At 44.9% G+C, this 144,179-nt stretch overlaps 3 protein-coding genes and 1 long non-coding RNA gene across 10 annotated transcripts in view; 1 reads left to right on the top strand and 3 right to left on the bottom strand.

Moving 5' to 3' along the window:
* Positions 1 to 3,032: 3,032 nt before the first annotated feature.
* LOC133409947 (steroid 17-alpha-hydroxylase/17,20 lyase) lies at positions 3,033 to 27,123 on the top strand. Its single transcript, XM_061690573.1, has 8 exons — positions 3,033 to 3,475; positions 3,584 to 3,722; positions 4,318 to 4,553; positions 8,745 to 8,831; positions 9,031 to 9,249; positions 12,345 to 12,514; positions 14,682 to 14,785; positions 25,963 to 27,123. Exons 1-8 carry the CDS (start codon positions 3,167 to 3,169, stop codon positions 26,229 to 26,231), a joined length of 1,533 nt encoding a protein of 510 aa, XP_061546557.1. The 5' UTR covers positions 3,033 to 3,166; the 3' UTR covers positions 26,232 to 27,123.
* LOC133409950 (uncharacterized) lies at positions 4,063 to 22,689 on the bottom strand. The gene is made up of 7 exons (XR_009769480.1): positions 22,615 to 22,689; positions 22,236 to 22,422; positions 10,338 to 12,500; positions 10,179 to 10,213; positions 6,731 to 6,893; positions 5,326 to 6,126; positions 4,063 to 4,526 (listed from the first exon to the last, which is right to left on the bottom strand). It is a non-coding gene; the product is annotated as an uncharacterized LOC133409950 (long non-coding RNA).
* A 43,286-nt stretch (positions 27,124 to 70,409) lies between the features above and the next one.
* Positions 70,410 to 133,634, bottom strand: ctu2 (cytosolic thiouridylase subunit 2 homolog (S. pombe)). Of its 6 annotated transcripts, XM_061690918.1 has the most exons (16): positions 133,466 to 133,634; positions 130,323 to 130,397; positions 128,296 to 128,374; positions 124,794 to 124,853; positions 116,101 to 116,161; positions 115,918 to 116,027; positions 108,178 to 108,419; positions 102,959 to 103,094; positions 102,740 to 102,871; positions 88,970 to 89,061; positions 88,738 to 88,832; positions 79,850 to 79,948; positions 78,842 to 78,935; positions 78,656 to 78,722; positions 71,070 to 71,128; positions 70,410 to 70,912 (listed from the first exon to the last, which is right to left on the bottom strand). In XM_061690918.1, exons 1-16 carry the CDS (start codon positions 133,525 to 133,527, stop codon positions 70,867 to 70,869), a joined length of 1,509 nt encoding a protein of 502 aa, XP_061546902.1. In that variant the 5' UTR covers positions 133,528 to 133,634; the 3' UTR covers positions 70,410 to 70,866. The 6 variants fall into 6 exon arrangements, with proteins under 6 accessions (XP_061546902.1, XP_061546904.1, XP_061546905.1 ...); XM_061690920.1 differs by lacking the exon at positions 128,296 to 128,374 and having other exon boundaries at positions 116,101 to 116,188; XM_061690921.1 differs by lacking the exon at positions 128,296 to 128,374.
* Positions 133,635 to 140,204: 6,570 nt separating this feature from the next.
* Positions 140,205 to 144,179, bottom strand: part of cdk1 (cyclin dependent kinase 1) — a 35,431-nt gene continuing 31,456 nt past the window's right edge. For both annotated transcript variants that reach the window (XM_061689684.1, XM_061689686.1), the window contains exon 8: positions 140,205 to 140,454. In XM_061689684.1, coding sequence (XP_061545668.1) covers positions 140,338 to 140,454 — 117 coding nt within the window. In that variant the 3' untranslated portion in view covers positions 140,205 to 140,337. The remainder of the gene's footprint in view (positions 140,455 to 144,179) is intronic.

Below are 144,179 nucleotides of genomic sequence, written 5' to 3'. Positions count from 1 at the left end.
TGCAATCGCCAGCAACTTGGTGGCTGGAAGCATCAACGGCGTCTGTTGTCACTGAAACATTAAAACACATTTAATTAATAACTGATCAATATAGAGGCTAATTACAGGGCTTTGGTTCACAACACAATAACTGTTTGCTGCCAAAAACCTTTGAAGCCGGGGAAATTATATTTTGGGCACATATGTGACTAAATTAGTTGAAGAAAAATATTACTTAATTATCCTGTGATTGGCTGGCGACCGTTTCCCGCCCGAAGATCGCTGGGATGGGCTCCAGCAGCCCGCGACCCGAGTGAGGATAAGTGGTAAAGAAAATGGATGAATGGATGGATTACTTAATTATTTAAAGGTCCCATATTTTGGCTATTTAGACCTCCATAGAGTGACTCTCTAATAGGGACTTAGTATAAAAGGTTAGGTTTAACTTAATAAAAAAAAACACCTTGGTTTTGTCATGCCAGTGTCCAGAAAAGGCCCCATTGACAGCTACTTCTGTTCGAACCAGTTTTGACCACCCCCTTTCCTCTGATTGGTTGTCTCCGTGTAGAAGACCCAAACCCTCACTACTTGTGAGAGCACACGTGTTTGCTATGTTGACAGCGCTGGCTCGGGAGCGGAGAGGTAGGTGGCGATCTTCGCTTGTGACGTATGTAAGCTTGAGAAATTCGAATGACCTGATTTCAGGCCTCTTGGCAGAAAATGTTCTGTAACTTAGGAATGCGTGGACAATTTTAATTCATATTTCATGTTTACTGACTTCCACTACCCGTCCTGCTCTCTTCCCCTTCTGTCCATGTCTTTCTTGTCCTGTGTTATCGTACATTGTCCTGTTCTTCCCTCACAGGGTGTAACACTATTGCCTTGTACAATACTCAAACCCAATGTGACGCTGGATAATGCGTATAATGATTGGTTTTGGTTCTTACAACTAGTGTCGTCTTTTTTTGTTAATTTTTTTCTGTCATCTCCTTTGGCAGCACGGTGGAGGACTGGTTAGCACATCCACCTCACAGTTCTCAGGACTCCAGCACGCCCACGACCCGCATGAGAAGAAGCGGTACGGAAAATGGATAGATGGATCTCCTTTTTCCTTCGGTCACTCCCCTTTAAAACCTCGTTCTATTCAACTGATATTTCCAATAAATATCCAGAACCATAGTGACAGTAAAAAAAAATAAAAATACACTGTGCACAGTAAAGGTGCAAAAAGGGATACAGATTCTCCATTTTGCTTGACCTAAAAGCTGAACATGACAGGTTTGAAAAAATAATAATAATAATAATAATAAGAAAATGATATTAAAGTAGTCTTGAAAATATCTGGGACAGGTTGATTTGGCTTATATTTATCTCTTGGCTCTCTCCACTTTCTAATCATTATTCTCGTCAATGAAATTTCAAGTTGAATAGGTCTTATACAATGCACCTTGACTGAAATGTTTCATATTTCATATCCATCTTGAGGTCCATATGATTCCTAGACTCCGCCACAAATGGCTTTATTCTGTGATATCCTTGAGATTCACGTCCAGTAGATGTCGCTCCATTGTTAGTCTCCTCTGTCTACTGTCTACTCTGTGTCCTGCTTACATGTTGTACATGCTGTAGTTAGGAATATCAATAGCTGTCTATGTCTTTTACTCACAACTTTTGGTTTTAGTTTTTTTTTGTGTTAATATATCGTCTGTGCAGGTTGTGCTCTGTGTAGTGCCTCCTTGCTCGTTTTCATTGTGCGGCAACTGCGTAGTTAGTGCACATGAGCTCCTGATGCTGACCAAGGGACTTTACCACAGTACTGCGTAGTAACTGTATGGAGGGGATGCCACAGGGGAGTCCAGGCATAGTGTTAAGGGGGCACTGGCCCCCCTGCAACCTCCACCCAGAACCGCCACGGCACACTGATTGAGAATCACTGATATGCCATGCTATGCTAAAGTTACGTTACGTTATACCCATCCCTCCATTTTGTATAGCCTACCGCTTATCCTCAGGATTAGTTGGAACCTATCCGAGCTGACTTGGGGCGAGGTACAGAGCACGAATAGACAACCATTCACACTAGAATTCACGCCTATGGATAATTTACACTTTAGAGTCTTCAATTAACCTAAAAAGCATGTTTTTAGAATGTGAGCGGAAGCTGGCGTACCCACTGAAACCCCACACAAGCAAACTCACAGAGGAAGGCCAGAACCCAAATTCTAAACCGCCGGTTGTGCACACAGTAGTGTGCACAACCGGCTCACAGTGCTGTGTACTGTGGAGCCTTACATCATATTACACATTATGCACACACTCACACAGTCACCTATGATCACTTTCGAGTTCAGTTATATGAACTTGCATGTTTTTGGAATGTGGGAGGAAGACAAATAGCTGAAGATAACCCACACAAACCTGGGGAGGAACATAAGAACCTCTCAACAGTGAAGCAGACGTGCTAACCCCTTTTCCACCTTGCTACCTGTATCATATTAATTTAGATTATATTATATGAAATATAAAGGTAAAGAGGGAGCTAAGCCGAAAGGCGAAGCTCTCAATTTACCGCTCGATCTACGTTCCTACCCTCACCTATGGTCACGAGCTGTGGGTCGTGACCCAAAGAACAAGATCCCGGGCTCTCCCTTAGAAATAGGGTGAGAAGCTCGGTCATCCGGGAGGATCTCAGAGTAGAGTCGCTGCTCCTCCACATCGACAGGAGCCAGATGAGGTGGCTGGGGCATCTGATTCGGATGCCTCCCGGACACCTCCCTGGTGAGGTGTTCCGGGCATGTCCCACCGGGAGGAGACCCAGGACACGCTGGAGAGACTACGTCCTTCGGCTGGCCTGGGAATGCCTCGGGATCCCCCCGGAAGAGCTGGATGAAGTGACTGGGGAGAGGGAAGTCTGGGCGTCCCTGCTAAAGTTACTGCCCCCGTGACCCGACCTCGAAATATAAAATACTAACCCTAACCCTGTTTTTTCTACTGTTAAATTTTCATATGAAGTACAAATTTACATTTCATTATACTTATCCATGTTTCCAGTGCTGTTTTATTTTGTTGAAATTGGCACAGTTTCAAGGATGTGACATTGAAGGAGCTGCTTAAAAAGGTGTCGAGCTGCAGCTCAGGGCCTCTCTCCACCAAAGCCACTTCTGCTGAGGATCTCTTGGACTCAAAAATGGACTGGGTTCTTCTGTGCCTTTATGTGTTTTTTTTCATGGGCCTGAGTATTTTAGCTTTTAAGGTAAGATTACGAAAGTCAATACAGGAGCTCCCGTGCCTGCCATCGCTCCCTTTCATCGGGAGTCTGCTGAGCCTACGAAGTGTATATCCGCCTCACGTGCTTTTCAAGAAACTACAGGAGAAATATGGTCAAACATATTCACTGATGATGGGCTCGCACAGAGTCATCATTGTCAACCAGTACTCACATGCCAAAGAAGTACTGCTGAAGAAGGGCAAGATATTTGCAGGGAGACCAAGAACAGTGCGTAGACTTTGTCTTATGTTCATGACCCCCTTTGAAAAATAATTTTGATTGCAGTTTCTTCCTTGCACACATTCACAATCTGATATTCCTCTCTGTGGAATTAAGGTAACCACGGATGTGCTGACCAGAGATGGGAAAGACATTGCTTTTGGAGACTACAGTGCTACCTGGAAGTTCCACAGGAAACTTGTCCATGGAGCTCTCCACATGTTTGGACAAGGATCTGCCTCAATTGAGAAGATCAGTGAGTAGTGTTTTGTATATAAAAACCATAGTCGCATCAATTTATGATCAGTCTTTTCTATTTTCTTATCTTTGTGCTATAAAACATCCCCCTACACTGCTTAAACATTTATTGCATCCACAATTAAAAACAGTCCACGTTGTATAGCCACCATAGGGGCAAAATATTGAGACACTTGGCTATTACATCATCCCAAATTGAGAACAAAGAAAATGGAATCGGTTTCCCTCTTTTCAGCTTTAATTTTCAGTCTTCTTATGCACTGCAATATACACTATACTGTATGGTGACACCATATTCCACCATCTTATCTGGTTAACTCAAAACACACGTTCTCATTTATTTAACATTTTTGATACAGTTTCCATTCATGTGGAGGTGTACCTTTTGTGGGTGGTGTAGTTGAGTGTGAACTTAAAAAGTATTTTTTTTAACAGACATTACGTAAGCCGGAGCAAATGTCATCGTTGGAGGCTGCATTTTACATTTCAAACAGTGACAGTGTGTTTACTTGTGTAAAAAATCAAGCAGTTCTATGAAATGTTCCCATTAATAAAAGACAGCTCTAATGCATTCTCCTCCTCCTCCTTCTCAGTCTGCTCACAGGCCCAGTCTCTTTGCTCCATCATGTCAGAAAAATCTGCTGCTGAGGATTCTGTGGACTTTTCTCCCGATCTGACGCGGGTTGTCACCAATGTCATCTGTTCACTCTGTTTCAACTCCACATACTCCATTGGAGACCCTGAGTTTGAGGCCCTACTTCTTTACAGCCAGGGGATCGTGGACACTGTTGCCAAAGACAGCCTGGTGGATATTTTCCCATGGTTACAGGTCAGCAAAAATATTATGAGTTATGCAGTGTACATGGGTTTAAAATGCTTGTGAGAAATACACACCTGCCACCATTTGAAGTGCCTCTTATATACAAATGAAGAAAACCAGAGATATCTGTACTAAACAGCCATTACCAGACTCAGAATCAGAATCAGCGTTATTTGCCAAATATGTCAAAAACACACAAGGAATTTGTCTCTCACTAGAGCCACTCTAGTACGACAACAGACAGTCAATTGACAGAGAATACTTTTGAGACATAAAGACATAGAAAACAAAGTCATTGAGCAATAAAAGGTTACCAGTAATGTGGTAATGCCGGTACAATTTTTTTTTTTTTTTTTTGACAATGTGCAAAAAGATGCAGAGCCCTCTAGCAATTAGAGCAGTTTGAAATGTCTAATAGAACAATAGTCTGGTGTAATGACCATTGTGCAAAGGCCGCAGAGAAATCAGAACATTTGTGCAGTTTAAAGTGACTAGTAGTCCGATAATCTGGGACAATCTCAATTGTGCAAATGTTGCAGATGCTACTCAGGCACATGAGAGGCCAGTATGGGTCAACAACAGATATCCAAATAGTGCAGGGTGGCGAGCGACTACAGTGAGTGCACGAGTAATGTATAATTACCCGACAACAAACTCAAGACAAAATTGACAGCGTGTTGCAATGGAATTGTGAGTTAACTGTTTAAGAAGTTAATGGCAAGAGGGAAGAAGCTGTTTGAATGTCTGCTTGGTTTAGTTTGCATTGATCGGTAGCGCCTACCTGAGGGAAGGAGCTGGAAGAGGTGATGACCAGGATGTGGAGAGTCCAATAGGATTTTGCAGCGTGCAAGTCCTCATGGATGGGAGGGTGATTGGGGGGGGGGTACCGACAATCTTTTCAGCCGTTTTAATTGTGCGTTGCAGTCGGCGTTTGTCCTTTTTTGTAACAGCACCAAACCAGACTGTGATGCAAGAACACAGGACTGATTCGATGACTGCTGTGTAGAACTGCCTCAACAGCTCTTGTGGCAGGCCATGCTTCCTCAGAAGCCACAGGAAGTACATCCTCTGCTGGGCCTTTTTGAGGATGGAGTTGATGTTGATCTTCCACTTCAGGTCCTGAGAGACTGTAATTCCCAGGAACTGCGAAGGATGCCTCCAGAAGTCCACGAGTATCTCTACAGTCTTGAGCGTGTTCAGCTGCAGGTTGTGTCGACCGCACCACAGCTCCAGCCGCTCCACTTCTTATCGATATACGCAGACTCGTCACCGTCTTTGATGAGGCCAATGACTGTGTTGTCGTCTGCAGACTTCAGGTGTTTGACAGGTGCAGTCGTTCGTGTAGAGAGAGAAGAGAGAGCGAATACTTGCCAGAGATTCCAGCAGCTCCCTCAATGTTGCTGTTGGCCTATTGGCAGCCTCCCTGGCCAGTTTTCTTGTCATCTTTTCATTAATGTTGGTGGGACGTCCTGTTCTTGGCAATGTTGGTGCGCCATATTTTCTCCACTTGGAAATTCTTTTGTACTCTTCTCCTGACTGGTACCTTTGAACAATGAGATCCCTCTGATGCTGTGGAAACTCTCTGTGGACGATGACAACAAAAATGTAAGGCAAAGCAGATCAGAACATCCTAAATGTAGTTAGGGTTAATTAGAAGCTCACCAAATGGTGGCGGGTGTGTGCTGACTTTAATTTAACATGTGTTTGAATGTGATGGGTTCATGATGACTGCAGCTACATTACTATGAGTGTGATGTATGATACAGTGTGTGTATGTATATGTGTGTGTGTGTGTGTGTGTATATATATATATATATATATATATATATATATATATACACACACACACACACACACGGTGGACGACGTGTTAACACATCCGCCTGACCGTACGAATCCGGCATTGCCTGCGTGGGTTTTCTCCGGGTACTCCGGTTTCCTCCCACAACCAAAAAATACGCATGGGAGGTTAAGTGAAGACTCTAAATTGCCCGTAGGTGTGTGTGTGAATACTTGTTTGTTTATATGTGCCCTGCGATTGGCTGGCGACCAGTTCAGAGTGCAAAGTCTTCATAAAGTCTACATAAAATATCCCATAATGACAAACTAAAAACATATTTTCAGACATTTGTGTAAATTTATAAAAACATTTAAACATTCAAACATAATAGGTAAAAAGTATTCACATCTTTACTATGACAATCAAAGTTTACGCTCAGATCCATCTGATTTCCACTGATCATCCTTGAGATGCTTCTACAACTTGAATGGAGTCCACCTGTGGTAAATTCAGTTGACTGGACATCATTTGGAATGGCACACACCTGTCTATATAAGCCTTGAGAGGATCTGCAGAGAAGAATGGGAGTAAATGCCGCAAAACAGGTGTGCAGAGACGTACCCAAGAAGACTTGAGGCTGTGATTGCTACCAAAGGTGCTTCAACAAAATATTCAGCCAAGGGTGTGAATAGATTTTTGTCGGCACGGTAGTCGACCGGTTCGCAATTCTGCCTCACAGTTCTGAGGACCGGGGTTCAAATCCCGGGCCCACCTGTGTGGAGTTTGCATGTTCTCCCCGTACTGGGTGGATTTTCTCCGGGTGCTCCGGTTTCCTCCCACATCCCAAAAACATGCATGGTAGGTTGATTGAATGCTCGAAATTGTGGGAATGTTTGTTTATTTTTGTGCCCTGTGATTTTCTCGCGACCAGCTCAGGGTGTACCCCGCCTCCCGCCCGAAGATAGCTGGGATAGCTAAGCGGTACAGAAAATGGATGGGTGGATGTTTACATTTTTGATAAATTTGTCTGAAAACTGTCTGAAAATATGTTTTTACTTTGTCATTATGGGATATATATATATATATATATTTTTTTTTAAATAAAACTATACTCAAATCAGCTTTAGAATAACGCAATAGCAAAAATGTGGAAAACGTGAAGGGGTGTGAATACTTTCTGGTGGCACTGTATATGGCGGCACAGTGGGCGACTGGTTAGAGTGTCTGCCTCACAGCTCTGAGGAACCGGGGTTCAATCCCCGGCCTCGCCTCTGGGGAGTTTGCATGTTCTCCCCGTGCCTACACGGGTTTTCACCACATTCCAAAAGCATGCCTAGTAGATTAATTGGAAACTCTAAACTCCGCCCAGCTATCATCGGGCAGGAGGTTGGGTACACCCTGAACTGGTTGCCAGCCAATCGCAGGGCACATACAAACAAACAACCATTCACACTCACATTCACACCTACGGGCAATTTAGAGTTGTCAATTAACATACCATGCATGTTTTTGGAATGTGGCAGGAAACCGGAGAAACTGTGCCTCCTTTATTTCAGCAAACAATCAAAAAAGACATTTCCAAAGCAGTTGTGTTTTCCTGCTCGGCAATCATTTTAATAATCAGTAACATTTTACATTGATGTCCACACACTGCTAACAAAAAGGTTAAGGAGATTCGGCTTAGCAGTGAAATTTAAGGATGAACCTAAAATATCCTAAAACCTTTACAGGTGAACCTAATTTGACCTTCTCTAAACCTTTGAACGCACATTTGCAACTGTTCAGTGTTTCAGTAATTAAATTGGTGTGAATGTGAAAGTTTGTTTTTCTAAATGTAGCCGCATGACTGTCAACCAGTCCACTGTGTCCCTCTTGCCCATACTTAGCTGAGATAGGCCTCAGCTCACCCTTGACCCCGAACAAGATAAGGGTAGCAAATAAATGAATGAAGTAGATGTCATCCATCCATCCATCCATTTTCTGAGCCGCTTCTCCTCAGTAGGGTCGCGGGCGTGCTGGAGTCTATCCCAGCTATCATCGGGCAGGAGGCGGGGTACACCCTGAACTGGTTGCCAGCCAATCGCACGGCACATACAAACAAACAACCATTCGCACTCACACCTACGGGCAATTTAGAGTCTTCAATTAATGCATGTTTTTGGGATGTGGGAGGAAACCGGAGTGCCCGGAGAAAACCCACGCAGGCACGGGGAGAACATGCAAACTCCACACAGGCGGGGCCGGGGATTGAACCCGGGTCCTCAGAACTGTGAGGCTGACTCTCTAACCAGTCGTCCACCGTGCCGCCAAATTACATGTCATATCATTTGTAAGTCCAAAACAGTGTGTTATTGAAATGTGGAATGAAAACTATTAAATACAGAACAGTCATATTCTTAAACAACCGTTTTGGTTTTCAGGTTTTTCCTAATGCAGACCTCCGTCTCCTGAAAGAATCTGTTTCAGTCCGAGACAAACTTCTACATAAGAAATATGAGGAACACAAGGTACAGTAGATGTCTTAGAGTAAAGCAATTTTTTCAGTCTTTTTGGAAACCATAAAAAATATGGCTGAATATGGCTATTAAGAGCTGTGTCAGTGTTGTTAACTAAGTAGCATGACAAGAAATTTATTTATTCTCAGAACTAATGAGATATGCTGTGTTTTCTGTATGTTGACACAATGTGACCCCCCCCCCCCCCCAGGCAGATTACAGCGACAATTTGAAGAGAGACCTGATAGATGTTCTACTCAGTGCGAAGCGCAGTGCTGAGAACAACAACACAGTAGAGATCAGTTCTGAGGCTTTGGGCCTTAGTGATGACCACATCCTTATGACTGTGGGTGATATCTTTGGAGCCGGGATGGAAACCACCATCACTGTCCTCAAATGGGCCATTATCTACCTTATCCATCACCCTGAGGTAATGCCGTCAGGTGCACAAATTTGAATTTATTTTGGATTTTCTCTTGTCCAAAGAGCGTCAAAATTAAACATTCAGGCCTGCATCCCCACTAATATTTGGTTGAATGTCCCTTGTAAGTTTCACTTGGACCAGATACTTTTTGTAGCCATCAACAAGCTTATTCAATTTAATTGCAATTATTTGTGTACTATGAGGGTCACATAGACAACAATTATGTATAAAACAGCAGCATAGTGCAGTGGTTCTCAAAGTATGGTATGGTGCGCGCTCCCTCTAGTGGTATCTGAAAGAATCTAAATTAAAGGTTCAACCTGCATGTTACAGGGGTTTCAACTTTTTTATTTTGTTATGTAAATACAGTTTAGTACTTTTAAGTAAAATACATTTGTATTTAATTATTTGGTAATTTTTATTTCAAACATTTATTTAGGTAAAATTTTTATTTGTTATGTACAATACGTGTATGTGATTTGAATCAGTAAGTACTGTTTTTATTTTTATTTTTTATTTTCTATATTCAAGCACAGTGTTAATGTTCCCACTGTGCATAATATTGAATGCACTTTTTAGGAATATAACCTGGGCCTACTTTTTGATGAACACTTGGGCCGATGACGCTACTTTATTTTAATGTTGGTCTTTATGGTGGTACTTAGAACTACTTTTGCAGGGGACAAAAACAGCCCACTGAAAAAGTGGTGTGTACATGTCCCCCTGTATCCTCCATAAATTACGCCTGTGCATCGTCCTGTAGTAAAATAGTTATGGTTATCTGAGGGTGACTGTGTCTTCTTTCAGACCTTGGCTACGTGGTAACCTGTTAAATTGTTCCATCTTAACGTTCCATTCGGATGAATGGACGGACGATGGAGAATAAAAGTATATTGAGCCGAGCATGGCATATTTAATAAGGAGGTGTTGCTCACATCAGCCTCATGGAGACAACAGCATTCGAAGAAATCTATGGACACACAGGATGAAAGCAAACATAAACGCTGTGATGACACAGGCATGTGCATCTCTGTGGCACAAGCATGATAGTGCACATGAACTGAGGTGTCCCTCAACATCCATCCATTTTCTACCACTTATCAGAGGTCAGGTCGCTGGGGCAGTAGCTTTAACAGGGACACCCAGACTTCTCTCTCCCCAGCCACTTCATCCAGCTCTTCCGGGGGAATCCCGAGGCGTTCTCTCCAGCGTGTATCGGGGTCGTCCCCGGGGTCTCCTCCCGGTGGGACGTGCCCGGAACACCTCACCAGGGAGGCGTCCGGGAGGAATCCGAATCAGATGCCCCAGCCACCTCATCTGGCTCCTCTTGATGTGGAGGAGCAGCGGCTCTACTCTGAGATCCTCCCGGATGACCGAGATTCTCACCCCCTCTCTAAGGGAGAGACACCCTGCGGAGGAAAATCATTTCGGCCGCTTGTACAAGAACAAGATCCCGGAGGATCCTCCGGAGGATCCCAGAGGATCTTGTTCTTTCAGTCACGACCCACAGCTCGTGACCATAGGTGAGGGTAGGCACGTAGATCGACCGGTAAATTGGGAGCTTCGCCTTTCGGCTTAGCTCCTTTATCACAACGGATCGATACAAAGTCTGCATCACTGCAGACGCTGTACCGATCCGCCTGTCGATCTCCCATTCCATTCTTCCCTCACTCATGAACAAGACCCCAAGATAGTTGAACTCCTCCACTTTGGGGCAGGATCTCATCCCCGAGGGCAGGTCACCCTTTTCCGATTGAGGACCATAAAAGTTATGAACAGAATCAGTGACAAAGGGCAGCCTTGGCGGATTCCAACCCTCACCGGAATTTACTGCCGGATATGCGGACGAAACTCTGACTCCGGTCGTACAGGGACCGAACAGCTCCTATCAGGGGGTGCGGTACCCCATACTCCCGAAGCACCCCCCACAGGACTCCCTGAGGGACACGGTCGAACGCCTTCTCCGTCCACAAAACACATGTAGACTGGTTGGGCGAACTCCCATGCACCCTCGAGGACCCTGCCAAGGGTGTAGAGCTGGTCCACTGTTCCACAGCCAGGATGAAAACCACACTGCTCCTCCTGAATCTGACTTCCCAACGGACCCTCCTCTCCAGCACCCCTGAATAGACCTTACCAGGGAGGCTGAGGAGTGTAATTCCCCTGTAGTTGGAACATACCCTCCGGTCCCCCTTCCCTCAACATGACTCATCCAAATAACTTACTACAGTGAAACCTCAGCACGCGAACAACTCCGTTTATGAACACAAATTTTTGTACAAATATTGCTTAGGTATACCAACTACTCTTCAGTTTGTGAACAGTCACAGCATCCATGAGGAACGCTCAGTTGTGCTTTCTCTCACACAGCATAAACATTCAATCCAACCAATTTTGACTTTCATTCATCAATCAGACTAGGTAACGTGAGAGAATACCTTTTTTTTTAATTTAATTTTTTTTTTTTTTTTTTTTTTTTTACCCCAACACCTGGTTCGTGACTACAATCTGCTTATCTTTCTGTTATTGTGTGTTGTTGCTCATCTTCACTACAAAGTGAATGGAGGGGGTGTGGTCAAAAGTGGAAGAATTTAAATTTGGCATTTCTGTTGGGCAGGAGAGATCCTCAGAAAACGTTTTCATTGGTTGTTAGGCTACAGTCTTTTAAGTGGACAATCACTTCCTCGCTTTACATTAGATCTGTAAATGAGCGTTACAGTTGGTGTTAATAAATGTAATTTCAGATTTACAATTTTGTTAATGTTTCTGGACTACTGTAAAAATGCTATAGCACTTGACCAAATCCAAAACTGTATTTGGTAAAATGCAGATTACACACTTTAGGATAGGTCACTTTTTATATTATTATATATTTCTGCAAAAAAAGAAAAAAAATAGGCTGCTTTCTTTCACTTCACGCAGCTCATATATCACATTACAAAGATGCATCATGTAAAATTGTACGTTTAGGCCGGTTAACTTCTGTTGTTGTCAGATTATGAAATCTTGTTAGGTTGATGGTTCGCTCTAAGGCTAAATTTCGAGTGAATGCATTATGTCAGTGACATGTTTCCATAAAGATAGTCTAAGTCTGTGTTCAGGTGCAGAAACGTATACAGGAGGAGATGGACACCAAGTTAGAGGGAGAGCGGAGCCCCCTGCTCAGCGACAGAGGCAGTCTGCCTTATCTTGAGGCCACCATCAGGGAGGTGTTACGGATCCGCCCAGTTTCCCCTCTTCTCATCCCTCATGTGGCCCTAAAGGATACAAGGTACAGTACAGTCAACACTGCTATGGGGCTTATTCTGGGACAATCACAGATGATCTAAGTTCATTTAAAAATAAATTTGTTTCCCCCAATTAAATTGAATACATGTTTTTATTCATTGAAATAAAACAACTTAAGATGCATGCCCTAAAGTCAGCCCCAGCTCCCCTCCAACCCTGATGACGATAAGCGCCATGGAAAATGAAAGGATGGATGGATGTAAACAAAAAGCTTGCATGTCTCCAACTTGGTTCAGAAATGTGTTAAAATCTATATCAGTGACTGCTGAACCTCAAGAATGTCCATGTTACTAATGAATAGAATGTTTGTTATGGCTCTCATACATTGACATCTTACAAGCCTCACGGACAGTGGGGGTTTATATAAAAAATGGTGGAACAATAACCATTTCGGGAGATGGCCAGACCATAAAAAACAAATACACAACCACTCATTCTAAAGCAACAATCTGCAAATTTCCAGTCCTTTGGGGCCAAAAGTTCAATGAAAAAATGAAATAAACCTCACGCAGACAAATTCACTGGTCAAGGTTTATATATAAAACCCTCATTAGCAAGGCCCCACCCTATCTTCGCTATCTACTCACCATGCATACCACCACCCACACTCTCCGTTACAGCAGTTTTTTTAACCTCTTCGTTCCCAAAGTCTGCACTACTTTTGGTCGATCCTTTTTTCAATGTTTTTGTCCCAAACGACTGGAACAGCGGCACGGTGGACGACTGGTTAGAGCGTCAGCCTCACAGTTCTGAGGACCCGGGTTCCATCCCCGGCCCCGCCTGTGTGGAGTTTGCATGTTCTCCCCGTGCCTGCGTGGGTTTTCTCCGGGCACTCCGGTTTCCTCCCACATCCCACAAACATGCATTAATTGGAGATTCTAAAATTGCTCTTAGGTGTGACTGTGAGTGTGAAAGGTTGTTTGTTTGTATGTGCCCTGCGATTGGCTGGCAACCAGTTCAGGGTGTACCCCGCCTTCTGCCCGATGACAGCTGGGAAAGGCTCCAGCACGCCCGCGAACCTAGTGAGGAGAAGCGGCTCAGAAAATGGATGGATGGACGACTGGAACATTCAACAACAAATAATAAAACTCACCTCATTCATAGCAATCCATCCATCCATTTGCTTTACCGCTTATCCTCACTAGTGTCGCAGGCTGCTGCAGCCCATCCCAACTATCTTCGGGCAGGAGGCGGGGTACACCCTGAACTGGTCGTCAGCCAATCGCAGGGCACATAGAAACAAACAACCATTCGCACTCACATTCACACCTACGGGCAATTTAGAGTCTTCAATCATGGTTAGCACATCTGCCTCACAGTTCTGGGGACTGGGGTTCAAATCCCGGCCCCGCCTGTGTGGAGTTTGAATATTCTCCCCATGCCTGGGTGGGTTTTTTTCCGGGCACTCCGGTTTCCTCCCACATCCGTTTAAAAAGTTAGTCAGGGATACTGTATGTGATCGCTGCACCTGTTTTTAGCTTGTTATTAACCTTTTATTCACCATGTGCTATGATGTAATGTAAGATGTAACTCACACTGTAAAATGTGTTGTCTATTTGTGCTTACTTTTATTTTGCTTTTTTTTACGCTCTTGTCTTCTGCCAGGTCGGCATCACAAATGAGAATCTGTTCTTAATTGCCTTATCTGGCTACAGGTCAAATGAATAAATAAAGTTGCCCACGCCAGTCACGCCCACTAGGTGCTGAAGGGGGAAGCTTTGCCAGGTGTCGGGAAGTCAAACTAAGGAAAAGTACTCCAGAGCAGCACTATAAGGATTTTAGCACTATAAGGATTTTATTTTTGTCTTTAAAAAAAAAAACTACAAAACACACAGGTGCTAAATGTCCATAAAAGAGGACAATTTTTAGCAGTAACCCACTTCAATAATAACAAGGTGGAATTTCACCTTTCAGCACAACAAAAAAAAAATATATTTATACTTTATAATACTTTAGTATTGCCAAACTGAAAGGCTGTGAGCAAGACATGCTCTTTTCTCTAACAAATTTGGAACCATTTTAAATAAAAGATTAAGAAAGAAAAAAGAACATATGTTGTGGTCAACATAGGTTTTCAAGTCAGATGTTGTTTTCAGTTTCAGTTTGCATTTCAACTAAATTATGTAATTCTTTTTTTTTTTTTTTCCTAGCCTTGGACATTTCAAAGTGCGAAAAGGGACCAGAGTCATTGTCAACCTGTGGTCTCTGCACCATGATGAGAAAGAATGGAAACACCCCGAGCTCTTTGACCCTGGTGAGAAACAACTTCAATTACAGGAATATTATGATATACTGTGCAGTTCACTGATGGTACATTTGTAATACGGTGAATTGCAAGCGTGCTGCAGTAAAAGACGAGAGTGGGATAACATTTCGACATCCTAAACAGTAAGGCTAAGGGGAGATATTTGGAGAAATAAAAAAAAAAAAAACTAAAAGGACAGATGTCGGATCCTAACATCCTTTCAAGCTTATCTAATAATATTTCAGCTTGTATTAACATGACTTTTGGTGTTGATTGCAAGTTTTCTGTTTATGGAGACATGAAAAAGACGTTGCTTGGATGGAAGCATATGTTTCTCCAAAACCTGTATGTACCTTTCAGCATTAATGGTGCTTTCACAGATGTGTAAGTTACCCGTGCCATTGGCGCTAACACAGCCCCATACCATCACAGATGCTGGCTTTTGAACTTTGGGTCCATAACAGTCTGGATGGTTCTATTTCCTCTTTGTCCCGGAGGACACGACGTCCACAATTTCCAAAAACAATTTGAAATGTGGACTCGTCGGACCACAGAACACTTTTCCACTTTGCATCAGTCCATCTTAGATGAGCTCGGGCCCAGAGAAGCCGGCGGCGTTTCTGGGTGTTGTTGATGAATAGCTTTTGCTTTGCATAGTAGAGTTTTTTGTTGCACTCATGGATGTAGCGCCGAATTGTATTTACTGACATTGGTTTTCTGAAGTGTTCCTGAGCCCACGTGGTGATATTCTTTACACATTGATGTCGGTTTTTGATGCAGTGCCACTTGAGGGATCGAAGGTCACGTGCATTCAATGTTGGTTTTCGGCTTTGTCACTTACTTCATAGAGCTCCAGACGTCACGTGACTGTCAGTACCTCACCAATCATGAACCTCACCACACGTCACTGCTCATTATTTTTGGGGACTTTAACAAAGCTAAACTCAACCACGAACTCATTAAATACAAGCAGCACATTGAATGTCCTACCAGTGAACATTCTAGACGGTGTTGCCACAGTTACCTTGCAAAGGTAACAGTTACTGATTACTTGAGCTTAAAAGTAACTTAGTTACTTTATGGATTACTTGATTTCAAAAGTAGCTAAATTAGAAAAAAAGTAACTTTTAACAAGTAGTTACTTTCAGCAGCTACCAAATGGCATGAATATCACTTATCCACAGTACAAAAAAGCATTACTTTAACTGTACCTATTACTTGGTAATGTACGCCACTCAGGTTACAGTTATATCAACATGAACCCATCCATCCATCCATCCATTTTCTGAGCCGCTTCTCCTCACTAGGGTCGCGGGCGTGCTGGAGTCTATCCCAGCTATAATCGGGCAGGAGGCGGGGTACACCCTGAACTGGTTGCCAGCCAATCGCAGGGCACATACAAACAAACAACCATCCACACACACATTCACACCTATGGGCAATTTAGAGTCTCCAATGAATGCATGTTTTTGGGATGTGGGAGGAAACCGGAGTGCCCGGAGAAAACCCACGCAGGCACGGGGAGAACAGGCAAACTCCACACAGGCGAACTCCACACAGGATTGAACCCCGCTCCTCAGAACTGTGAGGCAGACGCTCTAACCAGTCGTCCACCATGCCGCCTCAACATGAACCAAGAACTTAAATATTAGTGTAGTTGAAGCCACATTAAATCAGCAACTTAGTGCAGACTTGACATGACTACACAGTACAGTAAGTATCTAAACGTAAACAAGCACACCATTCTCAGTACATTTCTCTAAAGACTCTTAACTAATAGATAGATAGATGGATGCATGCCAATTGTGGTCCATGAAGGCAACTGTGTGTGCGAGTCCATGCGTTTGTGTGTGCGTGTACGTAAACGTTAAACTGAGTGGCGGTTTGATATTGGGGGCATACAAAAACACACACACCATCGCTCCTACCATCATAATTTTGATGTGAAGCGCGAGAATAGGTGACAAGATTACGCAACTGTTAAACTAGCAAAGCTGTGGGTGATTGACGTGGGGGAGAAGCACTTACTTACGTAATGTCAGCCGTGCAGCGCGTCAAACCAGCTCACAGTCAAGACTACAATGAAGTTGAACCCTCTCACTTTTCATTGTAAATATTATTTAAGTATTGTAAGTCCTTCCGTGAGACAGTCCTTCACCTCCATGAACAATTTATGACCGCGAACTTCGGAATGACCCACACTGCAGTGCGCACTTAACACGGCAGTAAAACTGTATTCTTTATGTATAAAATAAAAAGTAACAACAATCAAATACACTTTTTACAAAGGAAAATAACAAAAATAGTGTGGCGATTGTGAAATCGTGCATTTCTTTGCACTTTTATGGTACTGCATTGTAGAATCAACTAGCACCTCCCAATCCCTTTCTTCCCCTTATTAAGAAATCAGCAGTCTGTGTGAACGGCTAAATGCTGGAATGGCTGGACTATGAGTTTTTGAGTCATCAGCCAGTACTTGCTGAGAAACATTGACGACTCAAAAGAAACTTTTGCCTAACTACGGAGAGAGGGTAGACTACCTCAATCTGGATTGAACCCGTGGAATTATTCTGCCCCAAATGGAATGGGTTAGTCACTAGACTACAACGTCAGTTTGTCAGGAGGGCGTCTGGTTCTGCTGGGGTAAGTACCACCTACGGCCAAGAGTGTCACAGGACCCCTGCAATTTGTCTACTAAGCAAACAGGTCTGTGGATGACGCAGTCAACATGGGACTGCACTTCATCCTAGAACACCTGGATGGCGCGGTGACCTACATGAGGATCCTGTTTGTGGACTTCAGCTCTGTGTTCAACACAATCATCCCCGAACTCCTCTCCTCCAAACTTCTCCAGCTCAGTGTCTCACCTGCCATCTGCCGGTGAATTCCTGACGGGCAGGAAACAGCAGCTGAGGCTGGGGTACACCACCACATCCACATGCACCATCAGCGCCGGGGCGCCCCAACGATATCTCCTCGCTCCGCTGCTCTTCTGTCTACACGAACGACTGTACCTCAACGCACCCAGCTTTCAAACTCCTGAAGTTTGCAGACGACACCACACCTCATCAAAGATGGTGACGAGTCTGCAGATCGACAGGAAGTGGCACACGTGGCGCGATTGGTGCAGATTGTAATGGACATGTTGGTGAAGGAAATAGGGGTGATGAAGAAGTGATGGGTAAGTACGGCGTCCAGGAAAGAAACTTGGAGGGACAGATGGTGGTAGACTTTGCAAAAAGGATGCCAATGGCTGTAGTGAACACTTTTTTCCAGAAGAGGCACAGGAACTTGATGGTCTCGACGGTTGACACAAGGCAGCTGGACAGCGTGAGGGGCAGCTGTGGCGAAGGATGCCTCCTGAAGTCCACAATCATCTCTACAGTCTTGAGCGTGTTCAGCTCCAGGTTGTGTCGGCCGCACCACAGCTCCAGCCGCTCCACTTCCTGTCGATATGCAGACTCGTCACCGTCCTTGATGAGGTCGATGACAGTGTTGTCATTTGCAAACTTGAGGAGTTTGACAACCGGTTGTGTTGAGGTACATAGGATGACCTCCAAGAGTGGAGGTAGAAGCACGCAGGTGGATTACATTTTGTGCAGACGATGTAATCTGAAGGAGGTTACCGACTGTAAGGTAGTGGTAGGGGAGAATGTGGCTAGACAGCATAGGATGGTGGTGTGTAAAATGACTCTGGTGGTGGGTAGGAAGATTAGGAAGACAAAGGCAGAGCAGAGAACTATGTGGTGGAAGCTGAGACAGGACGAGTGTTGTGCAGCTTTTCGGGAAGAGGTGATACAGGCTCTCGGTGGACCGGAGGAGCTTCCAGAAGACTGGACCATTGCAGCCAAGGTGATCAAAGAGGCAGGCAGGAGAGTACTTGGTGTATCTTCTGGCAGGAAAGGAGAGAAGGAGACTTGGTGGTGGAACCTCACAGTACAGGAAATCATACAAGGAAAAAGGTTAACTAAGATGAAGTGGGACACTGAGAGGACCGAGCAGAGACGAAAGGAATACATTGAGATGCGACACAGGGCAAAGGTAGAGGTGGCAAAGGCCAAACAAGAGGCATATGATGACATGTATGGCAGGTTGGACACTAAAGAAGGAGAAAAGGATAAATACAGGCTGGCCAGACAGAGGATGTGCAGCAGGTTAGGGTGGTTAAGGATAGAGATGTAAATATGTTGACTGGTGCCAGCAGTGTGCTAGCTAGATGGAAAGAATACTTTGAGGAGTTGATGAATGAGGAAAATGAGAGAGAAGGGAGAGTAGAAGAGGCAAGCGTGGTGGACCAGGAAGTGGAAATGATTATTAAGGGGGAATTTAGAAAGGCATTAAAGAGGATGAAAAATGGAAAGGCAGTTGGTCCAGATAACATTCCTGTGGAGGTATGGAGGCATCTAGGAGAGGTGGCTGTGGAGATTTTGACTTGCTTGTTCAATAGAATTCTAGTGGGTGAGAAGATCCCTGAGGTGTGGAGGAAAAGTAATCTGGTGCCCATTTTCAAGAAGAAGGGTGATGTGCAGAGCTGTGGCAACTATAGAGGAATAAAGTTGATCAGCCACACAATGAAGTTATGGGAAAGAGTATTGGAAGCTAGACTCGGGACAGAAGTGAGTATTTGTGAGCAACAGTATGGTTTCATGCCTCGAAAGAGTACCACAGATGCATTATTTGCCTTGAGGATTTTGATGGAAAGGTACAAAGAAGGTCAGAAGGCACAAAGACACAATGTAGCTACATTGTGTCTTTGTAGATCTAGAGAAAGCCTATGACAGAGTACACAAGAGAGGAACTGTGGTACTGCATGCAGATGTCTGGAGTGGCAGGGAAGTATGTTAGAATAATACAGGACATGTACGAGGGCAGCAGAACAGCGGTGAGGTGTGCTGTAGGTGTGACAGACTAATTTAAGGTGGAGGTGGGACTGCATCAGGGATCAGCCCTGAGACCCTTCCTGTTTGCAGTGGTGATGGATAGGTGGACAGATTAGGTTAGGTGGGGAGCAGGTGGAGGAACAGTTAGAAAGATGGAGGCATGCACTGGAAAGCAGAGGAATGAAGATTAGCCGAAGTAAGACAAAATATATGTGGATGAATGATAGGGGTTGTGGGGGAAGAGTGAGGCTACAGGGAGAAGAGATGGCAAGGGTGGAGGACTTTAGATACTTGGGGTCAACCGTCCAGAGCAATGGTGAGTGTGGTAAGAAGTGAAGACACGGGTACAAGCAGGTTGGAATGGTTGGAGAAAGGTGTCAGGTGTGTTATGTGACAGAAGAGTTTCTGCTAGGATGAAGGGCAAAGTTTAGAAAACAGTGGTGAGGCCAGCCATGATGTACGGATTAGAGACAGTGGCACTGAAGAGACAACAGGTGGCAGAAATGAAGATGTTGAGGTTCGCTCTCGGAGTGACCAGGTTGGATAAAATTAGAAATGAGCTCATCAGAGGGTCAGCCAAGGTTCGATATTTTGGAGACAAAGTTAGAGAGAGCAGACTGCGATGGTTTGGACACATCCAGAGGAGAAATGGTGAGTGTATTGGTAGACGGATGATGAGGATGGAGCTGTCCGGCAAGAGAGCTAGAGGAAGACCAAAGAGAAGGTTGATGGATGTCGTGAGGGAAGACATGAGGGCAGTTGGTGTTCAAGAGGAGGATGCAGGAGATAGGATTACATGGAAAAGGATTGGTGGCGACCCCTAAAAAAAAAAAAAAAAATAAATAAAAGGTTGGTGGCGACCCCTAAAGGGACAAGCCAAAATAAAAAGAAGAAGATTGCAAGAGGGAAGAAGCTGTTGGAATGTCTGCTTGTTTTAGTTTGCATTGATCGGTAGCGCCGACCTGAGGGAAGGAGCTGGTGACCGGGATGTGGAGGGTCCGAGAGGATTTTGCACGCTCTTGTCTTAGTTCTGGCAGCGTGCCAGAACTAAGACAAGGTGGGTATCGACAATCCTTTCAGCAGTTTTGATTGTCCATTGCAGTCGGAGTTTTTCCTTTTTTGTAGCAGCACCAAACCAGACTGGGATGGAAGAACACAGGACTGATTCGATGACCGCAGTGTAGAACTGCCTCAGGAGCTCCTGTGGCAGGCCGTGCTTTCTCAGAAGCCGCAGGAAGTACATCCTCTGCTGGGCCTTTTTGAGGACGGAGTTGATGTTGATCGCCCACTTCAGGTTCTGAGAGACTGTAATTCCCAGGAACTTGATGGTCTCGACGGTTGACACAAGGCAGCTGGACAGCGTGAGGGGCAGCTGTGGCGAAGGATGCCTCCTGAAGTCCACAATCATCTCTACAGTCTTGAGCGTGTTCAGCTCCAGGTTGTGTCGGCCGCACCACAGCTCCAGCCGCTCCACTTCCTGTCGATATGCAGACTCGTCACCGTCCTTGATGAGGTCGATGACAGTGTTGTCATCTGCAAACTTGAGGAGTTTGACAACCGGTTGTGTTGAGGTGCAGTCGTTTGTGTAGAGTGAGAAGAGCAGCGTAGAGAGGACACAAACTTGGGGCACCCCAGTGCTGATGCTACGTGTGGATGAGGTGGCCTCCCCCAGCCTCACCTGCTGTGTCCTTCCCGTCAGGAAGCTGTAAATCCACTGGCAGATGGCAGGTGGGACGTTGAGCTGGAGAAGCTTTGAGGAAAGGAGTTCAGGGATGTGGTGTTGAACGCTAAGCTGAAGTCCACGAACAGGATCCTTGTGTAGGTCCTTGCAATGTCGAGGTGTTCTAGGATGAAGTGCAGTCCCATGTTGACTGAGTTGACCCGAGATTGCAAGTTTCTTGGGGATTGGAATGATGGTGGAGCGTTTGAAACAGCATGGTACTTCGCAAAGTTCCAGAGATCTATTGAAGAGTGAAGACTGGAGCGAGCTGGTCCGTGCAGACTTTGAGGAAGGATGGGGACATATTGTCTGGGCCTGCCGCTTTGTTAATCTTTTGTTGTTTGAAGATGCGTCTCACATCCTGTTCGCGGATGGTTAACGCAGAAGTCCGTGGTCAAAACTGCTTTGAAGTTCCATCTTTGCTTCATTGGTCCACCTTTTCACTGTTTTCACTGTAGGCTTCGCACATTTAAGTTCTTGCCTGTACGTCTGTATTAAGTGAATTAAGCAGTGATCAAACGAGCCCAGTGCTGCACGAAGTTTGGCACGGTATCCGTTTTTTAGCGTAGTATAGCAGTGGTCCAAAATGTTATTTTCCCTGATAGGACAGTCGATGTGCTGCTTGTATTTAGGGAGTTCGTGGTTAAGTTTAGCTTTGTTAAAGTCCCTCAGAATAATGAGGGGTGAGTCCGGGTGTTTTTTTATTTTTTTATTTTGTTGACTTGTTCGGCGAGCATTAGCAGTGAGGCGTTCGTGTTAGCTTGAGGCGGAATATAGACGCCAGCGAGAATGAATGATGCGAACTCATGTGGCGAGTAGGGAACATACATTTGCGAGGTGGATCGACGGGAACACCAACCTGTATCCTCTCTTGCGGAGTTTCACCTGGATGCCGGCTCGCTTCCCTCTGTGGCATCGCCTTCGCCTCCATGCACCAAAGACTGTGGACGTAACTCGGGGATTTGCGAAAGTTTTTGAAAGAAAGTCCGGAGTAGCCTCCTCGATGGTTAGCATGTCTCCCCTTGTGTAAGTGAGTTGTGTAATGTCTCCAAAGACGAACGAAAAACACAAAAACAACAACAATATTAGAGAGCACGTAACCGAGGCGACCACACTGGTAGGCGCCATCTTGAAAAACACACAGCACTTGTTTTTGCAATCACTGTCGCGGGTGTCCACTTAACACCACCCGTATAGTTCCTGGCAAGCACCTTATCGCCAGCTGTGAATGACCGTACCTTTTCCCTGGCCCGGTTTTCAGCTTGAGCTTTCTGTTGAAGTCTCGTCTTGACCAAGTCTTTGGCCTTTTTAGGTCTTTGAAGATAAAGTCGAGTGCGGAGCGTTTTCTTGAACATAGACAAAGCGGGAAACACCTTTGTTGTAGCATGCGGGGTGTTTCTGTAAGAAAAGCACTAAGGCGTCGGTTGAGGGACTGTGAGCTTGGTGAGGATTTGAGCGCTTGCTAGTTTGTACAAAACAAAACTAGCAAGCCCATTTGTAGCAGGATGATAAGGCGCAGACTTAATGTGCTGAATACCATTTTCTTCCTTGAATGTTCTGAACTCCTCCGACACTAGCTGTAGGCCATTATCACTAACGAGTTGTTGAGGTAGACTAAATCGGCGTAATATATACCCGAGTTCTTCAATGGTTGTCTCTGCAGAGGTACTCTTTAAGACAGCTACTTCTGGCCATTTACTATGAGCATCAACTACCACTAAGAACATTTGGTTCTGTAATGGTCCCGCAAAGTTGATTTGAACTCTTTGCTACGGTTCCTCAGGCCAGCTCGATGGATGTAAGGGAGCCTTAGTTGTGGGAGGTTTCTTACTTTTTGGCAGTCAGTGCATGACCTTGCTTTTTCCTCTATGGGTGCATCCAGGCCAAGCCACCAGAAATAACTCTGTGCCATTTCTTTCATCCGCACCATTCCACAGTGTTCCCCGCATGATGGCCCCTACCAGTGTGGTCGCCTCGGTAACGCGCTCTCTAGTATTGTTTTTGTTTTTGTGTTTTTCGTTCGTCTTTGGAGACATTACACGACTCAGTGACTGTTTTATTTTTTTTTGTCTTTTTTTTTTTTTCTTTATGTCTCAAGTGTTCTCTGTCAATTGACTGTCTGTTGTTGTACTAGAGCGATTCTGATGAAGCTCACCAAGCACTTTCTCTCTAAGCGGTGGTGGAATGATGACCCAATAGCCCCACAAAAGGCATCCATTTTGGACTGAAAGTTCATCTCGTCGCACCAGATATGGCTTGAAAGTGGGTGTCATCTCTCCTCTCCTACCCCGAGTGATGATCTCAACAACCTCGGACAAAACTGGGTCTGTGCACGGATATTTCTTCACGTGAACTGAGGTGACTGGAGCAGCTGTCACCTCCTTGAAGTAAAATATATCAAGTCAACAGGGGTTGAACACAAGTGAAAACAGGGGTATATCATCAGACTGAAAGTGTGATCAGCATAAACACTTCTTGCCAGTTTAGCTTGATCTTCTTCAGCCACCGGTGACACATCAGAGCGGGATAATTCCCCGAAATGACGTACAGTGGAAGAGTCTGTTTCTGTTTGTAATATTCCACTGCTACATACACAACTCCTAACACTGGTACTGACTCACCAGTGTATGCCCTCAATTTAGTCTTTCGAAAGCAATGTGCTGAAGTTTGGTATTGTAAACAACGTTGGATTCTATGGATACACGTGTACCAGTGTCCACCTGCATCTTGACTGGTTGGTTCTCCAGTAATGGTATGAACCAGTATCCATCCTCATTGTCGTCAATAATAGATAAGATATCTTCCTCTGACTCACATCTTCCTCTGACTCACCATCGCTCATTTCATCTTCTTCATGTTCCATCTTATTCACATATTTCTTCTTATTTTCCCCACTTCTCTGTCTCTCGTTATATGGCTTGCATGTCTGAATTTTCTGACTTTGACAAACACATTCAATGTGGCCCTTCTTACCACATTTTGTGCAGTCTAAGTCTTTACACCAACATTCAGGTGCCTGGTGGCTCGCTTTTCCACAACGGTAACAAAAGTGGCCAGCTGTCGTTTTCTTTGTGGACGCCGTGAACATCTTATGCACTTGGTTTAACGCACTTAGCTGCTGTGATTCTTTTGCAGCCATCTCCATTTATGTAGTAATCTCAATTGCCTTCTCCAGTTAGCTTCTGCCAATAATCGTTTTTGAATAGCCTCAATGCGTAGACCACACACCAGCCGGTCACGTATAGTGTCACTTAGTGCCAGCCCAAATACACAATATTCTGATAACTGTTTTAATACAGCTACAAATTGTGAAACAGATTCCCCCTCTTCCTGGTTCCTTTTATGGAATGTGAGCCTCTCTGCAATGACCAGCGGCTTTGGTCCATAGTGATTTTTTTTAATATAGCCACTATTTCCTCATATGACTTGTTTCCTGGCTTGTCTGGTTGTACCAGACTACGCAGCAGGTTGAATGTTATTCCTCCCATAATATTCAGAAACGATGGTACTACAATATATGTCCGACCAGCGCAGCTATGTCAGCAGTAAGTCTTGCGGTAACTTTTACTTTCCACCGCAGGGAAATCTTCCCCTACCGCTGCAGCGACGTTCTCCTTCGAACGCGAACATGGCCGTTATCTCACCGCACCGCCTGGTCAGCCACAGCTACACGTAACACACCCGCGAATGAACACTTTAAAAGCGGATTTCTTATTACCACGCAGAAAACAACAAACGTGAGGTCGTACCTCGTTGCCAGTTTTGTTATATACTTGTCTGTAAGAGTATAACAATCAATGACGACAGGGGAGACTGGAAGCCATTGCATCTGCGTTTTTATTCTCTTCTTTACTCAACGTGGCAATGTAATGACGTCCCCATCTCCCAGCTCGCATCGTGGCATACGTAAAAGGGGACAACACAAGAGATTAATACACAACAATTCCGATTGTGCTTCTGATTCTAATTCTGAAATCGATCATCGAACTGCGGCCTAAGGTGTCCTGGGGCCAAGTGCACACGTGGACCCCCTTTTGTTTGAACACGGTGTTCGTTATGGACAGTTTGTGATGAGCACAGAAGTCCAATAACAGAGCACTTACCAGTCATGCTCTTCAAGGTCTCACTGTCATTGCCCACATGAGCGTTGAAGTCCCCCAGCAAAACGAGGGAGTCCCTGGCGGGAGCGCAGCTATTTTTAACTAACAGTAACTTTGGAAAAATGCCTTTGATGTTTGGTCTCCTTATGGCTGCATTCCATGCCATGAGTCTCCTCTTGGTAACATCTGAAGCATGGCTTGAGCTGTTCTATATGATGTTTATTCTTTAGTTGATCAGTTTCCCTCAATAGACTTGAGAAGAGTTGGTAATGCATAGCTTCTTACCATTTCAACCATTTTTTCCTTTTGCCCTGTGTAGCCACAATTCTTTGTGTTAATGGCAAACTTAATACATCTGAACTTTGCCCTTTCACGGATAATAATACTGTAATATAACACATGAACCATTGGGGCCTTTCTAAGTCTTAGTCTTCAAGAATTCCACATCTGACCTGTCATTTTAATCCTTTTGTTTCCCCACTGCAGGTCGATTTTTGAATAGTGAAGGCACAGGTCTGATCAACCCATCATCCAGCTACCTGCCGTTTGGTGCCGGGGTCAGGGTCTGTCTTGGCGAGGCCTTAGCCAAGATGGAACTTTTTATCTTCCTGTCCTGGATTCTGCAGCGCTTCACATTCTCTACCCCATCAGGTCAACCTCCTCCTGTGTTGGAGGGCAAGTTTGGCGTGGTTCTTCAACCAGCCAAATACAAGGTGACCGTCACAGCCAGATCAAGTTGGAAGACAAACAAGTGACTTTGTGGATAAAGTGTTACTTTTAAAATGTAAATATTTTTGGCAGTTCAACAATTTGAAATTGCTTCTCAGCACACGAAACCAGAGTTCAATTACCCTCTCAAGGTACAAGTATGTTTTTTGCTTCTTAAGTCCACCACAGAAGGCCACTAGTGAATGTAAGCCAAAGAGTACAAATGTGAAGAAATTAAACACCTTAATGAACTGAATGAATTAACTTTTTAATGAAGTAGGAAAGGAGTTTCTGTCCTATGTGGCTAACAAAAAGTAGACAACAACTATAAAATAAAAAAAGAACAGTATGTCCAGCGGAAACTGAACTGAACTCTCTGAAGCAACTCAACCTCTAGGTTGTAATACTCCCTTTTACAACCCCTTTGCTTTCAATTGCAACTCTTCTTCAGTTACTTCCTTGTTTTTTTTTGTTTGTTTGTTTGTTTGTTTTACTATTGCTCTGCAATTGGCGGGCAACTAGTCCAGGGTGAACCCCTCCTCTCGCTCAATGTCACCTGCGACTCTAATGAGGGCAAGAAAATTAATGGATGGACGTGATGTTATACTGTTAACCATTATGATCCATGTGGTGGGCACATCCGCCTAACAGTCAGAGGGTTAGGTTTAGTTTCACTTTATTGTATTTATGTTCAATTATTTAGTTTCATTTTTTTAGGTGGGTGGGACAAAAAATGACCAGATGACACGTTTATAGTAAATATATAGTATACTGGATTTATTTTTTATTACTTTTAGTAGTTCTGAGATGTGATTTAGTATCCCACGTAGTGCTTTATTACTTACAATGATGCATAGATCATCCTGTCTGCTGTTGTAGCTGAATGTGTTCTATTTTGAGATTAAAGACGTCAGGCTGACAAAATGATTAAATCAGCAACACTGCCACAGTTGCATGTATGTAATTTGAATATAGCCACTTTCTATCACAGATAATTCAGCAAATATTTCTTTAGGGGTTTGTTTAAAAGCAATGGTTAGATCATGTCATCATAGATAGCCATTATGTATTGAAAATAATAGACCTGCAACTACAAGCAACTGTTATATGTAGTAATCAGAGCAACAATCTCATCATTGATTTAGCTGTTAAATATTACTTGAATCATGTTTCTCACTTCTCCCAAGTTTTAACAATACTGTAGTTCTGTTAGTTTTATCAGTCAATTAATTTCTCACAGTTATACTGCAGAGTCGGAATTGAATTACCCCATGACGGGGTTTAATGAGTAAAAATAACTATGCATAATACATATGCAATGCCTACGATGTGAAACACCATGAACTGACTGAGTGTGGAACTCTTCAACTTTGTTGCAGAGGATGTTGTTGTTATTATAGGGTGTTATCAGGCATCATTTCGTCAAAGTCTTGTGGGTCTCCCTCTGTAACTTATGGAATTTGGCACTGTACTGTCAAAGGTCTGCAGAAAAAAGGGAAAAGCCCAAGCAAATTAATGCTGACATGGTTGCTACATTAGGGGAGGACGCTCCAGCATTATCAACTGTGCAAAAGTGGGCATCTGAATTCAAGGGGATTAAGGAGAGCCTTGAAGATGACCCAAGGTCTGGGCATCCTGCCACAGCCACTTCCTCAGAAGACATCGACTGTGTTCACCACATGGTGATGGATGACAGACATTTCACTGTTAAATAGAAAGGTAATGTTGGAGGCATCTCCCGTGAATGAGTTGAGAACATTCTACATAACGAACTTGGCATGTCGAAGGTTTCTGCTTGGTGGGTGCCATGACTTTTGACGCCTCATCGAAAGCACACCATGTTGGTCATGTCGCAGGTGAACTTGGGACTTTTTGAAGGAGATCCAGCCTGGTTTTCTTAAATGTTTCCTCACCTAAGATGAATGTTGGGTTCAGTACTTTGAGCCAGAGACCCAAACAGTTGTCCATTGAGTGGAAACATCATTCTTCTACTCCACTGCAGAAGGCCAAGGTGGTGTCATTGGCAGGAAAAGTGATGGCCTCCATCTTCTGTGTTTTGAAGGGAATTGTATTCATTATTGATTACTTTCAGAAATGCCATACTATCAATGGAGATTACCATACTAATTTACTGAGGCAGACACAAAAGGCAATCAAAGTCAAAACGGCCCAGAAAATTGACGAAGGGATCTGGTTTCACAGTTGTGTCGTTGCAATGGATGCTGTGCGCGACTGTGGCTTTAAACTGCTTGATCACCCTTCATATTCTGATGCGGCATCCTGATTATTTTTTTTGCCCTGTTCGGCTGATTGGTGAAACAGAAAGGAGGACATGTATCCCTTTTATGCCGGAACAGTTTTACTGTGCCACGGTGGAGTTATTAAGATAGCACTGTGGTATGTTGCATTGTTTGTATTCTGATGGATTTTTATTGAAAATTTCAGATGAAAAGAACGTTTTAAAGGGGAGTGACAGAAAAAACAAAGACAGTGAAAATATACCTAAATAAGATAGGAAGAGAAAACCACGCCTTAACCCTCGAGTTAATGCGGAAAGCCCAATGCTCCAAGCGTCATGAATAGTTCACATGCACTAATAATGTACACATCAAAGAGTTCAAGGGTTTATTGCAATGCTTCAGGAAAGACAATATTTTTTTATCATCTTATTCTCTGCCAATATACACAAATCATTAGATCTACCAACCCTTGAGCAACCAACATAAAACTGACCATGAGAAAAACATGGAGAACACAAATCCAATCCAGCAACTTTCAGAGACTGACTTTGTGACTTGTATATACTCATTGCAAAACAAATTGACATTGGAAACTGAAGCCTTCTGAATTGAACTGGTAAATCATTATAAAATGGTATTCAGGGCATAAATGCTGTCTCACCTTTAGAAGGACCTGTGATTATAATAGCGTCAAGCACGTTAGGCAACATCTATATACTTAAAGCTCAGACTTTGTGTGTCCGTTTTCAGGGAGCTTTCTGGAGCGGGAACGTTTTCTGGCACGTTTTGCAAAAAGCTCCCGTTATACTCCCGTTCTCGCGCGGCCGACAACGCCTGCATTGCATCACGTGACCGCCGAATTGGCCCGCGCGTAGAATGATTGAAGACTCTAAATTACCCGTCGGTGTGAGTGTGAATGGTTGTTTGTTTGTATTTGCCCTGTGATTGGCTGGCGACCAGTTCAGGGTGTACCCTGTCTCTCGCCCATAGCTAGGATAGGATCCAGCACGTCTGCGACCCAAGTGAGGATAAGTGGTACAGAAAATGGATGAATTAATAACCTGAAATTACAATTTCATCACATGACTGATCTGGGTGCTGATGGCATATCCTGCTGCGAAGGCCCAGGCTGCAGTTCATCTGCTGCTGGAGCTATGTTACCTCTTATTTCAGCTGCACACTCTAGCCTCAGGCGTTTTACTGCCTCATTGGCTTTTGCTGAATTCATAATGTGTCAAAGTTACAGAAATTTCACCATACTGGCGTTCATCACTGGCATGCTTCTTTTTCATGTCGAGCTCGATAGTGTCTCAACATCAAAGAAGTGCTCTTATGACAGCCCTGCAAACAAAATAAACAAATCTGATTGTTAAACGTACCAAAAGTGAAAACAATACATTGGTATATCTAGCTAACGCGTTTATGTGAAGCAACTTTCTAAAAATGCATCCAATCAAGAGGGTCCACAATTAAAATGAACAACAAAAAACAAATAACAGCAAATTGAAAAGGAAATGTAAACACTTACCTTACTAGATGTCCATCTATCCATTTTCTACCGCTTATCCGAGGTCGGGTCGCGGGGGCAGTAGTTTTAACAGACTTCCCTAGGCGTCCCTGCTGAAGATGTATTTACTACTAGATGTATTGAGCTCAAAATAATCCCATACCGGAGAAAACGTTCTCAGAATCAGAATCATCTTTATTTGCCAAGTATGTCCAAAAAACACACAAGGAATTTGTCTCCGGTAGTTGGAGGCGCTCGAGTACGACAGCAGATGGTCAATTGACAGAGAACAGTTTGAGACAGAGAAAAACAGTCACTGAGCAATAAAGGCTTGCTAGTTATCTGGTAATGCTGGTACAATTTATTTATTTATTTATTTATTTATTGACAATTGTGCAAAAAGATGCAGAGTCCTCGAGCACTTAGATCAGTTTGAATGACTAATATAGCAATAGTCCGGTGCACTGACCATTGTGCAAAGGGCACCGAGACTTCAAGGAGTGTATGCAGTTTAAAGAGACGAGTAGCGCGATAATCGGGGACAATGTTGATTGTGCAAATGTTGCAGATACTCCTCAGTCAGTGTGCAAATGGGGCAGATGCTATTCTGGCATGAGTGGCCAGTATTGGTCAACAACAGATATGCAAATAGTGCAGCATGGCGAGACTACTACAGTGAATGCACGAGTATGTATAATTGGCCCGACAGAAAATTTGTGACAACAAACTCAAGGCAAAAAAATAATAATTGGCAGCATGTTGCAATGGAATTGTAGGTTAGCTGTTTAAGAAGTTGATTGCAAGAGGGTAGAAGCTGTTGGAATGTTTGCTAGTTCTAGTTTGCATTGATCGGTAGCGCCTACCTGAGTGAAGGAGCTGGAAGAGCGGGATGTGGAGGGTCCGAGAGGATTTTGCACGCTCTTGTTTTAGTTCTGGCAGTGTGCAAGTCCTCAAGGGTTGGTTAGGGTTATTCCGACCGACAATCTTTTCAGCAGTTTTGATTGCCCGTTGCAGTTGGAGTTTGTCTTTATTTGTAGCATCACCAAACCAGACTGTGATGGAAGAACACAGGACTGATTCGAGGACTGCTATGTAGAACTGCCTCAGCAGCTCCTGTGGCAGGCCGTGCTTTCTCAGAAGCCGCAGGAAGTACATCCTCTGCTGGGCCTTTTTGAAGACAGACTTAATATTGATCGCCCACTTGAGGTCCTGAGAGACCGTAATTCCCAGGAACTTGAAGGACTGTTGACACAAGGCAGCTGGACAGCGTGAGGGGCAGCTGTGGCGAAGGATGCCTCCTGAAGTCCACGATCATCTCTACAGTCTTGAGTGTTTTCAGCTCCAGGTTGTGTCGGCCGCACCAGAACTCCAGCCGCTCCACTTCCTGTTGATATGCAGACTCGTCACCGTATTTGATGAGACCGATGTCAGTGGTGTCATCTGTAAACTTCAGGAGTTTGACAGCCGGGTGTGTTGCGGTGCGGTCATTCGTGTAGAGAGAGAAGAGCAGCGGAGAGAGGACACAACCTTGGGGTGCCCCAGTGCTGATGTTGTGTGTGGATGAGGTGGTCTCCCCCAGCCTGACCTGCTGTATCCTGCCCGTCAGAAAGCTGTAAATGTGCAAGTCCTTTTTGTGCAAGTCCTTTTAAAATCTGCAGTAGAAAGTCTTCAAGTCTGATAAAGATATATTTACTATTAGATGTATTGAGCTCAAAATAATCCCATACCGGAGAAAACTTTCTCTTTCCTGTTGTTTAAATAATGATAACACAGTTCAATTACTCTCGCTGCACCACACACAATCCGCTCTCTACTCCACCTTTGACACAAATGCCAATGGGTCAAAGCGTTCGGTTACTTATAAATGCATTTAGGTGCCTGGATGCTGGGAGGGACGCAGCGTCTGTGTCGATCACGTGACTTTATATTTTCTCTGAAAGAGACTCCCACCGACTCATGTTGACACGGGGTTTTGCTCTGCGCTCACCACGTACCGACGCACCAGTGTTGTTTGACCCATCATTAGTATATATACAGCGGCTGAAATAAGTATTTAACATGTCACCATTTTTCTCATTCAATAGATTTCGAAAGGTGCTATTGACATGAAAATTTCACCAGATGTTGGGAACAACCTAGGTAATCCATACATACAAAGAAAGTAGAATAAATAAGATCAGAAATTAAGTTATTTGTAATATTGTGAAATTCCACAGGGAAAAAGTATTGAATGCACCAACTGGTATTTACAACCCCAATTCCAATGAAGTTGGGACGTTGTGTTATACATAAATAAAATCCGAATACAATGATTTGCAAATCATGTTGAACCTATATTTAATTGACTATGCTACAAAGACAAGCTATTTAATGTTCAAACTGATAAACTTGATTGTTTTTAACAAATAATCATTAAATTGGAATTTTATGGTTGCAACACGTTCCAAAAAAACTGGGACAAGGTCATGTTTACCACTGTGTTACATCACCTTTTCTTTTAACAACATTCAATAAACGTTTGGGAACTGAGGACACGAATTGTTGAAGCTTTGTAGGTGGAATTCTTTCCCATTCTTGCTCGATGTACAGCTTCAGCTGTTCAACAGTCCGGCGTCTCCGTTGTTGTATTTTACGCACCTTAATGCACCACACATTTTCAATGGGAGACAGGTCTGGACTGCAGGCAGGCCAGTCTAGTACCCGCACTCTTTTATTACGAAGCCACACTATTGTAGCATGTGGTTTGGCATTGTCTTGCTGAAATAAGCAGGGGTGTCCATGAAAAAGACGTTGCTTGGATGGCAGGATATGTTTCTCCAAAACATGTATGTACCTTTCAGCATTAATGGTGCCTTCACAGATGTGTAAGTTACCTATGCCATTGGCACTGACCATCACAGATGCTGGCTTTTGAACTGTGCATTCATAACAGTCCGGATGGTTCTTTTCCTCTTTGGCCCGGAGGGCACGACGTCCACAATTTCCAAAAACAATTTGAAATGTGGACTCGTCGGACCACAGAACACTTTTCCACTTTGCATCAGTCCATCTTCAATGAGCTTCGGCCCAGAGAAGCCGGCGGCGTTTCTGGGTGTTGTTGATAAATACATTTTGCTTTGCAAAGTAGAGTTTCAAGTTGCACTGATGGATGTAGCGCCGAACTGTATTTACTGGCATTGGTTTTCTGAAGTGTTCCTGAGCCCATGTGGTGATATCCTTTACACATTGATGTCGGTTTTTGATGGCGTGCCGCCTGAGGGATCGAAGGTCACGGGCATTCAATGTTGGTTTTGGAACTTGCCGCTTACATGCAGTGATTTCTCCAGATTCTCTGAACATTTTGATGATATTATGGACCGTAGATGATGAAATCCCTAAATTCCTTGCAATTGTACGTTGAGGAACATTGTCCTTAAACTGTTCGACTAATTTCTCATGCACTTGTTCACAAATAGGTGAACCTCGCCCCATCTTTGCTTCTGAATGACTGAGCAATTCAGGGAAGCTCCTTTTCTACCCATTCATGGCACCCACCTGTTCCCAATGAGCCTGTTCACCGGTGGGATGTTCCAAACAGGTGTTTGATGAGCATTCCTCAACTTTCTCAGTCTTTTTTGCCCCCTGTCCCAGCTTTTTTGAAGCCTGTTGCAGCCATAAAAGTCTAAGTTAATGATTATTTGCTAAAAACAATAACGTTTATCAGTTTGAACATTAAATAGCTTGTCTTTGTAGTGTATTCATTTAAATATAGGTTGAATATGATTTGCAAATAATTGTATTCTGTTTTTATTTATGTATATTAACACAACGTCCCAACTTCATTGGAATTGGGGTTGTAGATAAATATCATTGTACAAAAGCCTTTGTTTGCAACGACAGCTTCAAGATGCCTCCTGTATGGAGAAACTAGTCTCATGCATTGCTCGGTTGTGATTGTGGCCCATTCCTCCACACAACCAGTCTTCAAATCTTGAAGGCTCCCTGAGCTTCTTTTATGGAAATTGAGTTTCAGTTTTTTTCATAGATTTTCGATTTGCTTCGAGTCAGGTGATTGGCTGGGGCATTCTATCAGCTTTATTTTTGTTCTTTGAAACCAATTGAGAGTTTCCTTGGCAGTATGTTTTGGATCATTCTCCTGATGAAAAGTCCACCTTTGTTTCATTTTCATCATCCTTGTAGATGGCAGCAGACTTTTTTCAAGAATGTCTCGGTACATTTGCCCATTCATCCTTCCTTCAATAATGTAAAGTTTACCAGTAGCATTTGCTGAAAAGCAGCCCCACACCATCATGTTCCCACCTCCGAACTTCACTGTCGGGATGGTGTGCCGTGCCATTTCACCTCCAAATGTGGTGCGCATTATGGCATCCAAAGAGTTAAATTTTGCTCTCACCAGACCAGATTATATTCTCCCAGTATACAACTGCCTTGTCCAAATGTTGTTCAGCAAACTTTAAACAAGCTTTGACATAGGTTTTCTTTCAGCAACGGCGTCTTGCATCACGCAAGTGGTAGATTTGTAGATTTGCAAAGTCTGGAATATCAATATAACAACAATAAAAATATGCATAATATTTAACAAATATCACACAACTTATAAAAAGATAGAATAGTACTAAAGGATAAACATCCTAGAAAAGTCCCCCTAAAGTAAATGCAATACAAAAACGTTACCAACACAAAGATGGAATCCTTCCCCCTGCCTTATTAGGCTTAATGTACTCATTTAGTTAGAACTGAGGTGCACTGATGCATTGTAATAGTCTATCGTGACATCTAGTGGCCGGAGAAGACATTACACCCTGGCGGCTTCCAGCAAAAACGCGTCGTGCCGCAATCGTGTTAAAAACATCGTAAGATAAAGCAGACATGGGCAAATTCCAACCTACGGGGCACTTCCAACCCACCTACAGTCACTTACTAGCCCTTCCAAAGTATTTATTAAGTCAAAATAAAGCATAAAATATGCGGTGCTTTCTTTTTGAAAGTGGTACTTTTATTTTGATGCACATGTGGCTGGGTGGCAATGCCAACAGTGGTCCTCATGTTGGCATGGTGAATGGAAGAGGGGCAATTTGCCCTGATAATGATCTAGGAGTCCCAACGAGGAACAGGTCTTATGATTGGGGGCTGGGCCTCAACTTCTTCCACTATAATTCAGAGTGCATGGTTACGCTTCCTCAAATGACTCATTATACAGGTGAATAAATTACCACTTTTTGGTATTCCTTGCAAATGATGGTTACATGGGGACAACGGAAACAAAAGAAGGGGGGAGAGAGTTGGCCTGAGGCCACCCGGCTAGCGAGCTGCCAGCAAGACAAGAGGAGAGGAAAAACACAAGACTAGAGGGAGAAGGTGTGAGTTAAGAGTTAAATACCCCAGAGGCGGGGCTTGGGCAAGAGGGATTGCCGACTGGGAGAAGACCACACCCATCAGACTGAATCCATCCATCCATTTTCTGAGCTGCTTCTCCTCACGTATACGTATATACATATATATATATGTAAATACATATATATATATATATATATATATATATATATATATATATATATATATATGTATATACACATACTTATATATATATATACTGTTTAAAAGCCAATGTTCTTTTATGTGTTCCAGGGTTAGTAAGTATGAATCTGAAGCCTTAAACTGGCCTAACCCAAGTCGACTGGACCATCGCTTAAAAATAAGAGTTGCCGACACCCATTGACACATTGAGTGACTGTATACATAGATGCCCTCAACAGCAAGCCTGTATAGTTGTTCGATGATGTATATAGAGTATATTGTACTTTGTCACATTTCTTATACCATAAAAAGATAGATTTAATAGTTAACGAAGAAGCGGGTTGCGAAAGAGAGCGGATGTTGTTGAGAATAAAAGCAAAGGAGTGGATCTTTTCTAAGGAGACTCGCTGGATACATTCATTTGAACATACTGAAAGAGGCATCTCCCCCACGTACATTCTGGTCACAAGCTTTGCATTATTATCCACAGGCACATTATACATTATGAATATCGTTAAGTATTGATATAAAACCCAATATTTGATGCTTTATATATTGTTCATATGCCTTGAGGTGGCACGGCTCAGTTAAACCCGAAAATGTATTTTTAGCATGAGGGAAAACATTTTGATTGGCTGCAAGCTGCCATGGTGTGCGGCAAAACCAGAGCGATCGGCCACTCATGAATGCAGTTGCCAAATCACACACACTGCGGCAACAGTTCAGTCGGGTTTGGCCACGTCGCTTGGTGTCCGGCAGCCTTAACCTTTTCAAAATCTCAGGCAAACTAATAGATTGCAGCACAAGCTGGAGCTTTGAGGTCCGATTTGGAAAAATGGCATGCTTGAGACTGAGGCGTGCTCGAGCCTATCCCAGCTATCTATGGACGAGAGACAGGGTAGACCCTGAACTGGTCGGCAGCCAATCGTAGGGCACATACAAACAAACAAGCATCCTCACTCACAGGCACACCTAGGGACAATTTAGAGTCCTCAATCAACCTACCATGCATGTTTTTGGGACGTGGGATGAAACCGGAGTGCCCGGAGGAAACCCACAAAGGCACGGGGAGAACATGCAAACTCCACACAGGCGGGTCCGGGATTTGAACCCCGGTCCCCAGAACTGTGAGGCAGCTGTGCTAACCAGTCGTGCACCGTTACGGCTAAAATTACATCCATCCATCCATTTTCTGAGCCGCTTCTCCTCACTACGGTCGCGGGCAGGAGGCGGGGTACACCCTGAAATGGTTGCCAGCCAATCGCAGGGCACATACAAACAAACAACCATCCGCACTCACATTCACACCTATGGGCAATTTAGAGTCTCCAATTAATGCATGTTTTTTGGGATGTGGGAGGAAACCGGATTGCCTGGAGAAAACCCACGCAGGCACGGGAAGAACATGCAAACTCCACACAGGCGGGACCGGGGATTGAACTTGGGTCCTCAGAACTGTGAGGTTGACGCTCTAACCAGTCGACCATTCACAGTCCACTGCTGTTTATCGTTCCCATCCGTGTCGGATGTTACTACCCTGTTTCTCTCTCTCCTGCAGTTGGCGCTCCTGCTTCAAGAGTTGCAGCTGACACCAAAGCCGTTATACTCTTCAACAGTCCTTTGAGTAGGTGTAATAATATAAATTTTCAAAATAAGACCTCCATGGCTGCCCACCGTTCCCCCTATTGTTTGATATTGTCATTGAACCCATGGCGGAAGCCATTAGATCCAGCTAGATGCTTAGTATCATAAGAGTAGGACAAGTACATAAACATTGGATGCAGATGATCTCTTACATGTTCACGTCTGACCCAGACAGATCCATTCCTCTAGTGATGACCTTGCTGGACAAATTTGGAAAAATATCGGGCTATAAGCTAAATATACAAATGAGTGAATTTATGCTTGTTAATGTGGCTGCTACAACATATGCCCTTTCAAACCTCCCCTTTAAAGTATCTATAGACAACTTTACATACTTGGGCATCTGGAATCACCAGAAAAAGTGCAGATCTAGCAGATCACAACTTCTCGCCCCTCCTACGTACGATTTATGTAGACTCCCTGCATTGGACTCCTCTTCCTTTGTCTCTTGTCGGCAGGATTAATTGCATTAAAATTAAATGTTCTCCCAAAATGTTATCCCTTTTCCAATGTCTACCTGTATTCATCCCAAAACACTTCTTTCAGGGCCTTGACAGCTTAATATCAGACTTTATCTGGAACAACAAGACTACCAGGATACGAAAAAACATTTCACAGTCCTCAAAGGACTTTGGTGGTTTAGGGCTGCCGAATTTTGTTATTTTATTACTGGGCTGTAAACATTCTCATCCTGTTGCACTGGTGCCATATTTGCGACCAGCCGCCTTCGTGGCTGCAGGTTGAGGAAGCTTCCTGTAACTCCTACTTTGCAGTCTCTTTTGTGTTTCCCTCAGACTTCATCACCTCCAGCATACTCTGGATATGCAATTGTTAAAAACTCTCTTAAAATCTGGGCTTCATTTAAGCAACATTTCAGATTTAACTCTATACCCTAGTCATCTCATGTGCATTTAAACCCTTTGTTTACTCCCTCTGTCAGTGACAGGGGCTTCGCAGTGTGGGAAGCTGCCTGGATTCGGTCAGTTGACAATTTCTACATTAATGGGACATTTGCGCCTTTTGACGAGTTGACCCACAAATTTGGCTTTGACAGAAAGTAATTTTGCAGGTTTTTGCAAGTCAGAAGCACTTCCCTGTCTTTCCTAAGATTCCATCTACAACTACAGAATGTTAGACACGATATTTAAGATAATTTTCAATTTGTTTTTCTTCTTATTATTATTATTATTACTGCATACTTATTACTATTATGAGTAAAAAATTTAGTTTTTTTTAGTTTAGTTTTTTCCTCACCTTGTTGATGGTGCCCCTGTTTTTTTTTTTGTTTTTACCAGCCTTTACATTTTTAATGTATCACTGTGTAGCGTACATTGGTTTGGATAAAAATGTAATTAATTTGGAAAAATAAATGAAGAAAGGTAAACGCCTGCGTTCACTTCTGGCTTAGTGCGATTTACGCTTTGTTGAAATCAAACTGATTTGTCTCGTAAAGGGACACTACGTCACTTTTAATGTATAAAATTTAGGAAAAAGCGACGACAAACCTTTTATCAGTCTCAATCTAAAGGTTGCTACATTTTATGAAATATGAGTGCTAGATGACAGAGGCTTATTTAAACTCAAAACACACACAAAACACCACCAAGAGTGGAATTTTGTAGAGTATTTAATGAAATCTACGAGGGATCTATAGGGAAACACAATGAGGGGTCTGACTATAACAAGGAAACACGAATAATGGTGAAAGGAAGAAAATATGCGTACGTAAAGGGAAATAGACCATCTTGTGTTGGACTAAAGTTGAAAACGTGAGCGTTGAATGCAAAATCTGAAAATCTAGAAATAAATCATATTACCACTATTACCTATCACCATAGCACTATTACACATCATTTTCTTATCCCTTCTCAATCCCTCTATCCTTTCTTTTTACCTCAATACTCTATCCCTCTCCTCTGTCACGTCATGTCATTATATTCTCACCACTTTATTGGGGTCATTACGATGGTCGTCCATGCAGTGCTTAACCAATTCCTGCTGGTCCAGGTTTCTTGCTCCACTCAATGAACACACAATTGTTGACCGATTTGGAATAGTGCTGCATATGTGAGGACATAAATACAGAAACACAAAAAAATTAGCAAATGCCACAATCACTCGAGTCCCTGCAAAGCAACAGGACAGAAGAGAATTTGGCCGCTTTCATTTGGATATAAATATTGGGCGGCATCTAAGTCCGATAAATTGAATAAAATGAACTGAATTACAATTACAATTCAGGCCAAGCAGGACCAGATGCTTACATGTAAAAAATAAACAAAATAAAAGGCATTGTAGTGTTCATACTTAGATTTATAGTGGGTACGGAAAGTATTCAGACCCCCTTAAAATTTTCACACTTGGTTATATTGCAGCCATTTGCTAAAACCATTTAAGTTATTTTTTTCCTCATTAAAGTACACAAAGCACCCCATATTGACAGAAAGAAATGGAATTGTTGAAATCTTTGCAGATTTATTAAAAAAGAAAAACTGAAAAATCATACAGCTGGAAGTATTCAGACCCTTTGCTGTGACACTGATATATTTAACTCGGGTGCTGTCCATTTCTTCTGATCATCCTTGAGATGGTTCTACACTTTCATTGGAGTACAGCTGTGTTTGAGTATAATGATTGGACTTGATTAGGAAAGCCACACACCTGTCTATATAAGACCTTACAGGTCACAGTGCATGTCCGAGCAAATGAGAATCATGAGGTCAATGGAACTGCCTGAAGAGCTCAGAGACAGAATTCTGGCAAGGCACAGATCTGGCCAAGGTTACAAAAAGAATTCTGCTGCACCAAAGGTTCCTAAGAGCACAGTCGCCTCCATAATCCTTAAATGGAAGACGTTTGGGATGACCAAAACCCTTCCGAGAGCTGGCGGTCCGGCCAAACTGAGCAATCGGGGGAGAGGAGCCTTGGTGAGAGAGGTAAAGAAGAACCCAAAGATCACTGTGGCTGAGCTCCAGCGACGCAGTCGGGAGATGGGAGAAAGTTCTAGAAAGTCAATCATCACTGCAGCCCTCTACCAGTCGGGGCTTTATGGCAGAGTGGCCCGACGGAAGCCTCTCCTCAGTATAAGACACATGAAAGCCCGCATGGAGTTTGCTAAAAAAAAAAAAAAACCTGAAGGACTCCAAGATGGTGAGAAATAAGATTCTCTGGTCTGATGTGACCAAGATAGAACTTTTTGGCCTTATTCTAAGTGGTATGTGTGGAGGAAACTAGGCACTGCTCCTCACCTGTCCAATACAGTCCCAACAGTGAAGCATGGTGGTGGCAGCATCATGCTGTTAGGGTGTTTTTCAGCTGCAGGGACAGGGAGACTGGTTGCAATCGAAGGAAAGATGAATGCGGCCAAGTACAGGGATATCCTGGACGAAAACCTTTTCCAGAGTGCTCAGGACCTCAGACTGGGCCAAAGGTTCACCTTCCAATAAGACAATGACCCTAACCACACAGCTAAAATAACAAAGGAGTGGCTTCAGAACAACTCTGTGACTGTTCTTGAATGGCCCAGCCAGAGCCCTGACATAAACCCAATTGAGCATCTCTGGAGGGACCTGAAAATGGCTGTCCACTAACGTTCACCATCCAAGCTGACAGAACTGGAGAGGATCTGCAAGGAGGAATGGCAGGGGATCCCCAAATCCAGGTGTGAAAAACTTGTTGCATCATTCCCAAAACGACTCATGGCTGTATTAGCTCAAAAGGGTGCTTCTACTAAATACTGAGCAAATGGTCTGAATACTTATGGCTGTGTAAATTTCAACAATTCCGTTTTTTTCTGTCAATATGGGGTGTTGTGTGTTCACACACATATGTAGAGCCAAACACCACCAGCATACTTTGTGTCATCTTCTGGATTTTTGGAAATTTGTCTGTGCTTAATGAAGCATAAAACTCATCCAGTTTGAAAGTTGAACTTCTCTTTTAAGACAGTATCTCATTGGAGATCAATCAGTTCCATGTTCAGCACCCGTGGCGCTCTTTCAAGTTCTTGTGTGACTGAATCTTGTATGGCAGTTTGTCAGATAAAGGTGTTTTGCTGAGCCTGTAAGCTTTATTTTAACTGCTAAGCCGTAGCCATCAGTTCCTGCGTTGATTGACTGTGAACATAATTTCATGCTTGGTAGAAAAGTGACGGCTCATGTTATATTCCTCTAAAACCGCAATGATTTCATAACAAATTAGACATACAGCCTTTGATCGGACGTCAGCAAAAAAGTATTGAGTAGTCCATTCTATATTAACCACTCGGCACTCACTGTGGACTTTTCTTTCCTTTGGCCCACTCATGGTTGAAGAAGGGTTCAGAGCAGTAGCAGAGTAAAAACAGAACAGCCAAAGTCAAGTCAATGTATCACTGTACCTACTGCGCTACCTGGTGGAACCACTGGGCATTACAGCACAACCTAGTGGAACCACTGGGCATTACAGCACAACCTGGTGGAATCACTTGGCATTACAGGACCAGGTCAAATGAATATAGTCGTGTTTTTGATATGATTTGTGGCCCGCGGGCTGTGGTTTGCCCACCACTGGGCTCGAGTATATTTTGTAACACATATGAGTTGGACATAACATGATCACTCATGCACTGGATTCTCTATCCAACATGGAATTTCTTTACATCAAAATTTATATGCGTATGACAGACCCCAAAAATGTGTGAAATTATTAGAATACAATAAACAAATGTATAATTGTCCAGTTGCAAAAACAAATATGTAAATCCTTTGAAATTACCTGTAAATCTGCATAAATTGGTCATAAAATGTGATCTCATCGAAGTTACAAAGACAGTCATCTTAAACTATCCAGCCATTTTACGTACCACTTATCCTCACGAGGGTCACCGGCGCATTGGAGCCTATCTCAGCTGACTCTGGGTGAGATGCGAGGTACTGAACTGGTCGATAGTCAATCGCAGGGCACATAGAAACAGTCAATCATTAGCACTCACATTCACACCTACGGGCAATTTAGTGTCTTCAATGAGCCTACCATGCATGTTTTTGGGATGTGGGAAGAAGCCGGAGTAGCCGAAAAAAAAAAAAACAAGCAGGCATGGGGGCAACATGCAAACTCCACACAGGCGATGTCGGATTTGAACCCGGTTCTTCAGAACTGCGAGGAAGGTGTGCCACCGTGCCTCATCTTAAACTAATGCCACAAAAAAAAAAATCATGTTTCTATTGTACACACCATAGTGCAGGGTGGAAAAACTATGTAAACCCCGAGGCTAAGATCTAATCAGAGACAGAGTTAGCCAATTTAAACATTGGAGATTGGTCACATTGGTCACAGAGATTGGTCACATTGATTAAAACTACCCTGCCCTATAAAAAAAAGTTTTCAGAATCAGAATCATCTTTATTTGCCAAGTATGTCCAAAACACACAAGGAATTTGTCTCTGGTAGTTGGAGCCACTCTAGTACAACAGACAGTCAATTTACAGAACACTTTGGAGACATAAAGACAATGACAAAAAACAATTGTGCAAAAAGATGCAGAGTCCTCTAGCACTTTGAGCAGTTAGAATGACTAATATTGCAATTGTCCGGTGCAATGACCATTGTGCAAAGGGTGCTGAGACTTCAAGGAGTGTACGCGGTTTAAAGTGACGAGTAGTGCGATCATCTGGGACAATGATGGTTGTGCAAATGTTACAGATACTCCTCAATCAGTGTGCAAATGGAGCAGATGCTACTCTGGCATGAGTGGCCAGTATATGCAAATAGTGCAGCATGGCGAGACAACTACAGTGAGTGCACAAGTTATACATAATTGGCCCCACAGAAATGTGACAACGAACTCAAGTCAAAAAATTGCCAGCTTATTGTAATGGAATTCTAGGTTAGGTGTTTAAGAAGTTGATCGCAAGAGGGAAGAAGCTGTTGGAATGTCTACTAGTTCTAAGTTTGCATTGATCGGTAGCGCCTACCTGAGGGAAGGAGGTGGAAGAGCTGGTGACCGGGGTGCGGAGGGTCCGAGAGGATTTTGCACGCCCTTGTCTTAGTTCTGGCAGCGTGCAAGTCCTCAATGGTGGGTAGGGGGGTACCGACAATCCTTTCAGCAGTTTTGATTGTCCGTTGCAGTCGGAGTTTGTCCTTTTTTGTAGCAGCACCAAACCAGACTGTGATGGAAGAACACAGGACTGATTCGATGACCGCTGTGTAGAACTGTCTCAGCAGCTCCGGTGGCAGGCCGTGCTTTCTCAGAAGCCGCAGGAAGTACATCCTCTGCTGGGCCTTTTTGAGGACGGAGTTGATGTTGGTCGCCCATTTCAGGTCCTGAGAGATTGTAATTCCCAGGAACTTGAAGGTCTCGACGGTTGACACAAGGCAGCTGGACAACGTGAGGGGCAGCTGTGGCGAAGGATGCCTCCTGAAGTCCACGATCTTCTCTACAGTCTTGAGCGTGTTCAGCTCCAGGTTGTGTCGGCCGCACCACAGCTCCAGCCGCTCCGCTTCCTGTCGATATGCAGACTCGTCACCGTCCTTGATGAGGCCGTTGACAGTGGTGTCATCTACAAACTTCAGGAGTTTGACAGTCAGGTTCGCTGAGGTGCAGTCGTTCGTGTAGAGAGAGAAGAGCAGCGGAGAGAGGACACAACCTTGGGGCGCCCCAGTGCTGATGCTGCGTGTGGATGAGGTGGCCTCCCCCAGCCTGACCTGCTGTGTCTTGCCCGTCAGAAAGCTGTAAATCCACTGGCAGATGGCAGGTGAGACGCTGAGCTGGAGAAGCTTGGTTGAAAGGAGTTCAGGGATGATGGTGTTGAACGCTGAGCTGAAGTCCACGAACAGGATCCTCGCGTAGGTCCCTGCACTGTCGAGGTGTTCTAGGATGAAGTGCAGTCCCATGTTGACTGCATCATCCGCAGACCTGTTCGCTTGGTAGGCAAACTGCAGGGGCTCCAGCAGGGGACCGGTGACACTCTTGAGGTGGTCCAGCACGAGACGTTCAAAGGACTTTATGACCACAGATGTCAAAGCAACAGGCCTGTAGTCATTCAGACCCGAGATTGCAGGTTTCTTGGGGACTGGAATGATGGTGGAGCGTTTGAAACAGGATGGAACTTCGCACATTTCCAAAGATCTGTTGAAGATCTGAGTGAAGACTGGAGAGAGCTGGTCCGCGCAGACTTTGAGGCAGGATGGGGACACATGGTCCGGGCCTGCCGCTTTGTTAATCTTCTGTTGTTTGAAGATGCGTCTCACATCCTGTTCATGGATGGTTAACGCAGAAGTCAGAGGTGTGGTTGTGGTCGCGGCCGGATGGGTGTGTGGTGTGAAACTGTCCTTTTCAAATCTGCAGTAGGAGGTATTCAAGTCGTTGGCTAGTGTGCTATTGTTCTCAGCTTGGGGGGATCGTCGCTTGTAATTAGTCAGCGATTGGAATGCATGCCAGACTGATTTAGAGTTGTTTGCGCTCAACTGTTTTTTTGCTGCATAGATCCTCTTTGCAATGTTAATTTCTTTAGTAAACTGGTTTCTAGCTCGATTATAAAGGGCCCTGTCCCTGCTCTGATATGCGTCCTCCTTAGCTTGGCAAAGCTGCTTAAGTTTAGCAGTGAACCACGGCTTGTTGTTGTTGAATGCGCAAAATGATTTTGTTGGTACACAAACCTCTTCACAGAAACTGATCGAGGATGTGACAGTGTCCGTATATTCATCCAGGCTGCTAGCTGAATTTTCAAACACACTCCAGTCTGTGCAGTCTAAACAGCTTTGAAGTTCCATCTTGGCTTCATTGGTCCACCTTTTGACTGTTTTCACTGTTGGCTTCGCACATTTAAGTTCTTGCCTGTACGTCGGTATTAAGTGAATTAAGCAGTGATCAGACGAGCCCAGGGCTGCACGAGGTATAGCACGGTATGCGTTTTTTACCGTAGTGTAGCAGTGGTCTAAAGTATTATTTTTGCTGGTAAGACAGTCAATGTGCTGCTTGTATTTAGGGAGTTCGTGGTTGAGTTTAGCTTTGTTAAAGTCCCCGAGAATAATGAGGGGTGAGTCCGGGTGTTGTTTTTCAATTTCGTTGACTTGTTCGGCAAGCGTTAGGAATGCAGCGTTCGTGTTAGCTTGAGGCATAATATAGACTCCAGCCAGTATGAACGATGCAAACTCACGTGGCGAGTAGAATGGTTTACAGTTTAAGAATAGCGACTCCAAATGCGGGCTGCAGTGTGTGCTGAGCACAGTGACGTCCGTACACCATTTTTCGTTGATATGGAGGCATATCTCACCACCCTTTGTTTTCCCCGATGATTCCATGTCGCGGTCCGCTCGATGAATGTTGAAGCCGGGAAGCATGACGGCACCATCGGGTACAGCGTCGCAAAGCCAGGTCTCCGTGAAGCACATGGCCGCGGAACGACCGAAGTCTTTACTGGTCTTTAACAGAAGATGAAGCTCGTCCATTTTGTTGGGTAGGGAGCATACATTCGCGAGGTGGATCGACGGGAACGCCAATCTGTGTCCTCTCTTGTGGAGTTTCACCTGAATGCCGGCTCGCTTCCCTCTGTGGCGCCACTTCCGTCTCCATGCGCGGAAAAACGCGGACGCCGCTCCGGTGAGTAACTCGGGGAAAAAACTGAGCGGATATTCAAAAGTTGGTGACAGAAAGTCCGGAGTCGCCTCCTTGATGGTTAGCAGGTCTCCCCTTGTGTAAGTGAGTCGTGTAAGGTCTCCAAAGACGGACGAAAAACACAAAGACAATACTAGAGAGCGCGTTACCGAGGCGACCACACTGGTAGGCGCCATCTTGGATTTTTTCTATTGTCAAGAAGCATTGGCCAATCTGAAACATCCCTTGCACAAGTCACTTTCTACCCAATAGTGGCCGTCCTGTAATGGTGTTTTTCCTGCATGCAAAATTTGCAGGTGGTCCGGAAGGAATTTGGTAGAGGCAGCCACCCAAAGAAGCATTGCCCAATGTGAAACATGCCTTGCACAAGTCACTGTCTACCTAGGAGTGATCGTCTTGTAACTGAGTTTTTCCGGCATGCAGAATTTGCAGGTGCTCTGATGTGACAACAGTCAAAAAAAGAATAGCTTTGCAAACTAAATATATACATCGACCCCTAAAACAAACGCATACAATGGAACCTCAATAAAACAAACCCCAATATAATGGATATTGGATAATACGGACTGTCGCGACTGAACAATGTGTCCAAAGTAGTTTCCATTTGTCACTTACCACTGCCGTGGACAAAGTCTGTTAATTCCAGAATTGGCCGCTGTTTTTTTTTTATTTTTTTTTTACTGCTGCTGTGGCGCAATGCAAACAGAGACTGGGACTGACGTATTTATGGGTCACAGATATATATAAAAAAGTTTAATAAAATGGATCCAATTCCAAAAGACTTGCCTAAAAAATTAAAATAAATAAATAAAGAAAGTGCTTCAATGTAACGGACAATCGGCTATATCTGATAACTCCCCACCCCACCCCACCCCTATTCTTCTTTTCCTTTCGGCTTGTCCTGTTAGGTGGTCACCACATTGTGTCATCCTTTTCCATGTAAGCCTATCTCCTGCAGCCTCCTCTCGAACACCAACTGGCCTCCTATCTTCCCTGATGACATCCATCAACCTTCTCTTTGGTCTTCCTCAAGCTCTCTTGCCTGGAAGCTCCATCCTCACCATCCTCCTACCATTATACTCACTCTTGCTCCTGTGGACGTGGCCAAACCATCTAAGTCTGCTCTCTCTAACTGTTTTCAAAACATCTAACCTTGGCTGTCCCACTGATGAGCTCATTTCTAATTTTATCCAATCTGGTGACTCCTAGAGACAAACTCAACATCTTAATTTCCGCCACCTCCAGCTCTACTTCCTGTTGTCTTTTCAGTGCCACTGTCTCTAAAGCCGTACATCATGGCTGGGGTCACCACTGTCTTATAAACTTTGCCCTTCATCCTTGCAGAGACTCTTCTGTCACATAACACACCTGACACCTTCCTCCACCCGTTCCAACCTGCTTGGACCCGTTTCTTCACTTCCTGACCACACTCACCATTGCTCTGGACGGTTGACCCCAAGTATTTAAAGTCCTCCACCCTTGCTATCTCTTCTCCCTGTAGCCTCACTCTTCCCCCACCACCCCTCATTCATGCAAATATATTCTGTTTTACTTCAGCTAATCTTCCTTCCTCTGCTTTCCAGTGCATGTCTCCATCTTTCTAACTGTTCCTCCACCTGCTCCCTGCTTTCACTGCAGATCACAATATCATCTGCAAACATCATGGTCCACGGGGATTCCAGTCTCACCTCATATGTCAGCCTATCCATCACCACTGCAAACAGGAAGGGACTCAGGGCTGATCCCTGATGCAGTCCCACCTCTACCTTAAATTCGTCTGTCACACCGACAGCACACCTCACCACTGTTCTGCTGCCCTCGTACATGTCCTGTATTATTCTAACATACTTCTCTGCCACTCCAGACGTCCGCATACAGTACCAAAGTTCCTCTCTGGGTACTCTGTCATAGGCTTTCTCTAGATCTACAAAGACACAATGTAGCTCCTTCTGACCTTCTCTGTACCTTTCCATCAACATCCTCAAGGCAAATAATGCATCTATGGTACTCTTTCTAGGCATGAAACCATACTGTTGCTCGCAAATACTCACTTCTGTCCTGAGTCTAGCCTCCACTACTCTTTCCCATAACTTCATTGTGTGACTCATCAACCTTATTCTTCTATAGTTCCCACAACTCTGCATATCACCTTTGTTCTTAAAAATGGGCACCAGCACACTTTTTCTCCATTTCTCAGGCATCTTCTCACCCGCTAGAATTCTTTTGAACAACCTGGTCAAAAACTCCACAGCCACCTCTCCTAGATGCTTCCATACCTCCACAGGAATGTCATCAGGACCAACTGGCTCTCCATTTTTCATCCTCTTTATTGCCTTCCTTACTTCCCCCTTACTAATCATTGCCACTTCCTGGTCCACCACACTTGCCTCTTATACTCTTCCTTCGCTCTCATTTTCTTCATTCAACTACTCAAAGTATTCTTTCCATCAATCCAGCACAGTACTGGCACCAGTCAACACATTTCCATATATATCCTTAATTTGCTGCAAATCCTTCCAATCGCTATCCCTCTGTCTGACCAACCTGTAGAGATCTTTTTCTCCTTCTTTGGTGTCAAACTCAATGTATTCCTTTCCTTTCTCCTCTCCCCGGTTTTCCCAGTGTCCCACTTCTTCTTAGCTAACCTCTTTCCTTCTATGATTTCCTGTACTTTGACATTGCACCACCAAGTCTCCTTCTCTCCTTTCCTGCCAGAAGATACACCAAGTACTCTCCTGCCTGCCTCTCTGATCACCTTGGCTGTAGTGGTCCAGTCTTCTGGAAGCTCCTCCTGTCCACCGAGAGCCTGTCTCACTTCTTCCCGAAAACCCACGCAACACTCTTCCTTTCTCAGCTTCCACCACATGGTTCTCTGCTCTGCCTTTGTCGTCTTTGTCAACAGTTTCACAGGTTTGTCACAGGTCCCCTGCTGGCTCCCCTGCAGTTTGCCTACCAAGCGAACAGGTCTGCGGATGATGCAGTCAACATGGGACTGCACTTCATCCTCGACAGTGCAGGGACCTACACGAGGATCCTGTTCGTGGACTTCAGCTCAGCGTTCAACACCATCATCCCTGAACTCCTTTCATCCAAGCTTCTCCAGCTCAGCGTCTCACCTGCCATCTGCCAGTGGATTTACAGCTTTCTGACGGGCAGGACACAGCAGGTCAGGCTGGGGGAGGGCCACCTCATCCACACGCAGCATCAGCACTGGGGCGCCCAAGGTTGTGTCCTCTCTCCGCTGCTCTTCTCTCTCTACACGAACGACTACACCTCAGCGCACCCGACTGTCAAACTCCTGAAGTTTGCAGATGACACCACTGTCATCGGCCTCATCAAGGACAGTGTCGAATCTGCATATCGACAGGAAGCGGAGAGGCTGGAGCTGCGGTGCGGCCGGCACAACCTGGAGATGAACACGCTCAAGACTGTAGAGATGATTGTGGACTTCAGGAGGCATCCTTCGCCACAGCTGCCCCTCACGTTGTCCAGCTGCCTTGTGTCAACCATCGAAACCTTCAAGTTCCTGGGAATTACAGTCTCTCAGGACCTGAAGTGGGCGACCAACATCAACTCCGTCCTCAAAAAGGCCCAGCAGAGGATGTACTTCCTGCGGCTTCTGAGAAAGCACGGCCTGCCACCGGAGCTGCTGAGACAGTTCTACACAGCAGTCATCGAATCAGTCCTGTGTTCTTCCATCACAGTCTGGTTTGGTGCTGCAACAAAAAAGGACAAACTCCGACTGCAACGGACAATCAAAACTGCTGAAAGGATTGTCAGTACCCCCCTACCCATCATTGAGGAGCTGCCAGAACTAAGACAAGGGCATGCAAAATTCTTTCGGACCCTCCGCACCCCGGTCACCAGCTCTTCTAGCTCCTTCCCTCAGGGAGGCGCTACCGATCAATGCAAATTAGAACTAGTAGACATTCCAACAGCTTCTTCCCTCTTGCGATCAACTTCTTAAACACCTGACCTACAATTCCATTACAACATGCTGGCAATTTTTTGACTTGAGTTCATTGTCACATTTCTGTGGGGCAATTATGTATTACTCGTGCACTCACTGTAGTTGCTGCACTATTTGCATATACTGGCATATACTACATGCCAGAGTAGCATCTGCTCCATTTGCACACTGATTGAGGAGTATCTGTATTATTTGCACAACCAACATTGTCCCAGATTATCGCACGACTCGTCACTTTAAACCCCATACACTCCTTGAAGTCTCAGCGCCCTTTGCACAATTAGTCATTCGAACTGCTCTAAGTGCTAGAGGAAAAAAAAAAAAAAAATGTACCGGCATTACCAGATAACTAGCAACCCTTTACTGCTCAGTGACTCTTTCTCCAAAGTGTTCTATAAATTGACTGTCTATTGTTGTACTAGAGCGGCTCCAACTACCGGAGACAAATTCCTTGTGTGTTTTGGACATACTTGGCAAATAAAGATGATTCTGATTAATCTTCCTCCGCACCACCAGAGTCATCTTACACACCATCATTCTATGCTGTCTAGCCACAATCTCCCCTACCACTACCTTACAGTCAGTGACCTCATTCAGATTACATCATCTGCACAAGATATAGTCCAGCTGTGTGCTTCTACCTCCGCTGTTGTAGGTCACCTTATGTTTCTGGCTCTTCTGGGAAAAAAAGTGTTCACTACAGCCATTTCCCTCCTTTTTGCAAAGTCTATCACCATCTGTCCCTCCAAGTGCCTTTCCTGGATACTGTATTTACCCATCACTTCTTCATCACCCCTATTTCCTTCACCAACATGTCCATTACAATCTGCACCAATCACAAATTTGTCTCTGTCTGGGATGCTCAGAACGACTTCGTCTAGCTCCTTCCAGAATTTCTCTTTCACCTCTAGGTCATAGCCACTGTGGGGCATAGCCGCTAATCACATTATACATAATCAGAATCAGAATCAGCCTCAGAAACACCCTCAATTTCAAGTTTCAGCCTGATCACTCGATCTGATACTCGTTTCACCTCCAAGACATTCTTAGCTAACTCTTCTTTTAAAATAACCTCTACTCCATTTCTCTTTCCATCTACACCATGGTAACATAATTTAAACCCTGCCCCTAAACTTTTAGCCATTTTACCACACCATAGCAGTAATAATTTACAAAAATAAATACACATACACATTATACATATCCATACATATATCCTAATGCTTGTTTTCCTTCAAAACTAAATTATTTAAGAGGAGGGGGGAAGATTATAGAGAGGAAAACTATCTGTAATTTCTTTTTGTCAACAGAAAATCTGGCTAACTTTAAAAGTATATATTTTATGGAAGCAAGCTCTTGCAGGGAATTCTACGTTAATTAGAATTTGTGCTTCCCTTTTATGCTAATTCCATCTTTAAGCCGTACTGGTTGTAAGTGCTGCAATTGGCTGGCAACCAGTTCAGGGTGTGCCCCGCCTCCTGCCCGAAGATAGCTGGGATGGGCTCCAGCGCTACCGCAACCTTTGTGAGGATAAGCGGCTTGGAAAAGGGATGGATGGATGGTTGTGTTGTATTTTATTCAGTAATGTAATAGTAAGATCCATCCATCCATCCATTTTCTACCGCTTATCCGGGTCGGGTCGCGGGGGCAGTAGCTTTAGCAGTGATGCCCAGACTTCCCTCTCCCCAGCCACTTCATCCAGCTCTTCCGGAAGGATCCCGAGGCGTTCCCAGGCCAGCCGAAGGACGTAGTCTCTCCAGCGTGTCGTGGGTCGTCCCCGGGGTCTCCTCCCGGTGGGACGTGCCCGGAACACCTCACCAGGGAGGCGTCCGGGAGGCATCCGAATCAGATGCCACAGCCACCTCATCTGGCTCCTCTCAATGCGGAGGAGCAGCGGTTCTACTCTGAGATCCTCCCGGATGACCGAGCTTCTCACCCTATCTCGAAGGGAGAGCCCGGACACCCTGCGGAGGAAACTCATTTCGGCCGCTTGTATCCGGGATCTCGTTCTTTCGGTCACGACCCACAGCTCATGACCATAGGTGAGGGTAGGAACGAAGATCAACCGGTAAATTGAGAGCTTCCCCTTTCGGCTTAGCTCCTTCTTTACCACAACGGACCGATACAAAGTCCGCATCACTGCAGACGCTGCACCGATCCGTCTGTCGATCTCCCGTTCCATTCTTCCCTCACTCGTGAACAAGACCCCAAGATACTTGAACTCCTCCACTTGGGGCAGGATCTCATCCCCGACCTGGAGAGGGCATGCCACCCTTTTGCGACTGAGGACCATGGTCTCAGATTTGGAGGTGCTGATTCTCATCCCAGCCGCTTCACACTCGGCTGCGAACTGCTCCAGTGAGAGTTGGAGCTCACGGTTTGATGAAGCCAAAGGAACCACATCATCAGCAAAAAGCAGAGATGCAATACTGACGCCACCAAACCGGACCCCCTCTACGCCTTGGCTGCGCCTAGAAATTCTGTCCATAAAAGTTATGAACAGAATCGGCGACAAAGGGCAGCCTTGGCGGAGTCCAACCCTCACCGGGAACGAGTCCGACTTACTGCCGGATATGCGGACCAAACTCTGACTCCGGTCGTACAGGGACCGAACAGCCCGTATCAGGGGGTTCGGTACCCCATACTCCTGAAGCAACCTCCACAGGACTCCCCGAGGGACACAGTCGAACGCCTTCTCCAAGTCCACAAAACACATGTAGACTGGTTGGGCGAACTCCCATGCACCCTCGAGGACCCTGCCGAGGGTGTAGAGCTGGTCCACTGTTCCATGGCCAGGACGAAAACCACACTGCTCCTCCTGAATCTGAGATTCGACTTCCCGACGGACCCTCCTCTCCAGCACCCCTGAATAGACCTTACCAGGGAGGCTGAGCAGTGTGATCCCCCTGTAGTTAGAACACACCCTCCGGTCCCCCTTCTTAAAAAGGGGGACCACCACCCCAGTCTGCCAATCCAGAGGCACTGTCCCCGATGTCCACGCGATGTTGCAGAGGCGTGTCAACCAGGACAGCCCCACAACATCCAGAGCCTTTAGGAACTCCGGGCGAATCTCATCCACCCCCGGGGCCCTGCCACCGAGGAGCTTTTTAACTACCTCGGTGACCTCAAACCCAGAGATAGGAGAGCCCGCCTCAGAGAACCCACACTCTGCTTCCTCATGGGAAGGCGTGTTGGTGGAATTGAGGAGGTCTTCGAAGTATTCTCCCCACCGACTCACAACGTCCCGAGTCGAGGTCAGCAGCGCCCCATCCCCACTATACACAGTGTTGGTGGTGCACTGCTTTCCTCTCCTGAGACGTCGGATGGTGGACCAGAATTTCCTCGAAGCCGTCCGGAGGTCTTTCTCCATGGCCTCACCGAACTCCTCCCATACCAGAGTTTTTGCTTCAGCGACCACCAGAGCTGCATTCCGCTTGGCCAGCCGGTACCCATCAGCTGCCTCAGGAATCCCACAGGCCAAAAAGGCCCAATAGGACTCCTTCTTCAGCTTGACGGCATCCCTCACCGTTGGTGTCCACCAACGGGTTCGGGGATTGCCGCCACGACAGGCACAGACCACCTTACGGCCACAGCTCCGGTCGGCCGCCTCAGCAATGGAGGAGTGGAACATGGTCCACTCGGACTCGATGTCCTCAGCCTCCCCTGGAACATGAGCAAAGTTCTGTCGGAGGTGGGAGTTGAAACTCCTTCTGACAGGGGATTCTGCCAGACGTTCCCAGCAGACCCTCACAATACGTTTGGGCCTGCCACGTCGGACCGGCATCTTCCCCCACCATCGGAGCCAACTCACCACCAGGTGGTGATCAGTTGACAGCTCCGCCCCTCTCTTCACCCGAGTGTCCAAGACATGTGGCCGCAAGTCCGATCGATCATCGAACTGTGACCTAGGGTGTCCTGGTGCCAAGTGCACGTGTGGACACCCTTATGCTTGAACATGGTGTTCGTTATGGACAATCCATGACGAGCACAGAAGTCCAATAACAGAACACCGCTCGGGTTCTGATCGGGGGGGCCGTTCCTCCCAATCACGCCCTTCCAGGTCTCACTGTCATTGCCCACGTGAGCATTGAAATCCCCCAACAGAACAATGGAATCCCCAGCGGGAGCGCTCTCCAGCACCCCCTCCAAGGACTCCAAAAAGGGTGGGTACTCTGAACTGCTGTTTGGTGTATAGGCACAAACAACAGTCAGGACCCGTCCCCCCACCCGAAGGCGGAGGGAGGCTACCCTCTCGTCGGACCCACGTTACCCTTTCGGGCTGTGCCCGGCCGGGCCCCATGGGTGCAGGCCCGGCCACCAGGTGCTCGCCTTCGAGCCCCACCACCAGGCCTGGCTCCAGTGGGGGGCCCCGGCGACCCGCGTCCGGGCAAGGGAAAACGAAGTCCATTGTTTGTCGTCATCATTAGGGGTCTTTGAGCCGTGCTTTGTCTTCTCCCTCACCTAGGACCTGTTTGTCATGAGTGACCCTGCCAGGGGCATAAAGCCCCAGACAACTTAGCTCCTAGGATCACTGGGACACACCAACCCCTCCACCACGACAAGGTGACTGCTCAAGGAGGGGTAATAGTAAGATGATAAATAAATTTGGCAAGTGGCCATATATCATACAGTACGGACGAGTCCAATGGTTAAGATCATCGCCTACCACCGTGGGGGCCCTAGGTTCAAGACCCCGACTGGACCATCCGCCAACATTCCCCGGACTCACGACTGTGGTGTCCTTGAGCAAGACACTGACCATGTACTGAATCCTGCATTCTTAACATTGGATTGGGAGAAAAAAAAAAAATCAATCAATCCTGGCATTAGCTGTCACTCAAAACAAATTAGCCAAAGAGATGAGGAATCCATCTGCAGTGTGCAGGGAGGAGGCGTAACATTGTAAAGAGGCGTAACCAAGCCAAGAAGCGTAACGACTTAAAATCACTTCGGCGTGGGCGTCATGTATTAGCCAATAGTATTGTGGAAAAGAGCAAGCGAAAACATGGCGAAAGTGGCAATTTATTTCATCTAATGAATGTAAGGATTTAAAACACGTCTAAAATTGCTACATATAGCTGTGGCTCAATCAGCTATCATGCATAGCTTTAAGCCTGTGATTTCCTTTACTGACCATATTTCCCATTTTAATGTACACGGCCGAAGCTTGAACTGGCGCGCGCGTGTGTTTGCACGTGCACGTACATTAAATGGCACCTTCAAAATTAGTATGCCTACCTTGTAAATGGTGAATCCACTGTTAATTTAATTGTTATTCCTAGCATGGTCTAATTGACGACAGACAGGTCGTGGTTGCAGCACGTAGCTTATTCCATAACGTTAGGGTTTCACATTTCCCTTGTAGTGTAACAACAGCAACAGGTTTGGTTGTGATTACCTTAGTTTTGGGTGAGACGAACGTTAAGAATTTGTATATGAACACAATATGTTGTTTTTTTTGTGGTTGCATTTACAGATACATCAGGCACACTATTTATTTAGGTAGCTCCATTCAAAATTTGAAATTCATATTATAGAGATGCACTCCACACAGTCAGGGTGAAAATAGTTCATCAGTTTTAATATATATATATATATATGTGTGTGTGTGTGTGTGTGTATTATATCGATGGTTACAGCTTACAGCAAACAAAACCAAAATTCACCATCCCTAGAAATTAGAATATTATGTAACAGACAATCAAGAAACATTTTTTTTAATGTAGAAATTGCCCTCTGGAAAGTATGTTTAATGAATCTATGTAATGATCAAGATGGCGCCTACCAGTGTGGCCGCCTCGGTAACGCGCTCTTCTAGTATTGTCTTTGTTTTTGTGTTTTTCGTCCGTCTTTGGAGACCTTACACGACTCACTTACACAAGGGGAGACCTGCTAACCATCAAGGAGGCTACTCCGGACTTTCTGTCACCAACTTTCGAAAATCCGCTCAGTTTTTTCCCCGAGTTACTCACCGGAGCGGCGTCCGCGGTTTTCGGCGCATGGATGCGGAAGCGGCGCCACAGAGGAAAACGAGCCGGAATTCAGGTGAAACTCCGCAAGAGAGGACACAGATTGGCGTTCCCGTCGATCCACCTCGCGAATGTACGCTCCCTACCCAACAAAATGGACGAGCTTCATCTTCTGTTAAAGACCAGTAAAGACTTCGGACGTTCCGCGGGCATGTGCTTCACGGAGACCTGGCTTTGCGACGCCGTACCCGATGGCGCCGTCACGCTTCCCGGCTTCAACATTCATCGAGCGGACCGCGACATGGAATCATCGGGAAAAACGAAGGGCGGCGGGATATGCCTCCATATAAACGAAAAATGGTGTACGGACGTCACGGTGCTCAGCACACACTGCAGCCCGCATTTGGAGTCGCTGTTTCTGAACTGTAAACCATTTTACGCGCCACGTGAGTTTGCATCGTTTATACTGGCTGGAGTCTATATCACACCGCAAGCTAACACGAGCGCCGCATTGCTAACGCTCGCCGAACAAGTCAACGAAATTGAAAAAAAAAACACCCTGACTCACCCCTCATTATCCTCGGGGACTTTAACAAAGCTAAACTCAACCACGAACTCCCTAAATACAAGCAGCACATCGACTGTCCTACCAGGGAAAATAATACTTTAGACCACTGCTACACTACGGTAAAAAACGCATACCGTGCTATACCTCGTGCAGCCCTGGGCTCGTCTGATCACTGCTTAATTCACTTAATACCGACGTACAAGCAAGTACTTAAATGTGCGAAGCCTACAGTGAAAACAGTCAAAAAGTGGACCAATGAAGCAAAGATGGAACTTCAAAGCTGTTTAGACTGCACAGACTGGAGTGTCTTTGAAAATTCAGCTGGCAGCCTGGATGAATATACGGACACTGTCACATCCTATATCAGTTTCTGTGAAGAGGTTTGTGTACCAACAAAATCATTTCGGACATTCAACAACAACAAGCCGTGGTTCACTGCTAAACTTAAGCAGCTTCGCCAAGCTAAGGAAGATGCATATCAGAGCGGGGACAGGGCCCTGTATAATCGAGCTAGAAACCAGCTTACTAAAGAAATTAACATTGCAAAGAGGATCTATGCAGCAAAGTTGGAAAAACAGTTTAGCGCGAACGACTCGAAATCAGTCTGGCGTGCATTCCAATCGCTGACTAATTACAAGCGACGATCCCCCCAAGCTGAGAACAATAGCACACTAGCCAACGACTTGAATACCTTCTATTGCAGATTTGAAAAGGACAGTTTCACTCCACACACCCACCCGGCCGCACCCGCGACCACAACCACACCTCTGACTTCTGCGTTAACCATCCATGAACAGGATGTGAGACGCATCTTCAAACAACAGAAGATTAACAAAGCAACAGGACCGGACCATGTGTCCCCATCCTGCCTCAAAGTCTGCGCGGACCAGCTCGCTCCAGTCTTCACTCAGATCTTTAACAGATCTTTGGAAATGTGCGAAGTTCCATCCTGCTTCAAACACTCCACCATCATTCCAGTCCCCAAGAAACCTGCAATCTCTAGTCTGAATGACTACAGGCCTGTCGCTTTGACATCTGTGGTCATGAAGTCCTTTGAACGTCTCGTGCTGGACCACCTCAAGAGTGTCACAGGTCCCCTGCTGGACCCCCTGCAGTTTGCCTACCAAGCGAACAGGTCTGCGGATGATGCAGTCAACATGGGACTGCACTTCATCCTAGAACACCTCGACAGTGCAGGGACCTACGCGAGGATCCTGTTCGTGGACTTCAGCTCAGCGTTCAACACCATCATCCCTGAACTCCTTTCAACCAAGCTTCTCCAGCTCAGCGTCTCACCTGCCATCTGCCAGTGGATTTACAGCTTTCTGACGGGCAGGACACAGCAGGTCAGGCTGGGGGAGGCCACCTCATCCACACGCAGCATCAGCACTGGGGCGCCCCAAGGTTGTGTCCTCTCTCCGCTGCTCTTCTCTCTCTACACGAACGACTGCACCTCAGCGAACCCGACTGTCAAGCTCCTGAAGTTTGCAGATGACACCACTGTCATCGGCCTCATCAAGGACGGTGACGAGTCTGCATATCGACAGGAAGCGGAGCGGCTGGAGCTGTGGTGCGGGCGACACAACCTGGAGCTGAACACGCTCAAGACGGTAGAGATGATCGTGGACTTCAGGAGGCATCCTTCGCCACAGCTGCCCCTCACGTTGTCCAGCTGCCTTGTGTCAACCGTCGAGACCTTCAAGTTCCTGGGAATTACAATCTCTCAGGACCTGAAGTGGGCGAACAACATCAACTCCGTCCTCAAAAAGGCGCAGCAGAGGATGTACTTCCTGCGGCTTCTGAGAAAGCACGGCCTGCCACAGGAGCTGCTGAGGCAGGTCTACACAGCGGTCATCGAATCGGTCCTGTGTTCTTCCATCACAGTCTGGTTTGGTGCTGCTACAAAAAAGGACAAACTCCGACTGCAACGGACAATCAAAACTGCTGAAAGGATTGTCGGTACCCCCCTACTCACCATTGAGGACTTGCACGCTGCCAGAACTAAGACAAGGGCGTGCAAAATCCTCTCGGACCGTCTGCACCCCGGTCACCAGCTCTTCCAGCTCCTTCCCTCAGGTAGGCGCTACCGATCAACGCAAACTAGAACTAGTAGACATTCCAACAGCTTCTTCCCTCTTGCGATCAACTTCTTAAACACCTAACCTATAATTCCATTACAACAAGCTGGCAATTTTTTGACTTGAGTTCGTTGTCACATTTCTGTGGGGCCAATTATTTATTACTTGTGCACTCACTGTAGTTGTCTCGCCATGCTGCACTATTTGCATATACTGGCCACTCATGCCAGAGTAGCATCTGCTCCATTTGCACACTGATTGAGGAGTATCTGTAACATTTGCACAACCGACATTGTCCCAGATGATCGCACTACTCGTCACTTTAAACCGCATACACTCCTTGAAGTCTCAGCGCCCTTTGCACAATGGTCATTGCACCGGACTATTGCAATATTAGTCGTTCGAACTGCTCTAAGTGCTAGAGGACTCTGCATCTTTTTGCACAATTGTTTTTTGTCAATGTCTTTATGTCCCCAAAGTGTTCTGTAAATTGACTGTTTGTTGTACTAGAGCGGCTCCAACTACCGGAGACAAATTCCTTGTGTGTTTTGGACATACTTGGCAAATAAAGATGATTCTGATTCTGATGAGTACTGAAGTAAATGGAATGTTCAAACATATTTTAATTTACTGAGATGGTCCTGTATGTTGTCATTTGGTTAATTGTAAAGCCTATGACAGAGTACCCAGAGAGGCACTGTGGTACTGCATGCGGAAGTCTGGAGTGGCAGAGAAGTATGTTAGAATAATACAGGACATGTACGAGGGCAGCAGAACAGAGGTGAGGTGTTCTGTAGGTGTGACAGAAGAATTAAAGGTGGACGTGGGACTGCATCAGGGATCAGCCCTGAGCCCCTTCCTTTTTGCAGTGGTGATGGATAGGCTGACAGATGAGGTTAGAATGGAATCCCCGTGGACCATGATGTTTGCAGATGACATTGTGATCTGCAGTGAAAGAAGGGAGCAGCTGGAGGAACAGTTAGAAAGATGGAGGCATGCACTGGAAAGAAGAGGAATGAAGATTAACCGAAGTAAAACAGACTATATCTGCATGAATGAGAGGGTGGTGGGGGAAGAATGAGGCTACAGGGAGAAGAGATAGCAAGGGTGGAGGACTTTAAATACTTGGGGTCAACCGTCCAGAGCAATGGTGAGTGTGGTAAGGAAGTGAAGAAACGGGTCAAAGCAGGTTGGAACGGGTGGAGGAAGGTGTCAGGTGTGTTATGTGACAGAAGAGTCTCTGCTAGGATGAAGGGCAAAGTTTATAAAACAGTAGTGAGGCCAGCCATAATGTACGGATTAGAGACAGTGGCACTGAAAAGACAACAGGAAGCAGAGCTGGAGGTGGCGGAAATGAAGATGTTGAGGTTCGCTCTTGGAGTGGCCAGGTTGAATAAAATTAGAAATGAGCTCATCTGAGGAACAGCCAAGGTTCGATGTTTTGGAGACAAAGTTAGAGAGAGCAGACTTGGATGGTTTGGACACGTCCAGAGGAGAAATAGTGAGTATATTGGTAGAAGGATGATGACGATGGAGCTGCCAGGCAAGAGAGCTAAAGGAAGACCAAAGAAAAGGTTGTCGTGAGGGAAGACATGATGGCAGTTGGTGTTCGAGAGGAGGATGCAGGAGATAGGCTTACATGGAAAAGGATGACGCACTGTGGCGACCCATAACGGGACAAGCCGAAAGGAAAAGAAGAAGAAGTTCAATCCAGCAACCTTAACAAAGTTCCTTCAATCATATTGGACAACACCTACATGACCCGAGAGTTTTTGAGTGTTTGTTTTTGTTGTTGTTTCTGGGTTGTTTCTTCTAATTTGTGGACCTTGTACAATCCTTTTTGTAGCCCACTGAAAATGTATTGTACTGATGCTATTTTAGCATGACATGCCAGATATGTGTAGGTGGTGGTGCACAATCCTATTGGAGAACCTGGAGACTGAAGGGTACTGGTCTCTTAAACATTGAAGCTATATTAGGACTATGGGGCAGCATGTTTTGTAAAAGTTTTAAATGAATCTTTGCAGTTATGGTCGCAGATTTGCGCATTGTACCAACGAAGGCGACCCAGATGGCCAGCGGATCTCTGCAACCAATCTTCCGCATCTCCAGGAAGAGCACATTTGAGATTGACATGGTAAGCATTAGGAATAATATTTCACAGACCCTAATTAAGTTTGTCTGGGGCTGGCAAATTGTCATTGTTGTACATACATGTCCAAAATGTAATCTGCGTCCCATTCACTTGAAGGAACCTCAGACCTCTTTGATGCAGGCCAGTCAAGTCCTGGTCAGTCCCATCTTTCAGGCACGCATCAATATTTCATTGTCTTCAAAATTATGGAAGTGAAACTGATGACAAACACTCACTGGCTAGTCATCAGACAAATCTACATGGAGTGCCCACTTGACACTTCTTTATCTGAGAATCATGTGGCTGTAACAACATTTGCACAATCAGAAAACAACAAAAATAAATCTCAAAGCTACCAAATGTTGATAAATAATTGTTCTATGATACTATCCTTGTTCAAAGAGGCTAATATTGGACATGATCTGATTTATAATTTATGTTCACAGCTGACGGATTACATTTTGAGAACTGTCTTCATTGAAGCTGTTCTCCAGGATGGGGACTGTGTGATCCGTGCGCTGGCTTTGACCTACACCCATTTTTGGTTTATAGTCAGACTAGAGACGTTCCGCAATGCAGGCACACCTTCACTGGCTAGACAGCGAAGGAGTGGAGGGACTTATTAAAAAATAAATACATTAGCTTTTAATTCATGTTTTCGTGTGAATATCTGAAGTTACAAAAGCATGTACATTATCATATAAAAACGGTGTTTGTGTAGGGACAGTAAAAATTACAATGAAAGACTTCCTACAAAAACCCAGTTTAGATTACAAAAAATAATACTATTTAGGGGCTTCATATGGACAGCATATTAAGGTCAGCAGGTCTCAATTGTGAAAAGGTGTGGAAAGTTATTTAACGCAGAAAGTTTTAATTGCTTGTAGTGTGACTGACGTTATAACATGATAGTGAACCTTTATTTTTGATTTTTTGGGTGTGGCAGCCAACACACTTCCGTACGTTTGTGATTTAAAAGGTTTTGTGCAAATCTTTTTGGAACACATCTGATTCCATACCCCAGTTGAGTCTATCCGTTCAATAGTTTAAAGCCGCAGCGTCATTAGTCCATTTGCTACGGGAAAGCTTGTTTTTTGTTTTTTGGGGGGCTGTAGAGGAACAATCCCAACATTTACAAGGTGCTTTGAAGTTATGTAGCCCATTACATTTTTATGCATTACAAAAAATATCTAATGTCAAAAACAAGGGAAATGAATGGTGTTGGGAGTCCAGGGTAAGACAACTTTCCTGAGCGAATGATCATTCATGATCACATTGAGCTGTTCCTCTCCATAGTGGCCAGATAACTAAATTACCAAATTGGAAAACTCTGGTTGGGTTAACATGTTTTGTGGAACATCTGCAATTTGCCTTTTTTTTTCTGTTAAATCAAACATTCAAATGATCATCCTCCAGGAGTGGTGATTCCATGTTTGTCAGGGGTTGTACAGACCCTTTCCAAAAAATTTTAATATCATGGAAAAGTTTATCTATTTCCATAATTCCATTCAAAAAGTTAAACTTTCATAGATTACAGATTTAAACAGTTCCAAGTATTTATTTGTTTATTTTTACATAATTTGGGTTTACAGCTCATAAAACCCAAGAAATCTGGAATTTAAATCACCATTTACTTATCAGTTTTTGTAGGAAAAAAAAAAGAAATTAGAGTTAATGCAGCCCTATGGGTGGCACAAGTCAGTGCAAACTGTAGGCCGGTCCCAAGCCCGGATAAATGCAGAGGGTTGCGTCAGGAAGGGCATCCGGCTTAAAACCTTGCCAAACAAATATGAGCGTTCATCCAAAGAATTCCATACCGGATCGGTCGTGGCCCGGGTTAACAACGTCCTCCACCGGCGCCGTCAACCTGCGGGGCGCCGTTGGAAATTCAGCTACTGTGGGTCGAAGTCAAAGAAGAAGAGGAGGTGGAAAGCGGGTTCTTCGGCAGAAAGAGAAGAGGAAAACACAGAGCCTAGAACTGAATGTGGGGACTTTGAATGTTGGGACTATGACAGGAAAATCCCGGGAGTTGGTTGACATGATCATGAGGAGAAAGGTTGATATATTGTGTGTCCAGGAGACCAGGTGGAAAGGCAGTAAGGCTAGAAGTTTAGGGGCAGGGTTTAAATTATTTTACCATGGTGTCGATGGGAAGAGAAATGGAGTCGGGGTTATTTTAAAAGAAGAGTTGGCTAAGAATGTCTTGGAGGTGAAAAGAGTATCAGATCGAGTGATGAGGCTGAAATTTGAAATTGAGGGTGTTATGTGTAATGTGATTAGTGGCTATGCCCCACAGGTAGGATGTGACCTAGAGGTGAAAGAGAAATTCTGGAAGGAGCTAGATGATGTAGTTCTTAGCATCCCAGACAGAGAGAGAGTCGTAATTGGTGCAGATTGTAATGGACATGTTGGTGAAGGTAATAGGGGTGATGAAGAAGTGATGGGTAAATACGGCATCCAGGAAAGGAACTTGGAGGGACAGATGGTGGTAGACTTTGCAACAAGGATGCAAATGGCTGTAGTGAACACTTTTTTCCAGAAGAGGCACGAACATAGGGTGACCTACAAGAGCGGAGGTAGAAGCACACAGGTGGATTACATCTTGTGCAGACGATGTAATCTGAAGGAGGTTACCAACTGTAAGGTAGTGGTAGGGGAGAGTGTGGCTAGACAGCATAGGATGGTGGTGTGTAAGATGACTCTGGTGGTGGGGAGGAAAATTAGGAAGACAAAGGCAGAGAAGAGAACCATGTGGTGGAAGCTGAGACAGGACGAGTGTTGTGCAGCTTTTCGGGAAGAGGTGATACAGGCTCTCGGTGGACGGCAGGAGCTTCCAGAAGACTGGACCACTGGAGCCAAGGTGATCAGAGAAGCAGGCAGGAGAGTACTTGGTGTATCTTCTGGCAGGAAAGGAGAGAAGGAGACTTGGTGGTGGAACCTCACAGTACAGGAAATCATACAAGGAAAGAGGTTAGCTAAGAAGAAGTGGGACACTGAGAGGACCGAGGAGAGGCGAAAGGAATACATTGAGATGCGACACAGGGCAAAGGTAGAGGTGGCAAAGGCAAAACAAGAGGCATATGATGACATGTATGGCAGGTTGGACACTAAAGAAGGAGAAAAGGATCTATACAGGCTGGCCAGACAGAGGGATAGAGATGGGAAGGATGTGCAGCAGGTTAGGGTGATTAAGGATAGAGATGGAAATATGTTGACTGGTGCCAGCAGTGTGCTTGCTAGATGGAAAGAAAACTTCGAGGAGTTGATGAATGAGGAAAATGATAGAGAAGGGAGAGTAGAAGAGGTAAGTGTGGTGGACCAGGAAGTGGCAATGATTAGTAAGGGGGAAGTTAGAAAGGCATTAACGAGGATGAAAAATGGAAAGGCAGTTGGTCCTGATGACATTCCTGTGGAGGTATGGAAGCATCTAGGAGAGGTGGCTGTGAAGTTTTTGACCAGCTTGTTCAATAGAATTCTAGTGCGTGAGAAGATGCCTGAGGAATGGAGGAAAAGTGTACTGGTGCCCATTTTTAAGAACAAAGGTGATGTGCAGAGCTGTGGCAACTATAGAGGAATAAAGTTGATGAGCCACACAATGAAGTTATGGGAAAGAGTAGTGGAGGATAGACTCAGGACAGAAGTGAGTATTTGCGAGCAACAGTATGGTTTCATGCCTAGAAAGAGTACCACAGATGCATTATTTGCCTTGAGGATGTTGATGGAAAAGTACAGAGAAGGTCAGAAGGAGCTACATTGTGTCTTTGTAGATCTAGAGAAAGCCTATGACAGAGTACCCAGAGAGGCACTGTGGTACTGCATGCGGAAGTCTGGAGTGGCAGAGAAGTATGTTAGAATAATACAGGACATGTACGAGGGCAGCAGAACAGCGGTGAGGTGTGCTGTAGGTGTGGCAGAAGAATTTAAGGTGGACGTGGGACTGCATCAGGGATCAGCCCTGAGCCCCTTCCTTTTTGCAGTGGTGATGGATAGGCTGACAGATGAGGTTAGACTGGAATCCCCGTGGACCATGATGTTTGCAGATGACATTGTGATCTGCAGTGAAAGCAGGGAGCAGCTGGAGGAACAGTTAGAGAGATGGAGGCATGCACTGGAAAGAAGAGGAATGAAGATTAGCCGAAGTAAAACAGAATATATGTGCATGAATGAGAGGGCTGGTGGGGGAAGAATGAGGCTACAGGGAGAAGCGATAGCAAGGGTGGAGGACTTTAAATACTTGGGGTCAACCGTCCAGAGCAATGGGGAGTGTGGTCAGGAAGTGAAGAAACGGGTCCAAGCAGGGTGGAACGGGTGGAGGAAGGTGTCAGGTGTGTTATGTGACAGAAGAGTCTCTGCTAGGATGAAGGGCAAAGTTTATAAAACAGTAGTGAGGCCAGCCATGATGTACGGATTAGAGACAGTGGCACTGAAGAGACAACAGGAAGCAGAGCTGGAGGTGGCGGAAATGAAGATGTTGAGGTTCGCTCTTGGAGTGACCAGGTTGGATAAAATTAGAAATGAGCTCATCAGAGGGACAGCCAAGGTTCGATGTTTTGGAGACAAAGTTAGAGAGCGCAGACTTCAATGGTTTGGACACGTCCAGAGGAGAAATAGTGAGTATATTGGAAGAAGGATGATGAGGATGGAGCTGCCAGGCAAGAGAGCTCGAGGAAGACCAAAGAGAAGGTTGATGGATGTCGTGAGGGAAGACATAATGGCAGTTGGTGTTCGAGAGGAGGATGCAGGAGATAGGCTTACATGGAAAAGGATGACGCGCTGTGGCGACCCCTAACGGGACAAGCCGAAAGGAAAAGAAGAAGAGTCACATTAAATCAATGAAAATGTTAATCTTTAATACTTGGTTGGGAATCCCTTTGCTTTAATCCCAATCAGCCTGTGACATTGCTTGGGAGTTATGGAAGCCTAGATTTCCTTGATGCTTGCTGTCAGTACTTCTTTGTTTTTGGGTCTGGTCCACCTCATTTTCCTCTTGATAACACCCTCTAGATTCTCAATGGGGTTTTGATCCGGCGAGTTGGCTGGCCAGTCAAGTACTGTGATGCCATGGGCATCAAACCAGGTTTTGGTGCTTCTGGCGGCATGGGCAGGGGCCAGGTCCTGCTTGAAGATGAAATCTGCATCCCCATACAGATCCTCAGCAGAAGGAATCAAAGTCCTCTAAAACATTCTGGTAGACTGTTGCGGTGACCTTGGATTTAAGAAAGCAGAGTTTACCAAAACCTGCACTGGACATTGCACCCCAAATCATGACTGACTGTGGATATTTCACACTGGACCTCAAACAGCTTAGGTTCTGTTCTTTACCCGTCGTCCTCCAAACTCTTGGACCTTGATTCCCAAATGAAAGGCACACTTTACTTTCATCGGAAAAGAGGACCTTGGACCACTGGCCAACAGTCCAGTCCTTCTCCTTGGCTCAGAAGTGGCTTGACCCGAGGAACCCCAACAGTTGCAGCCCATCTCCTGGATGCGTCTGAATGTGGTGGTTTTTTAAGCTGTGACTCATCAGACTCTTGCTTGATCTCTGCTTGATTCTTCTCTGTTTGATAATCTGCTGAAGCCCATGGTCATCTCTTTTGCTGGTGCATCTTCTCCTGCCACATTTTGTGCTTCCATTGATATGCTTGGACACAGCACACTGTGAACAGTCAGCCTCCTTAGCTAAACCACAGAGGAAAGCTGACACCTATGGAGGGTATCAATGATGGTCTTCTGGCCAGTTGTCAAGTCTGCAGTCTTCCCCATATTGAACCCAACTGAGACAATTGAACCAAAGTGAAGCAATTTAATGACACCTGGGGAAACCTGTGGAGGTGCTTTGAGTTTAATAGATGAATAGTGTTTGACACCATTCATGGCCTGCAAAATTTGGGCTGATTTCTTCACAGTATTCAAATTTGTGGAATTCCTGATTTCGTGGGTTTTGTGTTTGAATTGTGGGCCCTGAATCTATAATCTATGAAAGTTTAACTTTTTGAATGGCATTATGTAAAAAAACCTTTCCATATTAATTTTTTTTGGAAACGGTCTGTATATACCAGTTTTATTGGTCCATTGTTTTTCAGAACAGTCATTTCATCAGTTCCATTTTCATTCATCAGTTTGGTTTGGTGCTACAAAGGACAAAATAAGACTTCAACAAACAGGATCTTAGAACTGCAGAAAAATCTCGTTGTGCCCTTCTTCTCACTCTTGAGGACTTGTATGTGGCAGTAGTGTAGTGACTCTGATGCGGTTGTCATAGCAAACCCCCCACAACTGATATACTCTGCATTCCTCCCTGCGGCCCTGCTGTGCAAGACATCCACCAAAGGACACCTGGTGTATCTCACCCGGATCGTAAACTAATTAGCAGCTTCCCGTCGAATCTGGATTCCAGACATCAAAGAGTCCTTTCCTTGTTTTGAAGTGACAGAGCGACCAAAAAGGTTGGACTCGTTCAACCACTGGGAACATTGCCGGAACGCAGACGACACGTGGCGTTTGAGAGTAACTGCAATGTGGGGACTTTCAAATAAAGTTTATTTAAGTGAAGATAAATGTCTGGCGGTACGGTGGACGACTGGTTAGAGCGTCAGCCTCACAGTTCTGAGGACCCGGGTTCAATCCCCGGCCCCGCCTGTGTGGAGTTTGCATGTTCTCCCCGTGCCTGCGTGGGTTTTCTCCGGGCACTCCGGTTTCCTCCCACATTCCAAAAACATGCATTAATTGGGGACTCTAAATTGCCCGTAGGCATGACTGTGACTGTGAGTGCGAATGGTTGTTAGTTTGTATGTGCCCTGCGATTGGCTGGCAACCAGTTCAGGGTGTACCCCGCCTCCTGCCCGATGACAGCTGGGATAGGCTCCAGCAAGCCCGCGACCCTAGTGAGGAGAAGCGGCTCAGAAAAATGCATGAATGGATAAATGTCTGTTTTGATATATCACGAACTCTGCAGAAATATTCCAAATGTATGCCTTGATGTCCCCGTCATTCTGTTAGCTTTCCATGTCCAGCTGCACGAATTTGAGAGCTGCTCGTCTTGATATGAAGCCAAAACAGTATGAAATGTTGTGTTGAAACAAGCAGTTGATTTGCCAAGACTAGAATTTAAACGATCGTTATATATGCTTGATCTATGAGTAGGAGTACAAAGTTGGAAGTATTTTATATGATTTTTACACCATATTTATGGCTAGATCGTAGACCAGGTTTCGAGTCGATTGGCATGGTCTTCTTCAAGTCTCCCCCCGTCTTTTCGACACACCTCTCGCTCGCTTGGGTTTTGCTCTCTTGTGTTTTGCTCTCCAGCTATGGGGTGGCAAACCGAAGGCCACCACAGTTCAATCGGCAGGACAGGTACGAGCGCACCCCGACGGGACAACTGTTTTTCCTTTTTCTGCCTGTTTATTTTTGTGCATCCTTTTTCTTCAACCAAACTTGCCTCTGTAACTCCCGAGACAGACCACCCCAGGACACTGCAATCGTTAACAGAATGAGCAAAATTAGTGCCTTACAATTTTGGGGAAAATACTAGCTTCACACAAATTTCAACTTTGTACTAATTCAAAATGGTGCAACCTATTCACGCTCATTTTTACTCCAGCAACACACGATGTCCTATCTTCCCTTAAGTGTTTTTTTTTTGTAGTTAGACGCCTCTGTGTGTTTCCCTATAGATCCCTCGTAGATGTAATTAAATATTCTATAAAATTCCACTCCTTGCTGTGTTTTGAGTTTAGTAATGAAACCTATGTAATCTAGAATTTGTATTTCCTAAATGTAGCAACCTTCAGATTATGAGACAGATAAGAGGGTTTTCATCACCTTTCCACAATTCTCCACATAAAAAAAGAGACGTGGCCCCGTTTACGAGACAAAAATAGTTTAATTGTGACGTTAAAACGTATATCGAACTAACCCGGAAGCTAACCTTGGAAATCATTGGGACAAGGAGAGAAGAAATGTTGTCTCCTTTCGAACATATGAAAAGAGCACTGTTTAAAATAATTTAACTTAAATTTTCAGCTGTCTTTGTGCGAAGGAGAGTATTGCTGACCAAGTCTCTTGCATGTAACTAATATTTTATGAAGATGGACTATTAAAAAGTGCCCATTCGCTCCATTCATGCTTGTCGTATTTATTCTAATCAGATTGTTGCCAACAGTACGAATCACCCATCCATTTTCTGAGCCGCTTCTCCTCACTAGGGTCACAGGCGCGCTGGAGCCTATCCCAGCTATCATCGGGCAGGAGGCGGGGTAAACCCTGAACTGGTTGCCAGCCAATCGCAGGGCACATACAAACAAACAACCATTCGCACTCACATTCACACCTACGGGCAATTTAGAGTTGTCAATTAACCTACCATGCATGTTTTTGGGATGTGGGAGGAAACCGGAGTGCCCGGAGAAAACCCACGCAGGCACGGGGAGAACCCCGGTCCTCAGAACTGTGAGGCAGACGCTCTAACCAGTCGTCCACCGTGCCGCATCTCCCTCGATTGAGGTGTACGGGTTAGAAGTCAAAATCCTGAAAAAAGTTTTGAAATGATTTATGTTGGTCTCATTCTTTACGTCAAAAACCTGGCATTTGAACAGGGGCGTGATGGCTTTTTATTTATACTGTATGTTGGTGAATTTTTCATTATATCAGTACTTGTAGTGCCTCTCATTCCATTGCACCCCTTCCAACCATGCAGTGTAGAAGAATCACCACCTTTATTGTCATGAACATGCATTCATGCACACTAAATTTGTTGTCTGCATCACAGTGAACACGCACACTTAAAATATTTTTATATTGCAAACGCTTGTGGAAAGATGCCACAGCAAATGTGTACTGTACAGCAATGAAGGCCAGATGCTAGCTGTACAAGGAGCTTTGCAAATGTATGTGTGTAATGTTTATTAATTTTTTGTCCTGTTCGGCTGTTAGGTCAAGCAGAACGGAGGATCTGTTTCCCTTTTATGCCGGAACAGTTTTACTGTGTCACAGTGGAGTATTTTAACCTTCCGCTATGGTTTCTTAGTATTATAATTGAAGTTTACTGAGAATCAGAGTCGATCAGAACAAAGTTTCTAGAGGGGAGAGAGAAACGAAGACAAAAGACAAAGCACGAATTGTAAACAGGATGAGAAAAGTAAGTTATTACATTATCTACCACAATGAAACATTAACGTATTTTCACGACCATAAGGCGCACTTAAAAGTCTTAAATTTTCTCCAAAATGGATGGCGCGCCTTATAATGCGGAGCGCCTTTGGTATGGACCGAGTTCCAAAATCTGTAAATGTTGTGTGACTTTGATGAGTGCTCCGCTTGACTGACTGGGAGCATTTCCTGCCGATAGACTGCTTACATAGAGGGAAGGCGGACGTGACTGAGGACAGCATGCGGAAGTTAAAGGGGGAAGGGTGCGCGTGAAGGAGGACGCTAAAGGCACGTACTATATACCTAGTAGGTATATAGTATGTGCATTGTGCAAAACAACATCAGTTTGGCTAAGGAATAGCACCGAAAATAGCACCGACGAAGAGACATGCTTACGGAGCACAGTTTAAACTGAAAGCTATCGGTTACACAGAGGAACATGGGAATCGAGCAGCCGTGAGAGAATTCATGATCAACGAATCCATGGTTCCCAAGTGGATGCCTGGGCTAAGGTATCTGCTTTGACTGTTGTCCGAGCTTTCGCGAAAGCCGGCATCATTGCTGAACAGCCCCCGGCAACGAGACTGACTCCGACGAGTACGAGAGGGAACACGGCATGTTTCATGGCGAAATTGCCCAACTGTTCATTTGGGATTCAGAAAATGAGGACTTTGATGGATTTGTGGATGAGGATTGATCAAAAAATAACGTGAGTACATTGTTAAATACTTAGAAAAAGTACAACCGAACTCAGTTTTGCTCCCGCTGCCTTTTTAAAAACATACGCTAGCATTCATGCTAGCGTATGTTTTAGTGTGCATGCATGCTACCGTATGTTTTAAGCTAGCGTATGTTTTACCATGCCTGCGCCCAATAATTCGGTGCGCCTTATGTATGTGTTAAATGCAGAAATAGACCCTGGAACTGAGACTGCGCCTTTTAACACAGTGCGCCTTATAGTTGCGAAAATACGGTAAATGCGTGTTGCATGGGGCTGTAGTGCTACACCCTGTGAGGGAAGGACAGGACAAGCTAGAACAGGACAAGGACAGGAGAAGAAGCATGCAGAACAAGGGTCATGAACACGGCTGTACAACTGAAGTATGGTGGGATTGACGATGTAAATTATCAAAGTCTATAGGACGAGAGTATGTTTATTTAAGTGTTAATCAGCCTGGTAGACTGAACATGACAAATTCCATGCAGTAGAGTACAAAATAAACAGACATTGCTCGTGCAGACAGAAAATGTTGTTCCTGCTGCAGATAAATATTTAGCTCCACTTCCGTATTGTCAAAACCTTTCCATCCTAATCATCCAGCAGAAAATCACTGATCTCCTCTTTCATGCGAGACCTGAAGAACAAAAGGCAACAGCGGTAAATTAGATTGAAACTAGCAATGCCTGGTCATTCAACCATTTATCCATGATCTATGTCACTATACTGTTCATACATTTCTTTATGTAGAACAAAATACTGATAAAACAATGAAATACAAACCAAGGGCTTACCTCCTTTGCCTTATCTGAGCCTCTGACAAGATGTATTGAGGGAGACATTCGACTGAGGACTGGAAAGAAATGTGAAGCAAAAGAAGGGAAGGGAAACATTATTCCTGCTGTAGCCAGATCCGTTTGAATATGTCCATTGACTAGGTCCATATACAAATTACCACTATTTATTATTAGGAGCGTAACAATTTGTTTTAACAATTATTCGATTCGTATCACAATTTGTGGTTGCCGATTCGATTCAAGGACGATATTGGTTCATCAAGAACGATACAATTCAAAATGATTGAGTGGCTATTATTTAATTCAGTAACGTTTTTGCCAAAAATTCAACAGAGGCGTGTCAACCAGGAAAGCCCCACAACATCCAGAGCCTTTAGGAACTCTGGGTGAATCTCATCCACCGAGGAGCTTTTTAACCACTTCGGTGACCTTAACCCCAGAGATAGGAGAGCCCGCCTCAGAGACCCCAGACTCTGCTTCCTCATGGGACGGCGTGTCGGTGGAATTGAGGTCTTCGAAGTATTCTCCCCACCGGCTCACAACATCCCGAGTCGAGGTCAGCAGCGGCCCATCCCCACTATACACAGTGTTGATGGTGCACTGCTTCCCCCTCCTGAGACGCCGGATGGTGGACCAGAATTTCCTCGAAGCCATCCGGAAGTCTTTCTCCATGGCCTCACCGAACTCCTCCCTTGCCCGAGTTTTTGCTTCAGCGACCACCAAAGCTGCATTCTGCTTGGCCAGTCGGTACCCATCAGTAGCTGCCTCAGGAGTCCCACAGGCCAAAAAGGCCCGATAGGACTCCTTCTTCAGCTTGACGGCATCCCTCACCGTTGATGGACACCAATGGGTTCGGGGATTGCCGCCACAACCTTGGAGGCGTGGAACAGGGTCCACTCGATGTCCCATGCCTCCCCTGGAACATGAGCCTTCCTGTCGGAGGTGGGAGTTGAAACTCCTTCTGACAGGGGATTCTGCCAGATGTTCCCAGCAGACCCTCACAATACGTTTGGGCCTGCCAGGTCGGACCGGCATCTTCCCCCACCATTGGAGGAAACTCACCACCAGGTGGTGATCAGTTGACAGCTCCGCCCCTCTCTTCACCCGAATCTCCAAGACATGCGGCCGCAAGTCCGATGACACGACCACAAAGTCGATCATCGAACTGCGACCTAGGGTGTCCTGGTGCCAAGTGCATGTGTGGACACCCTTATGCTTGAACATGGTGTTTATTACGGAAAATCCGTGATGAGCACAGAAGTCAAATAACAGAACACCGCTCGGGTTCTGATCGGGGGGGGCGTTCCTCCCAATCACGCCCTTCCAGGTCTCACTGTCATTGTCCAGGTGAGCATTGAAGTCCCCCAGCAGAACAATGGAGTCCCCAGCGGAAGCGCTCTCCAGCACCCCCTCCAAGGACTCCAAAAAGGGTGGGTACTCTGAACTGCGGTTTGGTACATAGGCACAAACAACAGTCGGGACCCGTCCCCCCACCCAAAGGCGGAGGGAGGCTACCCTCTCGTCCACCGGGGTGAACCCTAACATACAGGCGCCGAGCCGGGGTGCAATAAGTATACTCACACCTGCTCGGCGCCTCTCACCGTGGGCAACTCTAGAGTGGAAGAGAGTCCAACCCCTCTCGAGAGGACTGGTACCAGAGCCCAAACTGTGCTTAGAGGCGAGTCCGACTATATCGAGTCGGAATTTCTCGACCTCACACACCAGCTCGGGCTCCTTCCCTGCCAGAGAGTGAGTGTGTGTGTGTGTTGTTTTTAAAACACTTTAATCCATCTTCTGTATCGCTGATTCTCAACATCTGTCTGTCTGGTGGATTGCAGAGGAGGCGGCTAGTGAGAAATTATCATTAAGGATATGTGTGTGATTTACGGCAATCGGCATGCATGTTGGAGCCTTTTAAGCTAGTTAGCTTAGCTCGCTAGCTGCTAACAACGATAGCAGAGTACCCTCGAGGGAAAACTCTGTCGAACAAAATGAGAATCAGCGACAAAGACAACTTACTGGACACTGCTTCAGGTTCACGTTTGTGCTCCAAAGAGCAGGTTTGTTCATTTATTTAGCTCTATGTATTATTAACACTGTCCCGGAAATACTTTCCTCGTGAGTGCTTAATTTCTAGCCATTTGGGTCTAGCTAGGGACTCCTTACAATTAAGAAATTTTTCCAAGGATGCCCTCATAATTCTAACACCACTTAAATAAAAAAATAAAAACAGCCAACAAGTAAAATCATAGCTGAAATAATAAATTGCTGTTTTCCCCTTCCTTTTATTAAAAATTAATACAATCAACTTTTATAAAGCAAACTCATCCATAGTTCATTACAAAAAACATACAGTACTGTACACAATAAGACAAAAGGAAAGTTCATCGGGAAAAAGTTTTACCTGCACTGTACAGGATGCAGTTATTTATTTCAATCCAGTCACACTGGAGTAATTTTTGGCTAAAAAGTTATTGAATCGATTTCTGGCTACTGAATCATTTTGGATCGTATCCTTCGAAATTAACCAATATCGCTGAATCAAATCGGCAAGCACAAATCGTGATATGAATCCAATCACTGCTAAAATGAATTGTTACATCCCAAATGTAGAAAAACACTAAGGTGACTCGAGATACGAGAGACCCGACTTCGGAGTTTTTCAAGATTCAAGCCATTATTTGGCTGAGATTTTACTTTGACTCGAGCGCCCAAATTTGAGAAACGAGTGCTGTATGGCAGCAAGAGGCTCCACTCCATTGACAAAAAGCAGCACTTTGGCTTCTATAAATAGTAAATATTCAACAAAAAAAGAGGCTTCAAGCTGTACATTGTCACTATCAGTTGGAGTTGACTTGAAATCTAACCATAAAAACAACAGTGCAGCTGACGAGACACACTGCCTCCGGAGCAGGAGAAGGCGAGGGTCAAGTGAGTGAGTGAGTGTGAGAGAGAGAAAGACAGACAAACAGACAGAGACACACACACATACAGTGCCACCATAAAGTATTCACACCTCTTCACTTTTTCCACATTTTGCTACAGTGGGTATGGAAAGTATTCAGACCCCCCTTAAAAATTTCACTCTTTGTTACATCGCAGCCATTTGCTAAAATCATCATGTAGACACAGCACCCCGTATTAAAAAAACAAAAATTGTATTGTTGAAATTTTTGCAGATTTATTAAAGAAAATCTGAAATATCACACAGCTGGAAGTATTCAGACCCTTTGCCGTGACACTCATATTTAACTCGGTTGCTGTACATTTCTTCTGATCATCCTTAAGATGGTTCTACAGCATTATTGGAGTCCAGCTGTGTTTGATTTTACTAATTGGACTTGATAAGGAAAGCCACACATCTGTCTATGGAAGACCTTACAGCTCACAGTACATGTCAGAGCAAATGAGAATCATGGTCAAAGGAACTGCCTGAAGAGCTCAGAGACAGAATTGTGGCAATCCAAAGATCTGGCCATGGTTACAAAAAACTTTCTGCTGCACTTAAGGTTCCTAAGAGCACAGTGGCCTCCATAAGCCTTGAATGGAAGATGTTTGGGACGACCAGAATCCTCCGTAGAGTAGGACGTCCGGCCAAACTGAGCAATCAGGGGAGAGGAGCATTGGTGAGAGAGATGAAGAAGAACCAAAAGATTACTGTGGCTGAGCTCCAGAGATGCAGTCGGAAGATGGGAAAAAGTTCTTGAAAGTGAACCATCACTGCAGCCCTCCACCAGTAGGGTCTTTATGGCAGAGTGGCCCGACGGAAGTCTCTCCTCAGTGCAAGACACATGGAAGCTCGCATGGAGTTTGTTAAAACACACTTGAAGAACTCCAAGATGGTGAGAAATAAGTATGATGATCTCTCGTATGATGAGACCAAGATAAAACTTTTTGGCCTTGATTCTAAGCGGTATGTGTGGAGAAAACCAGGCACTGCTCATCACCTGTCCAATACAGTCCCAACAGTGAAGCATGGTGGTGGCAGCATTGTTAAAACACACTTGAAGAACTCCAAGATGGTGAGAAATAAGTATGATGATCTCTCGTATGATGAGACCAAGATAAAACTTTTGAGACCAAGATAAAACTTTTTGGCCTTGATTCTAAGCGGTATGTCCTCCTAGTCACCTGTCCAATACAGTCCCAACAGTGAAGCATGGTGGTGGCAGCATCATGCTGTGGGGGTGTTTTTCAGCTGCAGGGACAGGACGACTGGTTGCAATCAAAGGAAAGATGGATGAGGCCAAGTACAGGGATATCCAGGGCAAAAACCTTCTCCAGAGTCCTCAGGACCTCAGACTGGGCCCAATGTTCACCTTCCAATGAGACAATGACCCTAAGCACACAGCTAAAATAACAGAGTGGCTTCAGAACAACCCCATGACTATTCTTGAATGACCCAGCCAGAGCCCTGACTTGCACCTAATTGAGCATCTCTGAAGATGAGAGGATATGCAAGAAGAACTGGCAGAGGATCCCCAAATCCAGGTGTGAAAAACCTGTTGCATCATTCCCAAAAAAATACTCCTGGCTGTATTATGTAGCGGAAAAGCAAACTGAGGTGCCACAGGGACTCCCAAGCACTTGATAAACCCACTCCTCCACGATACCCTGCTGTAAGACGGCGACTAGGAGAAGGCCTGGTGTGGACCTTAACCTAATTAGCAGCTTCCTGTCAAAATGTTATTCCTGACTTCAAAAAACTCCTCCCTCGGCCAAAAGGTTGGGGGACACTCCCTTCACGAAGACTATGTGGTTAATAGTCAAACACACTTCCCTTCACGAAGACTATGTGGTTAATAGTCCCAACACACTTTGGGACAATAAATTTGTTCGTGTCTGTAACACCACAGAGTGCTTTTCTGATGGTTTGTGAGTGCTTTTCGTCTAGTTTTAACCTCACGCTGCGCGCTGCGAGCCACTGCACTGTCCCGCCGCTGTTGCGTAACCTAGCAACCATTAGGCAGCTAGATAACTGCTAACCTATCGCGTCTACCACGATCGAGTGTTTTAATTTAAAAGCTTTTGTTTTTGCTCGGTTTATGGAGAGCTTCCGTTTTTTTTGGGGGGGGGGGGCGAAACCCTGCTAAATCCATTAAATCAACCCACGTCCAATCGCGATGGTTATTAATTCAAATGTTTTAGTTTGCTTAAACACCACCGCTACCATTGTACAATTGAAGCTTTTTGTTTTATTTTTAACCAATTTTCAGATTTACTGCAGAGGGCTTAGAAGCTCTACTACTGAACGGCGCGCTGTCAGCAAACTTGACACCTGGTGACACACATTACAGTAACCACAGTTAACGGACCTCTTTTACAAAGTGGAGTTTATTAATTAATTGCTTGTCTATTTTTAATCACGTTGGGTTTTATTTACAAAAACTATTTTTTTTTAAATTTGTTTTGAACTTTCTGCTTTGCCTCTCTCCTCTGCCAAAGCCAACATCATTGGAATTGCTCATTAATTAATTAACAAGCATAATTATAAGTACATTTAACTTCTACCCAAAGTTAAATAAAACTTGTGAATTAGCTAGTCCTAACTTTTGTTCACAAATTGAACTGACTTGCAGTGACAGCATCACACAGTCAAGTCAATGTGTTGAACTAAATCATAACTAGATTTATTTATCAAAGCTAAATCAATTAACTAGTCAAATTAGTTTCAAATTTAGTTGACAAGCTGACTCTTCTCACTCCACCTAGATGCCTTCCCAACAGCAATTTTAATTCGATCGAATTTGGACACAAAATGTGACCATTTTGTTCTATTCGATTACTGCTTCTATCCACGTTCTCAAATACTTTTAAACGTTACGTGATGAACATCAACACCATAGTTTGCGAATGCTATTTAATTGTTCAAACGATTAATTACATCACTTTTATTGTGCATCTATTCCAAATTAGACGCACCGCTTGAATGAGCTTACATTACAAACCATCCAGTTGAGTGCCGAGTACAGCTACGAATAATATGAAGCTAGAGACCTACGACAGCCTGAGCCCCTGCTTTCAGGCCACATCCCCGAGCCTGGCCATCCCGCTGTGATGGTCTGTTCTGACTCCCACGTCTCTGTGCATTCGGCTGATTCTCCAGTTAGCAATGAGAAGCGTCCCGTCCAACAGACCGTGGGCAAGCACATGACAGACCGCTGCAATGATCAGGTAACACCCGTTGCTAAAATCAAAATTCGCAGACCAAAACCCAGTTCGACAATCAGACCTCGACAGTCTCCGACCATGCTTCGTGACTCACGGAAAGACTCCAGCGACCTGTCAAACAAAAAAGACAAGCCTCCATTTCGGCACCTTCTTGTTAAACTCACTGTTAATGACATGTCAGGGAAATTTTACTTGACAACCACACTTGAACGTACCTTCCAATGACAGACTCGTGGATACTGCAGAAGACATCACTGTCATGTCCGAGGGCGTGTTTGACCTACTGCGTGACAAAGTACAGCTGGACAGCCGTACACTCAACTGTCAACACTGTGAAATGACAATTCGCCCCCTTGCTATGGTGAAACCCCTTTTAAACTTAAACTTACTATGGTTACATTGGACAATAGGGCCACATTCCATCATTCATCCTGTGTTCGTGTCACCTGTCAAGTCAGTACCTTTGCTCATTGGACAAGATCTTCTAAGTCGTTTCATGCCATTAATTGACTATACTAGACGCGAGATTTATGCACAGGTGCGCCGGCCCCTGAAGCGGCCAGAACACAATAGAGAATCCTCCCAGTGCCGCTCTGACAGCTTGACGAAAAGGGATGTGCACACCGGTAACACTGAAGATGTCCACCAGTTGTCGCTGTCGCGACACAGACCATTCTTCCAAGCTTTGAAGACCACAAGACCCCTCGGTGAGATGGAAGACTGCGCCCTGAGTCGCATATTACGGGTTGACTTTCTAGAACTTTCTGCCACCTCCCGACTGCATCTCTAGAGATCAGCCACAGTGATCTTTGGGTTCTTCTTTCATCCCAAATGTCTTCCATTTAAGTATTATGGAGGCCGCTGTGCTCTTAGGAACCTTAAGTGCAGCAGAATTTCTTTTGTAACCTTGGCCAGATCTGTGCCTTGCCACAATTCTGTCTGTGCGCTCTTCAGGCAGTTCCTTTGACCTCATGATTCTCATTTGCTGACATGCGCTATGAGCTGTAAGGTCTTTCATAGACAGATGTGTGGCTTTCCTAATCAAGTCCAATCAGTATAATCAAACAGCTGGACTCCAATGAAGGTGTAGAACCATCTCAAGTATGATCAGAAGAAATGGACAGCACCAGTTAAATATGAGTGTCACAGCAAAGGGTTTGAAGACTTCTCGCTGTGTGATATTTCAGTTTTTCTTTTTTTAATAAATCTGTTAAGATTTCAACAATTCTGTTTTCTCTGTCAATATGGGGTGATGTGTGTAAATTCATGGAAGAAAAAATTAACTTAAATGATTTTAGAAAATGGCTGCAATATAACAAAGAGTGTAAAATTTAAGGGGGTCTGAATACTTTCCGTACCCACTGCATTTGTATTTTTTGCAATAATATAACATTTTCAATGTAACCACTCACCATGTCTTTCATGGTCAACTGACAACTGTAACACAGCAGGCCACTCATATCAGTTGTGTCTGGAACCCTATTACATATGATTTATCAGATAGTGGAAACATTATTTTTCATGAAGTACAATTTTTACATGAATGTGAGCAAAATAAACCTCACCTTTAATAGAGAAAAACATTTTGGAAAGCGTACCTGATACTAGAACAACAGCCTCTGTCTTCCACAGTTCTTTCAAAATGCTTTCCTCTGCCCTTGGAACAGCAATTGGTACCAGGACTTCTCAATTCTGGCAGCAATTGAATTTCAATGTAAATACATTAAAATTTATTTTTGCTCATTCCATCAAACTCAAATGTATAATTTAAAAACGGAGGTACTCCAAAACAAGAAACCATCAAATCACAAATTGCTGGGATATTCATTCAAATATAGCAGAAATTAAAATCTGTATGTCCTGCTGTTGGAAAGACATTTATCTATAAAGGTAGAATGGATTCAAGTAATTCTGTAGAGATCAAGAGTCACATGAAGTGTAAACTACCAGTTTCAGGGCAAGCATCACCCTGTGCCTTGCCTAGTGACTTAATCTTGAAGCTGAGGAGTCAACAATATTCGATTTCACTCCCATAGGTGGGGGTAATGTTACAAAGTGGTTGATGCAGTAAGACAAGCAACTGACGACGAAAAATGTCACTGAACAACCCTGAGCCTCATACACCAACTGTGCTTATGCACAAACTCTCGTGGATGAATGTGGCCTCCACCCAAAGAAAAAATGAATATCATATTGATTACTTTCATTGATATCATTACAATTGTTTTTTGCATATTTACAACATGTGCAACATGAATCTCATCTCTATTAATGTTTAATCTTTTTTTTCTTTCTAATCTAAAAAAATTAAAAGAGTTGGACCATATGTGTTGGGTTTGCATGTTTTCCCCATCCTTGCCTGAGTTATCTCTGGGGACTCTGGTTTCCCACAATCCAAAACATCCTTGAAGATTGCCCTTAGGTGTGAACGTGAGTTTGAATTAGAGACGTCATCGTGAATTGATTAATCGACAACTAATTGATCATCAAATTAATCAACAACTATTTTGATAATCGAGGAATCATTTTTTGTCCTGTGCCTAACTTACTATAAGCGGTATGGAAAATGAATGAATTACTGAAAAGTCATTGAAAGTGTACAGTACCTGTGTTTTGTCCGGGAAACAAATCACTGTTAGCACCAAGAGATTTGCACTGGGAGAGGCGTTCAGAGATCCGAGTGGCCTGGAAGGCCGAAGCATTCGCTAGAGAGAAAATCGTTGAGGTTACAGTCATGACATTAGCTATATTAGGCTCAAAGAATTTTAAATGTTAAATTGTTGCAGCAAAAACCCTTTGGATAGATGAATAATTTTATTGTTGCAAAGGTAGAGGAACTCATTAAAAAAAAAAAAAAAAAATCTAATAGTTTACTGATGCGTGATTTCAGTGTCTATGATAGGCACGGAGTCCAGCATCAAGCAGCAATTTATTTTAAGTAGTATTTTCTGGTTATTGGTAACAAAAGAAAATTGGCTTGGTAATCAAAAGGATTGGGACTTTTTGTCTGCATTTTACGAGTTGAACTGATTGGTCAACTCGTCAATTAGTCGACTTTACTACTCCCCATCAACGTTTAACGCTTGAAGTTGACTAATCACTAATCATGTCTCACATGACATATCGTCTTTCAATGGGCCAATTCACAGAAGACTTTCGATTCACCCGTCTGCTTTTGCTGCTCTATAATGCGATGTATAGCGCTCTGCTCTGAATGCTCTTCATTCATACATTTGCTTGGGTCTGTCTACGAAAATAAGCAGGTGGTGGATAAGAACAGCGGTTAGCCTAGCTAGCTTCAGCTGGTCTGATCACCGCTAATCTTAAATGATTCATATCATCGGTCCATCAGAACTGGCAGTGGTGCAAAATGAAACTCAATCTTCAGCGCCAAAATTCTACTAACAGAGAAGTTGTTTGCTACAACACAAAAACAAAGTAACACTTGTACTACTTCATGACAGTGACATCAGTGCATACAGCCGTATGTTGTGGATGTGACAAGCAAGAGGAAATCCATCCATCCATTTTCTTTACTGCTTATCCTCACTAGGGTCGCAGGCGTGCTGGACCCTATCCCAGCTATCTTCGGGTGAGAGGCGGGGTACACCCTGAACTGGTCGCCAGCCAATCGCAGGGGACATATAAACAAACAACCATTCACACCTACGGGCAATTTAGAGTCTTCAATCAACCTACCATGCGTGTTTTGGGGATGTGGGAGGAAACCGGAGTACCCAGAGAAAACCCACGCAAGCACGGGAAGACAATGCAAACTCCACACAGGTGGGGCCGGGATTTGAACCCCGGAACTCAGAACTGAGTACCTTGAGCCGTCACCTTATCGTGGTGGAGGGGTTTGTGTGTCCCAATGATCCTAGGAGCTAAGTTGTCTGGGGCTTTATGCCCCTGGCAGGGTCACCAATAGCAAACAGGTCCTAGGTGAGGGACCAGACCAAGCACGGCTCAAATACTCCTTATGAAGAAGACAAATTATGGACACAGGTTTCCCTTGCCCGGACGCGGGTCACCAGGGGCCCCCCTGGAGCCAGGCCTGGAGGTGGGGCTCGAAGGCGAGCGCCTGGTGGCCGGGCCTGCACCCATGGGGCCTGGCACAGCCCGAAAGGGTAATGTGGGTCCCCCTTCCCATGGGCTCACCACCTGTGGGAGGGGCCATAGGGGTCGGGTGCAATGCGAGCTGGGCGGTGGCCGAAGGCGGGGACCTTGGCGATCCGATCCACGGCTACAGAAGCTGACTCTAGGGATGTGGAATGTCACCTCTCTGGCAGGACGGAGCCCGAGCTGGTGTGTGAGGTCGAGAAGTTCCGACGACATATAGTCGGACTCGCCTCCACGCACAGCTCGGGCTCTGGTACCAGTCCTCTCGAGAGGGGTTGGACTCTCTTCCACTCTGGAGTTGCCCACGGTGAGAGGCGCCGAGCAGGTGTGGGTATACTTATTGCTCCCCGGCTCGGCGCCTGTACGTTGGGGTTCAACCCGGTGGACGAGGGGGTAGCCTCCCTCCATCTTCGGGTGGGGGGACGGGTACTGACTGTTGTTTGTGCCTATGCACCAAACACCAGTTCAGAGTACCCACCCTTTTTGGAGTCCTTGGAGTGGGTGCTGGAGAGCGCTCCCGCTGGGGACTCCATCGTTCTCCTGGGGGACTTCAATGCTCACGTGAGCAATGACAGTGAGACCTGGAAGGGCGTGATTGGGAGGAACGGCCCCCGATCAGAACCCGAGCGGTGTTCTGTTATTGGACTTCTGTGCTCATCACGGATTGTCCATAACAAACACCATGTTCAAGCATAAGGGTGTCCACACGTGCACTTGGCACCAGGACACCCAAGGTCGCAGTTCAACGATCGACTTTGTGGTCGTGTCATCGGACTTGCGGCCGCATGTCTTGGACACTCGGGTAAAGAGAGGGGCGGAGCTGTCAACTGATCACCACCTGGTGGTGAGTTGGCTCCGATGGGGGGGGGGAAGATGCCGGTCCGACGTGGCAGGCCCAAACATATTGAGGGTCTGCTGGGAACGTCTGGCGGAATCCCCTGTCAGAAGGAGTTTCAACTCCCACCTCCGACAGAACTTTGCTCATGTTCCGGGGGAGGCGGGGGACATCGAGTCCGAGTGGACCATGTTCCGCGCCTCCATTGCTGAGGCGGCCGACCGGAGCTGTGGCCGTCAGGTGGTCGGTGCCTGTCGTGGCGGCGATCCCCGAACCTGTTGGTGGACACCATTGGTGAGGGATGCCGTCAAGCTGAAGAAGGAGTCCTAGCGGGCCTTTTTGGCCTGTGGGACTCCTGAGGCAGCTGATGGGTACCGGCGGGCCAAGCGGAATGCAGCTTTGGTGCTCGCTGAAGCAAAATCTCAGGCATGGGAGGAGTTCGGTGAGGCCATGGAGAAAGACTTCCGGACGGCTTCGAGGAAATTGTGGTCCACCATCCGACGTCTCAGGAGTGGAAAGCAGTGCACCATCAACACTGTGTATAGTGGGGATGGGGCACTGCTGACCTCGACTCGGGACGTTGTGAGCCGGTGGGGAGAATACTTCGAAGACTTCCTCAATTCCACTGACACGCCTTCCCATGAGGGAGCAGAGTCTGGGTTCTCTGAGGTGGGCTCTCCTATCTCTGGGGTTGAGGTCACCGAGGTGGTTAAAAAGCTCCTCGGTGGCAGGGCCACGGGGGTGGATGGGATTCGCCCGGAGTTCCTCAAGACTCTGGATGTTGTAGGGCTATCCTGGTTGACACGCCTCTGCAACATCGTGTGGACATTGGGGACAGTGCCTCTGGATTGGCAGACCGGGATGGTGGTCCCGGAGAGTGTTTTCCAACTACAGGGTGATTACACGCCTCAGCCTCCCTGGTAAGATCTATTCATGGGTGCTGGAGAGGAGGGTCCGTCGGGAAGTTGAATCCCAGATTCAGGAGGAGCAGTGTGGCTTTCGTCCTGGCCGTGGAACAGTGGTCCAGCTCTACACCCTTGGCAGGGTCCTCGAGGGTGCATGGGAGTTCGCCCAACCAGTCTACATGTGTTTTGTGGACTTGGGAGAAGGCATTCGGCCGTGTCCCTCGGGTGGTCCTGTGGGGGGTGCTTTGTGAGTATGGGGTACTGAACCCCCTGATACGGGCTGTTCGGTCCCTGTACGACCGGAGTCAGAGTTTGGTCCGCATATCCGGCAGTAAGTCGGACTCGTTTCCGGTGAGGGTTGGACTCCGCAGATGCTGCCCTTTGTCACAGATTCTGTTCATAACTTTTATGGACAGAATTTTGGTGGCCTCAGTATTGCATCTCTGGTTTTTGCAGATGATGTGGTTCTGTTGGTTTCATCAAGCCGTGACCTCCAACTCCCATTGGAGCAGTTCACAGCCGATTGTGAAGCGGCTGGGATGAGAATCAGCACTTCCAAATCTGAGACCATGGTCCTCAGTCGGAAAAGGGTGGCGTGCCCGCTCCAGGTCGGGGATGAGATCCTGCCCCAAGTGGAGGAGTTCAAGTATCTTGGGGTCTTGTTCACGAGTGAGGGAAGAATGGAACAGGAGATTGACAGGCGGATCGGCGCAGCGTCTGCAGTGATGCAGACTTTGTATTGATCCGTTGTGGTAAAGAAGAAGGAGCTAAGCCGAAAGGCGAAGCTCTCGATTTACCGGTCGATCTACGTTCCTACCCTCACCTATGGTCACGAGCTGTGGGTCGTGACCGAAAGAACGAGATCCGAAATGAGTTTCCTCCACAGGGTGTCCGGGCTCTCCCTTAGAGATAGGGTGAGAAGCTCGGTCATCCGGGAGGATCTCAGAGTAGAGCCGTTACTCCTTCACATCGAAAGGAGCCAGATGAGGTGGCTAGGGCGTTTGATTCGGATGCCTCCCGGACGCCTCCCTGGTGAGGTGTTCCGGGCACGTCCCACCGGGAGGAGACCCCGGGAATGACCCAGGACACTCTGGAGAGACTACATCCTTCGGCTGGCCTGGAAACGCCTCGGGATCCCCCGGGAAGAGATGGATGAAGTGGCTGGGGAAAGCCGATGTCCTGTCTTACAACTCTCTATGATGTCAGTGTCTTAAAGCGACAAGTGTCGCAATGTTGGTGCTGCAAAAAACAACTTCTAAAATGAATTCAGTTCTTCTTAGCACACGGTTGTTGTCTGCGTATTATTAGACATAACATTTTAGCGACTAAGATGGGAGTTTCACGCCACTCCTCTGTCCTCGTTCCTCATCATCAGTTCTGAGGTACCCTTGTAACAATCTTAAGTGGTAATGTGTCGGTTGCAAATGACAGTTGATGTGAACAACAGGAGCCGAGTCATGATTTTTGTTTCTCATGTCTTTTTCCTGTTAAAGCCGCATTTGATTGGTCAAGATATGTGGTGGCGTCGATCTGTCTACACTAAGCAGAAGGGGCAAGGGGGGTTACAGATACACATCACAGTGAGCTCACAAACTGTCGGGAGGGAGAGACAAGAGCCCATTACTATATAGTAAACTGTACACAGCTAAGGAGAAGAAATGAGCGTCAAAAAAACTAAATAAATTTGGACATTTTAAAGTAGTTAGTCAAGGGCAGAGTGCAGACTTTGCTCGATTAAAATTTCATAACGGGCAGGCTCCCCAACCAACCTGCATGATGTACATGCGTACTGTTCACCCATTATTTCAGAAGAAAAAACACAAGCAAGGGTGCCTGCTGTTAACGAACATGCAAATGTTTATGGAAGCTTTGCTGCTTCTAAAATACTACACAAGCCAGTGCAAAATGTAGGCCGGTCCCAAGCCCGGATAAATGCAGAGGGTTGCGTCAGGAAGAACATCGGGCTTAAAACTTTTCCAAACAATTATCTAAAAATGGCCCGGGTTAACAACATCCTCCCCCGGCACCGTTAACCTGTAGGGAACCGGTGGAAATTCAGCTTCTGTGGGTCGAAGACGAAGGAGAGGTGGAAAGCGGGTTCTTTGGCAGAAAGAGAAGAAGAAAGCACAGAGTCTAGAATTGAATGTGGTTGCCATGACAATTAGGAGAAAGGTTGATATCTTGTGTGTCCAGGAGAACAGGTGGAAAGGCAGGTAGTTTAGGGGCATGGTTTAAATTATTTTACCATGGTGTAGATGGGAAGAGAAATGGAGTTAGGTTTATTTTAAAGGAAGAGTTGGCTAAGAATGTCTTGGAGGTGAAAAGAGTATCTGAGCATCCCAGACAGAGAGAGAGTCGTAATTGGTGCAGATTGTAATGGACATGTTGGTGAAGGTAATAGGGGTGATGAAGAAGTGATGGGTAAGTACGGCATCCAGGAAAGGAACTTGGAGGGACAGATGGTGGTAGACTTTGCAACAAGGATGCAAATGGCTGTAGTGAACACTTTTTTCCAGAAGAGGCACGAACATAGGGTGCCCTACAAGAGCGGAGGTAGAAGCACACAGGTGGATTACATCTTGTGCAGACGATGTAATCTGAAGGAGGTTACCAACTGTAAGGTAGTGGTAGGGGAGAGTGTTGCTAGACAGCATATGATGGTGGTGTGTAAGATGACTCTGGTGGTGGGGATGAAGAAAAAGGCAGAGCAGAGAACTATGTGGTGGAAGCTGAGACAGGACGAGTGTTGTGCAGCTTTTCGGGAAGAGGTGATACAGGCTCTCGGTGGACGGGAGGAGCTTCCAGAAGACTGGACCACTGCAGCCAAGATGATCAGAGAGGCAGGCAGGAGAATACTTGGTGTATCTTCTGGCAGGAAAGGAGAGAAGGAGACTTGGTGGTGGAACCACACAGTACAGGAAATCATACAAGGAAAAAGGTTAGCTAAGAAGAAGTGGGACACTGAGAGGACCGAGGGGAGGCGAAAGGAATACATTGAGATGTGACACAGGGAAAAGGTAGCGGTGGCAAAGGCAAAACAAGAGGCATATGATGACATGTATGGCAGGTTGGACACTCAAGAAGGAGAAAAGGATCTATACAGGCTGGCCAGACAGAGGAATAGAGATGGGAAGGATGTGCAGCAGGTTAGGGTGATTAAGGATAGAGATTGAAATATGTTGACTGGTGCCAGTAGTGTGCCAGATAGATGGAAAGAATACTTCGAGGAGTTGATGAATGAGGAAAATGATAGAGAAGGGAGAGTAGAAGAGGCAAGTGTGGTGGACCAGGAAGTGGCAATGATTACTAAGGGGGAAGTTAGAAAGGCATTAAAGACAATGAAAAATGGAAAGGCAGTTGGTCGTGATGACATTCCTTTGGACATATGGAACCATCTCGGAGAGGTGGCTGTGGAGTTTTTGACCAGTTTGTTCAACAGAATTCTAGTGCGTGAGAAGATGCCTGAGGAATGGAGGAAAAGTGTACTGGTGCCCATTTTTAAGAACAAAGGTGATGTGCAGAGCTGTGGCAACTATAGAGGAATAAAGTTGATGAGCCACACAATGAAGTTATGGGAAAGAGTAGTGGAGGCTAGACTCAGGACAGAAGTGAGTATTTGCGAGCAACAGTATGGTTTCATGCCTAGAAAGAGTACCACAGATGCATTATTTGCCTTGAGGATGTGGATGGAAAAGTACAGAGAAGGTCAGAAGGAGCTACATTGTGTCTTTGTAGATCTAGAGAAAGCCTATGACAGAGTACCCAGAGAGGAACTGGAATCCCCGTGGACCATGATGTTTGCAGATGACATTGTGATCTGCAGTGAAAGCAGGGAGAAGCTGGAGGAACAGTTAGAAAGATGGCGGCATGCACTGGAAAGAAGAGGAATGAAGATTAGCCAAAGTAAAACAGAATATATGTGCATGAATGAGAGGGGTGGTGGGGGAAGAATGAGGCTACAGGGAGAAGAGATAGCAAGGGTGGAGGACTTTAAATACTTGGGGTCAACCGTCCAGAGCAATGGTGAGTGTGGTCAGGAAGTGAAGAAACGGGTCCAAGCAGGTTGGAACGGGTGGAGGAAGGTGTCAGGTGTGTTATGTGACATAAGAGTCTCTGCTTGGATGAAGGGCAAAGTTTATAAAACAGTGGTGAGGCCAGCCTTGATGTACGGATTAGAGACAGTGGCACTGAAGAGACAACAGGAAGCAGAGCTGGAGGTGGCGGAAATGAAGATGTTGAGGTTCGCTCTTGGAGTGACCAGGTTGGATAAAATTAGAAATGAGCTCATCAGAGGGACAGCCAAGGTTCGATGTTTTGGAGACAAAGTTAGAGAGAGCAGACTTCAACGGTTTGGACACGTCCAGAGGAGAAATAGTGAGTATATTGGTAGAAGGATGAGGAGGATGGAGCTGCCAGGCAAGAGAGCTAGAGGAAGACCATAGAGAAAGTTGATGGATGTCGTGAGGGAAGACATGATGGCAGTTGGTGTTCGAGAGGAGGATGCAGGAGATGGAAAAGGATGACGCGCTGTGGCGACCCCTAACGGGACAAGCCGAAAGGAAAAGAAGAAGATACTAGCGGATCAGCTCTTGTCGCCGATGTTATGTGTGCTTCGCAGTTCCGGTGGGCCCGCATCCAGCGCCACGACCCGCACCACCTCAACGCGAAAATACATAAGACCCATTATACACCAGAAATTACGGTACTCAAGTACTGATTAAATAGTATCTTCAGCATGAACATCAATAAAAAAATTTAATGATTAAATTCAATTAAATTCTGATATTGCTGTGTGTGTGTGTGTGCGTGTGTATGCACAACCAAAAATAAAACATCTGCAATTTACTGCAAGGTGTTTTCTCAAGTTATAAGTGGGCTGAAATATCCAGGTTTGGGCAGACAGTGCCAGACAATTACTACAAACATGAAAGCTGTTGTTTTTGTTCATCTAAATGTAAACAAGAGTTGCGCTCCGTTGTCGTCATAGTAACAACGACCTTCCCAACATGGTGGCCACGTAGGCACGACGATCAGTCGGGCTGGCTTATCGGTATTAACACTTATCAAGTGTTAATACCGATGCCCAGGAAGCCCAATAGAAGACATGGTGTGAGGTCATGTGACTTACTTGTGTGGTTTGATTGGTGAACTAGACTTAAACATCACTAGTGCTTCAATTGGATAGGAGCAAACAGTGCCCAATGCGAAAGTCAAAGTCGTAGTGTCGCGCACAAAATAATTGATGAATAAGCAGTAATTGCTCAATAAAAGTCACGAGCGACATTTAGATCATCGTAACTGAGTAAAAGTACCGTTACGTCTTAACAGCAGAAACGGGGGAAGTGTTCTTTTCTGGTCTCGTCAACGCCTGTGACTTATCCAAAGCAGGTCCGGAGCACACAGGCGGAACCTCAGGTCAATGCTCTGGCATATTAGTTCGCCGTGGAGTAATATTCAAATATTACAGCGTTCAAGGAGTACGAAACAGTCAATGACAACACCAAAGGCGAAGGCCATTGTGACGTGATTTAAAATCTTTAAAGGTGCCATATTGACACTTTAATCGAAAGTCCATGGTGTAAAGTCACTCTGTGGAGGTCTAAATAGCCCAAATATGGAGACCTTCAACACTTACCAACTGTAGTATCCAGAGAACACATACAGAGCAAACATCTGTCGCAAGGGTTCGCAGATGTACTCTTACAAGTTGTTTGCAGCTTTTCACTTGTTCTTCAAGAGACAGCAAGAGTTTCATCAGTTTTGAGAGTGAACACAATATTTTGTGATAATTACAATAATCTAGAGAGAGACCATTTAAAAGCAACGTCAAGTATGAGACCAACTACCAACATAAATACCATACTAACCTGTAGATGGTGCTGACCGTAGATGGAAAATCGACTTGCAGCTTATTGACAAAGCTCTCTGTCAGACGCTGTATACTGGCCTTTTCTTTATTCTGTTAGAAATGAGCAATATTACGACATTCAGGGCAGACAGAGAATAGCATTGTAGTTAAATCAATATACTGCATTACTTCGAATATTTGGAGCTAAACTGATGTTTTGTAAAACTGGCATTTCAAAATAAGATAAAAGCCACACTGTTTGCCATCTTGTATGAGTCAAATACTGTATTCATTGATCCGAATAACAATTCTAAATATGCTTTTTGTCAGTCAGTGTCATTGTTGTTTCATAACGTTTTTATCACCACTAATTTATCACCACCAAAATGACGTCAGTCCGTGGCAAGGTGGGCGACTGGTTAGCACATTTGCTCCGGGTTCAAATCCGGCTTTACCTGTGTTGAGTTTGCATGTTCTCCCCAGTCCCTGCGTGGGTTTTCTCCGGGTACTCCGGTTTCCGCCCACATCCCAAAAACATGCATGATAGGTTAATTGCAGACTCTAAATTGCCCATAGGTGTGAATATGAGTGTGAATGATTGTTTATATTTGCTTTGCGATTGTCTGGCAACCATTTCAGGGTGTATCCCGGCCCTCGTCTGCAGTTAGCTGGGATAGGCTCCAGCATACCCGCGACCCTAGTGAGGATAAGTGGTGTAGAAAATGGATGGATGGATGGATGAAGTCGGTCCACCCTCTGCAGCTAAAACAGCTTGAACTCTTCTGGGAAGGCTGCTCTGACTGTGTTTATGGGAAGTTTTGACCATTCTTCCAGAAGCGCATTTATGAGGTCACACACTGATGTTAGCCTGGCTCTCAGTCTCTGTTGGAATTCATCCCAAAGCTGTTTTATCGGGTTGAGGTCAGGACTCTGTGCAATCCAGTCAAGTTCATCAACACCAAACTCTCTCATCCATGTCTTTACTGACCATGCTTTGTGCACTGGTGCACAGCCACGTTAGAAATGGAAGAACTGTTCCCACAAAGGTGGGAGCATGGAATTGTCCAAAATATTGCAGATATGCAAACACCAAAGGCATGAAAAAGATGACAAATAATAATAATAATAATAATAATAATAACATTGTAGGGGGGATCCCCTGGGTCCCCGCAGATAATTTTTCTTATTTTAAAATAAATTAAGCAATCTTGAAAACTCTGAAGAGTACAAAAAGGCAAAAATAAATTTTCTTCATGTAGAAAAACATTTAATTACACCGCTTAAGTACATGTTGATGTACACATTTAAGCTTAAAATTTGCCTAATTTATTTGCTCTTTTTTTTTTTTTACCTCCCTGCGATTGGGTGGCAACCAGTTCAGGGTGTACCCCGACCCTCGTCTGCAGTTAGCTGGGATAGGCTCCAGCACTCCCGCGACCCTTGTGAGGATAAGCAGCTCAGAGAATGGATGGATAAATGGATGTTTTTGACCTCCAACCCTCCACCTGCACCTGATGCCTGCTTAAAGCTGTGCCACATGAATAGCATCCTCCTCTTAAGCCCTCTCATTCTGGAAAAGCATTGACTAAAATCACTGTCTGTTTCACTTCATTTCACAATTATCAACTTCAAAGGCTTATCCCAAATGCATCCAAGAAAATATTAAGGACAGTGTTTTTAATTGGCCATTTCTGAATTTGAAGTTAGTTCATTCTGTGTTATGACATAATACCTAACATCCCTAGCAGTTAGCACATCTGACTCACAGTTCTGAGTATCCATCCATCCATCCATTTTCTACCGCTGATCATAGGTCGGGTCGCGGGGGCAGTAGCTTTAGCAGGGATGCCCAGACTTCCCTCTCCCCAGCCACTTCATCCATCTCTTCCGGGAGGATCCCGAGGAGTTCCCAGGCCAGCCGGGGGATGTAGTCTCTCCAGCGTGTCCTGTGTCGTCCCCGAGGTCTCCTCCCGGTGGGACATGCCCGGAACACCTCACCAGGGAGGCATCCGAATCAGATGCCCCAGCCACCTCATCTGGCTCCTCTCGATGTGGAGGAACAGCAGCTCTATTCTGAGATCCTCCCGGATGATCGAGCTTTTCACCCTCTCTCTAAGGGAGAGCCCGGACACCCTGCGGAGGAAACTCATTTCGGCCGCTTGTATCCGGGAACTTGTTCTTTCGGTCACGACCCACAGCTCGTGACCGAAATGAGTTTCCTCCACAGCTAGCTCAACCGGTAAATGGAGAGCGTCGCCTTTCGGTTTAGCTCCTTCTTTACCACAACGGATCGATACAAAGTCCGCATCACTGCAGACGCTGCACCGATACGCCTGTCAATCTCCCGTTCCATTCTTCCGTCACTCGTAAACAAGACCCCAAGATACTTGAACTCCTCCACTTGTGGCAGGATCTCATCCCCGACCTGGAGCGGGTACGCCACCCTTTTCCGACTGAGGACCATGGTGTCAGATTTGGAGGTGCCGATTCTCATCCCAGCCGCTTCACACTCAGCTGTGAACTGCTCCAGTGAGAGTTGGAGGTCACGGCTTGATGAAGCCAACAGAACCACATCATCTGCAAAAAGCAGAGATGCAATACCGAGGCCACCAAACCGGACCCCCTCTAGTCCTCGGCTACGCCTAGAAATTCTGTCCATAAAAGTTATAAACAGAATCACTGACAAAGGGCAGTCTTGGGGGAGTCCAACCCTCACCGGAAACGAGTCCGTCTTACTGCCAGATATGCGGACCAAACTCTGACTCCGGTCGTACAGGGACCGAACAGCCCGTATCAGAAGGTTTGGTACCCCATACTCCCGAAGCACCCCCCACAGGACCCCTCCGAGGGACACGGTCCAACGCCTTCTCCAAGTCCACAAAACACATGTAGACTGGTTGGGCGAACTCCCACGCACCGTCGAGGACCATGCCAAGGGTGTAGAGCTGGTCCACTGTTCCACGGCCAGGATGAAAGCCAAACTGATCCTCCTGAATCTGAGATTCAACTTCCCGACGGATCCTCCTCTCCAGCACCCCTGTATAGACCTTACCAGGGAGGCTGAGGAGTGTGATCCCCCTGTAGTTGGAACACACCCTCTGGTCCCCGTTCTTAAAAAGGGGGACCACCACCCCAGTCGGCCAATCCAGAGGCACTGTTCGCAATGTCCACGCGATGTTGCAGAGGCGTGTCAACCAGGACAGCCCTACAACATCCAGAGTCTTGAGGAACTCCAGGCGAATCTCATCCACCTTGCCACCGAGGAGCTTTTTAACCACCTCGGTGACCTCAACACCAGAGATAGGAGAGCCCGCCTCAGAGAACCCAGACTCTGCTCCTTCATGGGAAGGCGTGTCGGTGGAATTGAGGAGGTCTTCGAAGTATTCTCTCCACCGGCTCACAACGTCCCCAGTCGAGGTCAGCAGCGCCCCATCCCCACTATACACAGTGTTGATGGTGCACTGCTTTCCCCTCCTGAGAGGCCGGATGGTGGACCAGAATTTCCTCGAAGCCGTCCTGAAGTCTTTCTCCACCATCGGAGCCAACTCACCACCAGGTGGTGATCAGTTGACAGCTCCGCCCCTCTCTTTACCAGATTGTCCAAGACATGCGGCCGCAAGTCCGATGACACGACCACAAAGTCGATCATCGAACTGCGACCGAGGGTGTCCTGGTGCCAAGTGCACGTGTGGACACCCTTAGGCTTGACAATGGTGTTCGTTATGGACAGTCCGTGATGAGCACAGAAGTCCAATAACAGAACACTGCTCGGGTTCTGATCGGGGGGGCCGTTCCTCCCAATCATGCCCTTCCAGGTCTTACTGTCATTGCCCATGTGAGCATTGAAGTCCCCCAGTAGAACGATGGAGTCCCCAGCGGGAGCGCTCCCCAGCACCCCCTCCAAGGGCTCCAAAAAGGTTGGGTACGCTAAACTGCTCTTTGTTTCATAGGCACTGAAGGAAAAATGTAAATAAGTTATCATATGTTGTGCTTTTCTGCTTACTTCTGATTAGAGAAATGTTTTATCACTGCGTGCAAAGCTTTCTCCCACAGGATGAGTCACGGCCTTGCAGGTGCAAGGACAAACTTGAACCGAGGAGTTTCCTGTGTCTTGATAAGAAGTATATAATTATTTTACTGTCTCAACCACAACAAAGAGTGTTATGTGCTGATCACATGAGTTGCAACAAGCATGTATGCCCCCACCTTTTTGACGTTGTAACTCATATGTAACAAGGGAACTGCACTAAGGGAATAAAAAGAGAGGATCCGGCAGAGTGAACTTAGAAAGGGTTGGAGATATCCAAGATGCCGCCTACCAGTGTGGTCGCCTCGGTAACGCGCTCTCTAGTATTGTCTTTGTTTTTGTGTTTTTCGTCCGTCTTTGGAGACCTTACACGACTCACTTACACAAGGGGAGACCTGCAAACCATCAAGGAGGCTACTCTGGACTTTCTGTCACCAACTTTCGAATATCCGCTCAGTTTTTTCCCCGAGTTACTCACCGGAGCGGCGTCCGCGGTTTTCGGCGCATGGAGACGGAAGTGGCGCCACAGAGGGAAGCGAGCCGGCATTCAGGTGAAACTCCGCAAGAGAGGACACAGATTGGCGTTCCCGTCGATCCACCTCGCGAATGTACGCTCCCTACCCAACAAAATGGACGAGCTTCATCTTCTGGTAAAGACCAGTAAAGACTTCGGTCGTTCCGCGGCCATGTGCTTCACGGAGACCTGGCTTTGCGACGCTGTACCCGATGGTGCCGTCATGCTTCCCGGCTTCAACATTCATCGAGCGGACCGCGACATGGAATCATCGGGGAAAACAAAGGGTGGTGAGATATGCCTCCATATCAACGAAAAATGGTGTACGGACGTCACGGTGCTCAGCACACACTGCAGCCCGCATTTGGAGTCGCTATTCTTAAACTGTAAACCATTCTACTCGCCACGTGAGTTTGCATCGTTCATACTGGCTGGAGTCTATATTACGCCTCAACCTAACACGAACGCCGCATTGCTAACGCTCGCCGAACAAGTCAACGAAATTGAAAAAAAACACCGGGACTCACCCCTCATTATTCTCTGGGACTTTAACAAAGCTAAACTCAACCACGAACTCCCGAAATACAAGCAGCACATCGACTGTCCTACCAGGGAAAATAATACTTTAGACCACTGCTACAGAACGGTAAAAAACGCATACCGTGCTATACCTCGTGCAGCCCTGGGCTCGTCTGATCACTGCCTAATTCACTTAATACCGACGTACAGGCAAGAACTTAAATGTGCGAAGCCAACAGTGAAAACAGTCAAAAAGTGGACCAATGAAGCCAAGATGGAACTTCAAAGCTGTTTAGACTGCACAGACTGGAGTGTCTTTGAAAATTCAGATGTACTTCCTGCGGCTTCTGAGAAAGCACGGCCTGCCACCGGAGCTGCTGAGACAGTTCTACATAGCGGTCATCGAATCAGTCCTGTGTTCTTCCATCACAGTCTGGTTTGGTGCTGCTACAAAAAAGGACAAACTCCGACTGCAACGGACAATCAAAACTGCTGAAAGGATTGTCGGTACCCCCCTACCCACCATTGAGGACTTGCACGCTGCCAGAACTAAGACAAGGGCGTGCAAAATCCTCTCGGACCCTCCGCACCCCGGTCACCAGCTCTTCCAGCTCCTTCCCTCAGGTAGGCGCTACCGATTAATGCAAACTAGAACTAGTAGACATTCCAACAGCTTCTTCCCTCTTGCGATCAACTTCTTAAACACCTAACCTATAATTCCATTACAACAAGCTGGCAATTTTTTGACTTGAGTTCGTTGTCACACTTCTGTGGGGCCAATTATGTATTACTCGTGCACTCACTGTAGTTGTCTCGCCATGCTGCACTATTTGCATATACTGGCCACTCATGCCAGAGTAGCATCTGCTCCATTTGCACACTGATTGAGGAGTATCTGTAACATTTGCACAACCAACATTGTCCCAGATGATCGCACTACTCGTCACTTTAAACCGCATACACTCCTTTAAGTCTCAGCGCCCTTTGCACATTGGTCATTGCACTGGACTATTGCAATATTAGTCATTCGAACTGCTCTAAGTGCTAGAGGACTCTACATCTTTTTGCACAATTGTTTTTTGTCAATGTCTTTATGTCTCCAAAGTGTTCTGTAAATTGACTGTCTGTTGTACTAGAGCGGCTCCAACTACCAGAGACAAATTCCTTGTGTGTTTTGGACATACTTGGCAAATAAAGATGATTCTGATTCTGAGATTGTAACTAAGTACACTCTCGTCCGTTTCTCCTTGCAAGTCTGAAAACTGAACTGCCTCTGTGTCTGTCTTGTTTCTTTAAGTGTTTTAGGTGTCTTGAACCTGACAGGCACAAACAGCAGTCAGCACCCGTCCCCCCACCCGAAGGCAGAGGGAGGCTACCCTTTCGTCCACCGGGGTGAACCCCAACGTACAGGCGCCGAGCCGGGGAGCAATAAGTATACCCACACCTGCTCGGCGCCTCTCACCGTCGGCAACTCCAGAGTGGAAGAGAGTCCAACCCCTCTCGAGAGGACTGGTACCAGAGCCCAAGCTGTGCGTGGAGGCGAGTCCGACTATATGTAGTCGGAACTTCTCGACCTCACACACCAGCTCGGGCTCCTTTCCTGCCAGAGAGGTGACATTCCACGTCCCGAGAGCCAGCTTCTGTTGCCGGGGATCGGATCACCAAGGTCCCCGCCTTCGGCCACCGCCCAGCTCGCACTGAAACCGACCCCTATGGCCCCTCCCAGAGGTGGTGAGCCCATGGGAAGGGGGACCCACGTTACCCTTTCGGCCGGGCCCCATGGGTACAGGCCCGGCCACCAGGCCTGTAGATTTAATTAAATTATCTAAAAAATTCCTCTTCCTGTTGTGTACTTTGTGGGTTTGAGTACACAGTAAACTGCTGTAATTGAGAACTATTATTTCATCTATCCAGCAAGCCTTCTAGAGTAAAGAGATTGATAGAGTGTTTTTGTCACTTTTCCTAAAATTTACAAATATAAAGAGAGACGTGGTGCCCTACACGAGACATATCTAACTGGATTATAACCTAAAATTCACTGGATGACGCCGGAAGTCGACGCAGGAGTCTAATTCCCGACTTTCTTTTCCTCTTATCCAAACCCAATTCACGCAACAAATGATTTTTGCAGTATTAAATGTTACCACTTTAAAAAAAAAATTTAAACTGCAATGTGCAAAGCCTATGGTGAAAACAGTGAAGAAGTGGACCAATGAAGCAACGCTAGAACTTCAACGACTGCACAGACTGGAGTGTCTTTGAAAATTCAACTGGCAGTCTGGATGAATATACGGACACTCTGACATCCTATATCAGTTTCTGTGAAGAGGTGTATGTACCAATGAAGACATTTTGCACGTTCAATAACAATAAGCCAAACTTAAGCAACTTCACCAGGCTAAAGAGGATGCATATCAAAGTGGTGATAGAGCCCTGTAAAATTGCGCTAGAAACCAGCTCATGAAAATGACATTGAAAGAGACACGGACAGAGACTCAAATGGTGTGTGACGGAGTTGTTCTGAGACTCTTCAACTCCGACACTGAAGAAGACAACTTCAGTTGTTTCAGTGAACAGGAGGAGGATGAATAAAAACTATTACTTTTCTGTTATGTTAGAGCCATTTTACTGCCGCGTTACAGGCACTGTTTGGAAACAAGGTATGTCAATAAACTGACAAAATCTTTCTATGTAAATATCTAATTTCACAATGTATATATCCGCGGCGTATAGTCCGGTGCGGCTAATATATTAAAAACAAATGTTTTCTACAAATTTAGTGGGCACGGCTTATATTCCGATGCACTCTATAGTCCGGAAAATACGGTAATTTTTGAGCAATTACGCAAAATTTTATAATTTCCCACGGCACACTGGTTGAGAATCATTGCTTTAAACTCCATCAATTTCTTGAAGTCTCTGCGCCCTTTGCACAATGGTCATTGCCCCGGACTATTATTTTATTAGTCATTTCAAACTGCTCCAATTGCAAGAGAACTCTGTATCATTTTATACAATTGTAAATTAAAAAAAATAAATAAATAAATAAAAATAAAACAAAAAGAAATTGTATCAGCATTACCACATTACTGGTAACCTTTTATTGCTCAGTGACTGAGTTTTATATGTCTTTATTTCTCAAAAGTATTCTCTGTCAATTGACTGTCTGTTGTCATACTAGAGCGGCTACAATTACCGGAGAAAAATTCCTTGGGTGTTTTTGACATACTTGGCAAATAAAATGATTCTGATTCTGTGCAGAGGTGGGTAGGAACGTGCGGCATTTACTCCGTTACATTTACTCAAGTAATAATTGGGATAAATTATACTTGTCAGAGTACTTTTAATGAAATATACTTTTTACTGTTACTTATTTACTGTATGTTAAGAAATTGTACTTTCACTCTGTTACAGTAATCTACATGCCGCTCGCTACTTTTATTTATCAACAATTGCAAGCTTGATCTATTTATAGACCTTCGTTGTCGACTTCCACATCGGGCACCGTCTCTCCAGTCCACAGTGGTTACCACCGTGATGTTTGGCTCAAATTGGCTCAAACGAAAAGAAAGTCACGTCCTCACAAAAAGTCTCGGGCTCCACGGGCCAATCAAAGTGAGTAGTGACAGTTGCGCGCGACTTGGGCTTACATTACAAACTACGAAAAACAACAGCTGTAACATGCAGTGCACCTTTGTCAATGCCACTGGTTCATTTCAGCCCACTTCTAACTTGAGTAAATAGGATAAGTTGCAGATTTTTTTACTGTTGGTTTGGCTGTGCGTATGGCAACAGTTAACTGTTAAATATGCATCTTCTGGGGTACCTTCTCTTCTGCGCTCTCGCTTTCTCTCGCTCTCATTCACAGACGATCAATAAGTCTGGTCAGCAAATAGCTTCTTCATTCAGTCATTTTAGTGGCTCAAGCAAATACTCTTTCTAGAAGGCCCTATGCATGTGTTGTTATTCCTCCCACTGATTGAAATGGCGGCAGGTGTGTATGGACTCCCATTGAACATGAGTTTGAATGTGATCTGCTACTTCTGAACACAGCCACATCCCAGTTATAAAAGGGAGTACATACCCTTTCCAAAAAATTATATCATGGAAAAGTTTATTTCCAATATTCAATTCAAAACGTTTTCATAGATTTTCATAGATTATAGATTCATGGCCCAAAATTTAAAACATTTCATGTATTTATTGGTTTATTTGACATAATTTGGGCTTCCAGCTCATAAAACCCACAAAATCAGGAATTCAAAAAATTAGAATACTGTGAAGAACTCATCCTTTACTTCTCCGGTTTTGTAGAAAAAAAGAAAGAAATTAGGGTCACATTGCCTCTTAATCACTCACCTAGCACACACTCACTGTTTATATTTTTTTCACTAGGCAGATATGGGCTCACATACATATCCAGAGGTTCCTGGGGGACTGGTACGGGTTCGGGAGGGTACAGGTGTCAGACCGGGTTTCAGCACGTCCCTGTTGCTGCCTCCGGGTGGCTGGTTGTTAGGGCGCCTCGGTGGGACCGGCGGACCGCCCTGGGTCCCTTGGTGTGGGACGTGTCCCGTCCACCGGGTTGCTCTCGGGTGGACTCCTGGGCCAAATCCCGCCTCTCGATTGATTGGGTGGGGTCCTCAGCCTCCGCGGTGCAGGCACAGCAATTACGCCCCTCTTCTGTCATTGTGCATGCGAAACGGTGTCAATTCACTTGCATGTATGGCGCACACCCCTGGGACTTTTTCGCTGGGTGTGGGGCCACTCACTTATTGCGACAAATAATTCATGAATATGCGAGTTGCTTGGGTATCCCCTCACTTACACTCACCTCCTATAGACTTATAATTTACATAGTCAGTCCCACCACACTTCAGTTGTACAGCCAGGTTCACGACCCTTGTCCTGCATGCTTCTTCTCCTGTCCTTGTCCTGTCCTTCCCCCACAGGGTGGAGCACTACTGCCCCATACAACTCTCATCTCATGTTTCATTGTTCTAGATATGTAATGATTTACTTTTCTCATCTTGTTTACAATTAGTTATTTGTCTTCATCTCTCACTCCTATCTAGAAACTTTGTTCTGTTCAACGGATTGACTCTGATTCTCAATAAATAATTATAATACTAAGAAACCATAGCAGCAGCTTAAAAACTCCACTGTGACACAGTAAAACTGTTCCGGCATAAAAGGGAAACAGATCCTCCATTCTGCTTGACCTAACAGCCGAAATTTATTTAATTTAATTTTTTTAAACCTGCCCTGTTCAGCTACATTGCCTTGCAGAATGGTTGATCTTTATGCCTTTGTGCTGGAACAGTTTTGCTGTGCAACAGGGGAGTTAGAAATACTCCCTCTGCTTAATTTTGATAATTTTTTCTAATTACTGCAATGTTTATTGACAATGCAGCCGGAGAGAAAAGGGTTTTAGGGAACAAATGGGAACAAGTGAACAAGGGGACTAGCGGTGAGAACCACAGCAGAACAATAGTGAGATAGTCTAGATATTTAAGTAATATTACAACAGATATTTGTAGAGTGGGGAGTGGATGGAGGGGTGACACCCGGTGAGGACTAACCAAGAGAACCAGATGAGAGGACAGAAAAGCTTAGGACAGGATGTGGGAAAATGAGCAAGGCAGTGCGACTGTTGAGTGGTGAGGTGGGATTCTTTTTTAGTGTCTAAACACCTGTAAGAACCTGTGAGTTGATATGTTAGTATAACCTGTGGTCTTATACGTGATCCCAGCACAAGCGATTAAAGTCTATAGTGTTTCTATCGAACGTATTAGTGAATGAACACCAAATCACACGCATATTAGTCAACTGGTGTACGGAGTTGCTGAGCCGGCACATCGAGGAACGGTGAGAAAATGAATAAAAAAAAAAAGGAGTCCAACCAAGAGAAAAGTGAAAACCCACCACCCACCCTATTATTATGGCTACCAGGTCCCCGACTAGTAACCATCATCCCTGTACTGTGATTGTGTGTGGTGGGGTCCAGTGCATTAAAATTGGAGAAACTGTTGGGGGTGAGGCAAGACGGTCACAGGGAAATAATGACCCGCCACTGTCACCCCCACCCAGGCCGACCAGCTCCGCAAAGGATATGCGAATGTGTGTAGAAATTAATGCGTATAAAACTCAGCGTGAGAGAAGTATGGCGGCGGGCCAGAGAGCAGGTCGAAATGCCAGGACACCCAAGTGTCCTCCCCAGCCCGACCCTGCCCCTCCCTCACAGTAGGGTGTATGATGCTTTAAAAACTGGAGGACCGGCAGAGCAGTGAAAGGGGGTGACGCGATAAGACCTTAAAACCAGTACCGATGTGTCAGCACCCGGCCCGGCGCCCGCCCCACCATACCTGGTGCCAGTCCCTCAGGGGACCCCGAATGAGTGTGCCCAATGTGCGGAGTATGTACAGTGTGGGTATTTAAAAAAATTGCAGTGTGTGTGAAGTAAGAGGCTAGACTCCTGCGGGTCCGGCCTGGCTCGAGCAGTTAGCAGACCACAGTGAAGAGGGAGGAAGTGGTTTTGGTGCTTCTGGCAGTATGGGCAGGGGCCAGGTCCTGTTGAAGATGAAATCTGCATCTCCAAGTCCTCTGAAACATTCTGGTAGACTGTTGCTTTGAGCTTGAATTTAAGAAAGCAGAGTTTACCAAAACCTGTACTGACATTGTTCCCCAAATCATGACTGACTGACTATATTTCACACTGGACCTCAAGCAGCTTGGGTTCTGTTCTTCACTCGCCTTCCTCCAAACCCTTGGACCTTGATTCCTGAATGAATGGTACATTTTTATCAGAAAAGAGGACCTTGGACCACTGACCAACAGTCTTGTCATTCTTCTCCTTGCCCCAGTTGAGACGCTTCCTATGTTGGCTCAGAAGTGGATTGACCCAAGGAACCTGACAGTTGTAGCCCATCTACCAGATGAGTCTCAATGCGGTGGTTTTTGAAGCTGTGACTCCCGCCTTATTCCATTCTTACTGGATCTCTGCGAGATTATTCAATCTTCTCTGTTTGATAATCGGCTGAAGCCCATGGTCATCTCTTTTGCTGGTGGATCTTCTCCTGACACATTTTGTCCTTCCACTAGACTTTCCATTGATATGCATGGACACAGCACTTTGTGAACAGCCAGCCTCTTTAGCTATGAACTTTTGTAGCTTACCCATATCAATGATGATCTCTGGCCAGTTGTCAAGTCTGCAGTCTTCCCCATATTGAACCAAACTAAGACAATTGAACCAAACTGAAGCAATTTAATGACACCTGCGGAAACCTGTGCAGGTGCTTTGAGTTTAGTAGATTAGTGTGTGACAAACATTTGGGCTGATTTCTTCAAAATATTCAAATGTTTTGAATTCCTGATTTCATGTTTTTTTATTAGCTGGAAGCCCAAATTATGTAAAAAGAATAAATAAATAAATCCATCCATCCATCCATTTTCTGAGCCGCTTCTCCTCACGAGGGTCGCGGGCGTGCTGGAGCCTATCCCAGCTGTCATCGGGCAGGAGGCGGGGTACACCCTGAACAGGTTGCCAGCCAATCGCAGGGCACATACAAACAAACAACCATTCGCACTCACAGTCACAGTCATGCCTACGGGCAATTTAGAGTCTCCAATTAATGCATGTTTTTGGGATGTGGGAGTAAACCAGAGTGCCCGGAGAAAACCCAAGCAGGCACGGGGAGAACATGCAAACTCCACACAGGCGGGGCCGGGGATTGAACACGGGTCCTCAGAACTGTGAGGCTGACGCTCCAAATTAAAAAAATAAAAAAATATCAACAAATAAATACTTGAAATTATATAAATTGTGTGCCCTGAATCTATAAATCGATGAAAGTTTAACTTTTTAAATGGTATTATGGAAATAAATAAACTTATTCTAGTTTTTTGGAAAGGGCCTGTAGGGTCAGATTTATTTTTATTAAAAATTTATTTTACCAGATAAAAGATCATTTAAAGCAGAGCATCTCTTTTGCAATGGTGATCTGGCCAAGAAGGCCACAAGTTAAACATCAAATCAAAGTCAATATCATTCAAGTTTATTTCAGTTGCTAATTTTCACCTCTCCTCTCAAAAAGATACAAAAATAAATCAGTTGAGTTGTACAAATTCTAGGTCACATTCATGGTTTAAAAAGTTTTTAAATGATTTATCTAGGTCAAAATTATTTTATTATAAATTATTTATTATAAATTAAACGACACAGAAACCTGTCATTTGAACAAGGGTGTGAATAATTTTAATATCCACTGCAGCCTTGATCCTGTTTTTGTAATCTGCCTGGTGAGCCGACAGTATTGTGCTGTTTAAAAAGTAAAAACTATTTCTTGGAGCTGAATTTGCCTTAATTTGTTACTTTACAAAGATTTTATTACGTTTTAGATTAAGTGATATTGTTCAGCAATATCTGAATTTGCATAGTCATATTTTAGTTATTCATTTTACATTCATACTCTGATTTTAAAAAACAAAAAAAACAAAATCAAAGGTTATTCACTCGGTTGCGCAGTACTTGACTAGGTTTTTTCCACTGAGTACTTAAGTAATTATTTGGAGGACTCTAAAGAGGAATCTAAACTTACAGTACTCTTACTTGATTACAATATTTGGCTACTCTACCCACTTTTTGTTAATACTGTAAAATTCTAAGTTCTATAATGTTTTGTCATTTCCCGGAAAATCAGACCTCAGTATAGATTGATTGATTTTACCTTGGTATGCAGGTTTGGTGTGACAACGGAAGGGACATTGAAGATATGGCAATAGTAGGCTATTTCCTTTGAAGAGTAGTCCCTCATTGGCCTCAATGATATAATATCACCATAGCGAGAGTCTGAGAAACTCTGTTAAAACAAACGCATACACAGCAATTTGTTACTTTTAATCTTTAAAAAATTAACTAGTAAAAAAACAATTAAAAATACACTTACAGTGTCTTGAGCGAGCTGTGCTCCTCTGCCAAGTGAGATACTACTCAGAAGTTTGACAGCCAGTCTGGTGCAGTTGTCTCCGAACATCAATTTATTGTAGCCTTCACAACGAGCAGTGTGTACTAGCAGATGCTGTCTTTAAGAAAAACACAGTGGGATTGGTTTTTTTCTCTCATGTAAATTGCGCATTTTACTGCATGTTGTATGAGTGACAATAATTAGGCATTTGACCAAAAAAAACCCTCTGTGACAGACTGACTATGAATCGAATATATTACTGCAATAGGACAAATTAAAATACCTAACGCATTGTGGTTGCATCTTTTCACGTTAAAGAGTTATGAGCATTAATATACGAGGCAGTCAAAAGGTAACGAGCACAATTTAACCTACTAATAATTGAATTTTTTTCCTGAAACTTTCATAGTTTGTAGTAGTTTGCACTGCTCCGAGCACCTTGACCAGAACCACCTGATATTTTGTCAGAAAAGCCTCAAAACGTTAATCATGCTTTTTATTTTAAAATGTGAGGTTTCGGCACAGGGTGTGGCAAATTCTGATGATATGCCATGATGACCCAAGCTGTTGGAACTTGACTCCAGATGGTCATATATTTTCTAAATTTAACACACTTGATGTCAGTCCAGACCTGAAGGCATATATAGTATGGATTTTTGTTTTTATTTTTGTCACAGTCGGAGTGCCACCTGCTGGCAAAAGGAAATGACGTTTCATACTTTGATCCCCTGCTAGTAGGATAAAATCTGATATATATATATATATATATATATATATATATATATGTGTGTGTGTGTGTGTGCGTTTTATCTATGTCTACGAAAACTGGGAGGAATACGTAATAGCCCAATATCAATTAAAAAAAAGTCTCTTGAAGCTAACCCTAAACCAAACAGGAAGTCTGCTATTTTTAAATGTACTTTCAAATGTTTTCTCATTTCTAGCCTTTCATAGATGGTCATATTTAAACAAACTAGATATAAAAAACCTAGAAAAAAACCTAGATATCTAATCCGATCAACTTCAAATTTTGGTTGTTTCATCTTCAGATGTTGAAGATGAAAAGGGCTCAAAATATTTTTATTTCGTTGAATGCTGTTGCCGTGACTTGCAATGAAAACAAAACCTGTTTTCATTTGACCGCAGATGATCATACCTTTTCGAAATGTCATATTTCATGAGAATAATTTGTTTACCGAAGAGATCGGCAAACAATTGCTTACTCTTAATAAAAGTGACACCTACTGGCACACACATCAAAAGTTATTGATGTTATTCCTGTAACGTACAGTTCCTTATAAAAGTATTCATACCCCTTAGAACTATTCACATTTTGTGATCTTAAAATTTTAAAAAAACTAAAAACTTGAATGTATTTTGTTGACATTTCATGTGATATAGAACACCACAGTATAGCACATAATTGTGAAGTGGAACTCTTGTGTTCAATGGATCCACAATGTGCCATTACCCCAACGTGGCCAGGAGTGAGAGGGCCCTTAATAGCTACAGTGGGTACGGAAAGTATTCAGACCCCCTTAAATTTTTCACTCTTATTTTGTATCTTTGTATAATACAGCATCTTCTTCTTTTCCTTTCGGCTTGTCCCGTTAGGGGTCGCCACAGCGCGTCATCCTTTTCCATGTAAGCCTATCTCCTGCATCCTCCTCTCGAACACCAACTGCCATCATGTCTTCCCTCACGACATCCATCAACTTTCTCTTTGGTCTTCCTCGAGCTCTCTTGCCTGGCAGCTCCATCCTCATCATCCTTCTTCCAATATACTCACTATTTCTCCTCTGGACGTGTCCAAACCATTGAAGTCTGCGCTCTCTAACTTTGTCTCCAAAACATCGAACCTTGGCTGTCCCTCTGATGAGCTCATTTCTAATTTTATCCAACCTGGTCACTCCAAGAGCGAACCTCAACATCTTCATTTCCGCCACCTCCAGCTCTGCTTCCTGTTGTCTCTTCAGTGCCACTGTCTCTAATCCGTACATCATGGCTGGCCTCACTACTGTTTTATAAACTTTGCCCTTTATCCTAGCAGAGACTCTTCTGTCACATAACACACCTGACACCTTCCTCCACCCGTTCCAACCTGCTTTGACCCGTTTCTTCACTTCCTGACCACACTCACCATTGCTCTGGACGGTTGACCCCAAGTATTTAAAGTCCTCCACCCTTGCTATCGCTTCTCCCTGTAGCCTCATTCTTCCCCCACCAGCCCTCTCATTCATGCACATATATTCTGTTTTACTTCGGCTAATCTTCATTCCTCTTCTTTCCAGTGCATGCCTCCATCTCTCTAACTGTTCCTCCAGCTGCTCCCTGCTTTCACTGCAGATCACAATGTCATCTGCAAACATCATGGTCCACGGGGATTCCAGTCTAACCTCATCTGTCAGCCTATCCATCACCACTGCAAAAAGGAAGGGGCTCAGGGCTGATCCCTGATGCAGTCCCACGTCCACCTTAAATTCTTCTGTCACACCTACAGCACACCTCACCGCTGTTCTGCTGCCCTCGTACATGTCCTGTATTATTCTAACGTACTTCTCTGCCACTCCAGACTTCCGCATGCAGTACCACAGTTCTTCTCTGGGTACTCTGTCATAGGCTTTCTCTAGATCTACAAAGACACAATGTAGCTCCTTCTGACCTTCTCTGTACTTTTCCATCAACATCCTCAAGGCAAATAATGCATCTGTGGTACTCTTTCTAGGCATGAAACCATACTGTTGCTCGCAAATACTCACTTCTGTCCTGAGTCTATCCTCCACTACTCTTTCCCATAACTTCATTGTGTGGCTCATCAACTTTATTCCTCTATAGTTGCCACAGCTCTGCACATCACCTTTGTTCTTAAAAATGGGCACCAGTACACTTTTCCTCCATTCCTCAGGCATCTTCTCACGCACTAGAATTCTATTGAACAAACTGGTCAAAAACTTCACAGCCACCTCTCCTAGATGCTTCCATACCTCCACAGGAATGTCATCAGGACCAACTGCCTTTCCATTTTTCATCCTCTTTAATGCCTTTCTAACTTCCCCCTTACTAATCATTGCCACTTCCTGGTCCACCACACTTACCTCTTCTACTCTCCCTTCTCTATCATTTTCCTCATTCATCAACTCCTCGAAGTATTCTTTCCATCTAGCAAGCACACTGCTGGCACCAGTCAACATATTTCCATCTCTATCCTTAATCACCCTAACCTGCTGCACATCCTTCCCATCTCTGTCCCTCTGTCTGGCCAGCCTGTATAGATCCTTTTCTCCTTCTTTAGTGTCCAACCTGCCATACATGTCATCATATGCCTCTTGTTTTGCCTTTGCCACCTCTACCTTTGCCCTGTGTCGCATCTCAATGTATTCCTTTCGCCTCTCCTCGGTCCTCTCAGTGTCCCACTTCTTCTTAGCTAACCTCTTTCCTTGTATGATTTCCTGTACTGTGAGGTTCCACCACCAAGTCTCCTTCTCTCCTTTCCTGCCAGAAGATACACCAAGTACTCTCCTGCCTGCTTCTCTGATCACCTTGGCTGCAGTGGTCCAGTCTTCTGGAAGCTCCTGCCGTCCACCGAGAGCCTGTATCACCTCTTCCCGAAAAGCTGCACAACACTCGTCCTGTCTCAGCTTCCACCACATGGTTCTCTTCTCTGCCTTTGTCTTCCTAATTTTCCTCCCCACCACCAGAGTCATCTTACACACCACCATCCTATGCTGTCTAGCCACACTCTCCCCTACCACTACCTTACAGTTGGTAACCTCTTTCAGATTACATCGTCTGCACAAGATGTAATCCACCTGTGTGCTTCTACCTCCGCTCTTATAGGTCACCCTATGTTCGTGCCTCTTCTGGAAAAAAGTGTTCACTACAGCCATTTGCATCCTTGTTGCAAAGTCTACCACCATCTGTCCCTCCAAGTTCCTTTCCTGGATGCCGTATTTACCCATCACTTCTTCATCACCCCTATTACCTTCACCAACATGTCCATTACAATCTGCACCAATTACGACTCTCTCTCTGACTGGGATGCTAAGAACTACATCATCTAGCTCCTTCCAGAATTTCTCTTTCACCTCTAGGTCACATCCTACCTGTGGGGCATAGCCACTAATCACATTACACATAACACCCTCAATTACAAATTTCAGCCTCATCACTCGATCTGATACTCTTTTCACCTCCAAGACATTCTTAGCCAACTCTTCTTTTAAAATAACCCCGACTCCATTTCTCTTCCCATCGACACCATGGTAAAATAATTTAAACCCTGCCCCTAAACTTCTAGCCTTACTGCCTTTCCACCTGGTCTCCTGGACACACAATATATCAACCTTTCTCCTCATCATCATGTCAACCAACTCCCGAGATTTTCCTGTCATAGTCCCAACATTCAAAGTCCCCACATTCAGTTCTAGGCTCTGTGTTTTCCTCTTCTCTTTCTGCCGAAGAACCCGCTTTCCACCTCCTCTTCTTCTTTGACTTCGACCCACAGTAGCTGAATTTCCAACGGCGCCCCGCAGGTTGACGGCGCCGGTGGCGGACGTTGTTAACCCGGGCCACGACCGATCCGGTATGGAATTCTTTGGATGAACGCTCATATTTGTTTGGCAAGGTTTTAAGCCGGATGCCCTTCCTGACGCAACCCTCTGCATTTATCCGGGCTTGGGACCGGCCTACAGTTTGCACTGACTTGTGCCACCCATAGGGCTGCATTTTTGTATAATACAGCATATGACTGAATAATAAAAATCAAGTGGGACGCGTGGCATTCCCATGTGCGAATGACCAGAATGGTACAGCCTCTACTTCAATTTGAGCCAAGAAAAATGTCTTGATTTGAACAAGCGAATCAAATGAAAACTATTTCATTTAAATGTAATGGTTGTGCAACAAAATAATTATGCAATTAACAAACGTGTTTGAGATGAACCGAGGAGTTTGTGTTTTGGTCAAAATAGACTACCAAAATGGATACTAAAGAGGAGGATTCTAAAACTCCCTGAGAAAAGGGGCTCTGCATAAAGCGGTCAATGCCACATTTTTGTGAAACCTCTAAAATCAAAGCTGAAATTTTACAGTTCAAATTATGTTTTGATGTATTTAAATTCCACTGTAATTGTATATAAAAGGGAAATCAACAAACAAAATACTTAGACTCAACTGTAAATACACGATTCATATAAAAATACCTTAACATGCTCAGTATATCTTCTTTGGCTGTCAGTGTCTTAGAACAGTCGATGAGCTGTTGCAGTAACTGAGTTTGGGACTCCTGGGCATAAGGCAATGAAGTTTCATGCTTTTTCTCTGGTGTCAAACAGCTTCCGCTATTACTGCGAATGAAGTGATCCAAAGATGATTTGTAGGAACTTGCTTGTTGCTGTGACGAAGAAGGAGCCATCACTATAACTGAACTGGGGAGGTCAAGAACCTACAAGGTGAAAATATGACAATTATTAATCAGTTTGAGACAACAGCCCAGTATTACTGCATTACAGCACTTAAGACTGGCCACACACCGACTGACGCAACCGAAAGCGACCAAACTAGAACAAAACAAACACATTTTTAAAAAAGAATAAAATACAGTGGGCAACTCCCTGCCGGACATCAGGCAATTGACTCTCACGCCTATGAATGAACTTGCTGCAATGGAAAAACTGCGACTCCCGGTGTTCAGATTGATCGCCAAGGATAAAGCGGTTTGGCACGGTCGCGTTAGCGATAATAATACAAAGAGAGGAAATGGGCAAGAAATAAACAGCGTGTGGATATTCCAGAGGTTGTTGGTTCCATTCATTGACTGTAGCTGTGTTTTTCCGTGACACAGACTCTCCACGCTTCAGTCTCTCTTCCACAGGTGCAAAGGAAATTATAATTTTTGAGCATTACTGTAAAACAATGTATATAAGTGCTTTATATCGTGTATTGTTATTGCTGGGCTTAGCCGCCGAGCTCTGCGTTAACCATCCATGAACAGGATGTGAGACGCATCTTCAAACAACAGAAGATTAACAAAGCGGCAGGACCGGACCATGTGTCCCCATCCTGCCTCAAAGTCTGCGCGGACCAGCTCGCTCCAGTCTTCACTCAGATCTTCAACAGATCTTTGGAAATGTGCGTAGTTCCATCCTGTTTCAAACGCTCCACCATCATTCCAGTCCCCAAGAAACCTGGAATCTCTGGTCTGAATGACTACAGGCCTGTCGCTTTGACATCTGTGGTCATGAAGTCCTTTGAATGTCTTGTGCTGGACCACCTCAAGAGTGTCACAGGTCCCCTGCTGGACCTCCTGCAGTTTGCCTACCAAGCGAACAGGTCTGTGGATGATGCAGTCAACATGGGACTGCACTTCATCCTAGAACACCTCGACAGTGCAGGGACCTACGCGAGGATCCTGTTCGTGGACTTCAGCTCAGCGTTCAACACCATCATCCCTGAACTCCTTTCAACCAAGCTTCTCCAGCTCAGCGTCTCACCTGCCATCTGCCAGTGGATTTACAGCTTTCTGACGGGCAGGACACAGCAGGTCAGGTTGGGGGAGGCCACCTCATCCACACGCAGCATCAGCACTGGGGCGCCCCAAGGTTGTGTCTTCTCTCCGCTGCTCTTCTCTCTCTCTACACAAACGACTGCACCTCAGCGAACCCGACTGTCAAGCTCCTGAAGTTTGCAGATGACACCACTGTCATCGGCCTCATCAAAGACGGTGACGAGTCTGCACATCGACAGGAAGCGGAGCGGCTGGAGCTGTGGTGCGGCCGACACAACCTGGAGCTGAGCACGCTCAAGACTGTAGAGATGATCGTGGACTTCAGGAGGCATCCTTCGCCACAGCTGCCCCTTACGTTGTCCAGCTACCTTGTGTCAACCGTCGAGACCTTCAAGTTCCTGGGAATTACAATCTCTCAGGACCTGAAGTGGGCGACCAACATCAACTCCGTCCTAAAAAAGGCCCAGCAGAGGATGTACTTCCTGCGGCTTCTGAGAAAGCACGGCCTGCCACCGGAGCTGCTGAGACAGTTCTACACAGCGGTCATCACAGTCTGGTTTGGTGCTGCTACAAAAAAGGACAAACTCCGACTGCAACGGACAATCAAAACTGCTGAAAGGATTGTCGGTACCCTCCTACCCACCATTGAGGACTTGCACGCTGCCAGAACTAAGACAAGGGCGTGCAAAATCCTCTCGGACCGTCTGCACCCCAGTCACCAGCTCTTCCAGCTCCTTCCCTCAGGTAGGTGCTACCGATCAACGCAAACTAGAACTAGTAGACATTCCAACAGCTTCTTCCCTCTTGCGATCAACTTCTTAAACACCTAACCTATAATTCCATTACAACAAGCTGGAAATTTTTTGACTTGAGTTCGTTGTCACATTTCTGTGGTGCCAATTATGTATTACTCGTGCACTCACTGTAGTTGTCTCGCCATGCTGCACTATTTGCATATACTGGCCACTCATGCCAGAGTAGCATCTGCTCCATTTGCACACTGATTGAGGAGTATCTGTAACATTTGCACAACCAACATTGTCCCAGATGATCGTACTACTCGTCACTTTAAACCGCATACACTCCTTGAAGTCTCAGCGCCCCTTGCACAATGGTCATTGCACCGGACTATTGCAATATTAGTCATTCGAACTGCTCTAAGTGCTAGAGGACTCTGCATCTTTTTGCACAATTGTTTTTTGTCAATGTCTTTATGTCCCCAAAGTGTTATGTAAATTGACTGTCTGTTGTACTAGAGCGGCTCCAACTACCGGAGACAAATTCCTTGTGTGTTTTGGACATACTTGGCAAATAAAGATGATTCTGATTCTGATTTGTACACTGGAACAATTTTGTTGTAAAACCTCTTGCATTTGGTGACAGTCTCTCCATGCTTAGCTATTTCATCCACAAGTACATATAAAACCATATATATCGCTAATTATTATTGTAAAACAGAATATATCGTATTATAGTGTAGCGGACATGCTCCCTGCAACCAGAGGTGTCACAGAGACTCCCCCACAGCTTGATAAACTGCATTCTTCCAAGCGGTCCTGCTGTGAGACAGCCAGTAGAAGATGCCTACTGGACCCTAAATTAATTAGCAAGTCGCCTCAAAAGCTTGGTTTACAGTCATCAAAGAGTGCTTTCTTCGTTTGAACTGACAGCAGCCGAAAGGTGGTTTCCTCTCTCCGGGAGACCAAGCTGGGACAAGGCGACACCTGCTGGCGTTGAGAGGACCTGCAAAGCCGGACCGTGAACTCGCATTTGATGTTTAACCAAAGAAACATTTCTGTTTTGATATTTTACGAACTCTGCCTATTTATTCCAAATATATGCCCTGATGTCTGTGTTAGTGTGTCAACTTTACAAGCGCAGCTGGGAGATTTTGAAAACTGATTGATCTTGATTTTACTCCAAACAGCATGAAATGTGATTTGAAAGATAAGCAGTTGATTTGCCAAGACTAAAGTTTAAATACTATCTGCTTGACCTGTGAGTGAAGAGTACAACATTGGGGGTATTTTATATTAATATATGGTTTTTAAACCCATTTTATGAGTCAAAATTGTTGACTAGATTCAAGCTGATGGGTGTGGTCTTGTCTGGTCCTCGGCCTTCTTAGACACGCACCCTGGGTATTTAACTCTTGACTCCCGCCTTCTTGCCGCATTCTCTTTGTGTCTTGGCTGGCTAATCTCGCCAGCCACGGGCTGGCCTCGGCCACCCCTCCCACCTCCCCTCTCTTTGTTCGGGCACACAGCTCAGTAACCGCGGGCCTTGGGGATGGAGATCCGGCTGCCTAGCCTCCGGGGATCGCCGTTGCTAAGCCTCCAAAACAGTTGCTGCTGAGGTACCAGATACGCTCCCAGCCAAACGTGAGTTCTCTGAACTTGGTCGCAGATCCCAGAAAGCAGGCGGGGAGAGAGACGGTCAACGCAGGAATTTACCATCCTGCGTAACTTTTCCAAATTAATTACATTTTTATTTAACCCCATATACGCTACAACAGTTTATTGGTATGGCTTGGCAATCGTGGTGGCCAGCTGCCACTCACTTATAACCGGAAACGTATATTTAGGTTGTGAAAGTCAGCTCCCAAGAAGTAGTTGCTGAACCCTGCACACACTACGCAACAGTTAGGTGATTTCGGCCACAATGCTCAGTGTGCGGCGGAACTTATGCACACTTTCACTTTATCTTAGTGGAATTTTGTATCAGTATATAAGTAATTGTTTGTAGAAGAAATCACAGTTTCATTTGGATCACGTGTGATCCAATGCTGCTTGTGCATAACAATGATCCAGATTAAAATATGGACCAAACATTGTCTTTGCCAAATATTCACACACTGCATTTACAGTGACTTGCAAAAGGACTCTATTCAATCATAACGTTAGCGACCCTCGTGAGTCCAGTGTAAATTGGCTGTTCGCTAGCAAATCAGTACACATGAAGAGAAACAGAAGTGACGAAAGTAAACAGTGTTTTTTAATCTTGTGGCCCCGCCGCTTCATTTCTTCTTCCACAATCGAATGACCAAGGGGCAACAACGCCAATGCAGAATCCAGCTTCTTACCAGACATCCTGAGTTTGTGGTGGCGACAGTCAAAACAAACGCTATATGCTTTGTTTACGGTTTTGAAGGCCTCGGTCCCAGAGCTTCCAGTCACACTTATTTGGGGGGGAATGAGGAACATTGACTTCTGCCACTTTAAGGCATGGAGGGGTATTACTTCTCACGCATATGCAGAATTTATGTGCTAGTTGAGCATCGTGTGTAGTCGTTGCAGATATGTCCGGTGTGTCACTTTGAGGGCCCGACTGAGGATAGGTTTCACTGGTTTTTATTTAAAGGTATCAGAATAAAGGAGGGTGAATACTTGAACACTGTTCAGATTTCCATGATTTGTATTGAAATTAAATCCAATGAAATATACACTTTAGGTTGTGACATAAATTGTGGAAACGTTCAAGGATTCTGAATACTTTTGCAAGCCACTGTACATACTATGAATATAAAAGGTTTACACAAACCCGTTCAAATGCCAGGTTTTTGTGATTTACAAAAAAAGACGAAGAAAAATAATTGAAAAATGTTTAATTAATCTGACCAATAACCAAGGGTGCACATCATAATTTTTGTGGGATGGCTGCAATGGATTAATGGCCTTCACATTAATTTCAATGGGGAAAGTTGAATTGAGATATGAGCGATTTGAGTTACGAAAATTACGAAACATTTTGGGAGCGAAATTCCGAGGGGTTCTCAACTCGATGAGTCAAAATTACAGTGGCGTTTCAAATTGCGTCACTTGCCCAAAATAAACACGACTTAAATAGTACAAATGGGACCTTATTCAAGAGAAGAGCAGTGTGGGCAGTGCAATGTCATGTACTTAACATAATTTCTCGTGAATAATACGCATTTTTTTTCAATGCTCACGTGGGCAATGACAGTGAGACCTGAAGGGGCGTGATTGGGAGGAACGGCCCTTTGATCAGAAACCAAGTGGTTTTCTTTTATTGGACTTCTGTACTCATCACGGATTTTCCATAACGAAGCATGTTCAAAGCATAAGGGTGTCCACATGTGCACTTGGCACCAGGAGACCCTAGGTCACAGTTTGATGATTGGCTTTGTGTGTCATCGGACTTACGACCGCATGTCTTGGACACTCGGGTGAAGAGAGGGGCGGAGCTGTCAACTGATCACCACCTGGTGGCGAGTAGGCTCTGATGGTGGGGGAAGATGCCGGTCCGACCTGGCAGGCCCAAATGTATTGTGAGGGTCTGCTGGGAATGTCTGGCAGAATCCCTTGTCAGAAGGAGGTTCAACTCCCTCCTCCAGCAGAACTTCCCCCATGTCTCGGGGGAGGCGGGGGACATTGAGTCAGAGCGGACCATGTTCCGCACCTCCAATGCCGAGGCAGCCGACCGGACCTGTGGCCGTAAGGTAGTCTGTGCCTGCCGTGGTGGCAATCTGACCTGGGCACCAGGGGTGAGGGACGACGTCAAGCTGAAGGAGGAGTCCTGTCGGGCCTTTTTAGCCTGTGGGACTCCTGCGGCAGCTGATGGGTACCGGGTGGCCAAGCGGAATGCGGCTTTGGTGGTCACTGAGGCAAAAACACAGACATGTGAGGAGTTCGGTGCGGCCAAGGAGAAGGACCTTCGAAGAAATTCTGGTCCACCATCCGGCGTCTCAGGAGGGGGAAGCAGTTCACCATCAACAATGTGTATAGTGAGGATGGGGCACTGCTGACCTTGACTCTGGAAGTTGTGAGGCGGTGGGGAGAATACTTTGAAGACTTCAATTCCACCGAGACGCCTTCCCATGAGGAAGCAGACTCTGGGGTCTCTGAGGAGGGCTCTCCTATATCTGGGGTTGTGGTCACCGAGGTGGTTATAAAGCTCAGGGCGTGGGGGATTGCCCGCAGTGCATAAAGGATCTGGATGTTGTGGGGATGTCCTGGTTGACACGCCTCTGCAACATCGCATGGACATTGGGGACAGTGCCTCTGGATTGGCAGAGTGGGGTGGTGGTCTCCCTTACCGAAGGGTCTGTTCCAACTACAGGGGTTCACAATCCTCAGCCTCCCTGGTAAGGTCTATTCAGGGTGTTGGAGAGGAGGGTCCGTTGGGAAGTCGAATCTCAGATTCAGGAGGAGCAGTGTGGTTTTTGTCCTGGCCGTGGAAAAGTGAACAAGCTCTTCACCCTCGGCAGGGTCCTCGAGGGTGCATGGGAGTTCGCCCAACCAGTCTACATGTCTTTTGTGGACTTGGAGAAGGCGTTCAACCATGTCCCTCGGGGAGTCCTGTGGGGTGTGCTTCAGCAGTATGGGGTACCAAACCCCTGATATGGGCTGCCAAGGCTGTCCTTTGTCACAGATTCTGTTCATAACTTTTATGGACAGAATTTCTAGGCACACCAGAGACGTAGAGGGGGTCTGGTTTGGTAGCCTCGGTATTGAATCTTTGGTTTTTGCGGATGATGTGGCTCTGTTGGCTTCATCAAGCAGTCATCTCCAACTCTCACTGGAGCAGTTCGCAGCAGAGTGTGAAGCGGCTGTGATGAGAATCAGCACCTCCAAATCTGAGACCATGGTCCTCAGTCGGAAAAGGGTGGCGTGCCCTCTCCGGGTCGGGGATGAGATCCTGCCCAAAGTGGAGGAGTTCAAGTATCTTGGGGTCTTGTTCACGAATGAGGGAAGAATGGAACGGGAGATCGACAGGCGGATTGGTGCAGCATCTGCAGTGATGCGGACTTTGTATTGGTCCGTTGTGGTGAAGAAGAAGCTAAGCTGAAAGGCGAAGGTCGATCTACGTTCCTACCCTCACCTATGGTCACGACCTGTGGGTCAAAGAACAAGATCCTGGATACAAGTGGCCAAAATTACTTTCCTCCGCAGGGTGTCCGGGCTCTCCCTTAGTGATAGGGTGAGAGGTTTGGTCGGCCGGGAAGGCCTCAATGTCGGGCCGCTGCTCCTCCGCATTAAGAGGAGCCAGATGAGGTGGCTTGGGCATCTGATTAGGTTGCCTCCTTGACGCCTCCCTGGTGAGGTGTTTCAGTCACACCCCACCAGGAAGAGACCCCGGGCACGACCCAGGACACTCTGGAGAGACTACGTCTCTCGAGTGGACTGGGAATGCCTCGGGAACCCCTCGGAAGAGCTAGAGGAAGTGTCTGGGCTTCCCTGCTAAAGCTACTACCCCCGCAACCCAACGTCGGATAAGCAGAAGAAAAAGGATGGATGGTACACCTTGTGTATGTATTTTGTGTATTACAGTATGTGGTGTTGGGATGATACCAAGAGGCAGAAATAATTTTATTGTTCTGTAAACATGCTGTACTTAGATCAATCTGATATGAAAAGGAGCTTTCAGATTGATGCAGTGTAATGTGATGAGACAGACAACTCATATCACAGCTAACCTTTTCCAGAGGCACAATGTAGAAGGGGAATCCTGTGGCTTTAAACATATCTTCCATCATTGCCACCGTTTGCCGTCTCTCCTCCACAGACTGATCCAAAGCACCACCCTCTGCGAACAAACTCATTCAGTCACATTTCAGCAACCAAACATGACTCTGCTGTTTCATGTTTGATTGTTTTACCATCAATGTAGACAATTCCTGGCATGAATCTCAATTTCTTGTGCGCATTCTGACTCAAACCCTGGAAGTGGGGATGGAAAGATACAAGCTACAAAGTTAGAAGTATTATTATTATTCATTTGCAGATTTGAACTCTTAGGAGTTACATTTTCTGCTGGACCATTACCGGTAATAAATTATATATATGTTTAGAAAGTTTAAAGAAAGCTGTTTTGATGTTGCATTGCAAATGAAAAAGACATGCACAGCCTTCACAATGAACCTCAACCATCTTGTAATGGAGATAAATCAAAACTCCGCTCTGACCAAAAAAATAAAAAATGTAAATGGTTTGAAGACAGTCAGTTGATTTGTCAAATCTGAACTTGATACCTTGGTGATGCATATTAGGTCATACAGCGTATCTTGAAATTGGGAAGATTTCTGATCTGATGTAGAACTGTAATCTCTTCAAATTAAAAAGGTCCCATCACATTGGAAAGACTACAATAATGGTGCTGGCATACAACCACATTTGGTTGTAACCACATTTGTATGCCAGCAGCCCCCTTCCAATTAGAATAGCGCTTTCAAACCTTTATTGAGCCAAGGCACATATCTTCCATTAAAAAAAAAAAATCTCACGGGACACCACTAAACAAAAATGTACCGTAATTTCTCGTGTATAATGTGCACCCATGTATAATACTCACCCCCAAAGTTGGCCTAAAAAGTCTGAAAAACCCTTCAACCTATGTATAATGCATTTTTACAATGCATGATTTTGCTTCTACCCAATGCAGCCCTATGGGGGGCTCAAGTCAGTGCAAACTGTAGGCCGGTCCCAGGCGCGGATAAATGCAGAGGGTTGCGTCAGGAAGGACATCTGGCTTAAAACTTTGCAAAACAAATATGAGCGTTCATCCAAAGAATTCCATACCGGATCGGTCGTGGCCCGGGTTAACAACGTCCGCCACCGGTGCCGTCAACCTGCAGGGCGCCGTTGGAAATTCAGCTACTGTGGGTCGAAGTCAGAGAAGAAACAGCGGTGGAAAGCGGGTTCTTTTGCAGAAAGAGAAGAGGAAAGCACAGAGCCTAGAACTGAATGTGGGCACTTTGAATGTTGGGACTATGACAGGAAAATCTCGGGAGTTGGTTGACATGATGATTAGGAGAAAGGTTGATATATTGTGTGTCCGGGAGACCAGGTGGAAAGGCAGTAAGCCTAGAGGTTTAGGGGCAGGGTTTAAATTGTTTTACCACGGTGTAGATGGGAAGAGAAATGGAGTCGGGTTATATTAAAAGAAGAGTTGGCAAATAATGTCTTGGAGTTGAAAAGAGTATCAGATCGAGTGATGAGGCTGAAACTTGAAATTGAGGGTGTTGTGTGTAATGTGATTAGTGGCTATGCCCCACAGGTAGGAAGTGACCAAGAGGTGAAAAATAAATTGTGGAAAGAAGCTAGACGAAGTAGTTCTGAGCATCCCAGACAGAGAGAGAGTCGTAATTGGTGCAGTTTGTAATGGACATGTTGGTGAAGGTAATAGGGGTGATGAAGAAGTGATGGGTAAGTACGGCATCCAGGAAAGGAACTTGTAGGGACAGATGATGGTAGACTTCGCAACAAGAATGCAAATGGCTGTAGTGGACACTTTTTTCCAGAAGAGGCACGAACATAGGGTGACCTACAAGAGCGGAGGTAGAAGCACACAGGTGGATTACATTTTGTGCAGACGATGTAATCTGAAGGAGGTTACTAACTGGAAGGTAGTGGTAGGGGAGAGTGTGGCGAGACAGCATAGGATGGTGGTGTGTAAGATGACTCTGGTGGTGGGGAGGAAAATTAGGAAGACAAAGGAAGAGAATAGAACCATGTGGTGGAAGCTGAGACAGGACGAGTGTTGTGCAGCTTTTCAGGAAGAGGTGAGACAGGCTCTCGGTGGACGGGAGGAGCTTCCAGAAGACTGGACCACTGCAGCCAAGATGATCAGAGAGGCAGGCAGGAGAGTACTTGGTGTATCTTCAGGCAGGAAAGGAGAGAAGGAGACTTGGTGGTGGAACCACACAGTACAGGAAATCATACAAGGAAAAAGGTTAGCTAAGAAGAAGTGGGACACTGAGAGGACCGAGGAGAAGCGAAAGGAATACATTGAGATGCGACACAGGGCAAAGGTAGAGGTGGCAAAGGCCAAACAAGAGGCATATGATGACATGTATGGCAGGTTGGACACTCAAGAAGAAGAAAAGGATCTATACAGGCTGGCCAGACAGAGGGATAGAGATGGGAAGGACGTGCAGCAGGTTAGGGTGATTAAGGATAGAGATGGAAATGTGTTGACTGGTGCCAGCAGTGTGCTTGCTAGATGGAAAGAATACTTCGAAGAGTTGATGAATGAGGAAAATGAGAAAGAAGGGAGAGTAGAAGAGGCAAGTGTGGTGGAGCAGGAAGTGGCAATGATTAATAAGGGGGAAGTTAGAAAGGCATTAAAGAGGATGAAAAATGGAAAGGCAGTTGGTCCTGATGACATTCCTATGGAGGTATGGAAGCATCTTGGAGAGGTGGCCGTGGAGTTTTTGACCAGCTTGTTCAATAGAATTCTAGTGCGTGAAAAGATGCCTGAGGAATGGCGGAAAAGTGTACTGGTGCCCATTTTCAAGAACAAAGGTGATGTGCAGAGCTGTGTGAACTATAGAGGAATAAAGTTGATGAGCCACACAATGAAGTTATGGGAAAGAATATTGGAGGCTAGACTCAGGAGAGAAGTGAGTATTTGCGAGCAACAGTCGGTTTTCATGCCAAGAAAAAGTACCACAGATGCATTATTTGCCTTGAGGATGTTGATGGAAAAGTACAGAGAAGGTCAGAAGGAGCTACATTGTGTCTTTGTAGGTCTAGAGAAAGCCTATGACCGAGTACCCAGAGAGGAACTGTGATACTGCATGCGGAAGTCTGGCGTGGCAGAGAAGTATGTTAGAATAATACAGGACATGTACGAGGGCAGCAGAAGAGCAGTGAGGTGTGCTGTAGGTGTGAAAGACGAATTTAAGGTGGAGGTGGGACTGCATCCGGGATCAGCCCTGAGCCCCTTCCTTTTTGCAGTGGTGATTGACAAGCTGACAGATGAGGTTAGACTGGAATCCCCGTGGACCATGATGTTTGCAGATGACATTGTGATCTGCAGTGAAAGCAGGGAGCAGCTGGAGGAACAGTTAGAAAGATGGATGCATGCACTGGAAAGAAGAGGAATGAAGATTAGCCAAAGTAAGACAGAATATATGTGCATGAATGAGAGGGGTGGTGGGGAAAGAGTGAGGCTACAGGGAGTAGAGATAGCACGGGTGGAGGACTTCAAATATTTGGGGTCAACAGTCCAGAGGAATGGTGAGTGGGGTCAGGAAGTGAAGAAACGGGTCCAAGCAGGTTGGAACGGGTGGAGGAAGATGTCAGGTGTGTTATGTGACAGAAGAGTCTCTGTTAGGATAAAGGGCAAAGTCAGAGGGACAGCCAAGGTTCGATGTTTTGGAGACAAAGTTAGAGAGAGCAGACTTGGATGGTTTGGTCACGTCCAGAGGAGAAATGGTGAGTATATTGGTAGAAGGATGCTGAAGATGGAGCTGCCAGGCAAGAGAACTAGAGGACGACCAAAGAGAAGGTTGATGGATGTCGCGAGGGAAGACATGATGGCAGTTGGTGTTTGAGAGGAGGATGCAGGAGATAGGCTTACATGGAAAAGGATGACGCGCTGTGGCGACCCCTAGCGGGACAAGCCGAATGGAAAAGAAGATTTTGCTTCTACCCATATGATCAAAACGAAGTATTATCTGTATTTTGTTAATTTTTTTCAAATATTTTTTCGGAAGTTAAGCACTTTATTTGAACACGTAATAGTTTATTTTTATTTACTTGCTCTTATTTTGAAATTCACAGCCCTACTTTTATTTAGTAAATGAGAAAATGAGAAAACACAGTTGTGCTCATATGTTTGATTACCCAGTATAATTTGTAAGATGGGTACAATTATTTAAAGAAAACATGAAGGGCGAGGAGAAACACATTTAGTTTTATTTGAATGGGATTCGAATTAAACTGTCAACCATTTCAGAAAAGCATTATCGTCAAACAAAACATAACCATAAAGAAATTAATGATGGTTGTTGTTCAGTCGTATTTAAAAAAGACATTTCACAAATTCTGTCAGGGTATGTAAACTTATGAGCACAACTGTTCATATTATGCAGTCATAACGTAGCCCTGTCATATTGGGATAGAAGTGTAGGGTACACTTTTTTCATAGCCTCTAGGTGGCGCTGGCATATTAGAATGAAAGTGTACACTTTTCTCATAACCTCTCGGCAGCGGTGGCATATTGAAACGAACGTGTACCGCTTCATAACCTCTAGATGGTGGCATACATTTATAAAATGGGAACGCCTTTTTCATTTCCCCCTATACTTATGTATAATGCGCACCATTGATTTTTGAAATTTTTGGGGGGCGGGGGGGTAATGCTCATTATACACGAGAAATTATGGTACTCTCCTGAAATAAAATGTATGTTTTCTCACAAATTTATTTATAGTGAAATCTGGGTTTGTTTAGTTGAACACAAAGCTATTATTGGGATGTACGAATGGCAACAGGTGAATATGCAGGTAAATTGCACCTTACGTCATGTAGTGGAAGAGCATTTAACGTATTTTCACGACCATAAGGCGCACTTAAAAGTCTTACATTTTCTCCAAAATGGACGGGGCGCCTTATAATGCGGTGCGCCTTGTGTGTGCACCGAGTTCCAAAATCTGTAAATGTTGTTGTGTGACTTTGATTCGCGCTCCGCTTGACTGATTGGGACCATTTCCTGCCGACACACTGCTTAAGTAGAGGAAAGGCGGACGTGACTGAGGACAGCATGCAGACATTAAAGGGGGAAGGGTGCGCTTGAAAGAGGACACTAAAGGCACGCCCCCAGCCGGTATATAGTGTGCATTGTGCAACACAACATCTGTTTGGCTAAGGCCACCCGAAAATGGCACCTACGAAGAGACACGCTTACGAAGCACAGTTTAAACTGCAAGCTATCAGTTACGCGGAGGAACATGGGAATCGAGCAGCCGCGACAGAATTCAAGATCAACGAATCCATGGTTCACAAGTGGAGGAAGCAGGAAAAAGAGCTTCGCCAAGTCAAGAAGACGAAGCAGAGTTTCCGCAGAAACAAGGCGAGGTGGCCGGAGTTGGAAGACCATCCATCCATTTTCTACCGCTTATCCAAGGTCGGGTCGCGGGGGCAGTAGCTTTAGCAGGGACAACCAGACTTCCCTCTCCCCAGCCACTTCATCCATCTCTTCCGGGAGGATCCCGAGGCGTTCCCAGGCCAGCCGAAGGATGTAGTCTCTCCAGCGTGTCCTGGGTCGTCCCCGGGGTCTCCTCCCAGTGGGACATGCACGGAACACCTCACCAGGGAGGCATCTGAATCAAATGCCCCAGCCACCACCTCTGGCTCCTCTCGATGTGGAGGAGCAGCGACTCTAGTCTGAGATCCTCCCGGATGACCGAGCTTCTCACCCTATCTCTAAGGGAGAGCCCGGACACCCTGTGGAGGAAAATCATTTCGGCCACTTGTATCCGGGATCTTGTTCTTTCGGTCCCGACCATAGGTGAGGGTAGGAACGTAGATCGACCGGTAAATCAAGAGTCTCCCCTTTCGGCTTAGCTCCTTCTTTACCACAACGGATCGATACAAAGTCCGCATCACTGCAGACGCCGCACCGATCCACCTGTCGATCTCCCGTTCCATTCTTCCCTCACTCGTGAACAAGACCCCAAGATACTTGAACTCCTCCATTTGGGGCAGGATCTCATCCCCGACCAGCTTGGGCTCTGGTACCAGTCCTCTCGATAGGGGTTGGACTCTCTTCCACTCTGGAGTTGCCCACGGTGAGAGGCGCCGAGCAGGTGTGGGTATACTTATTGCTCCCCGGCTCGGCGCCTGTACGTTGGGGTTTACCCCGGTGGACTAGAGGCAAGCCTCCCCCCGCCTTCGGGTGGGGGGGATGGGTCCTGACTGTTGTTTGTGCCTATGCACCAAACAGCAGTTCAGAGTACCCACCCTTTTTGGAGTCCTTGGAGGAGGTGCTGGAGAGCGCTCCCGCTGGGTGGGGACTCCATCGTTCTGCTGGGGGACTTCAATGCTCACGTGGGCAATGACAGTGAGACCTGGAAAGGCGTGATTGGGAGAACGGCCCCCCTGATCAGAACCCGAGCGGTGTTCTGTTATTGTTATTCTGTACTCATCACAGATTGTCCATAACGAACACCATGTTCAAGCATAAGGGTGTCCACACGTACACTTGGCACCAGGACACCCTAGGTCGCAGTTCGATGATCGACTTTGTGGTCGTGTCATCGGACTTGCAGCCGCATGTCTTGGACACTCGGGTGAAGAGAGGGGCGGAGTTGTCAACTGATCACCACCTGGTGGTGAGTTGGCGCCGATGGTGGGGGAAGATGCCGGTCCGACGTGGCAGGCCCAAACGTATTGTGAGGGTCTGCTGGGAACGTCTGGCGGAATCCCCTGTCAGAAGGAGTTTCAACTCCCACCTCCGACAGAACTTTGCTCATGTTCCGGGGGAGGCGGGGGACATCGAGTCCGAGTGGACCATGTTCCGCTCCTCCATTGCTGAGGCGGCCGAGCGGAGCTATGACCGTAAGGTGGTCAGTGCCTGTCGTGGTGCCAATCCCCGAACCCGTTGGTGGACACCAAAGGTGAGGGATGCCGTCTAGCTGAAGGAGGAGTCCTATTGGGCTTTTTTGGCCTGTGGGACTCCTGAGGCAGCTGATGGGTGGAATGCAGCTTTGGTGGTCGCTGAAGCAAAAACTCGGGCATGGGAGGAGTTCGGTGAGGCCATGGAGAAAGTCATACAGATGGCAAGGCCCCGGGGCTGAATGAGATTCGCCCGGAGTTCCTCAAGGCTCTGGATGTTGTAGGGCTGTCCTGGTTGACACGCCTCTGCAACATCGCGTAGACATCGGTGTCTCTGGATTGGCAGACTGGGGTGGTGATCCTCCTTTTTAATAAAAGGGGACCGGAGGGTGTGTTCCAACTACAAGGAGATCACACTCCTCAGCCTCCCTGGTAAGGTCTATTCAGGGGTGCTGGAGAGGAGGGTCTGTCGGGAAGTTTCATAAGTTGGAAGACCAACTCGACCAATAGATTAATGATCAAAGAACAGCCGGGAGAAGCGTCTCTACAGTCACCAATTCGACTGAGGGCAATAACTCAGAGCATGCCATCATTCCGGGAGGCTTGACAAAGGAACTCCAACCGCTGGACATCGGTGTAAACTGGGTGTTCAAAGTGAAGTTGCGAGCGGCGTGGGAGCGATGGATGACAGATGGCGAACACAGCTTTACTAAGACTAGGAGGCAGTGCCGGGTTATGCCACGATTTGTGAATGGATTGTGGATGCTTGGGCAAACGTGTCTGCTTGCACTGTTGGTCGGGCTTTCGTAAAAGCTGGCATCATTTCTGAGGAGCCGTACGGCAACGAGACTGACTCTGACAATGACGAGAGGGAACCCGGCGTGTTTGATGGAGAACTTGCCCAGATGTTCATTTCGGATACAGAAGATGAGGACTTTGATGAATTTGTGGATGAGGATTGATAAAAAAATAACGTGAGTACATTGTTAAATACTTCAATAAAGTACAACCGAACTCAGTTTTGCTCCCGCTGCCTTTTTAAAAACATTGTTTTAGCGTGCATGCATGCTACCGTATGTTTTAAGCTGACGTATGTTTTACCATGCCTGCGCCCAAAAATAACGGTGCACCGTATGTATATGCTAAATACAGTAATAGCACCCGTAACTGAGACTGCGTCTTTTAATATGGTGTGCCGTATGGTCACGAAAATACAGTAATTGTATTGCCTGTCACAAAGCATCGCTGGCGTAGATAGATTAAGACAGGGCCGTAGCCACTGTGGGGAGTGTATCTGACATCACAAAAACTGCACGCCATGACTATATGTCCACTGACAAACAATGAGTCTTCACCCAAACCAAAAATCTGGTGCTGTACCAGGATTGCACTCTAAGAGGGACCATTGTGACAGAGGGCAACCAGATGGGCAGAAAATACAGAGTTTTAGAAGAAGGAATAGAAGCCAGGTAAATTGTTGGCTTATCTAATAATTATCCTTGTCATTTCTATTGGTGAAATACTTGAGGGATATGTTATATTACCACTGAACTCAACCAGTTGCTGCTCCGCTTACGAAGTCTGGCATTCTGGTAACAGCGCAAGCTTAAGGTCAATTCCTTTTTGGCCATCGTCTTCCTGTCACAATCACCGAATCTCTGGTTTAGAAGGCTTCTGTATTGGCCACAGTCCACAAACAAAGATTTTTGGTCATAGTCACTAACATTTTTTAACATTTACGATTGTCAGCCACAACAGTTTTCCAGACAGATTGGGGAAGGAGAAAGAAAAATAAACAAATAAAATAAAATAAATCACTTTTAACATACTCCACAGCACAGGATGATTGATCAAGATAGTCTTTAGAGACATCCAATAACTGGCCCTTTGCTGACTTAATTTCAGAAGGGGGAATCAGGTTAAAAAATAGTCCCGATTATCTTTGTGTCTATTGGACTGTAATTTCCCGTTGGAATCCAATAATTCATGGTGAGAAAAATGGCAGATAGACCTCTTGGACTTGTCTGAGCATTGAAGAAGAAGAAGAACCTCCAGAAACAGCCAGCAGCACCTAAATGTAGAAAAACAGAGATCATAAGAGTTGTAGTGAACTCCCTACACTTGGGAGTTCACTTGGAGCCTGCCTTTCAAGGATGCCAATTAGTGGGCGCTGAAGTGAGCTGAGTGTTAAATAGACTGTACACACTGTTGGCGGATGTGTTGCATGTGATCTACTAAAATTGTGGCACAATTGGCAACAGGTGTAAAAGTGGTGGAGAGCGCCCAATTTCAATGAGGGTTTTGCGGTTTTGGTAGCGCCGATGGTTTGAAAAAGTTCAGAGAGCTCCACAAGCGCAAAATGAAGTTAGAAGTGATGGATTTGGAAGTGTTAGGGGAAGAGGCAAACTAACCCTGCCTATTTTGACACATTCTTTGTCCCTTTTTGAAACTCACACAACTTGCATATTCAAAGAATGGGCATGCTTATGTTTGCAGTATCTAAAATGCCTGTCTGAGAGGTGAACAAATTGCACACGATACATCTGCACATTATCTCTCTCTCCAATAGTTTGGGAAGCCACCAACGTTTAGTTTTATGTAACCCGTTCTGCCTGCGTGGTAACAATGTATCTGCCTATCCTCTGTAAAGTCGCGTTTTGAGTGGAGTTAATACTTCACACCCCCAAATATGCTCTACAAGAGGCCAGCACCAAGGAGTTTTGTCATAGATGATATGGCTTGACTCCTTCTTGTGACTTGCTCCAAGTCAGCCCTTAAAGCTTAGGATCATTCAGTAGCTCCAAAAATCATACTGCTGAATAGACGAAAAGTCTTGATAAGTTTTGTTTATGGCATTTCCAAAATGTTTACATGACCAGAAAAGATCGGTTCTCCCCATTCTGTCATCTCTCATTTTGCCTCCGCCTTACCACAATAGCCGCAGCCATTATTACGGACGACTGCCAGCTATGCTGGTTTACACCTACTATGAGAAGAGTTATTTTAAGATGCAAAATCAGTCACCGCAAAGCATCTCAGGTCTGAAGAAATCACATTGCACATGCTAAATTGCTCAATTTGCGTTTAGTCCTCCCAGTTAGGAGTGTCCCGATCCGATTTTTGAAATCAGAAATCGCTCAGATGTCAGAAAAAAAACAAAGTATCAAATCAGATCGGACTGGATGTAAAAGCTCCGCTTTGACCGCTCTTATACAACCCCAATTCCAATGAAGTTGGGACGTTGTGTTAAACATAAATAAAAACTGAATACAATGATTTGCAAATCATGTTCAACCTATATTTAATTGAATACACTACAAAGACAAGATGTTTAATGTTCAAACTGATAAACCTGATTGTTTTTAGCAAATGATCATCAACTTAGAATTTTATGGCTGCAACACGTTCCAAAAAGGCAGGGGAAGGTGGCAAAAAAGACTGAGAAAGTTGAGGAATGCTAATCAAACACCTGTTTGGAACATTCCACAGGTGAACAGGCTAATTGGGAACAGGTGGGTGCCATGATTGGGTATGAAAGGAGCTTCCCTAAATTGCTCAGTCATTCACAAGCAAAGATGGGGTGAGGTTCACCTCTTTGTGAACAGGTGTGTGAGAAAATAGTTGAACAGTTTAAGGACAATGTTCCTCAACGTACAATTGCAAGGAATTTAGGGATTTCATCATCTACGGTCCATATCATCATCAAAAGGTTCAGAAAATCTGGAGAAATTGCTGCATGTAAGCAGCAAGGCCGAAAACCAACATTGAATGCCAATGACCTTAGATCCCCCAGGCGGCACTGGATCGAAAACTGCCATGAATATGTAAAGGATATCACCACATGGGCTCAGGAACACTTCATAAAACCAATGTCACTAAATACAGTTCGGCGCTACATCCGTAAGTGCAACTTGAAATTCTACTATACAAAGCAAAAGCCATTTATCAACAACACCCAGAAACGCCGCCGGCTTCTCTGGGCCCGAGCTCATCTAAGATGGACTGATGCAAAGTGGAAAAGTGTTCTGTGGTCCGACGAGTCCACATTTCAAATTGTTGTTTGGAAATTGTGGACGTCGTGTCCTCCGGGCCAACGAGAAAAATAACCATCCGGACTGTTATGGACGCAAAGTTCAAAAGCCAGCATCTGTGACGGTATGGGGCTGTGTTAGTGCCAATGACATGGGTAACTTACACATCTGTGAAGGCACCATTAATGCTGAAAGGTACATGCAGGTTTTGGAGAAACATATGCTGCCATCCAAGCAACGTCTTCTTCATGGACGCCCGCTTATTTCAGCAAGACAATGCCAAACCACATTCTGCACGTGACAACAGCGTGGCTTCGTAGTAAGAGTGCGGGTACTAGACTGGCCTGCCTGCAGTCCAGACCTGTCTCCCATTGAAAATGGACATAACCCCCGTCTCTTATTACACGGAGTTGCCACACGTTTCGCTTCCTTATTGAAGCAGTTTTGCAGATGTTTGCTTCCTCTTTCTTGATGTACCGCACTGTAGATTGAAGCGCAAAGTGGCAAGGGAACACTGTATATCACATTGCCCACCGCACAATGGCCCTCAGGGATCAAAAATATGCACAGCAGTTCCTTTATCTAACCCATTGGTTAAGAATAAATGAGTCAGTTTTTTTCATACATGCACACAAACACTGAAAGACTGAAAGAGACTGAAAGACTGACACGCAGTCTCTTTCAGTCACTTATATTATACCGGTACTAAAAATAGCCCAAAGAGTTACAGGGTTAAATATAAAACAAAGCTATTAGTCTTCCATTTGGCAAGATCATTTTACCTTTGGACTATTTTGTCACTTTGTGACTTTTCTTTTGTCAGAAAATGAATAAAACCAATCTTTTTCACCCGATTTCGATCGGCTGAAAATCACGTGATCGGATTGGGATATCCCTACTGGAAGGGTTGTTTTTTCTTCGGTTTTGTTAGATCATGTGTGATCACGTGAGATTTCAGCCTCAGAGGACTTGTTCCTAGATCCGCGGTGGAAGTGTGTTGTGATTATCGGAGCACACCACACACAGAACAACCAAAACTGTTAAATGCCTGATTTTTTTTATCTTTATGTGCGTGGTTTGTAGCAGATAAATTATTTTAAGATTGGAAAACTCCTTGTGTGTGTGTACCAAACATTCTAAAATTAATTGTGCAGCCATTTTGTCCTTTCGGAAGACGCAATCCTGGGTGTACCCGGTTCGCAGATCATCTTGCACAATAAAGTTTGTGCCTGTTTTTGTGCATGCAAACCTTTATTTAGTAAGTAAGGACCTTAGAGAGGACAAATTTCTGCCAGCAAATCCCTTCGTCAAGTTTCATTCCATTATTTAACTGTACAACAATTGATTTCTGCAGTGTTACTTATGTTAGCAGTAGCAACTATTGGCTTTGCATGGTATCTATGAAATGATTGTTAGTCTTAAGCAATATAAAACCAAACTGATACACATTATTATGATTTTAGTACAAAGAAAACACCATACCTTTTCTCCAGGGAAAACAACTCTGTTTTTTCCCAGTATAGCCCTGAATTTGTGACGGAAGTATTGCTCAAAACAGTCCCTAATACAAAAAAAAAAAAAAAAAAAAAAGCAGACAAAAAATATCAGAGAAAAAAATAATTCAATTGCAACAACAGACTGGCGTGTATAATACGGAAGGGTCGATCAGTTCACTTAAGTATAATGAACTCAATGTAGCTACCCAAGAGATGGGCTTCTCGAGTGCCAATTGATTATATGCCATTGCCAATGCTTGTTTGTGGAAATTCGTACCAAATCTCAACCAGCCTATTTGTGTTTATCATCGTCTCTTCAGCATTCGGTTATTTTATTGCATTTTGTATTACTGATATTTGGTCACTGCTAATTGCCGTTGGTGGGTGGTGTGGGAGAATCAACATTTATTGTACCACATAATGCAAAATTTTTATCATAGTGCATATTGTGATTATTAAATGACCAATTGCATTGTCTAATGTTGGGGAAAAAAGAGTGTCAACTTTCTTAACTTAATGGATGCTTGAGCAGCCATATGCAGACCCTTTCCAAAAAAAAAATTATATCATGGAAAAGTGTATTTCCATAATTCCATTCAAAAAGTTCAACTTTCATAAATTATAGATTTTCATTTTGAAGGAAAAAAAGAAAGACATTAGGGTCACATTAAATGAATCATAATATGGTACTTTCAAAACAATGTTAATCAATACTAGGTTGGGAATCCCTTTGCTTTAATCACTGCCTTGATGCGCCGTGGCATTGAGGCAATCAGCCTATGGCATTGCCTGGGAGTTATGGAAGCCCAGATTGCTGTCAGTTCTTTGTTTTTGGGTCTGGTACCCCTCATTTTCCTCTTGACAATACTCCATAGATTCTCAATGGGGTTGACATCCAGCGAGTTGGCTGGCCAGTCAAGCACAGTGATGGCACGGGTATCAAAGCAGGTTTTGGTGCTTCTAGCAGTATAGGCAGGGGCCAGGTCCTGCTGGAAGACGAAATCTGCATCTCAATACAGATCCCCAGCAGAAGGAATCATGAAGTCCTCTAAAACATTCTGGTAGACTGTTGCAGTGACCTTGGATTTAAGAAAGCAAGAGTTTACCAACACCTGCACTGGACATTGCGGCCCAAATCATGACTGACTGTGGATATTTCACACGGGACCACAAGCAGCTTGGGTTCTGTTCTTCACCCGTCTTCCTCCAAACCCTTGGCCCGTGATTCCCGAATGAAAGGCACACTTTACTTTCATCAGAACAGAGGACCTTGGACCACTGGCCAACAGTCCAGCCCTTCTTCTCCTTGGCCATTTGAGACGCTTCCTCCGTTGGCTCAGAAGTGGCTTGACCCGAGGAAACCGACAGTTATAGCCCATCTCCTGGATGTGTCTGAATGTGGTGGTTTTTGAAGCTGTGACTCCCGGCTCATTCCACTCTTTCTGGATCTCTGCTTGATTCTTGAATCTTCTCTGTTTGATAATCCGCTGAAGCCCACGGTCATCTCTTTTGCTGGTGCATCTTCTCCTGTCACATTTTGTCCTTCTATTGATATGCTTGGACACAGCACTCTGAATTGCCAGCCTCCTTAGCTATGAACCTTTGTGGCTGACCCATCCTATGGATGGTATCAATGATGGTCTTCTGGCCAGTTGTCAAGTCTGCAGTCTTCCCCATATTGAACCCAACTGAGGCAATTGAACCAAACTGAAGCAATTTAATGACACCTGGGGAAACCTGCGCAGGTGCTTTGAGTTTAGTAGATGATTAGTGTGTGACACTCAGTTTAAAACACTTTTGGCCTGCAAAAGTTTGGCTGATTTCTTCACAGTATTCTAATTTATTGAATTCCCGATTTTGTGGGTTTTGTCAGCTGGAAGCCCAAAGTGTCTAAAAATAAACAAATAAATACTTTAAATGTTTTAAACTGTGGGCCTTGAATCTATAATCTATGAAAGTTGGTTGCAAGATCAATGGTTATGGACCAGTAAGACATACTGATGTGAATCTTACCTGCAGTGTTTGTCCCCTGCTCTGAGGACAACAACGGCAATCGCCTCCTTGCATTTGACACAGTTCTTCGACACACTGCGAAGTCGAGCAGTCATCATGAGAAACTTCATCGGGAAAGCAAAATTCAGCAGCCCACTGTGGAACTCTCATAATATGGACTGAAATATGTGCCACCAGAAACTGAATTTGAATCATTTATATTTGAAATTGAATAGCTAAACTTGAATAATGACAAAACAGAATTTTAATTATTTAATTTCAAACACTGCATTGAAAAAACTGAATCTCCATCCATCCATTTTCTACCGCTTATCCGGGTCGGGTCGTCGCGGGGGCAGTAGCTTTAGCAGGGACGCCCAGACTTCCCTCTCCCCAGCCACTTCATCCAGCTCTTCCAGGGAGATCCCGAGGCGTTCCCAGATCAGCTGAAGGACGTAGTCTCTCCAGCGTGTCCTGGGTCGTCCCCGGGGTCTCCTCCCGGTGGGACGTGCCCGGAACAACTCACCAGGGAGGCGTCCGGGAGGCATCCAAATCAGATGCCCCAGCCACTTCATCTGGCTGATTTTCATCCCAGGCGCTTCACACTCAGCTGTGAACTGCTCCAGTGAGAGTTGGAGGCCTACAGAACCTCATCATCTGCAAAAAGCAGAGATGCAATTCTGAGGCCATCAAACCGGACCCCCTCTACGCCTCAGCTGCGCCTTGAAATTCTGTCCATAAAAGTGATGAACAGAATCGGTGACAAAGAGCAGCCTTGGCGGAGTCCAACCCTCACCGGGAACGAGTCCGACTTACTGCCGGATATGCGGACCAAACTCTGACTCCGGTCGTACAGGGACCGAACAGCCCGTATCAGGGGGTTCGGTACCCCATAATCCCGAAGCACCCTCCACAGGACTCCCCGAGGGACACGGTCGAATGCCTTCTCCAAGTCCACAAAACACATGTAGACTTGTTGACAAACTCCCATGCACCCTCGAGGACCCTGGCGAGGGTGTAGAGTTGGTCCACTGTTCCACGGCCAGGACGAAAACCACACTGCTCCTCCTGAATCTGAGATTCGACTTCCCGACGGACCCTCCTCTCCAGCACCCCTGAATAGACCTTACCAGGGAGGCTGAGCAGAAGGCTGAACTGAATCTGAATAGTATAATTTAAATTCAATGTATTAGTTTTTAACTGAAGTCCAATTAACTTAAACCTGAATGGAAGATTATTTGATGAGATATTTTTTACATTCACTTTTCTCAACTCACATTCAGTTCGACTAATTCAATTTCAAATTAGCTGTGAAACACATCCATGTACTTGAGGAATAGCAATCGATCGCCGATACACAGATCACCTCTTCAGCACCTTTGTTTTTGATCACATGACATAGGGCCTCACCGGAGAGTCAAATCTCCTCACCAGCTCTTAACTTTTAGACCACCTTTCCTTAAACTGTGTGGAATACTTCATCGGGTCCGGGAGAAATGAAAAGGGGCTTCCTTTCAGACAAAGGAAAGAACAGTGTATTGTTCAGAACATATCACCAATTAGTACGTCTTGATTTCCGTGTCGCCCTTAAAACATATCATCCAGGCATTGAACTCCATGCCCTAGGCATTACTGACCGAGGGGTTAAATTAAATGTGATGTTGACATATCTTCTTGTGGTGTAAATTATAGGCTATGAAACTAATTATGATGCTGGTGTTTTATGACTTATTAGCTTTAGGTTTTCCATTATGTTAGATAATTTTCTAACGCACTTTTTTGATTGACTGCTATTTTCCCAAGTGTCTATATATATATGTATATATGTGTGTGTGTATATAGAGTGCATATATGGGTCATTCCACGGATGTGGTGAAATGTTATGAGCAATTATTAACGGCAAAATACATTAAAAGGCATCAAATATTAACACACAACAGTATCGTCAATAATCAGGTATCAACATCCATCCATTTTCTGAGCCGCTTCTCCTCACTAGGGTCGCGGGCGTGCTGGAGCCTATCTCAGCTGTCATCGAGCAGGAGGCGGGGTACACCCTGAACTGATTGCCAGCCAATCGCAAGGCACATACAAACAAACAACCATTCGCACTCACATTCACACCTATGGGCAATTTAGAGTTGTCAATTAACCTACCGTACATGTTTTTAGGGATGTGGGAGGAAACCGGAGTGCCCATAGAAACCCCACGCAGGCACGGGTAGAACATGCAAACGCCACACAGTCGGGGCCGGGGATTGAACCCCGGTCCTCAGAACGGCGAGGCAGACGCTCTAACCAGTCGTACACCGTTCCGCCGAGTTCAGTTCCAAATTAATAAATTCAATTCAAATTTTACTATTCAGATTCTGTTTTTCAATGCAATGATTGAAATTAAAAAATAGAAATTAAAATAACGTTGCACAAATTATTATTTTTTGAATGAAATTATTCAAGTTGAGCAATTCAAATGATTTAAATTCTATTTCTGTTGGCACATATTTCAGCCCATAAAAAAAACATTTCATTTTGATACATTTGTTTTTCCATACCCTCTGCTTGCTGTCTTTAAATGTATTTTAGTCGACCATTTTATGGTAGGCTGTCTTTCATTCTGTGTTCTTACTTTTGATAGAGCCCTCTTTTTTTTGTAACAACAACAACAAAATGTGACTAAATAATAATACACGTTTTACGATAGCGACAGTTTTGATTAGCGGGGGGGGGGACTATTTAAAATATAATTAAAGATTTTGTTTTGAAATCCAAAGAAATTGGAGGTCGACCAGCTTCATGGAACCGATTGTCTTCGACTTTATGGATTCCACGACTGTAACATGGCAATTTTAGAGCAAGTCTTCCCTTGCCGGTACACTTGAATTACAGAGTACAACAAGGAGAACAAGCGGAACGGAAAACGAATGAATGAAAAGTGTCCGTTGTAATGCTTTCTCAAACTTCACCAGTCACGTTGCTTCCTATTCACTGACGCTAAAGCGCCCATGCATACATGCACGTCGAATATTTTGTCGTGGTGTCACATCGCTTCAGTCTCAGGCATATTATACGGGAAAAGCGAAATTAACTCGAAACATCACCGTCGTCGAAAACACCGCCGGTTTCATCGTTGTGAAACGAAGTTGATAAAAACATTTCCCAAATACCTTTGAGCCTCCTCCTGCTCCAAATCATCATGATAGGCTTCAACTACCTGACACATTGGCATAAAAAAAATAAAAGCCTAAAAGAAAATGTGTATTTTAAACTCTTGTGGTATGAACGAGTGACTTTTTCCTGAGCTGCGGGTTAACCCAAATGCCTGTTCGCTCAGAATTCAGATCAGTTCCGTCTTCGTCTGCTTCTTCTCTTGGTAGGCAAAAAACGCGTTGAGTCAAACTATCGCCAACTACTGGTATGGAGTTCCTGATTTTTTTTTTTTTTTTTTTTTTTTTTTTTTTATCCATCCATTTTCTGTACCGCTTTATTTATCCTCACGAGGGTTGCGGGCGTACTGGAGCCTATCGCATGGCACATAGAAACAAACAACCATTCGCACTCACATTCACACCGACGGGCAATTTAGAGTCTTCAATCAATCTACCACGCACGTTTTTGGGATGTGGGAGGAAACCGGAGTGCCCGGAGAAAACCCACCCAGGCACAGGTAGAACATGCAAACTCCACTAACAGACCAGCCGGCCACCATGCCACCTATTTTTTTATTATTCCATCCATCCATCCATCCATTTTCTACCGCTTATCCGAGGTCGGGTCGCGGGGGCAGTAGCTTTAGCAGGGACGCCCAGACTTCCCTGCTCGTTCCATTCTTCCCTCACTCGTGAACAAGACTCCAACATACTTGAACTCCTCCACTTGGGGCAGAATCTCATCCGCGACCTGGAGAGGGCACGCCACCCTTTTCCGACTGAGGACCATGGTCTCAGATTTGGAGGTGCTGATTTTCATCCTGCATGCTGCTGCAAACCCACGTTGTGCCTTTCCCACATCCGAATACATTATCACTCTTTCCTCCCACCTTAGTTTCTTTTGTCAGTGCACAATACCTTCATCAAACCATGTTTGCCGAAACAGATTCTACTCTCCCCTACATCAAAATTTTGATGGTTTTAAACCCATTAATGATTTGGGTATGGTGCTTTTGTTTGGCCCAGTTCACATTTGCCCCGGAGTGAAATTTTGCGATGAACAAGACCCTATTTGGCCAGCGTGTTTATGTTGGGAAAGTACCAAAATCTTATTGCCAATCTATAGCTGTACCATGCACAACCTTTGTCTCCAATTACTCTCTGAACAATTCCCAAACTTTTCTTGACACTAGCTGTCTTCCTTATATGTCAGCACCTGACCGGTTGGGCACGTTACCTCTTTTGAGGTCGTGTACTGGCTTTGTGGACAGTGTCTACACTAGATTCGTTCTCCATTGGTCAGGTCAGTGTGCCCCTATTGCTTTGACAGACCACTCATACATTATCTCTGCCACGCCCCGTTCCCGTCGTCACAGACAGGCCCAGTTTAAAGAACACAATCCAGTTTGGGGCACAGATGTCCCCACTGATCACAAGTTTGGAGAACAGGTACCAAAGCTCTAGTTACTCAAATTGGGTGGGCAAATTGATGTTATAATATGAAACTCTAAGTTATCGCTTTTCTAGTTTTGTTAACACTACCCTGACCATTCTTGAGGCTTCACGTGTGGAAATTAATGCAAGCCCTCCAAAAAGTGAAGTAGCCCTCCAAAACCGCATGACACTTGATCTACTATTGACTTCTCAGGGCGGTGTTTGTACACTCGAACCAAACCTGTTGCACATACATTCTTGACAACACTGGTGATACAGGTGTCATAGCCATTATTCACAATTTCACAATTCAGTCTCTGATGAACGTTTTCCTGACAGTTTCCCTCAATTTGACTGCTTGGATGACAATGACGATTTAAATTACGACCATGATTCATATTCCTCAGTCTAACTTTGTTGTATGACTGACTTACAACCTGCTTATGAAGGATTTTCTTAAACATAAGTTGTGAATTTCTGGAGACTGTGGGGTTGTTTTGTTACCTTTTTTTTTTATTATTTACAACCCCGATTCCAATGAAGTTGGGACGTTGTGTTAAACATTATTAAAAACAGAATCATCTTTATTTGCCAAGTATGTCCAAAAAACACACAAGGAATTTGTCTCCGGTAGTTGGAGCCGCACTAGTACGACAACAGACAGTCAATTGACAGAAAACACATTTGAGACATAAAGACATTGACAAAAAAAAACAGTCACTGAGCAATAAAGGGTTGCTAGTTATCTGGTAATGCCGGTACATTTGATAATGATGATCCCAACTGCTTCACACTGTGCTGCGAACTGCTCCAGTGAGAGTTGGAGATCACGGCTTGATGAAGCCAACAGAACCACATCTGCAAAAAGCAGAGATGAAATACTGAGGCCACCAAACCGGACCCCCTCTGCACCTTGGCTGAGCCTAAAAATGGTGACAAAGAGCAGCCATGGCGGAGTCCAACCCTTACGGAAACGAATCAGACTTACTGCCGGCAATGTGGACCAAACTGACACCGGTCGTACACAGGGACCAAACAGCCCGTATCAGTCTGTTCAGTACCCCATATTCCCAAAGTACCCTCCACAGGACTCACCGAGGAACATGGACGGTCAAAAGCCTCCTCCAAGTCCACAAAACACATGGAGATGGTCCACTGCTCCACAGCCAGGACGAAAACTACACTTCTCCTCCTGAATCAGATTGGACTTCCCGACGGACCCTCCTCTCCAGCACCCCCGAATAGACCTTACCAGGGAGGCTGAGGATTGTAACCCCCCTGTAGTTGGAACACACCCTCCTTCTTAAGAAGGTGGACGACCACCCCAGTCTGGCAATCCAGAGGCATTGTCCCCGATGTCCATGCGATGTTGCAGAGGAGTGTCAACCAGGACAGCCCCACAACATCCAGAGCCCTTAGGAACTCTGGGCGAATCTCATCCACCTTGCTAACGAGGAGCGTTTTAACCACCTCGGTGACCTCAACCCCAGAGATAGGAGAGCCCGCCTCAGAGACCCCAGACTCTGCTTCCTCAAGGTAAGGCACGTCGGTGGAATTGAGGTCTTTGAAGTATTCTCTCCACCGACTCACATCTCGAGTCGAGGTTAGCAGTGCCAGACAAAAGATGGAGTCAGACAAAATCAAAACCTTTACTAAAAGGTCAGCAAATGTTTAAGTAACATTTTGATAATATCGGATGAAATGCAAACTGAGTGCATGTGGCTGCTGTTAGTAAATACATTATGAATTTACCCTGTGCCTTTATATTAACACCCTTGGTACTGATACTTAGAGCTAAATATTTTTTAGGTGGCCATTGGTGTAAACCAGGGATCACCAACCTTTTTGAAACTGAGAGCAGCTACTTGGATATTGATCAATGCAAACGGTTACCAGTTTGATACACACCTCCAAAATAATGAATTTGCTCAAAATCTCTTTGTTATTCATAATTATATTTATCTACGTAAAGACTGATTACAAATAACATTGATTTAACAAGGTAGGAAACAATTAGGTTTGTTACTACAATTTTCAAAAGACCCGTATATCAAAATAGATGACATCATTGGCTAGAGGAATGATACACTAATAAAATGAGACCGAGTTTGTAAGAATCACATAAGGATGAAGGAGTTTTTGCCACAAACGGGCCCACTTTTTTTTTTGCCCAGGTCAATGTAAATCATTCGGAAATGTTTGACCGAAACCTTGACCTTTGTTTAAAAAAAAATATATAGTTTTTTTAAATACCCAGATGTTTACTGATACAAAAATGGGTTGTTTAAACAGGCCATTTTCCAATGGCAGTGTCAGAGTAAACACATCAGATTTACTTCAAAGTCCACAGAAATAGCAAATCACCACTCTATACTGTAGTTTTCAATCATCTCCGAACCTATGAACGTGACTTTTGACACCAAAAATCAATAACATTTTCATCACAAAACCTCAACCGAATTGAAAATTAAAAAAAACGAGGTGGTAAAGGGCTTTCCCAAAAACATAACCTGTTACCTTGTGCAAAACAACAAGAAAATGTGATTCTGGTGGTCCTTCACTAAATCCATGTGCCCAAAGTCCGGCACAAGACAAAACAAAAAGAAAAAAAGGCGGCCATTTCATTCTGGATTTAGTAAGATACCTACAATCATAATATGGAGCAAGCCAAATAAAAAGGTATGAAAGAACAATGGGCACAACTACAGTCAACTCAACAACAGTAATAGATTAAATCTCAATAAGTGTTTAAATCTTCAAATGTACATTCTCAGTCCCATTGTCGGTGAATTATTTTTAGAGCAGGCCCACAGGCTACTGGTTGTATGTTGAGGACCCCTTGTGTAAATGGCTTGAGAACCACTGCTGTAAATGTAGTTTATTTTATCGTAAAACATATATTTTTTTAAATTGGCTAGTACTGCAGGCAAACATGATGCACACCATCATTTGGTAATCACTTTAAAAATAAATAAAAAAACATTACACAATCAAAATACAATGAAATGAACACAATGGAAATGCAACCACTGAAAAATACAGGAAATGCAGTTGGACAGAACAAGATTTGAAATGGGACGGAAATAAAAATACGACTGGAAACTAGCAGTAAAAAAACAAAACAAAAAAAAACATGACCGTTACATTGGACTTTGGTTCTAGCTAGGACAGTAGTGCTACACCCTGTGAAGAAGGAATGCAATGAGTACAGAGTAGGAAAGTATAGGACATGGGTAGTTAACCTAACAGTGCGATTGGAGTGTGGTGGGAGTGGCTATTTAATACCAGTAAAGACCCATAGAAACGGAGTGCAAGTTAGTCAGGAGTGGGCCCACACCAATCAACAAGTCCCATGGACATGTCTATGAATACATGCTAGTGAATCAACGTCACATGTGCACAATCATCAGAAGTGTCCTGGAGTTCCTGTGCAGGCTCAATAGGGATGGAGGTCTGCGCCTCACCCATCCAAGAGGGAAGGGCAAGACCGGGTGCTTACCCAGGGAGCGGCTCAGCCGGCCGGAGACCACACATGCCCTGGGACCCAGGGCAGTCCGCCAACCAGACCGGCCACCAGGAAGAGACAGCAGTGATCCATTCCTTATCTTCAATCAACCATTCATTTTCTCCAAAATAATTGCAGTTGATTAAACATCATAAAAAGGCTACAAATATAGCCTTTGTTCAGCTATACACTATACCTGTGGTTCTCAACGGTAGTAAACCTAGGACCCACATTTTTCTTTTGTTGCTAGTCCGCAAAGATTGAATGAATCAAGGCAACTGGACTGTTCTTGTTTGTTGTCGTTTCACCTTTAACCCAAAAGGCTTCTTCAGTCTTGTTGCAAAACAGCTTGTTAGGGCCACTCTTCCCATTGAATGAGGCGACCTTGTCTGAGGACAAAGGCTGGTTCACCTCAAGGACAAAATCCCAAGGAGCAAACTCACAAATGCTTATGCGGTTATGCAGGGAGTAGTGCCATCTGAGAGATGAAACAACCGCTTCAAAGAGGCACGGCGCAGCAACGACCGCCTGCTTCCTTGTTTCCTGAATCAGCGGTTCATTTGCAACTCAAGAACGGACATGCCTTCAAAGATAACTTCCAAATGAGGACCACTGCTTTGAAAGAGGTAAGAGAGGCCTACCATTTCAAACTAGAAAAGTCATCTGGAAACAGAGGAGGTTTGAGATATCACCTGAGTGACATCTCTCATGAATGGGAAGCGTGGCCCTAAGGAGCTGTTTTGCAACAAGATGTGTGAACAATGCATTTTAGTATGCAGGACGACTCTTTCACCAACTACACTGGGCAACAAAAACAATCTATTGTGGACCACCCCAGAGGAAAATATCCAGAGGTATAAATCGGGACACTCCAAACCTAAAATGTTCGAAATTAACCCTTTTGGATTAAAGGTGAAACGTCAAAAAATTAATAAATAAAGTAAAAAAACGAACAATCCACTCGCCTTAATTGAAACTTTACAATTACCATGACATGGATGATTGACTAAAGGCCGATTGATGCCAAGTTGTGACCCACACTTACAGAAGTTAGGAACAATAAAGATGATGCATTGTTCAAAAATAGCCGTTTGAAAACATATATTTTTAAACTACTCATACAAGTTTAAAGTGCCTTTCTGAGCACCTCATTAAAAAACTGAGGTTGAACATAATGTACAAAACTATATCTTCTTTTTAGGAAAATGCAACATTCAGACATACAAACCCCAAAAGCATGGAAAAGGTGACCCCCCCCCCCCTCCAAAAAAAATCTAATAATATAAATATATATATAATAAACTTTTTTTAATTTGAACATAAATTAAGAAATCTGGAAGACTCTGAAGAGTACAATAAGGCAAAAAACAAATTTTCTTCACGCAGAAAAACATTTATTTACACCGCTCGAGTCTATGTTAATGTACAAATTTAAGATTAAAATTTGCCCCATTTCTTTGCGTCATTGCAACATTTAGATCATTGTAACAGAGTAAAAGTACCGTGACTTATTAACAGCTTCGGCTGTTAAGTTTTTTTCTGGTCTCGTCAACTCCTGTGACTCAGGCCGCATATTAGTCCGCCGCGGAGTAATATTCACAATTACATCTGTGCGTTGATGGTGGCTGTGTGGAATGGCTCTCGCTGCCAGCGTTCAAGGAGTACAAATCAGCCGATGACATCAGTGACGGTACCTGGCTGCAACCCACCCAAAATGGCTCTGCGACCCACTTTTGGGTCCTGACCCACCAGTTGAGAATCACTGCACTATACAAATTTTAGACTATACAAACCATAGACAGAACATTAGGCTGAAGGTTCTGTGAGGAGAATACGCATCGCTTTATTGAAAAGAATAATGACAAACGCTTGTAAAAGGGTTACCACTATCACACAAAAGTATTTACAGGATGAGTATTCATTGTGGTTACATTTGAAACTCAGGCAGGTGTCACATTTTCTTGATGTTGGCTGCAGGTAGGGTTGATTTGTCCAAATCATCAAAATAAGGGTGAGTCATGGCCTCCCGTGCAGAGATCCTTTTGGCAGGATTGTAGGCCAACATTTTCTGTAAATGAGAGGAGAAATCATGACTGTCTGTGGCACACGCACGCACCCTCGACTACAAACCCACAATGGCTTTATTGCTTTCTGAAACAATGAACCAGTCTGCGACAACTGGCTTAAAATGTGCACGACTTGGAAGCATTTGATATACTCAGAGCTACATCAACTGGCTACATGTGCACTGCATTGGAAGGGAAATATTGACAAAGACAGGTGGGAGGCAGATTGTCTGTTCACTAAAGTAAAAGACAGACCTGTTTGTCGTGTGCGGAGCAACGTGGCTGTAACAAAGAATATAAGAATTTAACTAATGTTTCTTTAATGCCCTTTATCAACTCTTGGGCAGGGACTGTTAATAATTTGAAGTTTGGATTTTTCTTGAAGGACTATTTTTTTAGGTTGTTTTGTTGTTGGCCTTTGAAAAAAGATTTGCATAAAAAATAAAGAATGGCAGTTGGAGATAGATAAATAGAAGACGGAGAGACAGAAGAATTCATGTTATCTATTTAAATACAAAAACAAATACCACTGATGTCTTTTATCGCAAATTTGATTTCTCGTGTTTACGATATTAAAGTTTGTTTATACCAGATTCAGTGTTTAAGCAAAATTTAAGTTTGTTGTCATATGATAAACTTTAACGTTACATTTCTGGAGAGAAGGGAAACATTCACATCACAGTGATTTTTCATTAAATATTGAGTTTGGCCCGCGATGTCCCAATTTTTTATTTTGGCCCACTGTGAATTTGAGTTTGACAAACCTCACTTAAGGATCTCACTTTCATCTCAATATGAACCAGTAGTGATTAAAACTTTGTCAAGCCTGTGTCATTACATTCTTCTGGAGTTAAAGTTAAAACAAACTTATTATTCCACTTTACCTTAAGTTCTCAAACATTTGAGCCTAACTATTAAAATAGTTAGGCTCAAATTATGTAGCTCCAATTCACAACAGGCTTTCAAAACAGTTTCCATCTGCAGTAGGTACAGCCCTACTGAAAAAATAATAAAATACTTAATAAATGCTTGTAAAACCATATCTATATTTGCATAAAGGTATGCACCTGTACAAGGGAGTATTGCATCAGACATTTTTTAAAGAATAAAGTCAGAAAAACAAGATTTGGGTTGCCGCACAATGAGCGAAACGGCCGAACGCAGCTGAACTGTCAGGCGGTGTTGCGTGGTTTGGCAACTGTTTCCATGAGTGGTCTGCCCCTGTTTTTTTTTCGTGATTCAAAAATTTTATCGCCAAGGCACATTGTCCCAGCGTACAGCACATCAAAATGCCCAGAAGCTTTCACTCATGCTGAAAATATGTGATGCAATATGATGTAATATTGTCTCTATGGTGTCTCAGTAGACTTGAAATAGGAATTAAAGTCATCTATGCATTCTTAGGTTCCAGACATTTTTCTGCAGAGAGGACTGAAATCAGATCATTCGAATTTCTCAACCTTAGCTGTGTCACTAGGGAAGATGTCCACCTTCCCTTTTTGCTCCCAAGCCACCGTCCTCTCACAACTGGGTCTCCTACACAGACCAAACACCAACCAAACAGAGGAAAGGGGGGAGCCTTAGCCAATTATGGATAAAGCGGATACGAAACTGGGTCAAACAGACACTCGTATGACAAAACCAAGGTTGTTTTTCGAAATGAAATTGATACTTTTGCTAAGTCCATGTAAGAGAGTCACACTCTATGGGGGTCTAAAAAGCCAAATTACGGGATTTAAGTGAGTGAGACACCTAACGGCTGCCACACTGCACCAAGCTATATAAACAACATATAAAGCAGCAAATATGTTTTATATCAATACTTAACCATATTTCTAATGTATAAAGTGCCTGTGGATGGAAAAAGTGACGCTGGTGACCAAAATGTACGCAAATGGTACATACAGAGCTGGGTACATTCAAATGAATGGAGTCAGCGAGACTCCTTTAAAATATTCCCTCTCGCCCACACCCTCGTCTTAGCACGCACATCCCACGTCTCTCTGTCCCCACCAGCTTTGTCCCCAACTATTACTACTAACCAATCCCCCCGGGCCCCCGCAGAGATTTTGTTTGATTTTTGTTTGAATTCTGAAAGACTCTGAAGACTACAAAAAGGCAAAAATAAAAACAATTTCTTCAGTTAGTTTGCTCTGTGACATTAATCCCCAACATTGCTCCGTCGCTTAATACATTTAACATTAACATCCGTAAACTCATTAGATAACTGTAGGCGCGTTTCCTAATACAAAATGTAGTAGCGGATCAGCTCGTCGCCGGTGTTACGTGTGCTTCGCGGTTCCGCTGGGACCACAACCAGGGCCACGACCCGCAGCACCTCAACGAGAAAATACAAAAGACCAGTGAAACAAACGACGCTGGCTGATCTGATAACCAAAAATGTTGCTTAAACATAAGAGTAGCAATAGATGTCTGCTCCAGAGGTGGGTAGAGTAGCAAAATATTGTACTCAAGAGTACTGTTACTTGACAATAATGTAAGTCAAGTAAAAGTAAAAAGTAGTCCCAAAAGAAATACTTGAATAAGACTAAAAAGTACACAGTGAAAGAATGACTCAAGTACTGAGCAAAGAGCACACACAAAAATAAATAAATAAAATAAAACATTGCAATTTACCGCACAGTGTTTTCTCAAGTTATAAGTGAGCTAAAATATCCACGTTTGTGAAGACAGTGCCAGACGAATACTACAATACATGAAAGCTGTTGTTTTTGTTCATCTAACTGTAAACAGCTTCAGCTTGTCCCGTTCGGGGTCGCCACAGCGTGTCATCCTTTTCCGAGCCTATCTCCTGCATCCTCCTCTCTAACACCAACTGTCCTCATGTCTTCCCTCACGACATCTTTGGTCTTCCTCTAGCTCTCTTGCCTGGCAGCTCCATCCTCATCATCCTTCGACCAATATACTCACTCTCACTCCTCTGGACGTCTCCAAACCATCGAAGTCTGCTCTCTCTAACTTTGTCTCCAAAACATTAACCTTGGCTGTCCCTCTGATGAGCTCATTTCAATTTTAATCCAACCTGGTCACTCCGAGAGAGAACCTGCTTGGACCAGTTTCTTCACTTCCTTACTACACTCACCATTGCTCTGGACTGTTGACCCCAAGTATTTGAAGTTGTCCACCCTCACTCTTCCCCCTGTAGCCTCACTCTTCCCCCTCCACCCCTCTCATTCATGCACATATATTCTGTTTTATTTCGGCTAATCTTCATTCCTCTCCTTTCCAGTGCATGCCTCCATCTTTCTAACTGTTCCTCCACCTGCTCCCTGCTTTCAATGCAAATCACTGTCATCTGCAAACATCATGGTTCACAGGGATTCCGGTCTAACCTCATCTGTTAGCCTATTTATCACCACCGCAAACAGGAAAGGGCTGATCCCCGATGCAGTTCCACCTCCACCTTAAACTCTTCTGTCAGACCTACACCACACCTCACCACTGTTCTGCTGCCCTCATAATGTCCTATATTATTCTAACATAGTTCTCTGTCACTCCAGACTTCCACATGCAGTACCACAGTTCCTCTCTGGGGACTCTGTCATACGATTGAGCTAGATCCACAAAGACACTATGTAGCTCCTTCTGACCTTTTCTGTACTTTTCCACCAACATCCTCAAGGCAAATAACACATCTGTGGTACTCTTTCTAGGCATGAAACCATACTGTTGCTCGCAAATACTCACTTCTGTCCTGAGTCTAGCC

This window comes from Phycodurus eques, chromosome 11, assembly GCF_024500275.1.
Source record: "Phycodurus eques isolate BA_2022a chromosome 11, UOR_Pequ_1.1, whole genome shotgun sequence".
In the NCBI taxonomy this organism is placed as follows: Eukaryota; Metazoa; Chordata; class Actinopteri; order Syngnathiformes; family Syngnathidae; genus Phycodurus; species Phycodurus eques.
This window is presented reverse-complemented; position numbering and strand designations above follow the sequence as displayed.

Excerpts from the sequence above, each read along its gene's own strand:
- LOC133409947 (XM_061690573.1), top strand. The coding sequence starts at position 3,167 with ATGGACTGGGTTCTTCTGTGCCTTTATGTGTTTTTTTTCATGGGCCTG. Across the intron at positions 3,723-4,317 it reads TGCCTCAATTGAGAAGATCA|TCTGCTCACAGGCCCAGTCT; the intron begins GTGAGTAGTGTT and ends CCTCCTTCTCAG. Across the intron at positions 14,786-25,962 it reads CCCCGAGCTCTTTGACCCTG|GTCGATTTTTGAATAGTGAA; the intron begins GTGAGAAACAAC and ends TCCCCACTGCAG.
- ctu2 (XM_061690918.1), bottom strand. The coding sequence starts at position 133,527 with ATGCCAATGTGTCAGGTAGTTGAAGCCTATCATGATGATTTGGAGCAG. Across the intron at positions 128,375-130,322 it reads GCAGGGGACAAACACTGCAG|GGACTGTTTTGAGCAATACT; the intron begins GTAAGATTCACA and ends TTTTTGTATTAG. Across the intron at positions 108,420-115,917 it reads ACATTGTGCCTCTGGAAAAG|GTTCTTGACCTCCCCAGTTC; the intron begins GTTAGCTGTGAT and ends TTCACCTTGTAG.